The sequence below is a fragment of the Metopolophium dirhodum genome, chromosome 1, assembly GCF_019925205.1.
Source record: "Metopolophium dirhodum isolate CAU chromosome 1, ASM1992520v1, whole genome shotgun sequence".
Classification (NCBI taxonomy): domain Eukaryota; kingdom Metazoa; phylum Arthropoda; class Insecta; order Hemiptera; family Aphididae; genus Metopolophium; species Metopolophium dirhodum.
In genome coordinates, this window is record NC_083560.1 from 67,109,655 (window position 1) to 67,234,935 (window position 125,281).

At 27.5% G+C, this 125,281-nt stretch overlaps 8 protein-coding genes, 1 long non-coding RNA gene and 1 other non-coding gene across 16 annotated transcripts; 6 read left to right on the forward strand and 4 right to left on the reverse strand.

Annotated features, from left to right (window-relative positions):
• Positions 1-12,028: 12,028 nt before the first annotated feature.
• LOC132934185 (uncharacterized) lies at positions 12,029-17,317 on the reverse strand. Of its 2 annotated transcripts, XM_061000465.1 has the most exons (5): positions 17,195-17,317; positions 14,560-15,116; positions 14,199-14,474; positions 13,851-14,130; positions 12,029-12,315 (listed from the first exon to the last, which is right to left on the reverse strand). In XM_061000465.1, the coding sequence occupies exons 2-5, from the start codon at positions 14,670-14,672 to the stop codon at positions 12,166-12,168; spliced, it is 819 nt and encodes a 272-aa protein (XP_060856448.1). In that variant the 5' UTR covers positions 14,673-15,116; positions 17,195-17,317; the 3' UTR covers positions 12,029-12,165. The 2 variants fall into 2 exon arrangements, with proteins under 2 accessions (XP_060856448.1, XP_060856447.1); XM_061000464.1 differs by lacking the exon at positions 17,195-17,317 and having other exon boundaries at positions 14,560-15,735.
• Positions 17,318-17,449: 132 nt separating this feature from the next.
• On the forward strand, positions 17,450-29,066 carry LOC132934184 (N-terminal kinase-like protein). The gene is made up of 16 exons (XM_061000462.1): positions 17,450-17,870; positions 19,344-19,493; positions 19,611-19,736; positions 19,811-19,998; positions 21,696-21,786; positions 21,860-22,171; positions 22,246-22,369; positions 22,501-22,598; positions 22,657-22,749; positions 22,813-22,948; positions 23,030-23,221; positions 23,710-23,841; positions 23,945-24,066; positions 24,250-24,363; positions 28,556-28,637; positions 28,711-29,066. The coding sequence occupies exons 1-16, from the start codon at positions 17,754-17,756 to the stop codon at positions 28,839-28,841; spliced, it is 2,208 nt and encodes a 735-aa protein (XP_060856445.1). The 5' UTR covers positions 17,450-17,753; the 3' UTR covers positions 28,842-29,066.
• A 7,641-nt stretch (positions 29,067-36,707) lies between these two features.
• LOC132936690 (protein transport protein Sec61 subunit beta) lies at positions 36,708-40,192 on the forward strand. Its single transcript, XM_061003455.1, has 4 exons — positions 36,708-36,890; positions 38,987-39,084; positions 39,264-39,365; positions 39,946-40,192. The coding sequence occupies exons 1-4, from the start codon at positions 36,888-36,890 to the stop codon at positions 40,031-40,033; spliced, it is 291 nt and encodes a 96-aa protein (XP_060859438.1). The 5' UTR covers positions 36,708-36,887; the 3' UTR covers positions 40,034-40,192.
• Positions 40,193-40,475: 283 nt separating this feature from the next.
• Positions 40,476-60,115, reverse strand: LOC132936689 (dynein axonemal intermediate chain 4-like). The gene is made up of 13 exons (XM_061003454.1): positions 59,941-60,115; positions 58,011-58,174; positions 49,895-49,999; positions 49,630-49,705; positions 48,222-48,332; positions 48,039-48,148; positions 46,575-46,816; positions 45,576-45,721; positions 45,118-45,281; positions 43,331-43,507; positions 43,063-43,236; positions 42,901-42,978; positions 40,476-42,052 (listed from the first exon to the last, which is right to left on the reverse strand). Exons 1-13 carry the CDS (start codon positions 60,032-60,034, stop codon positions 41,963-41,965), a joined length of 1,731 nt encoding a protein of 576 aa, XP_060859437.1. The 5' UTR covers positions 60,035-60,115; the 3' UTR covers positions 40,476-41,962.
• On the reverse strand, positions 51,690-51,796 carry LOC132937673 (U6 spliceosomal RNA). Its single transcript, XR_009663774.1, has one exon. It is a non-coding gene; the product is annotated as a U6 spliceosomal RNA (small nuclear RNA).
• A 4,061-nt stretch (positions 60,116-64,176) lies between the features above and the next one.
• Positions 64,177-70,961, forward strand: LOC132935658 (sphingolipid delta(4)-desaturase DES1). The gene is made up of 6 exons (XM_061002260.1): positions 64,177-64,633; positions 68,970-69,146; positions 69,238-69,377; positions 69,643-69,856; positions 69,955-70,166; positions 70,681-70,961. Exons 1-6 carry the CDS (start codon positions 64,552-64,554, stop codon positions 70,819-70,821), a joined length of 966 nt encoding a protein of 321 aa, XP_060858243.1. The 5' UTR covers positions 64,177-64,551; the 3' UTR covers positions 70,822-70,961.
• Positions 70,962-80,843: 9,882 nt separating this feature from the next.
• On the forward strand, positions 80,844-94,047 carry LOC132937378 (protein PAT1 homolog 1). 3 transcript variants are annotated; one of them, XM_061004200.1, is made up of 14 exons: positions 80,844-81,167; positions 83,379-83,469; positions 83,850-83,926; positions 84,811-84,942; positions 85,034-85,182; positions 88,082-88,211; positions 88,773-88,908; positions 89,484-89,578; positions 89,936-90,079; positions 90,500-90,631; positions 91,343-91,477; positions 91,547-91,705; positions 91,825-92,049; positions 92,194-94,046. In XM_061004200.1, exons 1-14 carry the CDS (start codon positions 81,135-81,137, stop codon positions 92,464-92,466), a joined length of 1,911 nt encoding a protein of 636 aa, XP_060860183.1. In that variant the 5' UTR covers positions 80,844-81,134; the 3' UTR covers positions 92,467-94,046. The 3 variants fall into 3 exon arrangements, with proteins under 3 accessions (XP_060860183.1, XP_060860182.1, XP_060860181.1); XM_061004199.1 differs by lacking the exon at positions 88,082-88,211 and having other exon boundaries at positions 85,034-85,168; positions 89,939-90,079; positions 92,194-94,047; XM_061004198.1 differs by lacking the exon at positions 88,082-88,211 and having other exon boundaries at positions 80,846-81,167; positions 85,034-85,168.
• A 1,819-nt stretch (positions 94,048-95,866) lies between these two features.
• LOC132934313 (ubiquitin-like-conjugating enzyme ATG10) lies at positions 95,867-99,041 on the reverse strand. 3 transcript variants are annotated; one of them, XM_061000605.1, is made up of 8 exons: positions 98,853-99,041; positions 98,647-98,790; positions 98,463-98,578; positions 98,213-98,291; positions 97,113-97,214; positions 96,954-97,051; positions 96,782-96,879; positions 95,867-96,601 (listed from the first exon to the last, which is right to left on the reverse strand). In XM_061000605.1, exons 3-8 carry the CDS (start codon positions 98,565-98,567, stop codon positions 96,508-96,510), a joined length of 576 nt encoding a protein of 191 aa, XP_060856588.1. In that variant the 5' UTR covers positions 98,568-98,578; positions 98,647-98,790; positions 98,853-99,041; the 3' UTR covers positions 95,867-96,507. The 3 variants fall into 3 exon arrangements, with proteins under 3 accessions (XP_060856588.1, XP_060856589.1, XP_060856590.1); XM_061000606.1 differs by having other exon boundaries at positions 98,664-99,041; XM_061000607.1 differs by lacking the exon at positions 98,213-98,291 and having other exon boundaries at positions 97,121-97,214; positions 98,647-99,041.
• A 230-nt stretch (positions 99,042-99,271) lies between these two features.
• On the forward strand, positions 99,272-103,265 carry LOC132934316 (uncharacterized). 2 transcript variants are annotated; one of them, XR_009663013.1, is made up of 5 exons: positions 99,272-99,422; positions 99,803-99,897; positions 101,882-101,996; positions 102,062-102,688; positions 103,118-103,265. It is a non-coding gene; the product is annotated as an uncharacterized LOC132934316 (long non-coding RNA). The 2 variants fall into 2 exon arrangements; XR_009663012.1 differs by lacking the exon at positions 99,272-99,422 and having other exon boundaries at positions 99,561-99,897.
• A 63-nt stretch (positions 103,266-103,328) lies between these two features.
• On the forward strand, positions 103,329-105,190 carry LOC132934314 (uncharacterized). The gene is made up of 5 exons (XM_061000608.1): positions 103,329-103,731; positions 103,808-104,032; positions 104,111-104,340; positions 104,410-104,557; positions 104,620-105,190. The coding sequence occupies exons 1-4, from the start codon at positions 103,709-103,711 to the stop codon at positions 104,433-104,435; spliced, it is 504 nt and encodes a 167-aa protein (XP_060856591.1). The 5' UTR covers positions 103,329-103,708; the 3' UTR covers positions 104,436-104,557; positions 104,620-105,190.
• Positions 105,191-125,281: the final 20,091 nt, after the last annotated feature.

Genomic DNA, 125,281 nt, shown 5'->3' on the forward strand with positions numbered 1-125,281 from the left:
GACTCGTTTCTTAGTTTGCTTAGCATACGTTTCAAAGATGATGCGAGGTTGTTGAAAAAGTTTTTGTCGGATAGTAGTCTAGAACGTTGCCTTCGAGTTCTAGCACGGTGTTTTTGAGTAATTAACTCTCGAACGTGAGCTGAACTTGAAAGTGAGTTTGAATTGTAGTTTTGAGAAGTAGTTGAATTCCAAACAGCTAATTGGATGGATTCGGTTTAATTGTAGACTGCGTCCTTGATATCATTTGGGGTCTTTAGGCTAGTGTTTAGGTTTATTTTTGAATCAAATATTTCACAAAACTTAGGCCAATTAATAAAACTATTTTTAAGACATGCTTTACTAAGCTTAGAAAAGGGAAGACCATCTAAGAAAAGAAAAACTGGGGGATGGTCTGAACTTGGGTGTAATACATTTTTATTAGATAATTTATGTGATCTGAAATTGTTGCCACGAAAATGGCCAAGATTCCCGGACGCTTACAGGGAGAAGTAGGCAAGTAGGTTGGATTTGGCAAATTAAGGATAATGAGATAGTTGTGTGTAACTGATTGTAATAAAGCATGTCTTTTTGAGTTTGTTGTGGGGCAGGACCAAGTTTGGTTTATTGCGTTCGGATCACCACCTACCATGAAGAAGTGATCATATGAATTGAAGAAAAAATCAAATTGTGGAGGCGTAATTTTATGCTTAAGAGGTCAATACGCTGATACAGCAGTGATTGGTACCTATATTGTTCAAGTTAATGCTGTCTATCTCCACTAGTAGGAATTCATTATAAACTAAGGGTACGGAAGTAAATTGGAGCGATGATCTGATAATGATCGTGACGCCACTGTGAGTTGTACAGTAAGGATGGCACAAGAAAAGGAAACATTAACCAAGAAATCAACATTTTGTATTGGGCGTAAAATATGTCTCATAGATCAGGGAAAATCCTTTCTCTATCCTTTTTTGTTTCACCAGTTATATGTTAAATTGTCTTCTTTCCTGAACGATGAAATTTTCCATTGAGGAACTATCTTTTTTATTTATGATTATATTTCCATTATGTATACTTGTATGATTTTAGATTCTGAGTGGAACGATGAATGTATTTATTTTACAATGATGTGTGTTTTTTTTTTATTTTTTTTTTATTTTTTATTTTTATTTTTGTGTCTGTCATCACTTTTTAGAACAGTAAAAGTGCTTGGATTTTCTTCAACAGTATCTTTTCTGATAGGAAAGTGAATCTTGTTGGTACTTTGTGGGGCTCAAAAGTAAAATTTTTCGAGTAGTTTTCAAAAGCACAGTGAAAACAAAAGAAAAATTAAGGAAAACGAGAATTTTTACGCAAAATCTGTTTTCGAAAAAATCGATTTTGGTTTTTGGTGAAACTCTTAAACAAAGGATCGTATATACATGAAATTTTCACTGGTAGTTTATATTTGCATTTTCTATACACGATAAAATTTTAAAATATTTTGATTTGTTTTGAACTATTTAGGCACATTTTCAGTTTCCAATTTTATTAGTATTTTTTTCTATGGATGTCTATAAAACTTTATTTGTTGGGTAAAAAAGTTTGAAAATTTAATCAAGGCTCCTACTATATCATTACAATGGTATTTGAAAAATATTAAAAATCCTTTGTCACAGTTTTTATTTATAACCATTTTAAGTTCAAATCTTTACTACGAAATACGGAAAATTCACGAAAATTAGCAAATTATTTTGAGTTGAGAATTCATAATATTTTTTTTTTTTAAATCTAAGATTTGAAAATGTAATACAAGATTATTAATAAGTTTGTCTACCTTTATCAAAAAAAAAAATGTCTACAAAAAAGTCAAATTAAATTTTTATGAGCGCTTGAAATTCATATTTTTACAACATTTGATATTCACTCGATTTTTCATGTAACGATTTTCTTATTTTGTTATAATTAAAAATTGTATGACTACAGATACTTGAAAATTTCACTGAATGTTTATATTAGGATTTTCTACATATGATAAAATTTTGAAAATAATTTGACTCTATTTGAGCTGTTTACGGCCTATAAAATTTTATTTGTTGGGTAAAAAAGCGTGAAAATTTAATGCAAGGCTCCTGATATATTGTTACAATAGCAGTTCAGTTAAAAAATATTAAAAATACATAGGCATAATTTTTTTTATAAGCTGGAAGTTCAAATGTTGACAAAATTTATAAAATTTAAAATTTAATAATTATTTTGTGGTTAAAAATTTAAAAAATGTTCAACTTTTATAGCTAAGGATTGAATATTTAAAAAAAAGGCTCCACATAAATAGGTTATATATAAATAAAGTAATTTAATTAAAATAATATAAATAAATAAAAAAAAATATCATCAAATATACTTGGTAATACCATAAGCTGACTGACTGTTTTCGCTCAGAATCGGTTTTCTTATACAATGATATTATATCATTGAATTCAAATTTGTCACCATCCATTACAGTGAGCCACATGTAACCTACTGTACAACAGAGCGACATTTTACTTACTTACTTAATCAACATCACTTACCCACTTTTTTATTATTACATTATATTATTTTTACTGAAATGTTTTATAATGATATAGTTATGATAATGATAAATTCATGATTAATAATAATATAATATATTATGTTAAGAACATTTTTTTTTTGGATTTACTTTACAGTGGAGTGGCAGGTACCTAAACTTGCCCAACTATTTATTTTTCAATTGTATGATAAATATAATATGATATGATTTGATTTTTTTTATCTTCACTTAACTTCTTACTTGATTGATATTTCACGCAAAATGTATTCACTATTATTTATATAGATACCAGCTATTGAGTATTATTGACTATTGATAATATATTATATTTGAATGAACACTTATTTAGTATTCTATGAAGCAGGGATCGAAACCGTTTCAAATTTGAACAGTTATGGTTTCGGTTTTTGAGAACGGTTTTCTACATTTTTTACCCATCTTTTTTATTATTTATAGTGCAATTATTATTTTAAGGATTTTTTCAATGTTCGTGCATTTTTATAAATATTGTTGTATCATGATGTATTTATTTCTCTTAGTTGTATTTATATTGAATTGGTAAGTACCGTATTATATATAATAAATAAATAAACTAACACCGCAAAGAAAACAATAAGCACAACCAACCAAACTAAAAACCAAGAGTCCTCTGGTGAAAAACAGGACGCACCGCAGCTCCGCATGAATCAAAATATTTTGTGAATTCGTAACTCCGCATGCACCGTTCTCCGCACGGTCGAAAACACGCACGGTGGGTATCTCTGCATTCTAAAAATATTTTAACACCAAAAGTCCGCATGCGAATTCAGTTCTCTGAGCATTCTCTGTGTAGTAATTGCTTAACATTTAATTGTTAGATTATATTGTTGCTTAAATTAAGCACATCTTCAGCACATCCAAATATTGCAGTTTTCATTAAAAATGTATTAGCCATGCAGACGGATTCTTATATACGAATGAATTCTGCCAATAATAATGAAAGTAGGATAATTAGAACACAACAAAAAAACAATATACAATTTATAAATAAAAAAAATAGAATTGTATAACGACAACCAAATTGATAGGTATAATTTTGTAAAGAGTTTAGCTTCATTTAATGCAATTTAATTTTAATTCACATTAAATATTTTATATTTTATTTTATTTTACCGACGACGACAATGTCTTTATTATTATTATTTTTATACTATTTAGATTGATCTTATATAATACTTGATATGCATGAACCTTTTTATTCTAAAATATTATTTTTATTTAATTTTAATAACATAATATATTGTATTTAAAATAATAAATTAATACAATAATAAATACGATATATTTTATACCGTGTGCGGAGTTAGGGTGTTAAAAAAAAATCCTGTATGCGGAGTTAAGGTGATATATTATAAAATGGCGACGATCCGTGTGGAGTTACGGTGCACCGGAAAAACCAGATAAAAGAAACAGTAAAAAATAAAAATAAGGCATTAAAACTCTATCAAAAATATTAATCTCTGTAAATTACTATCTTACCATTTATGAAATAAAAAAAATCTCTCAAATCGTAAGTAACATTTATTTTTTAATCCATTAAGTTTAAACATGGCATCATACCAACATTGATTTAAATAGTAAAGAAATAATAATAGTTGTTGGTTTTTATTTTTATCAATTTCTAGGTAAATGTGTATACAAAAAATTATCTAAATTAATTTTCAGTTATCCATTTCCAACATTATGTATAGAAACAAGACAAAATTGACAAATTTAACTAAATTGTAGGTACTAAAATATTATAGATAATATACTTTATCTTTATTTTAAACACCATCGTATCTGTTGTCTACCCGGAGACATTTTTTTAGCACCACCACTCATAGTACATTTAATGATATTGTGTGTGTCATGGTTTTAAAGCAATTCACGAACTTGACAAGAAGACAACTGCAGTAAAAAAACGGCACAAATAATATGCAAATGCACTGTGTATAATGTATATAGTAGGGTCGATAACAATAAAATACAATATGACGTTATATCTATATAATGTCTAAAGAGTGGATATTGGAGAGCCACCAAGAATATTTATTATTGTTATCATATAATAACATATCATATTATATCATATAATAACATGTAAATAAATCCGTCAGTGATTCGTAAAACATAAATATAAACGAAAATAGATATTGTAAAAACGAATATCATCGTTAAAACACGATTTATTTTTTTACCCTCAATATTTATTGTTCCGGGCTTTCAATTTTCATAATATAAAAATCGATACGGTTATGGAATGTCCGTGTAAAATTGATTATATTTTGCCTAAGCTAGAAAATAAAAATAATACACATTTTTGGAAATACACATGGCAATACCTACTTAAATTCAAAGTTATTTTATTTTAATCAATTGAAAAATTTATATATTTTTTCTTTTTATGATTACAAAATGGTAAATATTTTTCTTTTTGGAGTCATTTCGGTTGTTATAACCAATATAAAACTACAATGCAAAAACATCATTTAAGAGGACGCTACACATACATTTGTTGTCTTACTGTTAATGTAAAAGCATGTCGTTGCATATATCATGGCCAGTTAATTATAATCTCGGTAATAGTCACTAACTGCTAAACGAAGACGCCGCTCACTATAGCTACTTATTCTGCTTTAATGTATAACTTCCATTTGAGAAAATGCCATTTCACACGAACAGGTTAATCCAAAATATATATTTAATAACTGTATCTACTAAATGGCAAATTTATAACATTAATTAATACATTTTAATAAGTGATATCGACTTGGAAATCGTCCAAGATCGACCGTTTGATCACCCCTGATCTAGGGCATCTCATAGGCTTTTTATTATATTTTAATTTTAGAAAAAGTTATGAATACACTGTATTAGGTATTATTTTTTGAAAAAAAGTAATAATATAATATAGCATCTTATCGTAACATTTTTACAAAAAAATTTTTTTAATATGAATTTTGTATTTGAAAAAGTATAATATTTAATTAAATTTAGGTGTATAGAAAAAAATTAATAAAAATAAAGTGTTTTTGATATAATTTTTCTTTATTGACTTTTTTCTTATTTGTTGCTTCTCTGTATTCTTCTTCATACTTGCGTTTCTTAGACATGATAATTATTTTATTAATGCTGTGTTGTTACACGCACGACGTTAAAAAGCACTATAAAGACATATCCATTATGGCATTATCCATGTGTGTCTATATGTCTCTATGATATTTTGATATGTATGGTATTTATGAAGATAAAATTTAATTTGACATTATTGTTATCGTATTCTTCACATTTTATTGTGAAAATTTTACTTTCGTAAAATACATTTTCAAAAGTATATTTTACAAGACTATGTAAAGATATGTACACTGATAAGTTTGAAAAACTAAATAATTTTAACAGGGTGTAAAATAAATGATAAAAAATGATTGAAATATTTTTATTCTCACGACTAATAATTAGTACTTACTTTTACTTTACTTATCAAAAGACACGATATTACTTTTTAACAACTTAACATAAAAAAAGGTGGTTAAGTGGATGTCGCTCTGCTGTACAGTAGGTTACAAGTGGGTCACTGTAATGGATGGTGTTAAATTTGAATTCAATGATATAATATCATTGTATAAGAAAAACGATTCTGAGCGAAAACGGTCAGTCAGCCTATGATATTACCAAGTATATTTGATGATATTATTGTGAATAAAGTAATTTATATATAACCTATTTACGTGGAGCCTTGTTTTAAATTTTAAATCCTTAGCCATAAAAGTTAAACATTTTATACATTTTTAACCACAAAATAATTAATAAATTATAAATTTGATAAATGTTGTCAAAATTTGAACTTTAAATGCTTATAAAAAAAAATTGTGCCTATGTATTTTTAATATTTTTCAACTGCTATTAGAACGATATATCAGGAGCCTTATATTAAATTTTCACGCTTTTTTACCCAACAAATAAAAATTTATTGTTATTTATAGAAAAAAAAAACTAAAAAAATTGAAAACTGACAATGTCCGTAAACAGCTCAAAAAGAGTCAAAATATTTTCAACATTTTATGGTGTATAGAAAATGCTAATATGAACATTCAGTGAAATTTTCAAGTATCTACAGTCATTTGTTTTTTAATTACAATAAAATAAGAAAATTGTTACATGAGAAATCGAGTAAATATCAAATGTTGTAAAAATATAAATTTCAGACGCTCATAAAAATTTAATTTAAGTTTCTTCTAGACATTTTTTTTTTGATAAAGGTAGACAAACTTATGAGTAATCTTATATTACATTTTCAAATCTTAGATTTAAAAAGAAAAATTTTTATGAATTTCAACTCAAAATAATTTGCTATTTTTCGTGATTTTTCCGTATTTTTTCAAGATTTGAACTTTAAACGTGTATAAAAAAAAACTGTGACTAAGGATTTTTAATTTTTTTCATCTGCCTTTGAAACAATAACCTAGGAGCCTTCTATTAAATTTTCAAGCTTTTTTAAACAACAGATAAAATTTTATTGATATTTATAGAAAAAAAAAACTTAAAAAATTGAAAACTGACAATGGCCGTAAACAGCTCAAAAAGAGTCAAAATATTTTGTAAATTTTATGGTGTATAGAAAATGCTAATATGAACATTTAGTCAAAATTTCATGTCCCTACGATAATTTGTTTTAGAGTTACACAAAAAACCAAAATCGATTTTGTTAAAAATCGATTTTGCGTAAAAATTCCCGTTTTTCCTTAATTTTTCTTTTGTTTTTCACATCGCTTTTGAAAACTACTGGGAAATTAAAATTTTGACCTCCCCAATGCACCAACGATATTCACTTTCCCATCGAACAAGATACTGAAGTCGAAAATCGAAGCATTATTTCGACTACTTATCGTGTACACAGACACAAAAATAAAAAAAAAAATAAAAAAAAAAAACACACATCATTGTAAAATCAATACATTCATCGTTTCACTCAGAATCTAAAATCAGATACGGGCAGCTGTCCACCCTAGCTGCCTGTGCGCTAGAACCGCCATTGCATATTATGTTGGTTATTATTATTATTAGGATATGTACCTACTAGGCCACAAAACGATTGCTGGTTGAAAAACTAAGATAGGTAAATCGTGAAAAATATTAATAATGGTAACATGCAGTGGACACGATAATAATTATACAAACACGCTTGATGTGTGTTCAGGTACCTTCATAATAACGTTTATACTGTACGATTCGAAAATATTTATTCTGCATATTAATATAAAACAAATATAATGTGACGTTATAACGTTATATTTGTTTGCCTTCCGCAATCGAAATCACCATTTCGTAATTAAATAAAAAAATATGATAATGATAATTAAATAAATGTCAGTAAGTACCGTTCTATGTAGTGCCAATGCAATGTAACATGAAAAAGGTAATTAAATAATTAAATATTACGCGTCACTGCGTCAGCTCGACGTCCACACACCACTCAGATCATATTTTCCTATAGGCATTCAAATTTAAAATATTTTAGACGGACGGCAATCAATTATTATTATTTAATATTTTCACTATTTAGTATTTTATCACATCGCCACCAACGTAATTTTCAGATCTCATTTCTGACGTCAACTATATTATTATAATAGCTGTACGAGCCCGGACTTTTTTCCCAGCAGGAATATAAATAAAAGGGTGTTTAGGCCTTTGGAGGTCAGCACGTTCATTCGGATTCGGTTTAATATATATATATATTTTATTTATGTAGAAAAAAACTTATTTTACTGTTTTAAATGAGAACAGAGTTACCTAATTTATACAGATTATATGCGACATTTTAGAAGTGTGTGACTACCAGACTTGAGTAAAATACTTTTTAAAAGTATTTCAAATACATATTCCGAATACTTCAAAAAAGTATTCCAAATATTTTTCGAATACTTTATTTTAGAATATTTAAATTTCAATAGCAAAAATATTATTTTTTCAATTCTGTGTTTATAAATTAACATTATTATAATATCAATAATACACACGACACACCTATCTAGCTTTTACACTTTATTAAAAATAGGATCATTCATTATTTTTAAATATTTTAGTATTTTAGTTATTTTATTGTAATTTAAATATGTAGTTATTCGTGGATACCTACTTATTAAAACTATTACCAAACTAAGTATATTATAATACATATATACTAAATACCTATTGGTAGGTACCTATACACACAGTGACATTTTAAAATCCACTATCAATAATATATATAGTATTAGTATATTATATGCGTAGGTACCTAATAGTAAAATAAATTATTTAATAGCAATAATATAAAATATACCTACAACCTACTGTAGATACACTTAATATGTCACCCGTTTTGCTACGAATTTTAATTTTAGCAACTCATTTTCGTAAAGGCTAATTTTCTATGCCACTTGTTTTGGAATACACTAGTACACAACACAATATTTACAGTATCACCCACAGGTCCATAAGTGCTACATCCATTGTTATCGAGTAATCAAGCTAAGTGTACCTACGTCTAACAGCCATTTACGTTGGAATTTAAAACCTTTTTTTTATTATTTGTGTGAAAAAGAATATAATATACCTATGCGGCTATGCGTAGGTATGTTTTTAGAAACATCTTGGCGTAAATCACTCAGTGGAAAAGGAAAATATGCTTGCATTACTTTATCACATGTTTTATTGTTATCTTATGTAAACCACGACCACCTCCCTTCGCTCATCGGCTGTATTTTTGCCAGGTATGAAAATATAAAAAAAAAAATATTAGCTCTTTAAAAAAAAAATCTAAAATGAATGAACATTTTAGATTGGACTTTAACCTAATAAAGGTAAGTAGGTATAGATATGGGTAGGTATAGGAAGTGGCAAGGGGGGGGAAGGGCTAATGGGTTTAAGCACCCCCCCCCCTTTGCTGGTATTATTATTACTTTTAAAAAAGTATATTTATCAAGTTTAAACTGTCAACTACAGTAAACAAGACATAAAATTCATATATTATGTCTTACTATAATTAATTCATTTTTGAAAAAACACTGTATTTGCATACCAATTTTCATAAATAATCTGTAATTTTTCGGTAAAAGTATGAACTACTTGTATGAAAGACCTTGTATTAAATTGTCTAGCCTTAGTTATACACATTTAATATTTTATAAGTTTTGAACTACAAATTAACTGTAGTTTTGACAAAATTTGAATTTTAAATGCTTATAAAAAATAACCATGATGCCTATGTATCGTTAATATTTTAGCTATAATAAAAACTTACGTATTACATTTTTAAGCTTTTAGACCAGATAAATAACTTTTTATTTACATTTATAGAAAAAAAATTTTTAATTAATCAAATACAATCCAAGTAAGGACGGTATAACCAAACTGGTTACCAAACAATTTTAATACATTTTTATTTTTTTTTCTCCAATTATTTTAAAAAGAACTGAGGATTTTCAATTTCGACCTCCTAAAAGTACCAACTAGATCCAATTTCCTTCCAAAAACATACATCGGGCATCGAAGTTTATGATCAGGGCATTTTTTCTACCAGAAAAGTTGAGAAGTTACAAACATTTTAAAATACCTCAAATAAACATCTGAAATTATTAGACTGGACAAAATAAAAATAAAATTGTAACTAATTTTCAAGCCCCCCCCCCCCTACATTGAAAATCCTGCGTACGCCACTGGGTATAGGTACCTCAAAACAAATATAATAAATTAATAAAAATAAAAATGTTAAAAATTATATTTATTTCAGTAGGATGTATTTTATTATAATATATTATCTCATGACAAATTAGATTTAATTTGCCATGTACTCGTGTATTATCTGATCATAATCATCATATAATAAATATTAAAGTTATCTCGTGCAAACAATACAAATTTTATTTTTATAAGGCTTTTGTATTGGCCCTCCCCTTTTAGAAATCCTGTCTTCGCTACTGAGCTCTTTTGTAGACATTTATAAAAGGTTTGTAAAATTTTCTTAACAAATATGTATGTATACAAATTAAATGTAACTCTTACAGTCTTACCAATTTTTTTTTATAATTATTTTAAAGAAAGTAATAAGAAATTAAACAAACAGTTAATAATTCTTTATTATTTAGATCTTAAATTATGAACAGTCAACTTATCCATCCACAAAAAAAGATTTTATTTGTCCAACACATTCATCAGAATTTAGTCCTCTTGCCGACTGTAAATATGTGATTAGCAGCAATAATATGGCTAAAATTAGATATTTATTTATTCATGTGTTTTTGTGTTTCATGTGAATAATTTTTACTTATTATTTAAATTTGTTTTTTTTTATAAAAATCATATAATAAATGAAAAGGTTTTGTTGGGAATTATGATTACTTATTCAGCTTTTTAGTATTTCACTACTATTGCATAATAATATAATATGTATTATGTATTTTACATTTTATGCATACTATTAACATAAGAACACTCACCTCCATAACCAACAATAGATACCTAATTAGAATTATTATGAAGTACAGGTATTAAAAAATTGTATGAAAAATGTAGGACATTATAAGATTATTTTATAAATATTCAAAACACCTATGTTTGTATTTAATTATGATCACCCTAAACAATTATAACTATACAATCATACGGTTGACACACTTCTCAGTTAATACATATTTGTTTATAGAAGGTCTATTATTAATTTATTTTTTTTTTTATTAATTAACCCTCAGCAACTTTGGGTGGGTTTTTCTTTGTGGGAGGGTATTGTAAGTTTTAAACACAGTTTGGTAAATTTTTTTCGTGGGCACCTGTATCTGCCATGCCTGGGTGGGTGATGACGGCACTTCTCTCCGAACACCGTGACTTTCCCAAAGAAAAATGCCACTCGCAGCCGAGGTTTTGAACCGGCATCGGTGCGCGTCCAACTGACGTCTAAGTCTGTTCGGCCACTCCGTCCCCCTCTATTATTTATTACTTTACATGTATTTTATATTTTGTTTAATAAAAGGAGATTAATTATTATTATTATTAAAAAAATAACACTTTAATACTTAATTTACAACATTTATATTATAATGTACTAGTATAGGCAGTAGGCACTTTTACTTTAGGTATATTATAAAATAATTTATTATGGAATACTAAAAATTAAAAATTATAAGCAATGTAAACATTTTAATTTTAACATAGGTATATTATAGTAATACTATAAGTGATAATTATTTTAAATACAAATGATCATAAAACAATAAATTTGTTAATTTACTATTAAATGCATGTTAAATAAAATACAAATTATACTTTTTCATTTTTCATTTTCTATTATAACATTTGGTAAATACTTTCATAATAAACAAATAATGAATCTTCTTTTTGTTCATTATGAGCGATATTCATTATAATTTATAATATACAGTTATTGAAATATCAAATAATTTTAGTAAAAAAAAACATTTAGATACCCACACAAAGTTATTGAGAAATAAAATATTTATTTCAAATTAAAAACACATACCTAACCGAACCCGATATTATAAACATTACATATTTTTACAATTTATTTATTTACAAGGAACCTAAAAACAGCAACTACAAAACAAAATCTTAAATTATGCATCACTGTCAATATCGAGTATGTCATTATCTTCATCACTCTCGTCTTCAAGAATGTTGTCATAGTTGACCAAACTTGTGTTTCGATAATTACTCGTATCAAACTTTGGAATTGGTTTTTGTTTCAAACTTTCAGCTTTTAATTCCTTAAAAATAAAAACATAATTTAAATTTTTAATTAAAACACTTTTTAGATAAGTACTGAATATTTCTAACAAAACCCCATTGAATACATTAATCGACTAATGTCGGGTTGCATGAACAATCACTAAGCATTTAAAGAACCAATAGCGAGCTATGGTCCCTTAAAACAAGATTTAATAACCCACATAGGTCTAATAAATTTTAATGAACCATTAAATTAATACATTTTTCATTCAATCCAGCATAAATACAGCAATTACAATAAACTTAAAAATATGTATGTTTTGGTAGTTAAAATAAACTCTCAAGAGTGTCACAACTGAATTAGATAAGGCATGTGGATACAAAACCATTGAGCTCCTCTAAAACAATAAAAAAATAAGATATACAAATTATTTAACATGGGTTTGCGAATAGGGAAATAGACTTTATAAATAATAAACCATAATATGCCATCTCACAAAAAAAAATAAATATTTTGTTTATGTAACCTTTGATTAAAATTGCATTTTTAACAGGCACTCAAGTGCACTCAATCAGTTAGTAAATAATAATAAAATAAATATTAGTGCTTACTGAACGGGTTTTATTATTTATTCTAAATTATAATTTAAGACTTTTTTGACAATTCATATGTATTTTCTTTTTTTTAACACGTTCACTGCCACCGGCGATCATGGATCATCACTAGAACTTATATTTAGATATGTTTATAAATAATTCGGCCATAGAGACACTGTTTCAATATTTATCATAACCATTCAGAAAGTATTAATTATATACAGAGGATATATTATACTGATTGCAGAGCATGGGTCGCCGGTGTCAACGCATAGTCGACTGGACGTATTTTCGGCACGGCGATACGGGCTACGTGCCGATAATAGCCGCGGATCTCAAAGCATTAACATGCTCTTGGCTATATTTTGTTATTTTATTATACTTCTTTAGTTATTTCAAACATATAATATTTTATAGTTATTTGAGTTATTTTTTTAACTTCTTATATGCTTTAGTTTAGAAATAATGATTAGTTATTGACTATACAGTGGAATTTCATTAATTCAGATCCCAATAAACTGAACTTCACTAATCCGCACAGCAGTTGAATAATACATATTAATATATTATCAGAAAAATAATTTAAATAACTAATTATTTTGTATTTTGCAGGGCTTTATACCTACCATGTTACATTATCTTGTACATTAAATAACCTTTGTTTCATAAGTTATTTTGTTTCATTCAGACAACCTACAGCCCCAATCATTTTTTTTATTTTTTTTTATTGTTCTCTTCTACATAATGAATAATTATTAAAGTATATAAATAAATGTACTTGTGTTACGTACATTTATATACATATAGGTATGTGAATACAAGTGCTACAGGTCAAGGTTAGGTTAGGCCTTATTTTAAAATGTGTACCTTAAACAGTTTAATTGATTTTATAAATTCAAATGCAAATTAAAGGGAGTCCTCAATAGAAGTCATTTGACACAGGCCTTAATAATCATAGTTATGGTACTGAATTTACCTTCAATTTACTGTCGTAAGTAACCTGTAACATCACAGATTCCTTGAGGCTTACATCTGCTGATTTAACTATGGTATGTTTGTTTGGTACAGCCGGCTTATTTAATAAAAAATGCTTTTTTTCTGTTGACAAGTGAGTATCGATACGACCACATAAATTCTTAGCATAACGTTCCATGTTTTCTGAGAATCCTATGGAATTGTAATCTTGCTGTTTGCCTTCAATCGAGTCTTCCTCGATTAAATCTGATGGTTTAATCAACACTTTTTCTGGTTTCTCTCTGAAAGACAATTAAACACCTTAAACATATCCCAAATAAAAAAAGTACATAAAGAATAAGATAGGTACTCTATGATTATTTTGTCTTGATTAACTCCAGAATGTGAAGCAAACATTTTCAACACTTCATCATCGCCTATGACATCTGGCTGGCTATTCTTGTGTACTGCCTTCACATGTTTACCAGTCCATTCAAAGGTATCCAACTGATCGCTGCCAATGTTCAACGCCAACATGTCTGTGCATAGCTTCTTGTGAACATCGCGTATGTTTAGTTCTATGCCCAGCTGAGCAATGAACTGTTTCAGTTTCTCGCCTTTGTCGGGCAATCCCTCAACAAATCGTCTAGAGGAAAACCAAAAACCAAACAAATTAAATTTTTTAGTGGTGGTTTAAATTTACTAATAGTTCCATGACGAAGAGTACACACCCGTTACTGAGGATCTTGCGTTGCCTTTCGTACAATTCCTGTAGTTCCACATAAGTTTTCTTTTTGAAGTTCACTTTGTTCTCATTTTGAGTCTGCAATTTAGACGCAAACATTGTGCCGAGCAGATCGAATTAAAACGGACAATTCATTTAAATAATGCGTATTGTACAAATTGTGTCCGGTGTCGTCGGAGCAGCCGTTTGTTTTGGCTGTTGTCCGTTGTCCGAAAGATAAGGAGACGGCGGTGATAACATCGATAAGCGAATGCCGACAGGTGATGTCAGATGTATGGCAGTATGCCGCCGCCGACGAACAACGACGTTTTCACTTGGTGGCGCGTTGGCAACGCCAGAATTGTAAAATCAATAATTATTATACCCGGGCCCCGACTTGTCGACTCTGTCGGTCGATACCACAGAATTTAGATATATGAAAATATTATAAAATATATTATATTATTATTATGATATTAATTTTGTTGTCGATAACGTGGAGGGTCCTGGGCAGCCCCGGCTGTGAGAATGAGGGACATTATGTCACCATGTAAGTCAGCGAATCTAGGAAAAAAAGCCCAGAAACATTCAATAATTATGCTCTAATTATTGATATTATTTATTATTTAATTTTACATTAATTAACAAAATTTAAAACAAGGTTCCACGTAAGTAGTTAGCCCTGTAACCAAAAAATATATAACCATAGTTTTTAGATTTTGAAGTGGAACGATGAATGTATTGATTTTACAATGATGTGTGTGTTTTTTTTAACATTTTTTTTGTGTCTGTGTACACGATTAGTAGTCAAAATAATTCTTCGATTTTCATCTTCAGTATCTTGTTCGATGGGAAAGTGAATATTGTTGGTGCATTGGGGAGGTCAAAATTTAATATTCCCAATAGTTTTCAAAAGCACCGGGAAAAACAACATACAAATTAAGGAAAAACGGGAATTTTTACGCAAAATCAGTTTTCCACAAAATCGATTTTGGTTTTTGGTGTATCTCCAAAACAAATGAACGTATATACATTACATTTTTACTGGTCGTTTATATTTTCATTTACTATACACGATAAAATTTTAAAAATATTTTGATTTGTTTTGAACTGTTTAGGAACATTTTCTGTTTCCAATTTTATTAAACTTTTTTTCTACGAGTGTCAATAAAACTTTATTGGTTGGGTAAAAAAAGCTTGAAAATTTAATGCAAGGCTCCTCTATATTATTACAATGTCATTTGAGCACTAGTTCAAATCTTAACAAAATACGGAAAAATCACGAAAATTAGCAAATTATTTTGAGTTGAGAATTCATAAAAATTTTCTTTTTAAATCTATGATTTAAAAATGTACCTAATACAAGATTATTCATAAGTTTGTCTACCTCTATCAAAAAAAAAAATGTCACAAGCAAATCAAATAAAATTTTTAAGAGCGTTGGAAATTCATATTTTTACAATATTGGTTATTTACTCGATTTCTCATATAACGATTTTTTTATTTTATTATTAATCAAAAACGAATAACTGTAAATACATGAAAATTTTACTGAATTTTTACATTTTCATTTTCTATACACCATAACATTTTGAAAATATTTTGACTCTCTTTGAGCTGTTTACGGACATTGTCTATTTTCAATTTTTTTAGTTTTTTTCTAATTGTATTTGTTGGGTAAAAAAGCGTGAAAATTTAATGCAAGGCTCCTTATATATTGTTACAATAGCAGTTAAGAAATATTAAAAATATATAGACACAATTTTTTTTATAAGTATTTAAAGTTCGAATTTTGACAAAATTTAATAATTATTTTGTAGTTAAAAATTTATAAAATGTTCAACTTTTATAGCTAAGGATTGAAAATTTAAAACAAGGTTCCACGTAAATTTGTTATATATAAATTACTTTATTCACAATAATATCATCAAATATACTTAGTAATATCATAGGCTGACTGATCGTCTTCGCTCATAATCGTTTTTCTTATTCAATGATATTATATCATAAAAACCAAAAACTACTGGACCGTTTTCAATAAAAAGTTATACCTATCAATAAATTCCTTGAGAATTAGAGGGTGCTTATAGTTTATTTTTTCAATCCCTACACCCAGCCACCCAGGTTGGTAGCTAAAAGGTAGTTCATTCATGAATTTATTTCTACTCACGAAAAAATTATATTTTTTGGGGGTTTGGGGTTGCCATTTTTGGGTTACATATTACATTACTATTATAATTAGTAGATACCTATATTAACATGGTAGTAGGTATACATTTTTTACAAATAAATTTATAAAAATAAAACAAATCTTTTGGACGGGCATCGCATGGCTCAGCTAGTAAATTCTTATAAGAATTAATCTGCTAAATATAATTTGTGCTTATAGCTTATACTTATTTTAAAAAATGTTTCTTTACAGATAATACCACTGTAATATTACAAGGTTGAAAAAAAAACAAATCTTCATAATTAAATATTATATTAAATACATTACTTACCTACTTATTATAATGACGTAAATATTTACGTAAAATTTATAATAGTATAATAATTAATAATATTGTCTATTCTTCGCCTAGAGGCTAGAACCATATTGGACCATTAATCATAATATTATTATACTATATTGTCTATATTACCATATATTACTATGCACAAATGTACAATGTACATGTCCACAATTCCACCTTGTCTTGAGCACGGTTTAAGTATAGAACAATATACGTTTAAGATGTACGGTTAAAGATATACGGTTTAAGTATATTACCTATCTTAAATCGTGTCCGTGGTCTAGAGCTTGTTATCGGCGATAAGCGCGATTTTGTATTATCAAAATTATATAATATTTTTATCAACAACATCAAAATATCGTGTAAATAATAATATTATCACCTAAATTGTGAAAAATTTATTTCGTAAGATCAATCATCGTTAGACGTATTATTTAGTATTAAAATAGTGTTGTGATTTTATTACATGACAAAATAGATAGTCATGATTCGATGTAGTCAATCGTTTCTGTACATTGTATGGATTACCTTGTTAGTTGTAATCATCTATCCGTCAAACGCATCTGAATGATTATTTTAAATTCGGGTCCACTAATCGTTACTATAATATAATAATAGTTAATAGTTATTTTTAATGCTGTAGTCTAGATTTGAACCTCCTAAAATAAAACCCTTGTAATTTACAACTATGTGGACTATATTCTCAAGAGACTCATCCAAAGACTTTCCGTACGAAATCAGTGAATCACCAAAGTATGTGTTTAACGAAAAAAGTCTGTGGAAATTGAATAAAGGGAAAAAGAAGGTAAGAGTGAAGTGTGAATCCTGATGGATTTTCTAAATAAAAATATTGTATTATTTAATTGTTCACTGACATTTTTAGATATAGGTGATATTATGTCTTCATCGCCGATCGGCTGAGTGATATCTGTAAATACCTATCTAATATTATCCAGGATATTTGTGCTCTTTGAATAATTTTGGAGAAATAATAATTGTCTACCATTAAATAAGGTTTTAAAAGAAAGTCCATTATGCTGGTTTTAATCAAAAATCTATCAATGATTTTTAATAATAATGTTAAATAAAAATATCTAATTATTTACCTACTAGTTGTCTAGTTGTATTTTAACTTATTGATATTATGTCGGATAAGAATATTTTTTATTTCAAGATTATAGTACCTAATTTTGCTGAGCAATGCCAATCATTTAAATAATTAATGTTTTAACTTTAATTATTAACTACCTAACCATTCTAGGTAAAATGGTACCCTTGTTTAATTATATGAATTTTAATTTATACTTAATTTCTTTCATTATTAATATTGTATAGGTAATATTGCATAGGTATAATAGGTAATACACATACAAAAAGACATTTTCAATTAATTTATTAACTTTTGTATTTTATTCACACAATTTAACTAAGCACCTGCGATTATATATAGGTACCTAACCTAACCTACCTATCTACATAGGTTACTCAAAACCACAGATACATATAATAACTAGATCATAGGCGTGACTTGACTTCATCGGCAGGAGCAGCCTAGCTAATGATCGGCGCTACCTTATTAGTGAACCGAAAAAAGCCCTATACACCCAAAGCCATATTTTTTTAAGCCCCCCACTCCACAATGAAATATTTATATAATTTAAAAAAAAGTCTAAATTATCTATTTACAATAATAATCTACAGTAACTTCAGAAATATTATTCATATACAGCCTTGGATTACACCACCTATCTACAAATCAAACATAATACAACAATAATATCAATAATACCTATATGCGTACCGTACAGTCGTTGTTTATTGTAGCCTTAGTATTTCACTTAAAATATGTTATTATACCTAAATAATTTTATACTTAATTAAATAATGGAATAATGGAATAAGTATTCCATTATGCCAACTATAATATATAACAGGAGTGGGCTAACCGCGGCTCATGTTATAACATTTAACTAATATGTATAATAATAGGTATTATTCTTTTTTCTGCTCTTCGTATTATTTTTCTTTATATTGTGTGGCACGTGATTCTTATCGTTGGTCAACTCTGATATATAACAATTAACATTTATATACATTATTCAGAAATCTCATTTTACATAATTACCTATTCAAAATCAAATTAACTTTTATACTCAACTTATAGATTATTTTCCTACTTCCTATAAACTTTTTTATTTATCATACTTAACAGTTAACACCTTATATTTTATATGTAATAACTTACTAATAATCATATTATTTTATATTTTTTTAACAGAACACAGCACAAGAAGTTTCGATATTTGAATTTTTAATCAATGATGACATTCCAGGAAGTGAAACCCGTTCAGCACTTGCTAAATCAGCTGTGAAACATTTGAAAACTTTAAAACATCCAAATATTCTCAGTTTTTTGGAAAGCTCTGAAGTATACAAATAAATATGTTTATTTTACATTGCTCCAACAAAAATAAATTGCCCAACACTAAAAACATTTTATTAAAAATATACATTTTTAATATTGTTATATTTAATTTATTTTTAGGTTAAAACTATAATATATTTATCTACAGAATATATTGAACCGCTTCAATCATTTATATCATCACAAAATAACCTCCATACGGATATTATGAATCAGTATGTTGCTTGGGGAATATCCAATATAATAGTGAGTACATTTTTATTTTAAAACCGTTCAATATTTAGGAATGTTTAGTGGATTTTATTTAAATTATATTTCAGGAAGGATTAAAATTTTTAAACTTTGAAGCAAAACTCTGCCACAATAAAGTTAATATTTGGTCAGTATTTGTAAATAAAGCAGGACAATGGAAATTAGGCGAATTAGAATACATGAATTCCGTTGACAATTCTCCACCATCTTATGTTAGTGAGTTATATTGTGCTCCTGGACATCGGCAATCACCATTGTAAGAGAAAACTATTTATTTATTTGAGGGTTGCCAGATTTTGAACTTCAGAAAAATGGACAGAACAAACCCATAATATATTTTGCCTATGTTTAATGTTTAAACTTGAAAACAATTTTATGAAAGTACCTTGAATTTTACAGTTATAGGCTATAGCCTTTATGTAGTGTTGGGTAGTAATGTAACGTAGGTTTTTTTAAAAAATAACATTAGGTGACTGTTATTTGTGATTAAAATGACTAGTAACTACATTAATTATTAGTTTTATAAGTAACTTAGTTAAATGATAAGTTATAATTTTATCAGTTCTGTGAAAAAATCTTTTTTAATTGAATCATTTAAAACCAACAAAAGTCGGGGATGCCACTCAGCCACTTTTCTCACTTTTTGTCACTATTTCCGTAAAATCGTCACCTTTTTCACTTTTTTTAACGGAGCTTGAGTTTGTTTTTTTGTCTGCGTCTATTTTTCAAAGATTCACTGGTAAATTTCAACGTCAAGAACCGCTCATAATATGTGAAGAATTAAGTCAACTTGTATGTATTATTGCTGGTTATGTATGCAATGAAAATGTTATAAGTGAATGGTTAAAAAATAATACTTTTGATTTATTTAGTAAAATTAATGTGAGACATAAGTGACTTGCTTGTTCATCTTCCTAATGAATTAAAAATACATCTTAATAAAACCATCATTAATAATTTGTTGTTTAATTTTAGTATATAAGTATTATGAAGTTCAAAAGTTGGTTACAAAGTTAAAAATATTTTTATTTGAGTCTGAGTATTTTATTTGTTGTTAGTAACTATTATTAATATGTTAAATTTTTACTATTCATTATACTTCAATAAATATTTTTAAACAAAATCGATGATTTTGGTCACTTTTTTCCAAAAAATAAGTCACTTTTTCACTTTTTAAAATTATGAACATAGTAGCAGCCCTGAAAAGTGTGTGATTTGTAAACGAGCAGAAACTGAGCGATCTAATAATCCTCTTTACTTAGGTGTTTTAAAAAATGTTAAATGATTTTCTAATGATACAACTAATGTTTCTGATACATCACTCTGTTCAAGGATTTCTATAGGTAATATAACTATATTTGAACCAAAAAACGATCACAAATAAATGACAACAATTTTGAAGATATATTATTATATAGGTAAAATGAATATTAAATAAAGAAAATATATACTTCCATAAATACTTGTTTTAAAGTAGATGTTATTTTTAAATATCTCAAAATGTTGAAAGCAACGTTTTTGTAACTAGTTAATTATTACTTTTGAATTATAAAAATAATATAACGCTATTACACTTGTATTTTAACAAACAAGTAATCTAGTTACCTTTTAATTTTGTTTCAAATAATACGACTTACCCAACACTACAGTTATAGGTACAATCCAAACTTTATTTTGGTAATAGATAATTTCAACATTGATTTTCTAAAATATAATGAGTTATAATTTAAAGTTTTAATAAATACCTACCTACATTAATAACATGTTAAACTATTAAAATTTAACAAACATAACATATTTTTTAATCACATAAAACAAAAAACTAATAACTTTTTACTTTATTTATGATTGTAATATATACCTAGCTAATATGTCTGGCATCCTTAAATTATTCATATACTTTGCTGTTGTGTTATTAATATGTTATTATGTACAATTGATACTTATTCATAGTTCAATTGACATTTGGGGTCTTGGTGTACTAATATGGGAAGTATTCAATGGCCCATTAAGTAATCAATCAGCCTTAAAAATTCCAAAAAAGGTATATTCTAATATTTTACTTAAAATATATTAACATTCAAATCAATTAATAATGTATAATTTCAATTACACAGATTCCTAAAGAGATTTTGACAATATATCCAAAGTTGGTAGCTGTAGATCCTATGAACCGCCCATCGTATGACACTGTGACTTCTACATTACGAGAACAAGGATATTTTGGAAATGATTTAGAAAAAACCATGACATCATTAAGTCAATATCATATATTGGATGACTTTCAAAGAACAGCATTTCTTGAGAAATTGCCCAGCTTACTGGAAACATATCCCAAAAATATAGCCCTGTACAATGTGTTGCCTAGTCTTCTTGAAATGTTTAATTATGTTAAAGAACAAAAAGTTATATTTCCTTCAATGATAAAGGTAATCAAAATGTTTATTTATAGAGAATTGGAAATATATTTTTTACTTGGTCAATATAATTTTGTTTCTACTAGTTAAGTACCATGTTAGATGATCAGGAATTTGAGGAAAAAATAGTGCCTTGTATTGTTAAACTATTTGAGTCCAATGATCGAGCTACCAGATTATTATTACTCAATACAATTGAACTATATGCAAGTATGTACATAATTTATTAATTATACGTAAACTATTGATGTGTACCAACATTATTAATAATTTTATAATAGTGAATCATTTATGTTTTCATTATTTTCATCTTTATAATTTTTTTAATTAATATGTTACAGGCCGATTAAAAGCTGATTTATTGAATACAAATATATTCCCACTATTAGTAAGCGGTCTGGCTGATGCTAGTCCAACTATAAGAGAATTGACTGTTCGAGTAAGTAATTTATCAAATCATAAAGTAAAAAAATATTAATTACAAACATTTTATTTAGAGTATGGTTTATATCAGTTCAAAATTAAATTATAATAATTTAAATGTGGAATTAATGCGACATTTTGCTCGCTTACAAATGAAAGACGATCAGGTATGACTCAACAGAAGATGTATAAATTCATAATTTATTTATATTGTATATTTTGAAACGCAGGGTAGTATAAGGACTAACACTACTGTTTGCTTGGGTAAAATAGCTCAATATTTAGACCCAAAAAATAGGAGTAAAATATTATCCTCTGCGTTTAGTCGTGCACTCAAAGATCCATTTCAACCATCAAGAATGGCAGGTTGTTCTAATCTAATTATATATGTGTAATTATTTATTTTTTTTAAATATTATGTTTTAATGCGTTTATTATTATTATTAGGTGTTTCAGCATTTTCTGCTACTCAACAGTATTATCCTTTAATTGAAGTATCGACCAGAGTATTGCCAGCATTATGTCAAGTAACCCTTGACCCTGAAAAGGGAGTACGAGATATTACCTTTCAAACAATCAGAGGATTTTTAGGAAAGCTTGAAAATGTTTCAGAAGATGCGAGATTAAAAGAAAAAATGGGTAGAGATTAATGTGTTATCTAATATAAAATAATATATGAACTTAAGCGTGCGCACAGGATTGGTAGCTGCACGACTAAATTTCCTTTTCCAAATTAAATACATTAATTACTGAAAATATTAAGAAATCTTAAATCATGACCGATTTTAATAAATTTTCTTTAAAAATACTGTATAAAAAAAGACATATTACCTTTAGAGCTGGGCTACCTAACAAGCCATTACAAGGACTTAGTTTTTTCCCCCAATATAATAATAAATCATAAATTGGTTAGGTTCATACATTAATACCATACAAATCAAACAATAATTGATATTCATTGTGTTTTAAAAATATTGCCCACTTTTTTATTCTTGTGGTATCATACCTGAGTGTACCATTATGAATTACTTCCACCCGCTACCCCGCCCCCCTTGCCAACAAGATTAGTGCACGCCTAAAATATTGAATTTAAATAAAAATTAATATGAGTTTATTGTATTTTGTAGAAGAAGAGGTTGCCAATACTACAAGTCCAGCCATACCCACATGGGCGGGATGGGCTGTCACCACAGTAACTTCCAAGTTTTATTCATCCAAAATTCCTCAAAAGGATGAAAAATCAGTAGAACTATCAAAAAGTTAGTACTTTCATTGACAAAGCCCTTGAATTTTACAATATGTACTAATTAAAAGAATCAAAATTGGTATCAACTATTTCATCTTGTATTAATCTGTTTTTAGATAACTTAAACAATACAAGTGTAAACAACTGTGAACAACAGATGCACAGCAATTTACTGAAAGACAATATTGTGAAAAATGTGTACAAAGAGAAACAAATTGAAAGTATAAATACTTTACAGGTTAGGTTTTTGTTCTTAAATAATAATTAATAATAAATAAATAGTTTCCTTAACATATAATATTAATGATTTAAAATGTATGTTCACTAATACAAGTTGTTTTAATATAGATGATTTGGAAAGATCTTAACATCTATTTGTAAATACATTTTTAATTTTAGCTGTAAACCGTTTTGTTTCTAGGACATACAAAATCACAAAAATTCCATGAATGATTCCACATTACCCAATGACTGGGATGATAATTCTGGATGGAATGTTGGAGATGATTGGGAAAGTATTGGTGTTGATACTTCGGTACAGTATAATTTTTAAAAATAGGATACGGTTGAAATGCTAATAGTTACAATATTGACAAGTCAAAACATCAATAGGTGTAAAATTGTGACTGATTAAAATGTCGAGAAATTAAAGCAACTACAAATAAAAAACACAATATAATAAAAATTTTATAATACTTATAAGTTATAATAATCCTGATAAAATATAGGACTACATTATTATAACTTTATTTAATAAACAAAAAATAACCTATTAAAACATACAAAAAAATATGTTTCCTTAATTGAAAAAACCAAGTAACGCATAAATATTAATCATTATTTCATATTAAATTCAATTCCACACAAAAACTCTAGAATCGTACCTATAATTTTTTTTTTTTTGGTTTTTATTCATATAATTTACAATCTGTTACAGAATAGAACAATGAGTAAAAGCGATGAAAGAATAATGGCTTGAGTGAAACACAGATTAAAGAAACCTTTCTGTAAAGGCACTTTGACAGTTACTTATATACATAAATATACGGGTTTACAATAGTATTATATTACAATTTAAAGTTTTTATATTAGTAGGTCCCAACACCACCGCCTTTTTAATCTTTTCCTGGGGTTACCAGGTATGTTTGCTGACACGAGACCTTTGATTAAGGGATTGGTGTGGTTTTGAACTTTTAAGTTGAATCGCCTATAAAAAGTTCTAGCTACGTCGAGGACGGGTGGGATGGCAAGGTCATTGTGTAAGGACTGATTAGATACGTAAATAGGTGCTTTTATGAAGGGTTTTGGATTGGAAGCGCTGTATGCAGTTTAATTTTGAGATTTTTGCGGAACCCCATAACTGGATTCCGTACGTCCACATTGATTTGAGGTAAAGTTTGTATATTAGTAGCTTGGTAGGTAAACTCATATGGCTGGAAGTTAGAAGAGAGCGGAGAAGACGGAAACGATTATTTAAGGATAGTAGTTTATCACGGAGATGAGGAGACCAGGTAAGACGTTGGTCAATAATAATGCCTAGGTAGCGAGTGCTCACTGCGATTGGGAGGGTAATAGGTGGGCATTTTCCCTTTTTTAGAGTGAAGGTACAGTGTATCGATTTTGATTCATTTATTTTTACTCCCCACTCCTTATACCATTTTTTGAGGAGTGAGAGATGTTCTTGGATGAGTGCCGAAGCAACAGTAGGATCATGACTGGTAGCTATAAGTGCTTTGTCGTCAGCAAAGTCAGCTATGAGACTCGTGGGTAGTGTGGGTTGGTCATATAGGAAAATATTAAATAGTAAGGGAGCAGTGACTGCACCTTGGGGTACTCCTACTTGGATTGGTTTTGGAGAAGAGGTGGCTGAGCCATAACGTACCGAGAAAAAGCGATCTTCTAAGTAGGACAATTAAGAGGTAGTAATTAGATGGTAGGATGATTTTCAATTTGAATAGCAGACCTGCGTGCCAAACTCAGTCAAATGCTTGAGAAACATCTAAGAAGGCTCCAGTGCAATATTGTTTTTCTTCTAGAGAATAAGATATTTTATCAACTATTCGATGAATTTGATGGACTTTAGAGTGCTTGTTGCGGAAGCCAAATTGTGAGTCGGGTAGGACTTTTGTTTCATCGATAATATTTAGAATTCTTTTAATTAGAATTTTTTCAAATACTTTTGACAATATTGGGAGTAGACTAATAGGTCTATATGATGACGGAAGGTCAGGTGGTTTTTTTGGTTTGAGAATGAGTATGATAGAGGAGTACTTCCATTGAATAGGGAAGTAGGATAGTCGGAGCATTGAGTTAAATATATAGTTTATTAGAACGATAACTTTTTGCGGAAGTTGCTTTAGTATTTCTGAAGTTATTAAATCGTAACCAGGGGACTTTTTTTGTGGGAGTTTGGGTATGGTGTACTGAACTTCAGCAGGAGAGGTATGTTTTGACGGGAGGGACATTTGTAATGGTGAGTTGAGAAATTGTTCAACTATGTTAATTTTTTCCGGAAGGAGAATGCTATTATGAGGTTGAAAGGTTTCAGCGAGGTAGTTTGAAAATATGCTAGCTTTGTCTTCGTCAGAGTGTACCCAATTACCATTTGTGTTTCGCAGTATAGCTGGAGGATTACGTATACGAAGACGGTGTTTGGTAGCCTTCCAGAGAGATCCGTCTTTTGTCATGAGTGATTTTAAATGTTTTGTATAGGATTCATTTCTGTAGTTAGCTATGGTCCGTTTTAGTTTTTGTGCAAGCGCATTGTATTAGGATTTGTCGGAGGGATAATTTGTTCTTTGCCATAAGCAGCGAGCACGACATTTTAGTGATATGAGGTTGCGAATATATAAAGGAAGAATTATATTGGATATGCGTGGTTGCGATGGTTTTGCTGATTCTCATGCTGAAGCTTCTATATTGGATGTGAGAAGATTCACAGCTTCATCAATATTGTTTTTTGTTTTTAGGCCGACTTTTAGACTGGTTTTTTGTAAAATTGATTTATGGAAATTATCCCAGTTGATGTTAGTATGTAACGGTGGCGGGTTATACTGATTAGGTAGAGGCTGACAGTCTATTGAGAGTAATACGGGGGAGTGGTCTGAGCATGGGGCATGGGTGTTTACAATTGAAGAGTAGAGTGTGTTGGGAATTTTTGTTACAAATATGTCTAGTTTATCTGGTTGTTTTCTAGGAGATGTTGGCCAGTATGTAGGGTTTGGAGGAGAGATGACTTTTAGGTTTTTGGTTCTTATACTATGCAAGAGTGAAGTACCTCGAGGATTTGAGACCCGGCATCCCCATTGGATATGTTTGGCGTTTATGTCACCACCGACTATAAAGTTGTGGCCAAGAGTATTAAAATAAAGGTTAAATTGTTTGGAGGATATATTATATTTAGGATGACAGTAAATGGCTGCTATTGAGAGAGGTATGTTGTTGACTATTAAGGATACTCCACATAACTGTATATAGTCAGTTTGGAATTCCGGAAGTGGATGCGATGTGAGAGAAGATCTCACATAGATAGCAGCGCCTGCGTGAGCGGTGTTGTCTGAGTGGTTGGTTTGGTACAACCGAAAGCCTGGTAGATGAAGAGAGTAGTTATTTTTAAAATGAGTGCAATATCCATTCTTTTGTCTTGAAGCGTAAGAAGAAGTTCATCTTTATGATTTTTAAGACCATTCGCATTCCACGAGAAGATCAGGAGGGAACTGTTAGTATATGTATTAGTTGTTGGGTTTAGCATTGACAAGATTGGATAAATTTGAAATTACTGTTAACAGAAGAGAGAGAAGTGGATTGAATATGCACTTAAAGTCATCTATAAACTTAGTAAGTTTTCTATAGTAAAAACCTAATAAGTACCTATAATAAAAAATATTTTTTAAATCCTTTGCGGTTACTCTAAACCAGTGTTGTACAAAGAGAGTTTTTAAAAATATTTATATACAAATGCAGATACAAGCAACAAAAAAGTATTTAATTTTAATAATACATATTTAAATAATTAATTAAAAAAGTAATTGAATAAATTGCATATACTTTTAATTTCAGTTATTAATACATATTATATAACTCAGCTATATGTCTATATAGGTATCAAATTGGTAAAAAGCCATAATAGTTTATTGCATTATACAAATATAAAAATGTATTTTATAGTATATCTATTAATTTTTATTAATACAGTATATTATAAATTAAAGCAATGTATGAAAAAAAAATTATATAAATTGATGATGCACTGAATAATTACTTGTGGATAATAATTGATTATCAACCACAGATATCCATATTATAATATAGATATCTGTCTTATTAACATTAGTAATTTACCATAGGTATTACGTAGAACTAAGCAATAGCTGGTAAATACGATCATTCAATGTTAAATGAAAACAAAGTATTTGAAATTCAAAGTATTTAGAATGTGTATTTTCATACCTTTTAATACTTTTCAATACTGCACTAAAGACATGACACCAGTATGACGGCTAATATTATACCCTATGTTGTGTAGTATACTAATATATTGTTGATAAGAAAAATACCTACATACACAGTTATTTTAATTTGTCAATATTTTCTATATTTGATATACATTGATATTTTGATGATCAACCTAACCATAACCATTAAAATTATATTATAATTACTTTGTTATTTTTTCTAATTGCTAATTACATTTTTAATATAATATGAAATGTGATTTATTATTATAGAATTCTATAAAAGATAAATCTGATTTCGGTTGGGAAGATCAAGAGCCTATTTTACTGGATGATTCTGATGAGCTTGCAAAAAGTGAGTATCACATTAACCGTTTTGAATCAAAAAATATCAAATTTTAATACATTTTAATAAATTGATTATATAGAAGCAGAAGCTGAGTTAATTAAAGAAGAAATGCGCAAAAAACGTGAAGAAAGAAAACAAGAACGTATAAAACAATTAGAATCTAAACGTAGCAACAAACAGTCCTTAAAATTAGGCGGTAAAAGATTATAATTTGAAAAATAGTTAATTTAAAAAATGTTTTGGTTTTGTTAAGAATTATAAATAATTATTTAAGAAATCAAATACATGAATTACTATGATTATTTAATTTATAAATATACTTTTATAGCATATTTTTACTTATTTTTTAGTAATATTTCGAGTAAAATGATTTATTACATTTTGTTGTACTTTACAAATGGTTTCAAAAATTATACATTAAGATAACACATTTTATCATTTACTTCATTATTTACTGGACTTAATAATTTTAACCTACACTTTAGCATTAAGTGTTACTGTAATCTATAAAATATAATTTTTACCATCTTTATTATAAATTTCACAACACCATAATATTTTTGCTAAAAAAACTATACATCAACTGCAAATGAATATAATATGAACATGTAATTGGACAAAAAAATTAAATAATCTATTACAAGGGGGTTAATCTCATCATAGAACAATAATCTTATTGGAGGAGATACATCAACCTTACCTAACACAACTTTGTCATTGTTGGCAGGTTAAAGTAGCTCAACCACTAGGTATATCTAATATTAGGGCCCAGGTTCCAGGGGTGTCCCTAGTGCATAACAAGATTGAGAATAATAAAATGCATACAATAAAGATTTATAACAAAATATAAAAAAATTAATTTATCAATATTATTTGTTTTTGACCTTGGTTTTATCTTATCTAATTCGTTAATACTAAAGTCTAAAAATCTATACTTTATACACATATTATATTGATTTATCTTAACAATGTTTTGTGTTCATTTTATCATAACAATTAACAATGTATATATTATAAGCAAATGCAAATGCAATAATAATTTTATAAGCATTTGGTCAATGGTGGCCAGATCTATTTGTTATTTAATTTTGTATTCTGTGTTAAATTGTATGAATTAAAAAAAAATTGTTTGTAATTTTTGTGGTAAAAAATAAAAATTAAGAATCTTCTTGTATTACAATTTGTATGATTAGAAATTTGTAAAAAATACTATACTAATTAATTAATAATATGTTCTATTTAAGTACAAAATCCTACTAAAATAAAATAAAAATATCAAATAAGTACTTAACATTTAAAAACTAATTTTTAATTTTTAAATATATAAACATTAAAATGATTCATTAACATTCATTGACTATAAAATAAAAGGTTTAGGAACAAAATATTTGTATACTGTCTTGATTAAATATTATTGTTTTAAATTATATTTAAACAAATTAATATTTATAATTAATTTGAAAACATAGGATTCATATTATTTTCATACATATTATGTATTAAATATATATACTTTTAATTTTTGGTGATAATAGAGAGAGAGAGATGTTAATAATAATTATAAAGTGAAACAAAAACAATTTTTTTGAGATACATTTTTATAAAACACATCTTTGATTATTACAATGATTAGGTATCAATTTTAGGGCCTCAACATTCTAGTTTGGAACCCTAGGAACCCTTCAAATATAAATTATACTCTACATTTTATTTAAAATACTGATACTTTAAAAATATTATTATAAATTGCCCAACATTTTATTGTTGTAACTTATAACTAATAATAATATGAAATATTTTTAAGACATCTAAATAAAAAAAATGATTGAGACCTTTAGTATATTAAAAAGAGTTATAATTGTATACATAATATTAACATTGAGTATATTATATTGTATTATTATATATTATATATATTTTTGCCAAATTGCCATTTGGAAATGAGCAACATTCCAGCTAACACAATCAGTTGGCATGTTTCTTATTTGAAACATAACATTGTTGACAGATTTCTTGAAAAATTGAAGATTTGAATCTTTTTAACATACATACATAGTTTAAATCTTTGTATTTAGACTCTATGTCATCCTTATCATGACCAGACAGGAATCTAATGCTCTCCAAAACCTCTTCGTAATTCCTTTTTACGAAATCAAACAATATGAGCGTCAAAGTTCTAATAAGCTTTTCTAGTTCCTAAGAAAGTGCTACAGTGTTCTCTCTTTTTCTTCCTTTTTAGAGAGCTGCTTCATTAGTTGTTTATTATGGACGGGACTCAGTTTACCTCATTTTTTTAAATCGAGGGGTTGTAACTCTCGGTTTTTTTTGGTCATAACCCTGATTCAAAATGATGTTCGAAGCTTCTCCAATGTGTCGAAGACTGCTTTCGAGCATCAGCTCTTTAACTTGAATTTTTAATTGACTGCTTCCGAGCATCATTTCTTGAACTTGAGTTTGTAAATCGAGTATTATTTTCAAATTTTCATTCTGAAAAATTTAATAAAAAGCTTAAATAATAATGAGATTCAAAAACATGTGTTTAGAAGAATATAAAATTTAGAGAAAGAAGTATGTCTCTTATTAGTATCATTATCCTAGTTGGCGAGCCCAATCAAAAGTTCGTGAGTAAAGTCTCACTAAATACTTCAGAAACTATCGCAAAGAAATCAGAATACTGTATGACAAATGATCTCACTCCGTCGAAAAATATCTGCTAGAAAACAAAATCAACAGAAGGAAGCTGAATTTTCAATTGTTAAAAATGAAAGAATATTTACATACTAGTGTCACTTGATAGATCAGACAAAAAAAAAAATGAATTAAAGAAAATTGAAATACGATTTATCGAGTCATAACTATGTGCCCTATTTTAATTTACGATTTTCAATGCTTCAATTTCCACATAAAATTCTCAAATACACCTAATTTGTATGTACCTAATCAAAGATTATTTGAAACAATGATCAGCAAAAAAAGTCATACGGTGACCCGAAGCGTAAAATTTAAAATTAACAGTTACAACTTTCAGTAAAATGACTCATTAATAACTGTATAATATCGTGGAAATAATTTAGTTAAAACCTACTTTAAAAAAACGTAAGTATAAACTAGTTATGTTAAATGTACGATTAAAGATAATAATATATATAGGTGACTACTGACTATATAAGTCTTGAATATAAGATCTTAAATCTTAGTTAAAACTTAAAAGTAACTCGACCCGTTAACACCCACCAGCCTTGCCACTTACAGGTTCGTTACACTAGCACCACAACCTAAACTATTTTCTTCGAATTTGGTTCCATACTTTAGTAACCGATTAGTAACCATTCGTAACCGAAAATTTGAAATTTGTAACCTAAACCAAGAACTATGAAAACCGTTTTTCCCAACCGGGTGCTGGCGTAACGCACATTGAAATATCCTACTTAAGAAGTTCAAAACCAAACTAGGTTTTAGTAACCGATTAGTAACCATTCGTAACCGAAAATTTGGAATTTGTAATCTAAATCAAGTACCAGGAAAACTGTTTTTCCCAACCGGGTGCTGATATTATAATCCTTAATATACTTAAATATTTTATATGTTAAAAAAACTATCCAAAACACTTTTGATCAAGGATATGCTTGTATATACTTGATAAAAATATATTCAAAGAGTATATTAAGGATTATAATATCAGTACCCGGTTGGGAAAAACGGTTTTCCTGGTACTTGATTTAGGTTACGAATTCCAAATTTTCGGTTACGAATGGTTACTAATCGGTTACTGAAGTATGGAACCAAATTCGAAGAAAATAGTTTAGGTTGTGGTGCTAGTGTAATGTACCTGCCACTTACCAGTAAGTCCCTTACAATTCAATCAATCATAATATTGTATTGTTAACCGCTGACAGTTCGGCGATAGGTTGTAATAAAGGCCACCTATGTTTTAAAAATTAAAATACATTTTTTTATAAATAATATAAATTAATAAATATAGTACCTATCCTATTACTTACCACAGATTAAATTTAATAAATTAAATTACATTTTTAGATTCTGAGCGAAGCGATAAATGTATTAATTTTACAATGATGTGTGTTTTTTTTTTATTTTTGTGTCTGTCATCACCTTTTAGGACAGTAAAAATGCTTGGATTTTCTTCAGCAGTAACTTTTCTGATAGGAAAGTGAATCTAGTTGGTACTTTAAAAAGTAAACATTTCCCAGTAGTTTTCAAAAGCGACGCAAAAAACAAAAGAAAAATTAAGGAAAAACTGGAATTTTTACACAAAATCTGTTTTCGACCGAATCGATTTTGGTTTTTGGAGTAACTCTAAGACAAATTACTGTAGATACATGAAATTTCGACTGAATGTTTATATTAGCATTTTCTATACACCAAAACATTTTCCAAATATTTTGACTTATTTTGAGCTGGTAACGGACATTTTTAGTTTCCATTTATTTTTAGTTTTTTTTTCTATAAATATCAATAAAATTTTTTTTGTTGGTTAAAAAAGCTTAACAATTTAATAGAAGGCTCCTAGGTTATTGTTTCAAAGGCAGATGAAATAAATTAAAAATTCTTAATCACAGTTTTTATTTATAAGCATTTAAAGTTCAAATCTTGACAAAATACAAAATTAGCAAATTATTTTGAGTTGAGAATTCATAAAAATTTTTCTTTTTAAATCTAAGATTTGAAAATGTTATACAAGATTATCCATAAGTTTGTCTACCTTTATCAAAAAAAAAAATGTCTACAAGAAAGTGAAATTAAATTTTTATGAGCGTTTGAAATTCATATTTTACAACATTTGATATTTACTCGATTTTTCATGTAACGTTTTTCTTCTTTTGTTATAATTAAAAAACGTATGACTGCAGATACTTGAAAATTTCACTGATTGTTTATATTAGGATTTTCTATATACGATAAAATTTTGAAAATAATTTGACTCTTTTTGAGCTGTTTATGGACATTGTCAGTTTTCAATTTTAGATTCTGAGCGAAGCGATGAATGTATTGATTTTACAATGATGTGTGTTTTTTTTTTTATTTTTTTTTTTATTTTTGTGTCTGTCATTATCTTTTAGGACAGTAAAAGTGCTTGGATTTCCTTCAACAGTAACTTTTCTGATAGGAAAGTGAATCTAGTTGGTACTTTGGGGGGTCAAAAGTAAAAATTTCTCAGTAGTTTTCACAAGCGACATGAAAAACAAAAGAAAAATTAAGGAAAACCGGGAATTTTTACGCAAAATCTGTTTTCGAGAAAATCGATTTTGGTTTTTGGTGTAACTCTAAAACAAAAGACCGTAGGGACATGAAATTTTGACTAAATGTTTATATTAGGATTTTCTATACACCATAAAATTTTGAAAATATTTTGACTCTTTTTTAGCTGTTTACGGCCATTGTCAGTTTTAAATTTTTTTAGTTTTTTTTTCTATAAATATCAATAAAATTTTATCTGTTGAGTAAAAAAGCTTGCAAATTTAATAGAAGGCACCTAGGTTATTGTTTCAAAGGCAGATGAAAAAAATTAAAAATCCTTAGTCACAGTTTTAATTTATAAGCATTTAAAGTTCAAATTTTGACAAAATACGGGAAAATCACGGAAATTAGTAAATTATTTTGAGTTGAGAATTCATAAAAATTTTTTTATTTAAATCCAAGATTTGAAAATGTAATATAAGATTACTCATAAGTTTGTCTACCTCTATCAAAAAAAAAATGTCTACAAGAAACTTAAATTAAATTTTTATGAGCGTCTGAAGTTTATATTTTTACAACATTTGATATTCACTTGATTTCTCATGTAACAATTTTCTTGTTTTATTGTAATTGAAAAACGAATGACCGTAGATACTTGAAAATTTCACTGAATGTTTATATTAGCATTTTCTATACACCATAAAATGTTGAAAATATTTTGACTCTTTTTGAGCTGTTTACGGACATTGTCAGTTTTCAATTTTTTTAGTTTTTTTTTTCTATAAATATCAATAAATTTTTATTTGTTAGGTAAAAAAGCGTGAAAATTTAATATAAGCCTCCTGATATATCGTTCTAATAGCAGTTGAAAAATATTAAAAATACATTGTCACATTTTTTTTTTTATAAGCATTTAAAGTTCAAATTTTGACAACATTTATCAAATTTATAATTTATTAATTATTTTGTGGTTAAAAATTTATACATTTTTAACTTTTATGGCTAAGGATTGAAAATTTAAAACAAGGCTCCACGTAAATAGGTTATATATAAATTACTTTATTCCCAATAATATCATCAAATATACTTAGTAATATCATAGGCTGACTGATCGTCTTCGCTCATAATCGTTTTTCTTATACAATGATATTATATCATTGAATTCAAATTTAACACCATCCATTACAGTGACCCACTTGTAACCTACTGTACAGCAGAGCGACATCCACTTATCGACCTTTTTTTAGTTTTTTTTTCTATAAATATCAATAATTTTTGTTGGGTAAAAAAGCGTGAAAATTTAATACATGGCCCCTGATATATTGTTACAATAGCAGTTGAAAAATATTAAAAATACATAGACACTATTTTTATTTATAAGCATTGAAAATTTCAAATTTAATAATTATTTTGTAGTTAGAAATTTTAAAAATGTTCAACTTTTATAGCTAAGGATTGAAAATTTAAAAAAAGGCTCCATGTAAATAGGTTATATATAAATTATATTATTCACAATAATATCATCAAATATACTTGGTAATATCATAGGCTGACTGACCGTGTTCGCTCAGAATCGGTTTTCTTATACAATGATATTATATCATTGAATTCAAATTTAAAACCATGCATTAAAGTGACTCAATTTAACCTACAGTACAGCAGAGCGACATCCACTTACCTACCTTTTTTTTTATTTAATCTGTGCTATTACCTTTGGATCAAATGCACTTTACCAACCGCTTCACGATTTTCAATTTTTTTTAAACGAATTTTTTTATATGCTTAAAACGCCAGTGTAAATTTTTTTACCGGAAACTATAACTTTAGAAGTTATAGCTTTCCAAAGTTAGTGATTTTACGTTTATGTGCTTATGCGCAACGCTACTGAACTGCCACGCGCAGCGCCTACAACAAATTTTAATTTTTTTTTTTACGTATTTTAATTTTAAACTAATTGTGGGACATAGTCATTTTTCGGGTGAAATATATGTTGGTAAAATCAGAATTTGGCGCACAAATTTATTTTCGAAGTTATTGTTATTCAAAGTTTTCAGTTTATATTATTATAACCCATAAGACACAATGTTAATATGCTACATTTTTCATCGGCTGAACTGTTGCGAAAAAAGTGATGTCTGCGTTGCCACTCGTTTGCTGCGCTATATCCCTCGATTTGATGAAATTTTTTTTCATTTTTGATACTTCTTTGGGTAGGCCTCGGAATTAAATAATATTGTTAAAAAGCACATATCTGCTTGCCTTGCTACTCGCTCGCTGCTCTGCGCTTGGATATAAAATCGAAAATATCCCTAGATTTTTTATGTAAAACCACCTTGGGTAAGAACTCCCCCAGATTTAAACAATGTTGTTAAAAAGCAATTATATTCAGATAGATCATCTATGGTTAACTAGGTATATAAAAAATAAAAATAAAAATTTGCTATAGGCGCTGCGCGTGGCAGTCAAGTTGCGCGCAAGCACATGAACGTAAAATCCGCAAACTTTGGAAGGCTATAACTTCTAAAATAATAGTTTCCGGTAAAAAAAAATTACACCATCGTTTTTAAGCATAAAAACAAGTCGTTTGAAAAAAAAAATTGAAAATCGTGAGGGGATCGGTAAGGTGAATTTAAGCCTTACCTTTACCTATAATAGTATTTTACCGAATCAATAATATTAATATTATTACGATTATCGGATCGTTCACTGTGGGATCCCCGTGTTCGCCGGCGTCTGTTTGCTGACCGTGTTCGTCGGCGCTCGGCCTCCACAATGCTCCACGCGTCCCACTTTCGCCTCCATGATGCCAACGCACGGCACCGCATTATCGCGTTCGTGACAACGTGTACACCGTACTGTCCCGCGACCCGCAGCAGCTGTCCACACCACCAACACGTAGCGCTAAACCAGACAGGACGCGGCGGCGACACGAATTCACCGTTCTAATATTCACAAGCGGTACACGTCCTCACTATACGTTTTGCTTCCGTCCGCCATCGTCGCCGTTCGACCAGTTTTCGCCGTCTTCAAGAATCTATCAACGTCAACTGTTCAAAAATGGTGAGCATTTTATTTTTACGGTCCTGGCGTACTCTCCGCCGTTGTCAGTTTCCCCGCTCGTCGTTTTTTTGTTCGGTCGCAATGTCGGCGACATGTCCAACCTACTTGCGAGTGGCCATCGACGGGAACGCGATACGTGTAGTCGCCGACGCTGTCTGGACTTAGGCGCGACTGGCACTTCGATGGTCATTTATTTACTGTATACATTACCACATTACACTGTTCATAATAGTTATGGGAAAATGGTTGTGGGAAAAAATGGATCATTTTCGTCTGGAGTCCAGAGTGCCTACCGTGCCTAGTCATTTTGAATCTATAGATAGTGGGTAGAGATATTTTAGGTATAGGTAGGTAGCGTATAAAAACAGATTAAAATTTTCAAAATCCATGTTGAGACGTCTCAAGATACCATTTTAAAAGCTGGTGAAAGTACCTACTGTATATTGGTGCTAATACATTATGTTGTCTTCCAGTAAAATTGTTAGGTACCACAATAAATTTACCATGATAAATATTAAAAAATAAATAAATATGTGTCAGAAATACATTATACATTTTACGTCTTATGCATTAAAAAATTCTTTAAAGAGGTCATCGTCTTTTTTTAACAAGATGCCAAACCAGCATGCCGTGTTGTCTCTCTATCGTATACATGTACAACTGTACATTCAGAAAAATCAAATTTGTATTGTTCGTCTTAATACTAAGGGTGCATTATCAAATTTAAATGTAAAAATATTATTTAGGGCATCTCATTGATTTATTGATATTACAATTTTAAAGTTAGTTAAGAACATATTAAAATAGTCTTATTTTAAATAGTTTGGTATAATTCACTTTAAAATTTAAATATCAATAAAAGCCTATAAGATATGACCTATGACCTAAATAATACTTACTTAAGTTTGATAATAGTTCAATATATTCCAATATTTAAGTTAACAACACAAAATTAATTCTGGTGAGCTCGTGTTAATATTAACAATGTTTGCGAGACGGAGACAACCTACGAAGACCATGAGGGTTTGGCGTTTTGGCAAAAGCCATCTTATTGAAATTTTGAAAAGAACTGGTTAAACACGTCATTAATTAGTCACATCTTATCATTTTCAAACCATAGGTAATAGGACTAATAATGGATTAAAATGAGATTGAAGTTAGTAATCCTCATCAGTGGCAAACACCCATTTGGGAAGGGGTAACACCACTGTTGGTATTTTTTTTACTAAAGGCAGTACTGTAGATATATAAAAATTAATACAATTTAAAAAAATATTTTGATATAGGTACATATTATATATAATTTTTTAATATAACCACTCCCATTAAATATATCCATGTATGCCACTACTCCTCGTACTCTTTAAGGTGTGCGTTTTGGCATATTTTACTTGGATCATTAATTTAAATTTAAATATACCTATATATTATATGTAATATTAATATGGTCATAATATAAATATTTATTTTCCTTTAATTAACTTATATATTTTTTTTTTCAATAAGTTCATAAAAATAGTTTAAATCATTTATTTTTTTAAATTTTTAACCTATTTCTAGTATTATTACCCAAAAAAAATAAAAATACACAGGTATATAAATATCAATTATACATATTGTACTATAACAACATAAAGCATTCTGGTTTTAAATAAAACGTTAGACAAATTTATCTTGATTTTTTAAGGATTTGGGGGAATTTTCGTACAACATTTTTCGAGTTTTTAGGTCATACATTCATTTTTTGAAAGATCAATTTTTGATAATTTTAAGAACATTTAAAGCTGGGCTCCAATAATAATAGTTCTTGTGTTGGTTTATTGATTGTTTTTTTCCCCTATAGTTTAGACAAGCCAATACAGCCTGGAAAAACATTGCCTACCAAAATTATGCAGCACTTTATCAGTGATAAATCATTTATTTTTTAAATTGATTTCTTCTTTAAATATTATTATATATTAACTGTATTTTAATTTCTTTAAGACCGATTAATATTTCTAAAAAAAGAACCAAAAAAAACTGTTATAGCTTATGAACATAAATAATAAATATTTAATATTATATAATAGGAAACTAACAGCATGTTTAATTTTCAGCCAGTGAATCCGAGTGCAATGCAATCAACCAATAATGGTCCCAGGTCACCATCTAAACCAGGCGCATCTAGAACAGCTGGAAATGTGCTTAGACAGCGGTAATAATAAACCTTATATTTATTGTAAAGTTACTTATTAATTTTATTTTAGTTCACTCTTAATTAATAGCATTTTCTAAAATCATGATAGCTGTTTAGAACATAAACTTTCAAATATTCATATATTTTATGTAGCCCTTATATTTTTAACTATATTCCATGGTTAATTTATTTTATAGAAAAACTGCTGCACCCACTACATCAGTAAGAAACCGTAATACTGGAACTAGCAGTGGAGGTATGTGGCGTTTCTACACAGATGACTCACCTGGAATTAAAGTGTAAGCATTTTCCTACATTTTTAATATTTAAAATAAAAATAACAGTTTTTACCACAGATATATAAAATACTAAATAGCCGATTTCGGTATTATTATTGTCACCAATAAAATGGCTGCCATCGTTATCTAAGAGGTGTTTATATTTATGTTGTATCGTATTGATAAGTAACAATGTTACATGTGGTGGTATGTATATATTTAATCGTGATGTATACAAAATAGTATCTTATCATCTACCACATCAGTTTAATTTGTTAACAGTCACCTCTTAAATAACGATTGGCGGCCATTCTGTTGGAGACATTATTTTATACGTATGGACTATAGCAATCGGCTATCTAGTATTTTTATATATCTGTGGTTTTTACATACAAATGTGTTGAATTATCATATTATTTTATTTTTTTATTTATTTTAATTCATAGTTTTGGTACTAGTATAATTCAAGTTTTTGTATTTAATCTTAACAACAAAGGCCTTTTTATATTTTTAATATATATTATATTCAAATGTTAACTTTATAGTATTATGTAATATTTATGCAACATTAATTTAATGGTTTTTATTGTTTATTTTTCAGAGGACCTGTGCCCGTGTTAGTGATGTCTTTATTGTTCATTGCCTCCGTTTTTATGTTGCATATTTGGGGAAAATATAATAGAGCTTAATTTCTTTGTTTAATTTATTTTGTATATAATTTATCTTAAGATCATTCCCAATTTTTTTTTATAATAATTATTGAATTTTACACAGCAATATTCACTAAAGCGTTATATTATTGGTTAAACAAAATTAAAAATCATTCAGTAAGTTTTTATCAATACAAAGTTTTTATTTTTTTTATAGGTTTTTATATCCAAAATATAGTCTATAGTCTACAAAAAATGAACGTTGGCCCCTGCGACCTATTGTTCATACACATTGTAACCATTAGTTCTTAGCATTATAATGTCGCACTGCCGTTATATTAATTTATATCATCATATATTATAAAATAAATGGATTATAAGAATAAAAGTACCTGTACAATATAAAAAAAACTCATACCTATTATAAATAATTTTATATTTAAAAAAAAAATTATAAATCTATGATTGGATACAGTATCAAAAAAAATGCTGCTCGGCACATGAAGACAACGCTCATTTTTCGAGCTCGTGACTATAATAGAGTATCTATATTTTATAGCAGTGGTTCTCAACTAGTGTGTCACAAAAAAACTTCTTATTTAATATGTTGTATGACATGTTCAAAGTATAAATATATACTATAATATACAGGGCGATTCATAAAGCGTAAAACACTCATTATCTCAAAAAGTATTAATGTTTTTGAAAATATTTTTTTACATAGTTTCAAGTTGGTTGTTAAAAAAACTGTTTTTATTAAAAAATTATATTTTTTATCTATATAATTTTTTAAGTTTTTTACTTTTTTGAATGACAGCATAGAGTTTTAAATTCATATTCCAAAGCAGAATATTTTTCTAAGTATTTTGATTCATAAAAATCTAATTTAGGGCAAGTAGTTTATGAGGTATAAGCATTTAAAGTTTAGATGGGCGGAGTGGAGTGTTATGGGTTTACCCGGCAAATGTGTGTCCACTAGTCCGCTTATCTAAACCTTAAATACTTATAACTCATAAACTACCCGTCCTAAATTCGATATTTATGTATTAAAGTACTTAGAAAAATATTTTGCTTTGGAAAATGAAATTAAAACTCTATGCTGTCATTCAAAAAATTATAAGGATAAAAAATATTTAAAAATATATTTTTTTAATAAAAATGTTGTTTTTTAACAACAAACTGTAAAAAAATATTTTCAAAAACATTAATACTTTTTGAGATAATGAGTGTTTTACGCTTAATAAATCACCCTGTATATACAACTATTATGCCCATTATAACATGATATTAAAAACCACAGAATCTGCTAAAAAAAACCCCCATTTGTTAAGATAGCTTTATTTTCAATTTATGTAAGGTTTATAATTGTTACTTTTTCAAAAATCAATTAATTGTTTTAAGTGTGTCATCTTCAAAAAAATGTTGAGAAGCACTGTTCACTGTATAGCAATGTGAATCAAGTTCCATGGTACATCTTATTCATAAAATTATTATTTTAACATGGATAAATTATTGTTAAAAACTACTAATTAGTATAACATTGATTATATATAGTACTATGTATAATCAATGGTATCAATTAGTATTATAAGTTATGCTTATGTGGTTATTACAAGCACTAATTGGTAAAGTAGACTCTTATTTTTGAGTCGAAAGTTTATTTCTTACACATACGTTTGCAGATTGGCAGTCTAAACTTACTACCACTGATATCATCAAATAGCATCATCAAAATTGAGTTACAAAAATAAACATATTATTTTTTATGTAAACTTAATAAGATACTATAAAAATATACAGGTAATTATAAACATAATATAGTCTTTATTATCTAATGTTTGTTCATAAATATTTAATCTTTGTCGAATGATAAATTCATAATTATCTAATAAAAGCGAATATATAGGTTTATCAAAAATTTTAAAAACAAGTTTAAATAATTTAATACTATTAACTTATCCAACATTTTTAGTTGTTCATCATGGTTTTTTTAATTATTTGAACAAGCTCATGATTTGATGACATCATATTCTCCAGAGCTGTTAGAATAGAATTTTTCTAAAACAAAAAAAAAATTGTTGTAGGTACTGTATAATAGTAATATAATATAAACTTTATTACTAAACTTACAAACACCAAATAAATTAGAAATAATTGAGTAGTCTATTTCCAAAACTGATTATACATAAATTAATATTCTGAAACATTTTTTTAGTCTCATGATAATATAGTATCCTAATTTTAATATGAAATAAATTTCAAAAACTTACTACTTTATTTCTAAAAATACATTATAAGCTTAATAATTCTATTAGTTTTAACAAAAATGTATTTTCAAAACTGATTTTATAAGCTATTAATTCCACAATTTATTTTCTGTCGTGATAAATCATATTATGATGGTGAATATAATATTGTTTAATCAAAAATATTTGTTTGATATTTTATCAAGTACATATTCAAAATTCTTAATTATTTAACATTAAAATAAGAAACATTTTAATTTGACAAAAATACAAAGTTTGATATAAATTAAAATTGTGAAGATTTTTTTCAGAAATAACCAAAATTAATTACTTACCTATCTAAAATACATTTTTTTTAATGCTGTTTGGTTGAAAGGTATTTGCGTGTATACACGCAACATAGGTATTAGGTAGTTCAAAAACATCTTAAAATTATATAGAGCAATTAAAAAAAAAATTACATGTAACAACCATAAATCAAAATATTTTAAACAGTTTTTTCATATTTTCCCAAAATTTAAAAAAACTGGAAGTGCCTGATCTGTTTTGGAAATATTATGCTTCTCAATTAGGTACCTAACAATAATTTTAACCTAGAGTGACGTTAAAATTAATTATGCTCATTGGTCATTAATAATTTCAAACATTACGATTACATACTTGGAGAAATGACGGCGAAGGCATGTTACTGATGTGAAAACATCTAACCAGTCCATTTACATCACCGGTGACAATATTCTAAAACTCACAATATTAATACTTATAGCAATGTGATTCATACGTGAGTAGCCGAGTAGGAGGTATTAATCAAATAATACTCACATTACCGTGTTTGGAAAATTTCACTATCGAGAAGTGTACGCCGGTTTTGCACGTAAACATCATGACAGGCTCCACCGTTTTTCGTGCGAAATCCCAAATGCATATGACTGCGGCGCTAACGCTGACAATAACTGTGGAGTTAATGGGTGACCAATCGGCGTCGTCTACAGCGTTCTAAAAAATAAAAAAACGTCCAAAATTGCATTAAGACATTTCCTAACTTGTTTAAATCTACAATCGTTTTATGAATTGTGCCCAATAAACGTACGCAATAAGACAGGGATAGCAGTGGTACGTCGACGTTTTCCATCCAAATTTTAATTTGCCAGTCGGCTCCGTATGTTATAAATATACTCGAGCAGAACGGCGAAAATTTGATTCCGTAAACCGGACCGTTATGAGCCATGAAAATTCTGTCGTAATGATTGCAGCTGTCAACCGTGTTCTGTTAAGATTATAATATACATTTAAGTAATTAAGTGTGTTGTACTGTTGTGTACGTGCACGTAAAATAGCTATTCATTCTTTTAAACCCAAACGGTTTGCAAATTTTATAAAATTCGTTAGCACCGAAGTATGCCTATACGTACCTAATTGATGAATAACGAATACAATGGCTGTATCAAGTAAAATAAATAGCTGATCATTTATAGAAGTATCTGAGCGTTATGGTACCATAAGGCCCCTACAACCTCCATTAATTTGTTTACAAAATTACCTACAGTGCGACACGCCTAGCACTTAGGCAGGTACTTATTTGAATTCGATTTGAAAAATGTTTCTTAATAAAATTACTTTAAATCAATCGCATAATTATTATCAGAACATAATAATTTTAATATTGACATTTTGTTTTAATTATTATGATTACCTACTAATTGAAAAATTCCAAATTTGGAAATAGTGTATTACAATAATATTTCAAACGTTTTACTCGAATAAACAATATTAATTGATCAAATTAAAAAAGTACTCTCCAGCGTAGTCAGGAGGGTTTTGGGTTTAGGCGTATTATATATACTTACCAATGTACATTCATAAATATTGGAATGTTTGTAGGTATCTATACTGTTAAATGACATATCACGTATGTGAATAGGTGTTATGTATAGTATGTTAACGGGAGACGGTAATAAATCGTTGTAAAAGAACATTTATAGGCACTATATAGGCATATAGCTAACTGTTCAGTTTTCACACAAAGACAAGCCACGTACTGAACGAAATAATAGCCTAAGGCCTGCTATAATGTATAATAATTTCCATGGCTGGGCAATGGGCATTAACGAGTTGTAAAGTTAAGTTAAAAAGTTAATTTAATTTTGACTTTTTAACTTAACTTTAACTTTTTAACTCGTCAATGCCCAGCCTTTCTGGTTTGTCAACGAATTCGAACCATGCCTATTAAATATGATTATATGGTTATTTTCATATTTATCCATTATAGGTACCTAGGTACCTATATTGTCTCTTACAGAATTGTTCCTGTCTATTGTTTTTTTTTTTTGTGGGCAGTATGACAATAAAATATAATTCCATCAAGATTTACGATAAAGTAAATAAAGTAAAGTAAATTTATTTTGTTTTTAATTTAATTTTTTTCACTATTTCAGTCTATTTCGTTTTCATGTCAAAAAATATTTACCGTGAATTGTTTAAAGTTAATAATTTATATTTTATATCATTCGAATCTAACTTATATGGAAATACTGTATAAAGTATAAACATATATAGTCTATAATTATTTAGTTTTGGTTGAAAAAAAAATAAAAATTAAGTAGGTACCTACACTAGCGTTGTATAAACAAATTAAATTTTTTTTTTAACTGAATAAAAAGTTAAAAATGTGTGTTTTAACTTTTAACTTAACTAAGTTAACCTATAGTTAAATTAACTTTTAATTTTTAACTTTTTGTTATTGATGCATATTAACTTAATATAAATGAGTTAAAAAAATATCATTAACTTGCCCAGCCTTGATAATTTTGGTATTGCTATGTAGTATATATTATGTCAGATTATGGAACACCGTTATATATATATATATATAGGTACCTGTACGACGAAACCAACTTTAGTCCCAATAAAGTATGTACTCTTATTAGTTGGGTGAAACGATATGACCGTTCCTGGCATATTTTGAACGATGGTTGAATGGTTGAATTTGTTCGGTTTCGCGGCGTCGTTTCGGATTCCGCAATATATTAACGACATTTGTTCTGAAATTGATATGAAATTCAAATTTTTCAAATTTTTATAGCTGGTGATACATGGGGAGGAGGGAGCTAGCAGGCGGCTAAGGGATCGTTTTCGAACAAAGAGAAGTCAAAATATTATATGACACGTAAAGTTATAACTTATAATTATAGCCGCAACTACATTAAATTTCTGTGCAGCCTAAGTCAACCTAAGTATAGCCGTATGCCCGTATAGGTAATGAATAAAATTAATGTTCTATATTTTCATGGTCTGCACAATGCTATTCCTACATACAATATCTTTGTAGTCGTTACCTGTGTTGTAAGTCTTGGAAACACCACCTGACCATTTTCGTACCGATCCATTGTCATCTACGGATAGTATAAATTCATCTTCCGATGCATAACTTTTTTGTAGAAACGATAGAACACTCCATATAGGAAAATTTTGTAAGTTTTTCCTATAGTTATATTTATAATATTATTAAAAACAACTTGATTTAAATAAAACATAGTAGTAAGTAGGTATACCTTCTTTAGTACTTAGTATACCTAATAGTACCAAACTATAATAATGGCTATAAACGTAAAACACGAAATATAAATCTTTTTGATTTGATTTAACAACTTATTTGACGGGAGTCGAAATTAAATGCTTCTGTAACTGGTGGCTTGGACTTAATAGACTATTTTTATTTATATTAGGTAGGTAAGTTATTTATGAATTATGAATAACTCAACCAAGAAATTAATTTGCCAAACTGATGTGTTTTAACAACGCATCGAGATTTTTGCACCATGTCATTGATATGGTAGACTTGCAATTTTTGTACTTGGATTTCTTGCAGATGCATGGTATAAAAATAAAAATGTACCTATGGTTTATATTTTATTCTATATTGTATAGTAATTGCCAAATGCTATAGAATCTGAGTCCTGCTCATGACAAACGTTCATTTTTTGATGTAACTAGGTACTAATTACTAAAAATATATTTAAATTTTTAAATTTAAAATTTTTGTTGAAATATGTGTGTTTAAATGTATAATTTCTATGTAAACATTTATTATAGATTATATTAATTAGTATAACAGATGAACAAAATTTAAATAAATTAAAATTAAACTTATATTGTTCGAGTTGTGAGTAAGTACCTCATCGTACCTGCTTACCAGAAGTTTTCATAGAAACTGCGGATTTTTAAATATAATATTTTATTCCATATTATATACTATTATATTGATTAAAAAATTATTTTGTGTCATTGCAAATGCTAATATAATTTTACAGAGAGAGAAACTATAGGTAATTTACTCGTTGACTATCACCGGATCACATATTTCTTGGGCTATGTCCAATATGTAGACGCATCCTCCGTGACTACCGGCGACGAGGATGTTGGCATGGGTTTTTGAGAAATCAAGACAAGTAATGGGCTTGTTGAATTCGTACATTCTTTCCGGATAAACCGGATTTTTTAACGACCAACAACAAACAGCACCTTTAAAACCATTTGGTTCGTCGTTCCATTTACCGTATCCAACTGCCAAAATGTCCTAAACATCGATAATATTTAGAATTAAACGCATAATATTTTACCGCACAAAAAATATTTATTTTGTAATTATTTAAACCATTATGTTGTGGGATATATATTTATAAATTATAAAGATATATTATCTATACTTGAAACTTTTCACCATTACGTATACGTATTATTATATATAAGTACCTACATATATTCTTACACAATTCTATTTTCAACATAATATTATTTAAACTAATATCTTTTTATAATATTATCTTTATTATTTTAACTAATATAATTTAAATTAATATCACGGACCTTATATAGTTATATCCACACCATTCTATGGTAACTATACGCTATTTTTGACTTATAAGCTAATAAGTACCTATAATAACAATAATGTAGTATGATATTATAATATTGTAATGATTAAAAATATATAATAATATATAAGTATGCGATGTTTTTGGTAAAAACTAATTCAACATAATACTCTTAAGTGGGAAAAAAATCCAAAGGGGACTAATGTCTATACCTACATATAGTTTTAAGCGTTCCGTATATAATTAATATAATTGTATGTATAATGTCTAATGAATAAAATCCTAATTTGTTAAAGGGGACACTTTTTAATCACCGTCAGGAGGACTGAGGGGGGGGGGGGGGGTGCAACTTCCCACACGTATAATATAATCATATCGTATGATACCTATGATCTATACATCCCAGAACATCCATAAAATATTCTATCCTAAATCCTAATGTCTACCTATATCGCCTATTTCGATCCCCAGAACGTCCTACACAGGTCAATATATTAACTTCTAAAATCAACACATATTCACATTTAACTTTGAAATCCTATAAATATCCTTAAGTGACCTTGGTAGGTCCCTATAATATTTATTGTATTAATACTATAATAGTAATAACTAATAAGTAACAAGTAACAATAAAAAAATCAGATTGATTAGGTAGGTACTAGTACCTACCTATACCACGTTGGTCAACTTTTAAAATTTTTATAGGGACCTGCTTTTACAGGATTATTATCTGGTTTTTATATGAATCACGAATGGACCTTCATCTACAATAATGTATTGATTTAAACAAATTATATATTAATACCAATGCTTAGGTACTATATTTTCATCCAAATATATAATTTATTATTAAGCTGTTGTGAGTGTTAATCTGTTTTATGGCATAATTTCTACCCATATGCCTTATAAATTATTTATACTTACTTCATTCATAGTGTTCCATACGAAAGAAGTGACCGAAAAATTCGATAATTTATCATTTGAAAATTGTAATATTTCTTCTAACGCATAACGGTAAGACATTGCGTTTAATTCTGTAAATAATTTAAAAACCATAGTTAAGTATACAGGGCACTAAATGCATTGTGTGAACGATAATATTTATACTGTCACTAGTGTGTCGTGTTATGAATTCAATCTGTTTTTCGGAAAAATTATTAGACGTCACAATTCGGTCGGATATGAACAACATTTTTTTGAAATTATTTGATTTGATTTCTGAAAAATTTCAATTTATTATTCAAATATAATATTATTATTTACCGGTACCAATACGATTAAAATTAATAATCAATAAACAAAACAATTCAGGAAAGAATATTTGTAGACATTTGACACTTAACTAAATATTTATATTATCATTTCTCCATATATATTTGAAATTTTAAAATATTTTAACTATATAATCTTAAGCTATATTTTAGAAAAATTAGTTTGTTTTTATTTTTATTTAAAAAATTTTAGCATTTGATTGTATTTGTAGGTATTTTTAGATTTGTGATCAATGTTATATATTATTCTAACTGCAACCTATATAGGAATATAATATAAATTAATTTTAAAATCTAATTTACGTAACTTTTTTTTTTTATGACCATTTAAAAACTAACATGCAAATACTTTAATTTTTAATCTACTATCAAACTATAAATAAATCCATTAAGAATAGTTTTTCGAATTCAATGGAATCTGTAATACTAAAACCGCCACTGAGGTGGTGTATCATAATTCATGATACAAATCAAGGAATAATTTCGATTCAAATATTCCAAGCTAGTATCACTGTGGGGACTAAAAATAGTATATCTATACAGAGACAAGATTTTTAGCTTTTTCCAAAACCATTTTTAACTAAATTACAGCAAGGCTGGTCAAGTTACGCTGATAATTTGAAATATCTAACCAGTTAAAGTTAGAATATTAAAAAAAAAACTAAATAGTTATGTATTTATATATTACATCAGCAATATAGTTACATACCTACCTAGTTAGATTATATTCGTTTGTCTATTAAAACACCAACTAAGTTATCAAAAAGTTAGAAAAAAGTTATGTTGGTAGGTACTTACTACAAAAAATAATATAATTTATTTATGAAGAAACCAGAATTGCATTGTAATAAATATCATCCAATGATAAAATATCTTACATTTCTATGATATAAATTAATTAATTTTAAGTATCTGTTCGGAAATTTGAATTTTGAATTTTCAGGATTTGAGAAATGTTGTGTTTTATTTAAAAATAGCTTAATAAAAAAAAGCTTTTGAATAACTTTATGATTTTTAAAAAAAATAAATAGTTAAATAATCTTTATATTTATAGGAAATATACAACCAAACAACCAGATAAGCAACTCAAACAGGCTACTAAACAAAGTAAGTACTAAGTTAAGTTAAAAGTTACCAACAAAAGTAACTTGCAGATAACTGATAAATGCAGATTAATGTCCAATACTTGCAATAATATGTATAATATGGTAATTATAATTTATAGTAAATATTAATTTACTAACCTTGGATTTTTTCTGTTGACATATGATTACCAATTTCCTTTTGAAGTATCCATACAGATGCAATATTTGACTGATCCTAAATAAATCATAGTTATTTATCTATATTATAATGGTCAATTTTAAATAAATGTAATATAATTTAATACCTAATGGTAAATTTAATATTTAAATTTATAACTATTGCAATATTCTGAGAATTTGAAAATATATAAGCATACATGTGCTCAAATTATATAAAATTCAAAAAAAAAAAATAATTATCTACTTTTAAAGTGATTGCTTCTGTTTGTGTGTGTTGTGTTCTTTGAAAACATCTCGAAGCTTGCACAGCATCAGTTAACAAATATTTAGTAGTATTAGTTTTTTCTATCTAAAATCAAAATAATACACAAGTTAATTGGTATTAAAACGTTAGGTTAGTAAGTTTAAGGTTTAAATTTTTTTTTCTTAGCAGAACGATGAAAGTATTAAGATCATATCTTTTTTAAGTATATAATATTTCTGATATATTCATATTTTTATAAAAGTAATTTATTTTACTAATGGTAGTATAGTAGCCAGTAGGTTGAAATGGTTAAATTCATTTTTGCCCTACTACCACTACCTACAGTGTCCTTTATGCATTCCTAAACCGTTAATCCGATCACGATGAAATTTGGTAAAGAGATAGATTAGATCTCGGGAAAAGAGATAGGATACATTTTGTTGCAAAAAAGTTAAACAGGGGAGGTTCTAAAATCTAAGCCAGGGATTTTGAGATTATTATTATTATTATTTTGTTTATAAATGGTTCAATGGTTGTTGCTATTGGTTTTAATAATTATTATTATTAATGCGATTTGTATTTTAGTTTGGCGAGGAATTATTTCTTAAAAGAAACAAAGTGTGATGAACAAAATAATAATTAAATGGCGAAGGACTATTAAAATATAACTTATTATTATTTAAAAAATATTATTATTAATATTTATATACTATTCTAAATATTTCCTCTCCAAGTAAATACATTATTGAAACAAAATAAATTTGCTTAAATTCAATATAGGTACGCTTAGCATTTATTCATGATATCACATCTTTATAGTGCATAAAGATCTTATATTTTTTTACTTAGCCATTTTTACACATAGTTTACGAACGGTTTTTGTTGTGATATCACTAATTTTTTTCGTTATTTTAAATATTGAGTATTTACACAATAATCTATAAGAACAGTTATATTTTTGGTAACATTGGCAACGCTGACGCGACGACGACGACGGATACCGTGATTCTGAATTTAATATAAATTTCCATTAAAAAATTCGCACTTTTTCATTTATAACATAATTTTTTTTAGTACGATTTTGATGATTTTTACTAAAGCGCGTTCTACACAATATTTCTGATGTTTTAGAGTTTACTAGGAGTTAATTAATGCATTATAAAATTAGTTATGGCGTATAACAAATTTACCTGTATTTTACACAGTTTAAATGGGCAACTCCTGCTTCGATATACTATACAGTATACACACACTGTCGTGTAGTTATTATTTTTTTTTTACTTAGCTCGCGTCACGACCGTGGCGCTGGATAATACATAATTATTATTAGCTATATTAGCCTATATTATGTATTTGAATATCCCATACCGTCATCGGTCGTCGTCGACACTCGACGATAGACGATAATGATAATATAGATACCTAACCATTTTCTTGGTAATTAGGTAGTACAAGTACTAATAATTATTAATTATATATTCGTATTGTTAAATAATTAAGTATAATAGCTGTTGAGCAAAAGCTTATTGCATAATATATATTCTGTTTTGACTTAATAAGCCAATTCTGGTATCGACGTACTATTTCGATTGTCGTTGACGATAACTGGTTCCTAGAGAAAAAACATTTAATTAAATCAGAAAAAAATGTTGGTCATCTTTTGATTGTAGCGAAACCCGATTCAAGCACAAGCGCATAAAAATCAAAAAATGTACCAAATAATAGCGTACAATTTTTCCACACGATAATTAAAAAATTACAATTTGTTGTGAATTTATTTTGATCGATCTGACAAAAAAATGTGGAACGCTTCACGATTTTGCGTGTCATCCTTGCGCAGGGGCCATGCTAATCTTCTCTGTATCGTTCCAATTTTAGTATATGTACAGCCGAAGCTAGTACATTGGGAACTGTGTCAAACGCTGTATATATATAAAGCAATGTTGTTTGCAACATCACATATGAGAACTGGTACCTTTTATTCGAAGCATAACGATTGAACCGATGACCGAAACTAGAGCGCCAATAGATGGAGCTCTGTAACCACTCATTCGCATTCACTGTCCGTTAGATTCACGGTCTTATCTTATTCCTAACTAAACACTTATCTAAACACAAATCTGAATTCTATTGATAGTTGTACATGTACTATGTATAATCAATGGTTATAAGTGGGGGGGGGGGGGTACTAATAACTAATAACTTAATAGTCATAAATCATAATCATAAATGTGAGTTGTCGCAGGGTTGGACAAATAAAATTGTCATTGAACATTGAATGGAACTTTACGTCTGTACCTTATTAGATATCTGTAATTTGTACATGGCGTATAGACGTATAGTCTACCTTTCGAGTGATGGCGTCAAAGTAAGTAAATAATTAATAATAGTAATGTTTTTATTATTTCCTTTGCTGTTCTCATTACTTAAGAAGACACTACACAAATATTTTTTGTCTTCGTCTTACAAGTGCGTAACATGGCAAATTTACGCTAAGCAAATCACGTCTAACTCTGTTAGTTTAAAAACTAGAGTGAATCCATAACAAAGTATATATTAATATACCTACTATTATACTATATTTTGTCATGAGTGAATCGACCTATTACGAAACTCGAATTAAGCTAATAATCAACGAAAAACGATATCGAATTGTCCATAAATGATAAATATATAATATAATATTGTTATAACGGTGAAGGATAACCACGGCGGCACGGTATTTTTATAAGGATTATAAATAGAAACAAATTAAGAATTAAAAGAATAAAAAAAAAGTATTTAATAAAATAGTATTCAATATTAAAAAAAGTATTTAAAATAGGTTAGGTTAAATAGGTATACCATTCAAATATTTCATAATAATAAGTATTTAATAAAGTATTCAATACGGAAAAAATAATTTGAATACTTTTATTCAAATACTTCACAACACTACCTACCTGATAATATACTTCTCGCATAATCACAAAAACCTATCAATAGCAATTAGCAAGTAGCAACGCATTTCCGTGTCAGCTTGTAGTGTACCTATGTGTATAAAATATAATAATAATATACGTTAAAAGTTTAAAATACCCACAGGGGTGGCTCCAGGGGGCCCCAGCCACCCCAAGCTGTATTTCTAAAAAAATGTATACTGTTAAAAACAAAATTTAAAAAAAATCATATTATAATATCGAGTTTTTCTGAAAATGATGACTTGCTCCCTCCCCTAACCATATCTTTGGAGCCACCCCTGAGTAGTGAGTACCCATGGATAATATTTTTAAATTACAACAAATTAATAACTAATTTAGCTGACTTAGTCATACCTGACTATACCAGCAAATATTCATTAATCGTTATTACTCGTTATTATTCATATAATATCGAATTTCGTACAAAAGTTAACATAAAATGTCTATAAAAAAAATTGTATGGGTATACTTTTTTTTCGATATTTAGGATAGTATGAAATACTATAATTTTTTTTCTTTTAGAAAAATTGTTTACTGACAAAAAAAAATAAAATCACGCATCATTATAAAATTATTAGGTATAATAATCTGTATTCATCACCCCACTCAGAATCTAAATAATTATTTATAGCTGATCGTATTTTATTTTACATTTTTATTTATTCGGTCACGCACTCGCGCAAGTGTCTATATATTACTTTATATAACTATAAATCTGTGAATTTAACGAATAAATGCATTCATACAATATTTTGCTATATTATTCACTGGACAATGTGGCGTCGTGGTGATCGTAATCGATGTACGAGTGTTTTTTTTTTTTTTGAAAACCTTGATTTAAAAAACTATTTGTTTTTATTCTTAAATTGTTATGTTGTAAATAACGATCGACGATGAATAACAATTCTGATAAAAAAATATTTCGTATTGCTTTAAATTGTTATTCTACATCACGGACGCGATTAAATTATACTGTAGCTGTATAACCAACTGGCTAACTGCATCCTGATTAAAATTAATCTATTTATCGTTTTCCGTTTTTTCGTTAACAATAATCTGTGAAAACCCCGTAACATAATAAGTATCTATAGGTTTACCCATATTTAAGCATTTCCCGGACAGCCAAATGTATCTGTGCGTGTCATAAAATATTACAATTAATCATATACCTACGTTTAAAAATTATTACCTATACGTAATTTGAATGATTTGCATTTGTGATACGCAATATAAAAAAAAGTGGGCAAGTGAGTGTCGCTTTGCTGTACAGTAGGTTACATGTGGGTCACTTTCTAAAGAACTCATGAACGTATTATTGAAGATATTACTGTGAATAAAGTAATTGATATATATATGTTTTAAATTTTCAATCCTTATTCGTTAACTATAAAAGTTGAACATTTTAAACATTTTTAACTACAAAATAATCATTGAATTTCAAACTTGATAAATTTTGTCAAAATTCGAACTTTAAATGCTTATAAAAAAAAGTTGTGGCAATGTATTTTTAATATTTTTCAACTGCTATTGTAACAATATGTCAGAAGCCATGCATTAAATTTTCACGCTTTTTTACCAAACAAATAAAATTTTATTGATATCTATACATAGAAAAAAAAACTAAAAAAATTGTTATCTGAAAATGTCCGTAAACACCTCAAAACAAGTCACAATATTTAGAAAAGGTTTGAAAAATCTATGGTGTAAAGAAAATGCTGAAATCTATATCAATTGTTACCAAAAATCTAAAAAAAAATATGCAAACATAGTTTTTTTTCATAGATATATTAGGTTAAAATTTGGATAAAATTTTGAAAATAGATATTCAAATACGAAGAATAACGGTTTTAGTTAATTTGGTGTAATTAAAAAATATTATTCGTGGCCTCGTGGGTACTTGAAACTTTTAAAATATAGGTATTATTATTTATTTTATTTTATACATACAATGACATTTGTTTTCGGAAAAAATTAATTTAGCCTACTAGTAAATCTAATAGTGAAATAAATTACTTTAATAGCGACAGGGCTGACAGACCGTCTTCACTCAGAATCGTTTTTCGTATGCAATGATTAACATTTAATACATATATTTCACTATTACAATACCTACTACCTATTACATTATTACAATATGACTTACAATGACGAAACACACTCGACAGTCGACACCAATTGAGCAGCCGAGTGGTTATCTATTTCTCACCTTTTATCAATTAGTTATACGGTTGAACCAGGGACTGGAACCTTTAGGATTTTTCCGGTTCTTTTTCCGGTTTGGTTCTTATAAAAAAGATATAATAGGTTCCGGTTCTTAAAATTACAAAATATGGGTTCCGGTTCCGGTTAATTCCGGTTCTTACCGGTTCTTAAAAATGAATTTTTTCAAAAATTACCTATTGCTTATTAGGTAGATTTTTTACTCATTAAGTCATAACTTGGCCCAGTCGCCTATAAAAGATACTTTTAAAATTGTATTTAAATACAAATCCAAATACATCCATTCAAAAAGTATTTAAAATATATTCCAACTATTTTTTTAATTTTACTTAATTTATTTCAGTTTGCAAAATTAATTTTATAATTGCTAATTTAAAATAGTGTAATGTTAGTTTGTGAACTAAACTTTATGAACCTCCTTCTTAAATTTATAGTGGAAAATGAAAACGAATAAAACTGGCAATCAGTTAGATAGAAATCATTTATTATTAGGTGGGTAATTAAATAATTAAACAGTTATTAATAAAATCGAAAATTAATTTAATAATTTTACTAGGTAAGAAATTGATAATTTAAGAAGTGTATTCAATTTTAAAAAATTATTTTAATTGATGAACAAGTGTACTGGGTTTAGGTCTTAGAAGTTGCTAATAACTAATAAGCATAACATAAAATTACAGTATGACCATAAGATTAATAAGTCGTAAATTACTCGTATGTTTCAATGTGTGACTGTGTTTGAGACTGTGAGACAGAGTTATAAATAACTATATAAATATTATTTCCTGTAATAGTCGTAGGTATTTGGTAAAGATTGTAGAAAAACACATCATTGTTGTCGACCATTCTCGGTACATTACCAATGAAAAATGCAACCCGTATGTGAGTAAATTAATCAGTCTCGGCCGTACCCATAATACGATTATTTCGAGTTAAAATTTTAAAATACCACAACTTACTATGTACAAAACAAAAATATTTCTATGAAAAATAATTATTTGATTACAACAAAATCCAATTTAAATAAAATGTTCAGTTATTTGAAATACAGGATACTTAAATACTTTTTCTTAGAACCGATAAGAACCTAAAAGAACCGGAAAACTTATTGTATATTAAATTGAGGATCCGGTTCTAATTCCGGTTCTAAGCATTGTAAAATATGGATTCTGGTTCCGTTTCCGGTTCTTAGATTTTCTCCAAGAACCAGTTCCAGAACCGATTCTTTCGGTTCCAGTTCCAGTCCCTGGGTTGAACTAATGTTTCTTATATTTTTTTTTATATTTTAATAGGTAGGTATAATATTTTTTTATGATTGTAAGACGTAAGTCATTGCCGATGTACGATGTACCTACGTAGGTACCCTAGAACGGTGTGACTTAATCGAAATATTTTGATAGTTATGTTTTGTATAGAAAATACTAGTAATTTAAGAAAAATTGTTCATTGGAATGTTTCGAGTTGTTACAATTAAAGTTTTTTAAATTATTACAAATAATAGATACCTAAAATCGTTTTTTTTTGTTTACATTTTATCAAAATTTGAACTTCAAACGTTTATAACAATAATTGTTTATAGTATACATTTTGATTATTAAATTATTGTTAAATAAATTTATATGGAATATTGTTATTAAATATCTGTATATGTCTTAGGTATACAAATGTAAAGGTTATGATTTTTTATTTGCACAAATTAACTTATGACTAACATTTTATGATTTTGACTAGGCGTAGGCAAGGCTGGGCATTAACGAGTTACAAAGTTAAATTTAAGCTAAAAAGTTAATTTTATTTTAACTTTTTAACTTAACTAGTTACTTTTGGCTTTTCATTAACTTAACTGTTAACTTACTAAATTTCTTTCTTAATTAACGTGAAATTGACGGTTTAATTTTTCATTATAAGAAGTAAGTTAAGTTAATTTATTTTGTTTTTAATTTTATAATATTTCACTATTTCAGTCTATTTTGTTTTCATGTCAAAAAATATGTATCGTAAATTGTTTAAAGTTAAAAATGTATATCATTCGAATCTAATTTATATGGAAATACTGTATGGAGTATTAACACTATATCCTATAATATAGTTTTGGGTTGGAAAAAAATTATGTACGCTAGCGTTGTATAAACAAATTAACTTTTTTTTAACTTAATAAAAAGTTAACAAAAAGTGCGTATTAACTTTTAACTTAACTGAGTTAATCTAGAGTTAAATTAACTTTTAACTTTTAACTTTTTGTTATTGGTGCATTTTTAACTAGTTAAAAAAAATCATTAACTTGCCCAGCCTTGGGCAAGTATGTATTGTTTTTATTTTTTCATTAATCCATGAAAAACTTATGAGGAACCTTATATTGAATTTTCAAGTTTTTTTTAACCTTTAAACAAAAGTGTAATCAAAAAAGTCAGCAATTTAAAAAGTGCATGTTTATATAGCAAAACATTTTGAAACGGTGCTGATTTTTGAACAATTGATGCTGTTTATAAATAAATTAAATAAATTTGAATAAATAGAACTTCCAAATTAACAATTTATACTTGTATAAATATTTACAAATGGCTAACTAATTATCAACGAAGTGTGTATTAAAATATTAACCTCTGCAATACTCCATAAACATATTTTACGCATATAGTTATTAAATATTGTTTGTTATTATAATTATAAGTTATACTTATGCCTAATTCTTACACAGTTGCGCATATTCAATATATAATAATATACTTATTAAACTTACTTACGTTAGGATAGGTACTATATAACCTCTAAACCTTACAATAAGTCATAACAGTATAACACTAAATATATAGAAAATAAAGATATTAACGACATGGAATTAAATAGACCTGCCTATTTATAAATATTTTGGGACGTTTGATGCTTATTACGATTAGTTTATTATAAATTATTTATCTCGTATACAAAGTACAAACCTCGTTTTGTGAAGTGTTTGAAATATTCTTGACAGACGGTGCCAAGGATGGTAATTCTAAAAGAGTATTGGTTTTAGTTTCTTGCAATGCAGCTTTAAAGAGCTGAACGTCGAGTGTCTGAAATGGCTGATTTTGAATTTTGACTACTTTCAAGTTTTCGATTTCTGAATTATAAATAAAAATAATGTTATATTAAATAAATAATTATTGTATTGTAGTATAGACACATTTATCAAAAATTGGATACACCTTTTAGACCAAAATGGTTTCAAAAATATCATGCGATTCAATAGTCATATCGACATAATATATGTGACGTAGGTAACCTATTGATGAACTATAATTGATAATTATAAATAATAATCAGGTAACTGCCTATCGTTAAGTTACTACTTACTAGGGGATTGAGCACTCGAGCTATGTACTTTAACTGAATTATTTTTATAATAATTTAGGAATTATTGTTATAGCTAGTTTTAATATTATCTCATATTAACTTCAATGCCTATTGTGAATATTTAAACAAGGAATTGCATTTGCACCTATTTTTTTGTAACACGCCTCCTTTGGCCTGCCAAAAATAAATTGGAATCACAAATAAGTGTTGTAAATTTAATATTATGTCAGTATTCGTATTTTGAATTTTTGATTTTTACTTTTAAAATAGGTATAGATATACGTTTTTACTGTTGTCTAACAATTGACTAACTACTGGGATAAAATTAATACCTAACACTTAACAATATGCATATAATACCTTTATTATATTATAAAGAACAAATAATAAAAATAGATTTATTTTTACAATATTGTCTTTTGTACAAATTACAATTTCGGGGTATGAACTAAAAATATCAATAATTAAATCGCAATAAAAATCGAAGAAATCACAAATCTTGATAGCTTTCTATAAAATGTCAAAAAAGAAAAACCTAAAAATTGCATTTACTGTTCATATTTTAAATATTATCGCCCATATAGTACATAATATAATATAGGTACTAGATTTACCTATAGGTACAGCTATAACCTTTATCCATAGCATTTGGCCTGGTATTGATAATTACCAGCAAACATATCTATGGTAAAAATATTTCCAGGAAAATAATATAATAGATGTCAAAATATTTTGAAAAGTTGCGTAAATAATTAGGAAATACTTTAGTTATATTATTTGGCCAAGAAGTTCATATTTTATAAAAAACATTTACAGAATATTTTAATCATAAATTTTCAAAAAACATTTTTCCGGAAATTTTATAAAAATAATAAGTCAACATTTTTATGCAATCATATTATAGTACAATATTTTGTTATAATGAGAAGAAAATATTTATAAAATATTATTGGTAAAATACTCATTATTCAAGCACTTTAAAATATTCACAAAATATTATTATTTTCCAAAATATGCTGTGTGGGTATTTTGGTTACAAAAATTGAAATGACGCACTAAGTCTTTATTGTAACCAGCTCTGTTGTTGCCTGTTAATTGTTATACTTGGTCTTAAAAAAAACAATTAATATTACCAATAAAAATAATGAGATAATGTTAATCTATTAAATTCATAGGCGGAAATCCATTAAAATTTCAGGGGGGCTAACAATATTAATATCAACGTGAGCGGGGGAGCTTGATGGACTTTTGGGAGGGAGCTAAGCCCCTCAAGCCACCCTCCCCCCGTTTTCGCTAATGCCATTAATGTATTATACCTATATAATATTATGTAGGTATGTAATAAGTATAATGAACAGTGATAAATCTAATATTGTATAGTGTAATGTTTGTCTAGATAAAAATCTATCTACCCGACTAGTGGCTACCTACTTAATTTATTCTGATATAAGTAAACAAATCTTTTGTTTTAAATGTCCAATATAATTTACCTATCTATATTAGATATATATAAAAGTAATAAGTAGTGCATACCGTTTTCTAAACTTATACATATTTTCTCTATGTTATGCTCGTCGAAATGAAATTTTTGTTGTAATTTCTGTGTTTTGATTTTGTAGTTGTCCATTTTGGTATTCTTCGGATGTAATTATTTTACAGAATTAATTCATAATTTCGGTCATCACTATAAATAGTATAAATACGAATATTAGGTAGGTGCCTATACTGGGTAAACTAAAAAATAAATCTTACGTTTTCGTAACTATGTTCTTATCGATTAAACAAACAATAACACAAAGGTTAAAATGTAATGACGAATCGGGAAAATGGGAGGTACTTATACCTATATTAATTACCTATTAATTATTATATATACAAAGACACAAAGTAATGATATTTCTTATTAAAGGCAAACACATCACTGATGATACCAAAAATTCAAAAAGCATTATAATAGCAATAACATTTATGGAAATATTTTTCTTACATAATTATAACTTATAAAGCGTCATTTTTTATTTTTTTAAAAATTATAGTTATTATAGTGAATTATAGTGACTTATATTGTGATTATACAATGATATGTTTTTTATTTGTCCCTATCACATATTAAGACAATAAAAATGCTCCAATTTTCTACTTCAGCATATTTTCTGGTAGGACAGTGGATCAAGTTGGTCCATGGTTTTATTAAAAATAAGAAATTCCCAGTAGTTTTCAAATGTGTCTGGGAAAACAAATGTGAAATGAGAATTTTTATGCAAACCCATTTTTTGACAAAATTAATTTTGTTTTTTTAGTGCAACACAATAACTAATAAGTAGTAATAACCGTATATAATAGATAGATACTTTAAATGTTCATAAAATGTTAATATGACCATTTTTATTCAATATTTTAGCCGTTATTGAGGTATAGGTACTTATGCCATGAGAAATTTTCGATTTTTTATTAATTATATCTATTGTTGCTACATCATATTTTTTCGCTCGATCGAAAAACTTGAAAATATAATACAAGATTCCGTATAAGTTGTTAATATTGTAATAAAAAAAAAGTTGAGCGTATAGCATTTATAAATAGTTCGAATTTTGACAACATTTATCAAATTTAAAATGTAATAATTATTTTGTGGTTGAAAATGTATAAAATGTTCAACTTTTATAGCTATAAGGATTGAAAATTTAAAACAAGGTTCCACGTAAATAGGTATGTATAAATTACTTTATTCACAGTAATATCATTAAATATGCTTAGTTAAATATCATAGGTTGACTGTCGACAGACCGTCTTCGCTCGGTATCGTTTTTCTTAGTCAATGATATTATATTAATGAATTCAACTTTAACGCCATGTCACTATCCAATACAGTGACTCACTGTACACACTGTGTAACCTACTGTACAGCAGAGCAAAACCCACTTGCCCACCTATTTTTTAAATTTTGTTAAATGCTTGTAAAAATATGTGCTTTTATATTATATAATACATATATATAAATTGTAACAATATAGCTGGAGCCTTGTATTACATTTTCACGCTTTTTGACCTAACAAAAAAAATGTAATTGACACAAAATTTAAAATTGAAAATGTCTCTTAACAGTTCAAAACGAATCAAGATATTTTGAAAATTTTCATAAAGTATGGAAATTGATCAAATAAACATATGGTGTAAATGTCAAGTATCTACAAAAAGCCGATTTTGCGTAAAAATTCCCCTTTATCCTTAATTTTTTGTTCTTGGTGCTTTTAAAAACTACTATTTTAAATTTTGACCTCTCCAATACACTAACTACTATAGATTCACTTTCCCATCAAACAAGATACTGAAGTTGAAAATCGAAGCATATTTCGACTAGGTACTCATCGTGTATAAGCAAATAAAAAAAATTTAAAAACACATCATTGTAAAATCAATACATTTATCGCTCCACGCAGGATCTAAAATTTAAAATTAAAAAGTGGATTTGTTATAGATATTAGATTCTGAGCGAAGCGATGAATGTATTGATTTTACAATGATGTGTGTTTTTTTTTTTATTTTTTTTTTTAAATTTTTTTTTTATTTTTTATTTTTGTGTCTGTCATCACCTTTTAGGACAGTAAAAGTGCTTGGATTTCCTTCAACAGTAACTTTTCTGATAGGAAAGTGAATCTAGTTGGTACTTTGGGGGGTCAAAAGTAAATATTTCCCAGTAGTTTTCAAAAGCGACTTGAAAAACAAAAGAAAAATTAAGGAAAAACGGGAATTTTTATGCAAAATCTGTTTTTGAGAAAATCGATTTTGGTTTTTGGTGTAACTCTAAAACAAATGACCGTAGAGACATAAAATTTTGACTGAATGTTTATATTAGCATTTTCTATACACCATAACGTTTTCCAAATATTTTGACTTATTTTGAGCTGTTTACGGACATTTTCAGTTTCCATTTTTTTTAGTTTTTTTTTCTACAAATATCAATAAAATTTTATTTGTAGGGTAAAAAAGTTTGAAAATTTAATAGAAGGCTCCTACTATATTGCCACAATGACGTTTGAAAAAAATTAAAAATCCTTAGTCACAGTTTTTATTTATAAGCATTTAAAGTTCAAATTTTGACAAAATACGGGAAAATCACGGAAATTAGTAAATTATTTTGAGTTGAGAATTCATAAAAATTTTTTTATTTAAATCCAAGATTTGAAAATGTAATATAAGATTACTCATAAGTTTGTCTACCTCTATCAAAAAAAAAATGTCTACAAGAAACTTAAATTAAATTTTTATGAGCGTCTGAAGTTTATATTTTTACAACATTTGATATTCACTTGATTTCTCATGTAACAATTTTCTTGTTTTATTGTAATTGAAAAACGAATGACCGTAGATACTTGAAAATTTCACTGAATGTTTATATTAGCAATTTTCTATACACCATAAAATGTTGAAAATATTTTGACTCTTTTTGAGCTGTTTACGAACATTGTCAGTTTTCAATTTTTTTAGTTTTTTTTTCTATAAATATCAATAAATTTTTATTTGTTGGGTAAAAAAACGTGAAAATTTAATATAAGGCTCCTGATATATCGTTCTAATAGCAGTTGAAAAATATTAAAAATACATAGGCACAATTTTTTTTTTATAAGCATTTAAAGTTCAAATGTTGACAACATTTATCAATTTTATAATTTATTAATTATTTTGTGGTTAAAAATTTATAAATTTTTAACTTTTATGGCTATGGATTGAAAATTTAAAACAAGGCTCCGAGTAAATAGGTTATATATAAATTACTTTATTCACAATAATATCATCAAATATACTTGGTAAAATCATAGGCTGACTGACCGTTTTCACTCAGAATCGTTTTTCTTATACAATGATATTATATCATTGAATTCAAATTTAACACCATCCATTACAGTGACCCACTTGTAACCTACTGTACAGCAGAGCGACATCCACTTATCCACCTTTTTCATATTTGTTGATCGAACATTCGAATAAGAATAACAATATTATACAATATAATAATACATTTGTTAGGTAGGTAGGTAGGTTAGGTATTTAGGAGTAGTATTTTAATTATATTATGTACCTATCATGCATGAATGTGAAATCTCAATTGCATTACCTATAGTGTGATAATTAATATTATAGTTAGATTACCTATTACACAAAGAACAATAAAATCGTCTGCAACGGGTAAAAGATTAGAGGCCGATGCCCTAGTGTTAATAGACGCCACACAAAGTCTGATGAAATATTTTTATAATACAAATAATATGATTATGGTTAATAGCCAATATATGTATATTATAGGCAATGTAGAGGAAGTATCTCGGCGGCAGCCGGCAACTGGACCATGGTCGGCGCCCAGCAGAGAAACGAATAATAAGTAACAATAGAGTAACGATCGATATTACAATATTTTCTTTTATTATCATTCCGATTGCCGACCGGTCGGTGGGCGGCAGCTGCAATCGAAATAATCCGAAAATTAAAATCGATTTTCTATAGTATAGACTGCTGAAAAATAAATAATAATCATGATTAAAAGGTTCTTTACAAGTGTTATAACTTATAATCGTGAAAAATAATAATACGATATTATATTAATATTAATAGTGTTATAAAACTAGTGCCCATACGACTATAATATGTTCCTCTTATAGTCGTGTCGGGACGATTATAATCGAGTTTGTAAACAATCGACCACGATTGTACCAATAATATTCTCGTTGTAAAATAATATATATTATTATGTAATATAATATAATAAAAACGAAAACATTTGCCGCGGTTTGTGACTCGGAGGGGGAGACGCTCGCTGAGACGTGCGCCCGGCGGACGGTTTGGGAAAGATCGGAATAACCAACGCCTCCCGCCGAGCCATACAGGTTACCGGCACCGTAGTCGCCTGCGCTCGTTCGCTACACCATTCAGTTATTCAATCGCGGCTCGTGCTCCGTGTTTGCCGCCGTGCCGTACCATCGTGACCGATCGATTGCGTAATAAAAATCGTTCCGAGGTACGCCCGACGGACGGTGTGCATAAATTGTCGTGCCGTCTGATCGACGAATTGGTTTTTCGGGTTTCCCGACAATGACGACGGGTTTTGTTGTCATTCTACGACAGTCGCTGTACGAATAACCGAACATTATGGGAGCCAAAGTGTCCAGGACCGACTTTGAGTGGTCGCCCACGGAAGAGCCGCACGCGACTCGTAGGAAAGAGATTTTGGGTTCGTATCTTGACACTCGATATAATTTTCTGCACTTGTGTTAAATCTTATCTGTAGGATGTAGGTACGACGTACGCCAATATTTATCATCTAAACATTTACGAGAAAAAAAACAGTTGTAGATAGGTAGGCTGAATTGGGTAATTTAAAAAAAGCACGCTTATTTTTTTTCATTTTAAACTGTACAGCATATTTGAGGAAAATTGAAATCATTACCAATCAATCCAGCCCTTAGCCCTATATTATCATGTAATACGTAATACCTACAGTTCTAAACGGGGTTCTAAACTATGATGTACAGAAATATGAATTATTAAAAATATACCTATGAGAAATTAATTTTATATTCAAGTACCTAGGTATTTTAAAAATCTTACTGTTTTTTTTTTTTTTTAGTTGATACAAATAAGTTCATTTATGACAAAACTGTATTCTTATATTGTCAGTGCAAGTTAAATTTATTTTGGACATATCTACCCGAGTATCTACCCATACATAAATATATTTTGTTATACCTATTTGTTCAAAATTAAATTAAAATAGGTAGTTATTTTCTTAATTTTATATTTACCTAAGGACCTATTTATTGTATTTTTTCCAAATTGAATACAATTTAAACTTTTTTTTCATTTAAGGTTTAGTTACTCCTAATAAAATTATTTTACAGTACCTACAGTTCATTTTTTTTTTTATATTCTAGCCAAAAATTATAGATGGACAAATTTAAAATTAGGTTTTATTACGCAGATCTATTAGTCAAATTTATAAACCTATAAGTATATTATTTTCATATTTTTTTTATCTAAATTATTAGATAATAATTGACATGTTATGTATCTATTATGAATATAATAAATCATTTTAATCGGACTAACATATGTATTGTACATATTATATATTATGTAGGTACCCATCTACATATATTATTATACCTACTAAAATGCATATATTTTATGTTCATTATTGATAATTAAAATAGTCCCATAAAAATATAAATTGCTTATAGTTGTAAAATAATAAAGATTTTATACCAACCTAATAATATATTTTCAAGTTATATAATTTATTATCTTGGAACGTATTGCTGAGTTAATATTTATTTGTATATACCTAAGCAGTAAGTTGTTTTGGTGTATAATTTTACTGATTAATAAAATAACTATTTATTAGTTACACTTTAACTATACATTTACATACCATATTGTTATATAGGCATTTTAATAATCAACATGTTTTATACTATAGATAGGTACTGTATTATAAATTACAACCTTATATGAAACACAATTTACACAAACATATTTTATACCGTATTTTATTAAAATTTGACAGTACCTTTACTTTCAAATATGGTGACATTTAATGGAATTCAGTATAAACATTAAATCAATACCTATGAAATATACCTATATTTCATAGGTATTATATACAATGTGTCCCATGAATAAGTGACTGACTAGTGGCATTTGATAGTATACTTTAAGTTTCAAAAATTCTAATTTTTTTTACTTTTTTAAATTTAATGTAATTAATTTGTATATTTCTGGTTTGATTATGTAATTGATATCACAATAAAATAGCTTTTGAAAAAAAAACTACCATAAAAAATTGAAAAGTTTTGAATTAGGTTTGGTTTTGATAAAAAAAAATTGATTTACTCTTAACTAAAAATATGGTACTGGTTTGTTATAGCCCCGCCGAGGCGAGTGAAAACTTTATAGCCCTGCCACTCAGGTTTGTTATCTCCCCGCCATCCATAATAATAAATATATTGTAATATTGTATAAATATAGAATATTAAGTTTATTTATTGATATTTATTAATCTAATAAATTCTCATTTGCAACAACACGTATTTTAACATTATGAAGTCAATCATAGATACAATTTTGTAGACCCTAACTCATGAGCCTACACACAAAATGTTGAGAGAATGTGGGATTCGGTCAAATGGGGGAACAAAAAACGTAGAAAAACAGATTGATATTTTTTAGACCTGTTCATGGCGAAAATTTAAATGGCGATCAAAACTAAATAATAGTGATCCAATTGAAACAATTTTAAAAGATGTAGCAGAATTTTGGGAATCATGGAAAGCCTACACATTTTATTAACATTTTTTAATTAAAACTTTTTAATATTATATCAATAAATAAACTCATTATTTTATATTTATATGATGTATTTATTATTATGGATGGGGGGAAATATTCTGAGAGGCGGGGCTATAACAAACCAGTACAAAAAAAAAACCAAAAACTAGTTTTTTTCATAACAAGGTATATTATCATATGATGCCGGCCAGTCACTTCTTCATGGGACACATTGTATATAGGTACTTTTATAAATTCCTATAAATTCATATCATATCTAATACCTAACGTGTAACTTTAATAAATATACCTAACGTGTTTTTTGTGCTGGGTTTTTTTACTGGGTTTATAACTGGACCCAGTACTTCAAACCCTGAATTATCAAATCATAAGTGTAACAATTAATTTAATTTATAAATTTTATTCTGTCAAATAAACTTAATTATTTAAATTACCAGTTTACATATACATACCTACCTATTATCCTTGGCAGCACTATCTCTGTTGAACATTGACATCGACTATAAATCATGTAATTGTGTTGAGAATATTTTACCAAGGCTATAAAGACTAATAATTTTTTGTTATAGTTCAACTACAAATATATATCTCAGTTTGATTAAGAGTTCAATCAAATTAGGTAGTAACTAGTATTAATAAAATTATTATTAATCTTTTATGATATTAAAAGTAATAAAGTTAGCATTAAAAATAATTAAATAAATATTAATATTTATTTTTTATAAATAGTATTGGTTATAACTTATAAATAATCAATATAATCAATGTTTATAATTCTTGGTGCATTATTATAATGTAGAAGTATCTATATAATGGTTTTAGTTGGGAAAATTTTAATCCTTTATAGTTTAAATTACTATAGAAGAAATCAAAGGAAATTATACAGTTAGTTCTTTTTTTTTGCTTTACCATTAAGTAATAGGTACTTTAATTAGTTAATGTTACTCTTTTGTCATGTCATAGGTTACTCAAGAAAACAATGTATTGAAGTTTAATATCTATGGTACGGTCATTGGGGATCATAATATATGTTGAGCATTTATAATAAAACTTTATTTCAATAATTTCTGAATATCAAGTCTAGGTATATTATGTGAATCACAAATATCTTACTACAGTTTTAAAGTTTTGCAATTTATGCAAACGTACAATGTTTAAAGAAAGATGTCCATTGAGGCATTGAATGAATTTGTCACAAATAAAAGATGTTTGATAAATCCTATAAAACTTAGACATTCCTATTCTAAACAATTTTTATTAATTGGTATGATAAAAATAATATTATATACTGAGTTAAGTTATATAGATTATGTAGATACAATACTAAATTATGTAGGTAACTAATTATCATAGTTATTGTTGATTTCAAATATATAAACAATTTTATTAATATAAGAACAAATTGTAATATATATTTTTATATACCGTGTGTTCACAAAAACAGGGTACACTCTATGACTCAACTACTTTATTACTCTGAACCCTAAACATATTTTTGAATTCTGTTTTAGGGAAATGACACTAAACAATTGCATTATGAATTCCTGTAACTTACAATTGTTTAACTCTTGCATTTATTGCATGAGCGAAAACTTCACTTTTTTGTGTACCTTTTTTCATATACATTATACATCATATACATTTCAAATGCAATTTAATAGTTTATAATTAAAACTTTATTTTTAATTTGGTATGTAAATAAAAGATAGGTTTTTACTAACTATTTTTAGAAGAATAAATTAAACATAAATAATCTTATCTGAAACACAGGACCTCACAGGACCTTAGAATCATGATAAATTAAATAGGTATGTCTGTAATATACCAGTTTTAAAATAAATCGTGCATCCACCCTCTACCCAGCCTTATTCTGTGACGTAAGCATTTCTCCGTTTCTCATTGGTCCACCACCGTCGCTGCCACCGAAGGCTCCACGTCTCTACCACTGCTCAACCATTTGGAGAAATGCTTATGTCATAGACATGCATATCACGAGTTGCTGACATACCTATTTAATTTGTCATGCTTATGCTGGGTTGCATAAACAATTAATTAATTTTAATGGCTTACTAAAAATTCAATGGACCAATCGTGGCCCATAAAATCTTGTTTAGAAGACTATTAGCTCACTATTGATTCATTAAATATTTTGTGCAACCCGGCACTAGAATGGTAAAATGGTAAAATTAAATTACATTGATAATATTATTATTTGGTTTCAGAAAAGCACCCTGAAATCAAGAAACTTTATGGTCCAGATAAGAATTTTAAATGGATTGTTGTAATTACTACAATATTGCAGTTGGGATCTCTTTATTTTATCAAAGATTTAAAATGGCCAACTGTTATGATTTTAGCCTATTGTTTTGGAGGTGTTGTAAATCATTCATTGATGCTTGGTAAGATAATATTTATTAACTTTAATTGTAAGTTGTTTATTTAATTACTTAATACTGATATATTGATTATTATTTTAATCTTTATTTTCAGCGATTCATGAAATTGCCCATAATATGGGATTTGGACCAAAATATCCAATGTACAATAAATTACTGGGTATGTTTGCTAACTTACCCATTGGTCTTCCATTCTCTGTCACTTTTAAACACTATCATCTAGAACATCATCGGGTAAATAATATAATTCCCCAGTAAATTATTTATAGTTTACTATTAGTAAGGGGATATATATTTTATACTATCCTAAACAGTATAAATATATTTTTGAATATGAGTATCTAATGCAAAATCTATAATTAACTGTTATTTGTTATAAAAAAATATGTTTATTCCAAAAAATACTTCAATTATTTTTATTAAGCTTTGAATACAATTTATTTTGTACTATACATTTATTGTATCAATGTAATTTACATAATTTAATTATTATATACAGTACCAAGGAGATGAGAAACTTGATACAGACATACCTACATATGTTGAAGCAAAATTATTTAATTCAACATTTGGAAAATTTATCTGGGTATTGTTACAACCATTTTTCTATGCATTAAGACCTATGTTTGTTTATCCAAAAAATCCTACTGCACTTGAAATTATAAGTGTTGCTATACAGTTAGCGTTTAACTATTGGGTATATTTATATTTTGGTAAGTTAATTGTATATAAAATGGACTTTAAAATGTATAAAAAAAAATGGTTAAGTAGTGTTTAGTTGATAATCTTGTATACATCATTTTTTTCAAAGGTACAAAAGTAATAACATATATGTTAGCTGGTTCATTGATGGCGATGGGTCTTCATCCAGTAGCCGGGCATTTTATTTCTGAGCATTATATGTTTCATAAAGGATTTGAAACATATTCATATTATGGTCCATTAAATTTTATAACATTTAATGTTGGCTATCATAACGAACATCATGATTTTCCATTTGTTCCTGGTTCTAAACTTCCGCAAGTGAGTATTGAGTTAACTTTTTGAAAGAAGTTATTGATAACTCTAACTTAAAAATATAAACAAACTGTAGTTGTACTTATTATTCTTGTACATTTTAATAGTCAACTAGACTTTTTTCATTTAAATTTAATGTATATTATATGGAATTAAACCAATCTACTAATTTATTATTCTTTTATATTTTCTACCCAGAATATTAACTATAATTACTATAATATTTACTATAGTTAAAATAATATTTTAATGTTATTATAATATTATAATTTCAAAATGCTGTCTGGGTAGTAATGTACATAATATATTTATATTATAAGCCCTCAATTCTATTGTTATTTTATTTACATTATTTGATAGTTCTAAGTAATTTTTAAAAACATTCACAGCATTTAGTTTCATCTATAACAATGCAATAATTAATGCAAAATACCAAAAACGTTTATATATTTATACATGCCAACTCTGTATTAAAATATTTTAATTATACAATTTTACAAGATGTGTTTTTTGCATTTAGGTCAAGAAAATTGCACCAGAGTTTTATGATAATTTACCTCAACATCATTCTTGGACAAGTGTGCTGTATGATTTTATCATGGATCCTAACATTGGTCCATATGCACGAATAAAGCGTAAACATAAAGGATTGAAATTTTAAGTTAAATCTTAAACATAAATCAAACTAAAATTGTATAGACAAAACTGTAATCTATATAAGATAAGTCATAACTCAGTTAAAGCTCTCTATTTTTGTTATTAATTTAAGTAAAATAAAAATAGTTTATTTTGAACAACTAATTAGCCCAAAAATTGTTTTTTTTTTATAATTATTAATATATCAATTTTATTTTATCAAGAGCTTTCCTGTCAATATTTATCACCAAATATTAATTTAATGATTACCACAGTTAATTACAATCTTTAACCTAAGTGTATGATATAATATTATTTAACAACAATAATTATTTTATTTTTATTTTTGCACCCATAATAATGACTTGCTTAAGTATTTATTTAATAATAAAATTATTATTTTCATAAGGTTTCTCTTAAAATATAATATAAATAACAAGTACCTATAAACCACAAAGTTTTTAATATTTTTATTATTCAATCATCTTTCCAAGTCATTAATATGTTAAATTATCAAATATCATGTAATATATTAATATTTTAAGCCTAAAATAATATTCCCTTTGGGCGCTTACTTTAAAATAAACAAATAAGTATATATTACCAATGAAAAAATAATTTAATTTGCCAAGTTGGTATATCACAGCAAATTTACATATCTTTGCATTAGATTGCAATTTTTTTAAGATAATTAACTAGACCATAAGAAATGCATCATAATCGTTTTATTTAACATATAACTTGGTATTTCTAATGTCACGTAGCTAAAACTAAACCTAGTTATAATATACATCATAATGGTATTGAAAAATATTGTATGGCCTTATAATAATTTTTGGTTAAAAAACAATACACTTTTATTTGTTAAAGTCGTTTAATTGACGATTTAAAATATTTCCTCTGCCCCTGTAGCATGTAAAACAGAATAATAAATATGATATTTTCCTAGAGTAACAAACTATTTAGCTTTCTTCTCTGTTTAAATAATGGTTAAAAAAAATTGAAATTAAATTTAGAAATGAGACATAAATATTGAGAGTATTGAGACACTAATTCACGTCATTAGAATAAATAAAATAGGCTATTTTTTAATAAAAAAATAAAAATAAATCAGTTGTAAAAAATTTAATTTAGCCATAGCAATCTTTAACTCCACATATGACTATTTTGGAACTATGACCATTTTTTACGTAAACTTGCTTAAAAAATTGCCACGATGTATATAGTATGTGATAAACTGATCAATAAGTGCCAAATATATTATTATAACAATATTAAGAGCCAAAGTCCAATATATTATGACTCTTTCCTTAACTAAGACTATGAAAATATTATTTTTGTATTTGTATTTACAAAAGTATATTTGTGTAATTACAAATTAAGTAACTGTTAGTTTGGGTTTTCAAGAAATTGTTTTACAATTTAAAATTAAAATTATGAAGTATTACTTAGATGAGCCCAATAGAAGTAAATTGTAGAATCACACTTGATGTATTTAGATTCAATATTTATTATTTATGATTTAATCATTTGTATAAGTTTTGTTTTACAAAATAAATACTACTTAATTACTTAGCATCTACCACTTATATTCATATTCTATGTGCCTGTTATTGATAATATTTAAATACTATATGGAACTAATTTATATTGCTAATAACTAATTAACTTTTAAACTAAAATATTTAATTTTTCAAGTCCAAAACATTAATTTAAAAAAATGACTGGCATGAAGGTGCTTGTTCTAGTGCTGTAAAATCACTTCTGAATATGGGCTGTTCAGGGCTCTCTTATATAGGCTAACCATCTACCTCTCATGTCTCTTGCGGGCCTTGCGATAAGGATTCTCGCTCCTACAGATTGTGGTTTACGTGCAGATATAACCATTTCGGGAGTCATCTTCGATCATGTACACTGTTGTGTTAAAAAATCAGCCACATCCCCCCTCCAATGACAAAATTGTTTGTCTAGCACTGGTTTTTGCCTATTTCTTAAATTGGTTGGCCTTATAAAAGCAGGGTTTGTGGTCTACTGGCCTGCATAAATAAATTGAGTTAACATCCTGCAGGTAATTTTTATAACTTTAAGTTTGATAATAGGTTAAGGTACAAATGTACAATTCACTCTAATATTGAAGCTGACAACACAAGATTGGTTCTACTGAACTCGTGTCAGACTTATTGACCTTTTTCACTTCTGGATGCAGCTAGTGTGCCAGCATGCGCCCAAAATCTAAATTCCAATTGTTGGGCGCAAATATTGTATAGTCTACCTTTTCTGTGGTCGAAATGGCAACTTAGGTTACTTAGGTACTTAGATATATTACTACTTGTCTTACTTATCCACAAAAAATTATAAGTATGGGACACACAATGCACATTCCCATCGAGACTAACCATATTTTCTGGGAGTGAGGCCTATTATTTATATTTTATATACATAATATCGTTATTCGTTAGGTAGATATAAGAGCTTTTGAACTTCCATAGGTACCTACTTCTGAGCCTCGATGTTCGTGTTGAATGATTTACTTACTATTATATATTCATATCCAAAAATTATTATTCTCTATAATTTTTGTAATAGGTTTGACTGTAAGATTACTCAAAAACACTGAAACAAATGATTTCACGTGAATGGGTTTTTTCTATTTTGCGCGTGGCTCAAAAAGGGATAACAAATCTCTTGAAACCAAAAATATTTTTTCCTATTTCGATTTTGTTTTTGGTTTTAGTTTTTAACGTTTATAACCGGTATTCATAATTGGTAGATATCCTATATCGGTTTTCACTTTTCAAGCCCTCATTTAATTACTTTATTTAAATATCACGACTCATCATTGTGAAAATGTTAAATGTTAAATGTAGGCAATGTAGCCATCAATATATTTTTTGTATGTAAATGTAGGTACAGTGTAGCCGTGTACACAATGTATAATCACTTGTACAGTTGTTGAGTTGTACATGAAACAATAAAACTATTGTAAACAATATAACTAATTACTTACTATAATAGATTAATTTTTGTTTTATGATTTATGACTATTTTTGAAAGTAAATAAGAATAAAACAACATATTTAAACACAATTGACTTTGGGGAAGCGTTATAGGTATCATAAACCTCCCGCTACAGTTTAAGGTTTATAGTAAATGTTAAAATTAATTCAAATAAGCAATACACCGTAGGTACCTACTTTGGTTTGGTGTGAGTAATTGATGACTTATAATTGTTTGTTACATTATATAGGTACCTATCTACCTATTTATCTATGTCTAATAATATAATAGGTATATAGTCTAACCAGGTGCGGAGTAGGAACAAAATTCAGGCCGGAAGATTGAAATTTATCCAGGCCAGTAGGCCACCCACAATTTACCAATTAAATCACCAAAAAAATGTTTATCGCAACGCTCCAATTATATATTTATATTTACCTATTTCAATAGAATTATATAAATACATTTAATTTTATAAACTATAAAAGTATTTCAATCACTATTTTGCTATTTTGTTTAACTTCTAATGCAGTGGCGTAGCCAAGGGGGGGGTCCCTACCATGCCCCCCCCCCCAATTAGCGGTATTATTTTGAGTGATTGTCGTTAAGGCACATCGCACATGGACCTAAAAGCCAACACGTTTGGGTACAAATAGAGATAGACACGTTTGAAAACATAGAATTAAAGGTATTTTATAATTTTACCTGGTAAATCAGTCTACTCAGAGAACGTTTGAGTAAACATAATACATATACTGAAGTTTTTGAAACCCGTCATGGAAAAAGTGCTTTATAATTGGTAATTTTAAATGTAATGAATTTAAAATAAACAAATACGAGCACATTTTTGTATGTGCTAACTAAACGTAACTGTAACATAACATACATTTAAATAAAAAAATAATGAATTTAAACTTGACAATAATATTAGGAAATATTTATGACATCGCGGTCCACGTTATATCAGAAAAAAATAAAATTTTATAACAAATAAGATAGCAGTAAATAAAATCAAGTTCGATTTTTGAGTTAAGTAGATTTAGTATTTTTTTAATGACACAATAATTTAATATAATATTATGTAATAAAAGGATTTAATAATAGTATTTTGTCAATATTTGAACTTTAAATGCTTATAAAAAAAAACTGTGACTAAGGATTTTTAATATTTTTCAAATGTCATTGTAACAATATAGTAGGAGCCTTGTATTAAATTGTCAAGCTAATTAACGCAACAAATTAAATTGTATTGACATTCAGAGAAAAAAAAACTAAAAAAATTGGAGACTGAAAATGTCTGTAAACAGTTCAAAACAAATCAAAATATTTTGAAAATGTTATTGTGTATAGAAAATGCTAATATAAACATTCAGTCAAAATGTCATGTATCTACGGTCATTTGTTTTAGAGTTACACCAAACACCAAAATCGAATTTGCGTAAAAAATCCCGGTTTTCCTTAATTTTTCTTTTGTTTTTCACGGCGCTTTTGAAAACTACTAGGAAATTTTTACTTTGGACCTCCTCCCCTCAAAGTACCAACTAGATTCACTTTCCTATCAGAAAAGATACGTTGAAGAAAATGTTGATGACGTCAATAACAGACACAAAAAAAATTTTAAAAAAAAATTTAAAAATTAATAAAAATAAACACATCATTGTAAAATCAATACATTCATCAGAATCTAATATTTTAACTTGAAATAATTAACACAATTTTGTGATTTTTACGTATTTCGTCAAGATATGAACTTTAAAAAAATAAGGTTATGACAGACACAAATAATAATAAAAAACAAACACACACATCATTGTGAAGTCAATACATTTATCACTCCTATCAGAATCTAAAACTAAGTCGTAGAATAAATTGTAAACTACCTAATAGTTATTTGTGTAAACAAAACTAAAAAGTATAAAATGTTGTTTATACCAATGACAATGTCTATAATACCCGTGCCCCCACCATGTATGACTAATTATGTATCACCGGATAAAGGCTGGACTCATATAAATAATTGCATTCGCAGACTTTGACTCATATCTCAGTATCTCACACATATGCACGCTAATACGCTATACACATTTCACAAACACCATAAAAATAGATTTTTTCTTCGGGTGAATCGCATATTCTATAATAATTAATATTATAATACATACAATTGGAAACTGAATATGTCCGTAGACAAATCAAAACAAGTCAAAATATTTTATGGTGTATAGAAAATGCTATTATACACATTCAGTGAAAATTCCATGTATCTACTGTCATTTGTTTTAGAGTTACACCAAAAACCAAAATTGATTTTGTCAAAAACCAATTTGAAAAAAAATTTCGTTTTACCTTATTTTTTTTTTTTGTTTTTCCCGGCGCTTTTGAAAATTACTGGGAATTTTAATTGTTGACCTTCCTAATGCACCAATTATATACACTTTTCCATCGAACAAAATACTTAAGTTGGAAATCGAAGTATTATTTCGTTTTTAGATAGGTACTTATCGTGTATAGTGTATACCACTACACAGACACAAAAAATAAAAAAAAACAAAACACACATCATTGTAAAACCAATACACTCACATTGCTCTACTCAGAATCTAAAATAGAATAATATATATTATTTAAATTTTAATGTAAAATAGGGACAATAGTTCTCGCTTTTAAATAAAAACTTATGAATATAAAAGTGGAAAAATAATTAAATAATAATATTATGAAAGTCATGCTAATTATTTACGGGTACTAATGGAAGAATTAATACATAAATGATAAACAAATATCATTAGAAATAGTGCGACTTAGCTACTCAGGTTAATTATATTAAGCGACTCGCTGCCCTCCTCAGAATCGTTTTTCGTAATTTATCATTGTATTCAAATTTATCACATCCGTCATGTAATAGTGACCTATACTACAATGCATTGTCGTCATCATAACATCGTCATGACAAAAGGTGAAAACTCGTCATATATTATAAGCGGCTAACCTAACCTAAAGGACACCTTTGATTTTAAAAAATGTATTTAAAATTAACTCAAAAATCCATTTTCCAGTATATGCAACCATTGGAACGTCAATAAAGTTTTCTCTTTCTAACAAAAAAAATTATGAAATCCCAACAACTCTACGATGATTATATTTTTCTTTAAAAGTCGTTTTTGATTGTTGAAATTTACTGATCATATTATTATTAATATTATCAATTATCAGTATGCAAGCCATGCAAAAACATTCGTTATAACAGGATTAAAAATTACATTTTATTTTGAGGCATAAATTGTCTAACTAACAAATCAATTGCAATATCAAGTTATTAATAGCTTGTCCATTATTTTTTATATTGGTAGTACAAACTATTATACTAGTATATGATCGTTTACTTATAACTAGGGTTCGGATTTGAAGGCAAATGCCTTTCTTTTATTAATCATAATAGAAAAATAATTTTTATACAAAAATGTGTTTCATTTAATTTCTTAGACGATGGAACCTTTTTTTTTTGCCTTTTTTGCCTTTTTACTTATAAATGCCTTTTTGCCTTTTTTTACCTTTTGTACTTATAAATGCCTATTTTTTGTTTAATTTTTCAGTTGATTTTATAATTTTATACACAGCTTGCGTATATAGCTACAAATGGGTTTTATTATTCGCAATATTTATCGATATCGTCTTATCGAGTATATTTAGGTATTTACTGAGGACAGCCTATCAAAATACATGGTAGTCAATTTTTTTTTAATACCAACTAGTTTATTTTGCATGCAGTTTTAATTTTTAATTTGTATTTGTCTCAAAATGTGTGCAATTGAAAGTGTTTAAAAAATGTTCTTTTTTTTATTTTGTAGTATATTTATGAATTGCCTTTTTATATAAATTAAATGCCTTTTTTTGCCTTTTTTTACATTTTAAATGCTTTTTTTATTGATTATATTGCCTTCAAATCCGAACCCTACTTATAACTAACGCCTACAGCCTATGATTTCCGGTATATACCTAACATACAAATTTATATAATGAACCTTTAATACATCATGATGAATTCATATTGTTAATAATTGAATAAATGTAGAGTTTTTATAAACTATGATCATTTTAATCTAAAATTAACCTTCCATAAAGGTCATTTGAACCAGAAAAGTAAGTATAGAACAAACATTAATTAATATAAGCATGAATATTAAATAATGTAATATATGATCCTTTATTTAATATTATTTGTATGTTGTGATAATTTTTATTTAATCTTGAATGAATATTAAAATAATAAATTATACTATTTTTTAATCAAATATAATGTAGCCATTAAGTAGGTCTTTTTATCTAATGGGTATTGATTAAACTAGCCAATAAACATCCTTAAGCCACTAATATTAATACTAATATTTTGTGTTTATTCAATGTTTTAATGTTTAATCTTAATTACATTATTATTTATTACAATGGTACTCATTTGAGATAGGTACTCTCTGAACAATATTTTTCAAACTTTGCATTCATGATTATTGGTACTATAACAATTATTATTCATTAATCATTATAGGTAGTACTGCAGTAGGTATCTATATATAGTTTATACATTACACTTAACACATACGACACACCTATAATTTATTGTGACAAATACCTATAATTAAAACATTAATACATACAATCATTGACTATAAATACTAAAGATCGCTCACTGGCCCGTATTTACGTAGCTCGAAATATTGACAAAAAGTGGATGTTTGAAATATGGATTAATTCTATATTTTACAAATATTGTAATATTGTTGAAAAACTTTTATATTTCAATTTGTTTAGATTCTTAGCGAAGCGATGAATGTATTGATTTTACAATGATGTGTGTTTTTTTTTTATTTTTTTATTTTTTTTATGTGTCTGTCATCACCTTTTAGGACAGTAAAAGTGCTTGGATTTTCTTAAACAGTAACTTTTCTGATAGGAAAGTGAATCTAGTATTCTAGTTGGTACTTTTGGGGGGGGGGGGGGGGGTCTAAAGTTAGTTTTTGGTGTATATCTAAAACAAATGACCGTAGGTACATGAAATTTTGACTGAATGTTTATATTAGAATTTTCTATACACCATAACATTTTCCAAATATTTTGACTTATTTTGAGCTGTTTACGGACATTTTCAGTTTCCATCTTTTTTAGTTTTTTTTTCTACAAATATCAATAAAATTTTATTTGTAGGGTAAAAAAGCTTGAAAATTTAATACAAGGCTCCTTATATATTGTCACAATGACGTTTGAAAAATATTAAAAATCCTTAGTCACAGTTTTTATTTATAAGCATTTAAAATTCAAATATTGACAAAATACGAAAAAATCACAAAAATTAGCAAATTATTTTGAGTTGAAAATTCATAAAAAATTTTCTTTTTCAATCTAAGATTTGAAAATGTAATATAAGATTATCCATAAGTTTATCTACCTTTATCAAAAAAAATATGTGTACAAGAAAGTCAAATTAAATTTTTATGAGCGTTTGAAATTCATATTTTTACAATATTTGATATTCACTGGATTTCTCGTGTAACGGTTTTCTTATTTCCTAACGTATGACTGTAGATATTTGAACATTTTACTGAATGTTTATATTAGCATTTTCTATACACCATAACATTTTCCAAATATTTTGAGCTGTTTACGGACATTTTCAGTTTCCATTTTTTTTAGTATTTTTTCTATAAATATCAATAACATTTTATTTGTTAGGTAGAAAAACGTGAAAATGTTATGCATGGCTCCTGATATATCGTTCTAATAGCAGTTGAAAAATATTAAAAATACATAGGCAAAATTTTTTTTTATAAGCAGTTAAAGTTCAAATTTTGACAAAATTTATCAAATTTAAAATGTAATAATTATTTTGTAGTGAAAAATTTATAAAATGTTCAACTTTTGTAGATAAGGATTGAAAATTTAAAACAAGGTTCCACGTAAATAAGTAATTATATAAATTACTTTATTCACAATAATATCATCAAATATACTTGGTAATATCATAGGCTGACCGACCGTTTTCGCTCAGAATCGTTTTTCTTATACAATGATATACATCATTGAATTCAAATTAACACCATCCATTACAGTGACCCACTTGTAACCTACTGTACAGCAGATCAACATCCACTTAGTACTTACCCACCTTTTTTACATTAAAAGTTAATATGATATTACTTATTATTTATATGTCATTAATAGAAAATTTTTAACTTTTAAAAATGTGAAACTCGACATATATTAAATTATTAAATTATTCAAAGCTTACACATTCATTGAGCATCGATCATCCTTTTAAAATAAACAGTTTATATTTTCTTTTATCACATTCCTTAATATTTGGCACGAATTAAAATATATACATCTTAATTTTCGTGGCATGCGATCACTTAGGTACAACCCCTACTGTTCGTATCAATACTCAATATTAATAATGTTATTTTTTTAACAACCGAAAGGCCGACGCATATTAATTATTAGATATTTAGATATTTCATACGTGGACTTAGCAGTGGATGAGTACCAAAAAAAGTAAGGATGTCTAAGGCCCTGTTTTACAATCATAGTTTAAATCCCAGTTACGCCTAACCCACTGATTTTACCAGCCGAATTCGGTGGTTTAACCTTAGTTTAGCGATTGTAATACGGGCACTAGTAGATAGACTTTCAGTATTCACCCCTAATACTTTATAAGGGCCTAACTCAGTCTATGAACTATTTATGAACCAAATGTAAATGCAATAAATTATAATCGGTCAATGGATTTTGCACAATTAATATTAAGCATTAACTTCAATAATAATAATAACACACGCGATGATAATCCGTCGTCTGTCATAATAATACCGCGTTACTGACTAAAAGCTTGAATGAAATTATGTATATTATATTTTAATCAATGACAATAATCATAAGTCATAAAAAGCGTGTTATCAATACATAATAACAACAACAACGTTAACGCCAACTAAATAATTTTTTTAATTAAATAATTTTTTAGATTTAATATTTTAATACTTTTTGATCGATTAACCGGCTCGAAGTACGGTCTTTTGTCAGTCGTCGGCCCCGACAATGAATCGGTCGGGTGAATAACCGACAAGCGTCCCGTATCGAAGGTAGCCCGCCCCGAACACCGCCAATATAACCTCCAAATGCGTACATCGTCGTTGTGTCTTATCAAGTTTTTATCAATTAAAAAAAAATTCTTTAGTGCATGTTTTTCGTGTTAGTGAAACTGTGAAAGACTATGGCTTAAGTTCGGAACGAATCCGGCACCGCGAAAGATTTCAGACTTCTCCCCAAGAAACTCACTTATCGCCGTTCGCCATGGACGGTGAAGACTTTTTGACGGATCAACAGGTAAACACATCCCATTTTGACAGTCCAGTTCAGCAGTGTGTTCCAATACAGTACTGTATACTTCTGGTTTCAAACGACCAAACGTTCGAATCGTGAGCTTTAACATACATTGTTCTGGCCCCTGACAACTGGAGTCGGTTTGTACGAGTCCAGTGTCGTCCACTCGTTGGCAGAGCACTTTTGTGTGATTGGTCAGACAGTAGAATTGTATCTTTTAGTTCTGTTTCCAACTTGTTGCACTGTACTTGATCGGAAATGAATGCACTTCTACGTTGCGTTCATCCTGGTTTTGCTTTTTTCTCAATACTTATTATAATAGCACTTAGTCGATGCTTAAGTCTGTGTTGTTACCGTTGAATCGTGACCCATGCACTTCAAACCAATCAGTTCTACTGGACTAACTATTCTCATCTATACAAATTACGTTAATCCAAAACATTTATTCATAAACTAAATTAATACGTAGCTTTAAGTTATTTTTAATCCTGAAATGTTAAATTTAATAGTGACCCTAAGACAAGACCACAAATGTTAAACATTGTTTTTAGGTATCTTGTTATTACACTGATTCTGTTTTCAGTTTTTTAAACATGTTTTTGTTAAACATTTATCAAGAGTAATTTTTTATCAGAACTGAAACTAAGCCAATTATTAAAAATAGATGTATAAATATATGATTAATGTTAATAAATAATTCTTAGGTAGGTATACCAATTATCAAAAAAAAATGAGGTTGAATGATTTTAGCTCACTAATGTGTTGATATTTAATGAATCTTTTTGATTTTTCTGTATGTCTGAATTAACGACTACTTTACCTAAATATTTTAATTATGTTTCGACTTAGTACAGATTAAAGATTCATACTCATAAGTACTTTTATTCATTAAAAACCAATAAAACAATGTATTAATATTTTGTCGGTAACTTAATTGTTAATGAGGGTTTCCCTTTTGATTTTTTTGTGATTCCTTGCCAATGAATATCCCTGGTGACATGTAATAGATGACATGAAGTGTTTTAATTTTAAAGGAGTTTGAGTTCATAGAAAATACAATAAAGGTTTAAAAAAATGTCCTCATTGAGCTATGAAATTATTTACATTGTTGCTAACAAATTTATTTTGCTCTAAGGTATGTGTTTATTTTCCTCATGTCAGAAAAGGAACTTTTACAAGTTGGAAAATGAATAAATATTGTGTATATTGTGTATAGTACTTAAGTCACATTTCAATTGACAAAAAATAGTTATAGAATTTAATAAAAACTATTAGTATTGACATTTAGGTAATGGTCTAAGCTACATTTTATAGTTTTTTATTAATATGTAGGTATATGATATTAAGTGGTCAGGTGGATGACATAATATATAATTTTACCCTATGTCAGTAGCGTATTCAGAGGAGGTGTTTTGGTTGTGGAAACACCTCCCTCATCAGCTGTATTTATGCAAAAAATATGTGTTATATATGATTCAGTTTCTACAAAATGTGTTGTCATATGGTTCTATTTTATATTTGTCATTGTTAATTTGAAGGTTGATTGATGACTACAATGGAGAGTATGTGTTGGAATTATAAATAAAACACCCCACATCATGTACTATATAAGTAATCTATAGTAATAGAGTAATACTATAGCATATTTATCCTATGTAGTAGCCGGTATAGGAGAGTTATTCGGTTATTTATATAACGCCTTATAACACTATTGTATATTGTATCATTATACTTATTATTATAATATATGTATATCCAATCTTATTATTATATACCTATAGTTTCTGTCTATCTGTGTACCTCAACAGCATGTAAAACCTCACCCATGTTATATTAAAATATAAAATTTAAACAACCATCAAAAAATAACTTCTGGTTACACGCCTGTTCTGTGCTACAGTTTTGTTTTGTATGTTAGCATTGTCAACATATCTATGGATAAAAAAATTGCTTCTCACTACCATTGGTCACCATAAGTTATTTTAATATCACAATAATTGTAACATATTTTTTTTAAACTTTTTGGTGCTTATAAAATTAGAAATAAAATAAATACTATTTAAAAAAAAACTTTTTGAACAACATTTATAATAGTTAAATGCTGTCTTGTGTTAAAGTTAGCAAAATGAAAGTAAATATTAGTGTTCACTAAATGTCTTTAATATATCTGATTTTTATTTTAAATGTTAAACTAGTTTAATTGTTATTACATAGGCAAAGTTTGATGATGATTTCGAAGAAGAAATTTATGATGAAGACAAATATGATGCTCTTAATGATGAGACTTTTGGGAATGATATGTCAGGTAATATTGTGTATGGTGAAAATAGTACCTATATCTAATATGATAAAATGTATGTTTGATACTTAAAAAATACATTTATACCCATAAACATATTATGCACTGACTGATAATTAATTTAATTAATCTACTAATATTTATAGTATGAACACATTTAGAACTATTTATATTTGTCCTATTTATTTTATAAAAATAGAATTTATCTTAATTATTCTTAAACATTTCTACTTATCGTTATAAGTTGTTTTTATTTTTTTAACTTTTTAAAGGTAATTAATTTACAAAAGAATTAATATACTTTGGAAACTGTTTAAATTTGTTAATTTTGAAAACAATATTGATACCCAATTTTAATTTGTGTTTTAAAATATTTACTCTGGTAGACGGTGATTGGGAAGCAGATCATGAAAAATATGCTAAATACGATGAAGTTATTAAAAAAAAATGGCCTGATGGAACAGTAAGTATTTTATTTTTATTTATTTATTTGAGTAAGTGCTTGCAATTTAATATTATTAAATATACAATACTATATTGAAATTATTTTATCAGTTTTATCATTTTACAAATTCAGAATGTAGTATTAAAATAAACAACTTCAGGTTTCATAAACAATTTATACATAATAATGTATTACATGTTAAGAGCTAAGTCCTCAGTAGGCAATCAGCCATGCCATAAACAAATGTGTCATGTAAGATGGTATTGTTAAGTTCAAATAATGTCTAGTCCAGACAGTCCAGTTGTTTTCAACCAGCTATAAAAATATGTCAAGACATCTTTTTTTTTTTAAATTTTATATGTTTTGAATAAGTTATGAATGGATTGAACAACCATATACAGTAGATATAATGACAGTTTAAATGTCTATTGGCATAGAAAATTATTAAATTGAGCATACTTGTGATTTCAAATTTAAACAAATGTTCATTGAAACTTCTTTGGAAAAGTTTTGGGCACTCTTATGTACCTTTAGGAAATAATATAAAACTAGCAGTTAAAGCCTTTTTTCTTCCATGGCCGTCAAGGCTGACATGGTTCACAAACATTTTCTTCCAAAAAAGCGTGTCGTGAATCAAAAATGTGTCATTATTGGTCTATTTTGCATAATATATGACTAGATTAAATATAATATTGGTACAATGCACCTATATTGTATACTCTATTTATATTTTATTATAAATTAAACCTTTTCAAATATATTATGTCATTAATTAAACTTTCTAAATAATATTTAATTTTGAATTTTAGTTTGAGATAACATGATAATATATGCCTTTTTAAATTAAACAATTTAATAAATTACAACTAATTTTGACTAATTCAAATATTTTATTTTAATAGGAAGTCAATGATTATTTAGCCAACTCGATTCCACCTGATCCAAATGTATTCACCGAGTCTTTAAAAACATTACCAGATCTAGAAAGAGAACTAAGACAGTTACATACATTTAGCCACCAATATGAAGTACCGGTAATCTAATTATGTTAATATGTGCAAAACAATTATCTTTGTTTGTAAAATTATGTTGCTAATGCATTTGTCAATTATTAATTACTTTCAGCCTTTACCATTACCTTTCCAATATCAAAATAATTTTAATTTTGTTAATCAAAATTATGGTATTAATCTACCAAGTAATAATTGTGGTCCAATTAGAAGACCAATTCCAGTTCAAGGGTCAAATCCTATACCACACGTAAATAATTGCATGTTCTAAGAATAGACTAGTTATGTTTTTTATAATTTTGTTTGCCTTTTCAACATTGGTTGTTTATTGTTATTAAATTTGTTTTAGCTTAATAAATTGTGTGCTTAATAAATTACATATAATGTGCTTTAACCCTTATATTCCTGGCAGCGGGTATTTTTTAAAGCTTGCTTCTGTGTAATTAATGTAATTGTTTAACTTTGTGTACATTTTTGTTAAATATAAAAATTTAAGTTTAATCTGTGGCAGTATAAATGTAGATTTATATACATAACTTTAAATATATCAATTATATTAATTTATTGTTTGTATTGTATACACATACGTTGATAATCCTTCACAATAATAATACACATTAAAAATAGCAAGTATCATATTATATCATGTAAATATTATACCAATTAAATAAATTAGATATTTTTTTATTTGTTTTCTCGGTGATTGGTTGCTATTTGTATTTAATCTGTGTAAAACTACTTTATAAATAATTAATATTTGTTTTCAGTCTAATATACCAAATAATAATAATTCATATATGACAGTATAATATTTTAAATAACATAGACAATGTAATACTAAGTCAATATACCATATTTAACAGCAATCTATGCTATCAGCGCCCTAACATATTTTAATAAATTAAGTATAAAATCAAAACCATTTATATAATGTAATGACCTCTTTACTGGATTGTAAATTTGATATGTTATGAATGCTATTTTTATTGGTTCAAAGTTATGGATATTATGACCATACTGATAATATGATAAGGATGACCATACGTTTCGTTTAAAACGAGATTGTCCCTTTATTGAGCATTTGGCTCACTTGTCCCAACAAACTTCATATAGGATTATTTTTGACCTGTTTTTAGAAAATAGTCCAGTTTTAATCCCATAATCTCCTTATGTGCATAAAAGAAAAAACCTGTACATAAAACGAAATGCACAAAATAATATTTTTTCAATTTTATATTGAATTATTGAAACCAAAATCATAATTGATAATTTTGTAAACAATAGTTTTTGTTAACAAGTGCCGAGTGCTAATGAATAATTGTCAGCAATGAGACATGTTCTATTAGTGTATTGAAAAATTAAATTATGAACCCACACAGTCGTCACCATTTCCAATGATGCACCTTATTTAGCAGAGAAACATAAACTCAATAATATAAAAATTAGTTTTGATTTTTTTTTAGAGTTAAGCCTAAATTGTAAGACTTTTTTTGTATATGGTAACCCTAATATTATATATTTGTATACTGAAATTGGAGCAAATAGATTATCAGTAATAGTTAGTTGAAAGTATCGACAGGTCAAGTTTTATTACTGAAACCAAATAATCATAAATTCAATAAATTTATTGAGATTGCATCGTAATGACCATTGACTTTTGTTTACACTTGTTTCCTGTCCCATCAATAATGAAGTTTATTAATAAAAAAGTCAACTAACTTTCTTTGAGTGAACTCATGAAAATGTGTCAATATAGTAACTATGTAAAAGAAATAAAATTAAAAGTTTATTTCAAGTGTTGATTACGTTTTATAGTATATAAATATAAAAGTTTTTAGATTTTTTATGATATGGATACAAATATTAATGAATAATAATATTCAGCAATGAGACATGTTCTATTAGTGTATTGAAAAATGAAATTATGAACCCACACAGTCATCACCCTTTCCAGTGATGCACCTTATTTAGCAGAGAAACATAAACTCAATAATATAAAAATTAGTTTTGATTTTTTTTAGAGTTAAGCCTAAATTGTAAGACTTTTTTTGTATATGGTAACCTTAATATTATATATTTGTATACTGAAATTGGAGCAAATAGATTATCAGTAATAGTTAGTTGAAAGTATCGACAGGTCAAGTTTTATTACTGAAACCAAATAATCATAAATTCAATAAATGTATTGAGATTGCATCGTAATGACCATTGACTTTTGTTTACACTTGTTTCCTGTCCCGTCAATAATGAAGTTTTTTAATAAAAAAGTCAACTAACTTTCTTTGAGTGAACTCATGAAAATGTGTCAATATAGTAACTATGTAAAAGAAATAAAATTAAAAGTTTATTTCAAGTGTTGATTACGTTTTATAGTATATAAATATAAAAGTTTTTAGATTTTTTATGATATGGATACAAATATTAATGAATAATAATATTCAGCAATGAGACATGTTCTATTAGTGTATTGAAAAATGAAATTATGAACCCACACAGTCATCACCCTTTCCAATGATGCACCTTATTTAGCAGAGAAACATAAACTCAATAATATAAAAATTAGTTTTGATTTTTTTTTAGAGTTAAGCCTAAATTGTAAGACTTTTTTTGTATATGGTAACCCTATTATTATATATTTGTATACTGAAATTGGAGCAAATAGATTATCAGTAATAGTTAGTTGAAAGTATCGACAGGTCAAGTTTTATTACTGAAACCAAATAATCATAAATTCAATAAATTTATTGAGATTGCATCGTAATGACCATTGACTTTTGTTTACACTTGTTTCCTGTCCCGTCAATAATGAAGTTTATTAATAAAAAAGTCAACTAACTTTCTTTGAGTGAACTCATGAAAATGTGTCAATATAGTAACTATGTAAAAGAAATAAAATTAAAAGTTTATTTCAAGTGTTGATTACGTTTTATAGTATATAAATATAAAAGTTTTTAGATTTTTTATGATATGGATACAAATATTAATGAATAATAATATTGTATGTACTGGTTATTATTTTTAGCTACAAATATATATATGCATGCGTGAGTGCATGACTTGTTTTGCAATTATTTTTTATAATTATATTGCTAGTTATCACTAGTTGTGTTAAAATTGTATGTGTATTAACATGTTAATCATTACTAACTCATTGTTTTCATAGAATGTTTTTCAACGCACCTCCTGGGTTCAGAGAAGTAAATGTAAATGGACATATAGACGATATTTTGACTAAACCTCCACCAAAAGTAATTTCATCAGCCATAAGTGTAGCTGACTTGGAAAGACAATTGGTATTTTTATTTTATTGAAAAACTTAGTATTTTAAAGTATTAATAGTATTGGGATTTTGGTGCCCAAATAAGTGATCATAATGAATTCAAAATAATATTGTAGAAATGTGAACAATTAGATTAATTTAAATTTTAAATCCATTTAAAATAATAGTTAACAAGTGATCTGAATTATTATTTTGTAAATTATGGTGTGTCATAGAAAAGCTATTAGAAATAAAAATGGCAAAAAAATTTAAAAATTATCATGAAAAATTTAGGTAATTATATGGATAATAAATTGTAAATATAACACACAAAATGCATCAAAATCTCAGCACTATTTAATGATAAACATAACAAAAGTTGGTACCTATGTGTATTTTTGATTTAAATGTATCTCATGTTTTTTTTATGTGTTAATTTAATTATAATTAGACCGTTATTTCAGTATACCTTGATACACTGTCTATAACATAAATATTACTTTGTATTGAAAATTATGTTTTATTTTCACTGCTGATATGAAAATAATAGTTACTTCTTAATAAGGTTATAATTAACAATTGATATTGTTCATAGATCGATGCTGTAAAAGTAAGCCCATCTTACAACCGTCCTGTACCAGAGGTAAACCAAGGATATTTACCTTTTTCTCCGTACTATAAACGTGAAATTCCTCAGTACAATTTACCAAACGTTCGTGTTGTACCAAAAAGTAATTTTTTACATCATAATTTTACATTTTTATTTGGTTTTTCTTAATAAGATTACAATGATAGGGTTAAAAGTTGTTTTTTACTATTTAACCTTGATCGTAATATTTAGGGCTCAGAAGTTGTGGGAGTTGCATATTTTACTGTATGCTCTTAATTTATAAAAGCTGTCTGTTGACTAGTCTGCTGCATAAGCTAAAATCTATTTTACACAATGACAAGATTAAAAACAAAAATTTGGAATTTTTAGATAAAAGGAAACATTTCCTTATTTTATTTTATGCATTTTTAATATTTACTTTTATTACCTTATGTATTTTATTATTTAAAATAAGTATTTTTCTTGTGGCATGATTTATTACTATTTTCGTCAAACCAGTTTTTCATCAAATTTCTTTAATATTCTAGATATTTTTAATAAAAGAATAACAGGTAACATACTATTATGTAATTAATAATTATTACATTTTAATTTATTATTATTTATCAATTTTAAGTTTCATGACTTCTGACCTCTAATAATAATAAAATTATTAAATTCTCTTGTATATAAATGTCTCGTTTTTTTTTATTTCAGATTTTCCAAGGAATAACAATAACGTTCCAAGAAACCTTATAAATAATGTTAAAAGATTTAATACCAACATGGCATATCAAAATTTTCCTAAAATGGTTAGTTATACAATATTTTTTTTTCCAGATTAGTTACTTAGAAGACCTATAGAATCAGGTTTTAAATATTTTGGTTCTAAGCTTATCTAACAGGAAGTTATCTAAAAAATGTACCAAACAAGAAGTGAAGTGACTGTGCTGTTTTCACAGCCATCAGAGATAATTTTTTAAGTTCAACTCACCAACATTTTATTAATTTAATCAAAAAATAAACTCTGAACACAGCCATTGTACACGGACTTAAACTTAAAAAACAAAGTTCTCATTTCCAGGCCACATAAGAAAGCCATAAAAAGTCATCCCTGCTGATTTTATAATATTTTATATATCTAATATATTATTACACATTTTTTTCAGAAGAATTACACATTTGATGAGCAGTCGGATTTTACTGATTATGGTGCTGGGTTTATGACGGTGAGAGAAAAACATTGGTTGGCCGGAATACAAACTATACAGTTCCATAATAGTAACCCATTAGAAGAAGATTACTATTTTACGGTTAGAAAAATAATGCAGTGATTACCAACTTAGGATTAGTGATTATCTCTAAAAATATAAAGTTTAATTTGTTTTTATGATTAATCTTTTTAAACATGTACAATATATATAATATCAGATAATAGTTCTAAAATAGACAAATATAGTCAATTTCCTTGTACACTAAAATATCATTTGATTTTGATTTTCGAATAGTAGCAATTGTTTTGTACTCGGTTTATCAAATTATTATGGTTACTATCTGAAAATCGATAACAAATGTTTAAGAAAGAAAGGACAGTTATAGAAAAATGCATTTATTTTAATAATTGTTCATGTTTATAAAGCAAATACATATATAATTAAACTCAATATTTAAAAAAATTATTACTCCTTTTATGAAATTTGACATTATGTTTTACAATATTTTACAATTTTCAGATGTATCAAAAGCGTCATCATGGTTCAAGTGGGCCAAAACCCAACAGTAATTTTCATCAACCAGATACGCAATCCAGATTTAACAATTCATATACACAATTACACTTTGAAAATTCTTTAGGAAAAGTCTTGGTATGTTACTTTTATAAATATCCTGAAAGATTATAAATTTTAAAGAGTAAGCAACTATTATTCATTACAATTTAAAATTTTTGATGGTTTATAACCAAACAGCTTTTTAAAATTATTGAAATTGAATAATACATTAAAACCATGTTGTTTAATCTGGCTTTTAAACTAAACTTTTTTGTTAGGATATATTGTGTGACCCCAAAAACGGGGTACACTATTAATCAGTTACTTAAATTACTCAGTACTCTATACATAGTTTTAAATTCTATTTGTGTGATATGAGACTTAATTATTGGATCATAAGTTCCTACGACTCTATTTTTCAACTCTTGTGTTTTGTACAACTTCACTTTTTCTGTGTACCTTGTTTTTTGGACACAGTGACACATGGTATAATAACCTTAACTTTCAAAAGAAGTTAACTATTTCTCAATAATGGAAGAAAATTGTGTACTAAGTTTTAAATTCATGAAATCCTTATCTGTATGATACCAATGCTCAATAATATATAACTATTAAAATGTACTTTTTTTCATATTTTACTAAATGTTTTATGGTTCAACTTTTAAATTAAAAATTAACTTTAAATTCCAATTTTTATTCAAAAATAGTCTCCAAAAATTGGACAATATTAAATTTTAATGGTTAATTAATTTTAAATATTACATTTTTTTATTTTATTAGTTGTGTATAACATATAAATATTTTTAGATTGGCAGTGTGATAACTCCAAGAAAGATGATCGATATAGAAACAAATGATTTTGCACCCTCTTCTGCATCCTCAACAGACCGAGTTGCAGTTGCCCAAAAAAACTCAAAACAAATCCTTTTAGAAATTGAACATGTTGGTTATATTATATTTATAAATATTTGTGTACAGTTTTCATCAAATATAAATTGTATTGCTCTTCAGATGTATATTCCACTTCTGAAAATAGAACAAACATACTATGCAATAAGGAACAAAGCACAAGCAGCACCAACTGTACAACAATACATTGATGAACTAACAGAAATTTTGTCTAACCATTTACATCACTTAGTTTCATATGTGACTATACGTAAAGGAAAAGTAAGCAATGCAATAGTATTTAAATTAACAAAAACTAGTTTATTTTTATAACTATGATCTATGACTGATATTGAAAACGTATAATTTGAATTTAATTGTCTCTTTCATTTGATTACTAGCAATTGGTACACAGAATTTTACCTCATCTCAAAAATCCGTCATTTTTATGGAGTGTATTTTTCGGCCCTTCAATTTGTACAATTATTTCAAAAGACAATGAAGATCAATTATTGTTACTATTTTTACCGTACATAAGACAATGGATATTTTGCTTATGTCTTCCGGAATTGAATCAAATTGCAGAGTATTTAATGAAAAATCTTGCATTTGTTTTGATAAGTGTTGTAAGTAGATACTTATTTTTAATCCTATTAGAAAATAACATTAATTTAGATGAGCTGTTTTAAAAATTAACAATATTTGTATATTGTTATAAATAATAATATGTACTTATTGTTATATCTATTAAAATATATATTTGCTTTTAGTTTGGCATATCAGTTATAGCAAATATGATTGAACGAGCAGAAGAAGTTCGACCCACAACAGAACGAAAAGTATTGAAACAATGGAGTATTTTCATTAGCAATGTTATATTAGTTGGTTCAGAAAATACAATACAAAGACCAGTCATTGGTTTGGATAAAAAAATTATTGAACAGCATCTGACATACTTGCCGTTAGACCAATCCGTTACAATTGAAAAAAAATTAAACCTTATTCAAAGAATTAGTTTCTTGGGTGACACAACTAAGAAATAATCACAATTCATGACATATATGATTTTACTTTTTTGTAGTAACAATGGTTATCATTATCACTGCATAAAATGATACCACAATATATATATTTCTTTGAGAATCTTAGGGAAAATTGTAATCTCTCTTGCACTATATTTTCTGGATATCTGAACGTTGGTGTTGTATATAAAGTTGGAAGTTTTTTGATTCAATACTATTAATCTTATTGTGCATTGTTAAGCACTTGAGATTTTGCTAGGTTTACTATACATTTTTCACCATAAAACATGGTTTATTTTTCATTTTTACTTTATATTTGTTCCCAGCTCATTAATACTTAGTACAATACGAAACAATTTCTTAATATAATTAGTTAATTTTTATGTTGATAATCATTTTATCAAAGTATAATTTTAATTTTGCATTAAAGTTATTTTTTATTAATACTTATTTTTACATTAATGTGGTTCCAATGATAATATTAATTAAAGGAACATTTTTTTTTTTATAATTTCTATTAGTTATTTTCAGAAAATGATATTTAAATAATATACTAACCAATTTCTTAATATCATAATTCCTAAATATTTTTTAAACTTAATTTATTCTAAACAATGATCCAATGTACATTTTTTTTTGTATTATCATTATTTAAAATTGAATTCACTAATTAATATCTTCTAAGTAATTAAATGTGTATGAAATATTTACCATTAATTATTAAATAATTTGAGCTCTAAATATTTTGTCATCTACAGTAGATATAAATCCTATACATTTATTGATAAGTTGAAACACGTATGGTAAGTGAACGTGTTAGTTCATAATCAATGAAACTAATTTCTGAATGAAATTTAAGTACCTATTAATTATTGTGCAATTTCAAATTTAATTGATCCCTATCATTATGTTTGGGTTTTTAACTATTTATGAATTGAATTAATAAATTAATACTATATTATTATTATAATATGATATTATTGTCTTAATACTAAAATAGAAAATTTGATATAACAAACCACACATTAAATAATTTACAATCATTATGTCAATATTACATTTATGTATGAAAAGATACCGTTAAATAAAATAATGGTAGTGTAGAATAAATTATTATATAATATGTAGATCATATACTTAGAAAATCTTTGAAGATAGATATTTAATTGTGTTGAATTATGGTTTTTTTTCAAATTTTAAAAAATTTAAAGATTTTTAACAAACTTATATGATAAAAGTATATTTAAAATATTATCGCCATTGATGTATTGTACCTAATATTTATTTAAAATTGCGTGATTTTCTTTATATTATATATTATTTTAAAAGTCTCCCTGTATTGTAAATGTTGCTTAGTGAATTTTTTTATTTAAATTTTTTTTTGCATGTGTATAGAATATATATACCATAGTGCTGTATCATGTGGATTTACCAATTTTTTTAAATATAAAATTGGCAAATTCTCTTGATACACTTTGTGGATGTAATATACAAATATATATATATATTATATAAATTATGTGTAATAAAATTTAGTTTATTTATATGTCTATTTGTATAATTATTTTAGAATTTGTTATATGTAAAATTCAAAAAATAAAAATGTATTGTTTTTAACTTCCTAATTTCAGTATTGTTTATTTTATAGAATTTGATTAATTTTCTTGCCAACATTTTGATTGGTAGCAGATAATATGACAACATTTGAAAATTATATGATTATCAAATTTTAAAAATGGTTTTGATACCCAAGCAACTTTAAAGTATGGACTTAAAATTTTTATAAATATGATGAAACTAGCCGACCCGTCACAGCTTCGCCCATGATTGGTTGTTTATTTTGGCTCCGGAGGATATGTATAATTTTTTATTCAAATTTTATCGTTTAATGTGATCGGCAAGTAAATATAAAAAATGGTTAATGAAAACGTATTGAAATTTTTCTAGCGGTATTAATGATAAATATATTTTGCACTACGTTGCCAGTTAAATGTACCAACTCTATATGACTCAAACTTTGTTCAATCCGTTATTTAATATTCGGTGTATGGTGTTCAACATTTATCTTAACTTTACTGTTGCCTGGAATAAAAATTCTGATTTACAACAGTAGATTATCAGGTAGGCAATCTACCTGCGGTAGATCGCGGACCCCGTGCTGTTTGTACGTAAATGTATGATTTAACTCTTAAGTGTCAAAGTTATACAAAGTTTATCGTTTTTACTTAATTCCACCTACGGTGGATTAATATAATCAATTAATACAAAATCTTAACCTAACCGTACCAAAATCCGACGAATAAAAAAAAAAAATTATTACTATTACACTATTATTATTTTAATTTGCAACAATAAACTAAATTTTTTATTATTTAGTTTATGTTTTTCTGGATAGATGGCGCCACTATTGTATTTTTGACATCACTATTTTCTACTTTTCTGATGGATTTTCCTAAAATGTTCTTTCATAAGAACCTTGTCCTGACAATTACTAACACAACAAAAAAAAAAAAATCAACCAAATCGGTTCAGTAGTTTCGGAGTTTATCCTGAACAAAAAAAACCGACTTCATTTTATATAGTAGTATAGATATAGATATTAAAAATGTATAAAACCTATTAGCGAAATATGTCTGTAAAATAACGTATGCATAACAGAAATACAAAAACAAATTCTGATCATAAATTGTATAAATCTTAAAATTTAAAATCCTACATTTTATACTATTTCTGTTAGAAGAAATTATATTCAATACAATCTGTGTATATTATAATTAGCAAAAATGTTTGGTATTTATTTATATCATTGTATGTTAACAATTAATTACAGATAATGTATACAAATCTAACAGGCACAGTTGTAAGACTTGTACTTATATTATATGTTAGAATGTCGGGGATCATGCATAAAAAATTATATACTAAAATACAAAATTTCACTAACATATACATTATTAGGAAATAAACTTAAAAGTTAAACTCATAACTAAACCAGTAATAAAATATTGCATTAGCTCAAACATTATGAGTGTACTTTCAACTGAGTTTCAATGCTATACTAAATACTTGCAAAAATGTTCAAGTGTTTTTGGGGGAGGGAGCTAGGTTATTTTTATGGAATCTGAGAAATGTCATTCTTATAGTACAAGAAGATTGCAAACCTTTTGACTTTTTGCAATCGATTTTAAAAAATTTTACGTTCCTAAAAACATTTTCTCTCAGGATGATGATGTTTTAATATCAAGTTTGTATTTTGGTAGTTTACTTTGTCCGTATCCCTTGTAGTTTTTAAGTAATAGTACAACACAATAATTTAGTTAGGTATTATACATTACTCATCAGCAAACAGCAAATACTTAATGTACCAATACAATATAAAAATTAAACTTAATTGAAAAAATAAATAAATATAGTTCGCATGTACTGTTCAATCGATATATACTGTATTCAACATTTATCAATACATACTAAAATTGATTTGGTTTTTACAAAATATTAGTTAATAAATATAAAATTATAAACTAATAACATACATAACATATTAAAATTGTATCATATCATTTTAAATACAAACAATAATAATTTGATATTATTTATTATTATACTCTGTTTAGATCGTAGCTTGTGTGTGGCTTGTTCCAGTAGTAGATTCGGTAGAAGAAGCTTCGAACCACCACATATAAAAACTGGTTAACCTAGCCCCCCCCCTTAAATTGTGCCTATGGTTGACGCAAATATTGTATTTAAAGAAATTTCACAATTTTTTTTTAAATACAACAAATTGCATAAATTCATTAATGTAAAATTGAAAAATAATATAAAAATATTTTTGCTTGTCGTTAAAATTTGGCCAATGTGCCACCTATGGCATAGATTTGTAACTCCAGTTATAGTACATATTTTACATCATGTATCGAATCAGATTTTTCCCAAGCCCCTCTAATTGAACCTATGATTAAGAATCACTCTTTATTTGTTTGTAATAAAATACAATTTCATATTTCATTAATAATAATTTTAATGATGAATTAAAAATTTAATTAAAAAACAAATTAAGTAAATTTAACTTTTGAGCCTCTGGTTTCCATATGATAGGTCTATTTCCAAACCAATTAGAGGACTAATAGTACTTAACCATGCTATTAGGGGATTGAACCTAAACAAATAAACATGGTATTAATAATTAATTATAGTTATACATTAATAAATAAAGTATAATACAAAATAATATATACATAGATTTTATGTAGAAATGTAACAGGCATACCTAAATGGCTAAATGATAAAATGTATATTATTTAATAATCATTACTTAATTTAAAATCCTTCAACTCACTCATAACTATTTTTTGAAGAAAAACCTAACATCTCTAAAACATGAGTATTCTTACAAGGGTGTAATCTGAAGAATGGTGAATTAGAAAATGGATGCATCTAAAACAGTAAAAATTTGATTATTGCACAAGTTTTGATTTCAGGTGTATTTCTAATTAGAAAAAAGTAAAAACCTCTTGAGTTATAGCATTCCACTTGTCATGGACTACATTTTGTTTTAAAAAAGAATGCACCAAAGACCACACATGTTCTAATGAAAGTAACTTTCCATCTAAATATGAAATTCAATTATTTCTATCCGGTTTTAATTTGGTAAATATTTAATAAATTACCAGTATACCACATATTAAAGAACACATCTGGGCACGAATAACTTGGATTGTACAATATGTGATATTCACAAACAATTGGAATTTTGTCTTCCGTAAGAGGATCTAAAAATAAAATTCTTTAATTACAATATTTATTAATTTATTATTTTAATATTTTAAGAGAATATCAGCACACCATTTGTTTTCTCTCTCTGGCCCAGCGCAACATAGACAAAACGCATTTACGTAGAATTATTTTTTCTATGTTTTCAAATAATCTTAGAGTAAAATCACCCATTGCAAAAAAGATAGAGAATAATATTTTTGAGGGAATGACAAATCGATTTGTCTAAATATTGTTTCAAAACAATTTAAACATAATTTAAATGTACAACATTCATTTGTTTATTTTGAAAGGCGAATACAAAGTCAAATAACAATAAAATATAAAATCAATATGTCATTCCCTCAAAAATATTATTCTCTATCTTTTTAGTAATGGATGATTTTACTCTAAGATAACATAAAAACATAAAAAAAATGATTCTGAGTTAATGCGTTTTGTCTATGTTGCGCGTGGGCCAGAGACAGAAAACAAATAGTGTGCTGACATCCTCTTAAATTTTATTCAGAGATCATTAGGCTACTTTATAAAATGGCAAATAAAAATGGTGTATGAAAAATTCCCTTCAAATAAGTATGATTTAATAATAGTGACCAGTGTTAATATGCATACAAAACAGTTATATTTTATTTAAAAAAGAAATATTGCTCAAAACAGAAAAACAAATTTGGTTGGAACTAAAGCTTTATCAAAAAAAAGTATACACATTACTTATTATCAATAAAAATATGAATAACATGTTAAAAAAAATGTATCCAGTTGCAATTCAATTATACATCATTAACAACTAATATAATGTGTAACAAATATTAGTAAAACTATTATTGTAACAACATATTTTCAGAAATGGGGTAGGAATGTAGAATAGAATATCAAATTGAGATTTTAATTATACAATGTATAATATGTCATAATATAACTATTGAAATTTAAATAAATATTCCTATAACAAAATTATCATTGTGACATGGTCGCAAGTAAAAGTCGATAAACTAACCTGAGTGGATAGATTTCAATGAAGATTTATTCTTTTTTTGTATCTCCTTTTTTACTAGATAATTAATAAAATTTCGATTCTACAAAAAAAAAATATTAGACAATGTAATTATTTATGTAATATTAAATGTTTTATTTTTATTACAGGTTGTGATTAAATTGTGTGTAGACAAAAGTTGTTTTGTTGAATTCATTTGGGAATTTTTATGGTGAAAAAATAATATAAATTTTAGTTCAATTGGCTTTTTTACCATTGGACATTGGTATTGACGTAAACTCCAACCGTCATCTATCGAGTCCGAATGATATTTTAAATCTGTAGCGTACTCGACAAATTGCTGGTATGTCATGCTCATGATTTGCGTATCTACAACAATAACAATACAAGATGAACACGCCGATTCAATAACTTTTATAGAAAACTGCGATGCGGACCTAAATCATATTATTACATAGTTCGATTTCACTCTGGTCGGACGCGCTCGTTCAATACTTGTCGAGAAAACTAATTGAGATCTGCCGTCGATAAGTTTTACAACGCATTATGACAATTTCTGAGGTACGAATGTATGATGAAATCTAATTCCAAGAATAAAAATCCACGATGAATTTTATAATAAATGTTAAATATTAATACCTACATCGAAATATTCGAAAAATCGAAACCCCGGTGTCACGAACAGTGGTTATCACTATATTTTATCAGTCGACATTCGAATGATACCACACATATAGATAACACATTTTATTATCTATAATACATTATCTATGATGATACGCACACCGCGGGTGTAACGCGGAACTCGCTCGACAGAATAACACGTAACCGTGCTCAGCACGTCTACTGACTGAAAGACATTGAACTCAGCCGCCGGGCACTGTGGCCAGCGCTACGTCGGCCGCGGTGGCCGGTGGCAGTGGTTAGACGGTATATCGTTAGGATTGGCGCGCTCCAAAACCGTTTTTGCTTTTCGTTATTGTCATTAATGTTGTTTTTCGGGGTGCCGTGGCCCGTGGCCGTTGTGACCGTCGTCTACATTGGTCGTCGTTGTTTGGCTGGCCATCGGTTACCCCACAAATGATATTAAGTTACCAGGGTCCTATACTACTCATGACGGCGGCGGCGAAGACCGGGAAATATGCTGCACGGCGGTGGTACGCGTTCCGCCAGAACGTGACGGCGGCGAAGAGTATAGCCGACTAGGCCCCTGGTACCCAATACAATATTTTGAAGACTGAATTCATTCACTAAACAACATTTACCAAAGACATATAATATTATCAATGATAATAGTAATAATAATAATAATATTTGTTATACTGTTTATTATTATTATTATTATTATTATCAGTTATCACTTTTTTTATGATATAATTATTATAATATAGTATAATATTATTCACATATTAATATATTATTAGCAATTATTAATTAATATAATTTTATTATTTTATGATTTACCATATTATACAATATAACTGTGACTAGGGTGACTTTGCCTATGAAAAAAATCAATGTACAATACGGCGGTACATCGGTGTTTAGTGCATCTCAGTTTTAGCATGACAAATTAATTACATTTTAGTGTAGTTTTTTAGTGTACCACTGCACCACCGTCCACCTGAGTTAACTGGAAAATTTGAATCGGTGTACATCACTTTGGGAATTAGTTCGACATCGGCAAGGTGGGCATGAAAATCTCATAGTTTTGATCTACCTGTGGCGGGTTAAATATTGGATATAGTACTTGAAATATTTTCGAACGTGGTCCAAACTACTCTTTAAACTTTCCTGATATCTCTAAGAACCATTTGTAAGATATTCGTCAAATTAGTTGAGTTGTTTTTGAGTCTATAATCTATAAACATACGGGCAATGGCGTGGCAAACTTCATTTACTTATGAAGCACAATAATTTATATTAGTAATTATAAATACTTATATATAAATAATTACTTATTTACGTAAATGGTAACTGAGAATGATTAGCTCAGTCTTACTGTCTTAGTGTGTACTTAATAAATTATTTACTACACTTGAAATGCTCCTAGTTTCCAGGATACCCACCACCATTAAAGCTGAGGCACGTGCCTTAAATAAAGTCCTTTGTCACGCCACTGCATACGGGCATTGCCTTTGTTTTATACTTACGTTTAATTATTTGAATAACAAATAAATACTACCTATTTTATTTATTTAAAAAAATCCCCAGCAATGCATTGTGAGTCGGCTAGTCTTAGCTAGTTTTTGTTTTTTAATTTTATTTATGTAACCGATGGCAATCCTAATTATTTGATGAGCAAAAACTTTAAATTTACGTAAGTCACCCAGAATTACAAAATTCCATACGTAATAAAATCAAACGCATGTAAATCGAAACAGAATTTTTCAAGATTATCTGGAATATAAAAAAAGGCACTTAAATACAGTATGTATAATTATATAATATATACATTGTACATAGATAGTGGCGGACTGGAAAGCATACGGTGGTCTACTGTCCATATATTTGAATATACCATATTGTTCTATACGTACGAAAAAAAAGATGTATACCTATAGTTATTCATTTTTGAATTATCTACAACAAAATAAGAAAATCGTTCAATAATAATTGTTTGTTAATTTATTGGGTAAATATCCAATATTGTTGAAATTAGATCTTCAAACGGTCATTAAAATTATACAAAGTTTGTCAAACGTTTTCTAAAGAATAATTTAAAAAAAAATTTATTATAAACACACATTAAATTTGAATGATCGTTTACAAATCAAATTTTGTTGAAATCAAATATGAAAAATATCAATTTTGATCATTTTATTGTAATTCAAAAAATATTAACTGTATAAATTTGAAATATTTTAGTGTTACAAAAATGATCATTTTAAACACTTAATGAGATCTTGAAAATATTGAAAGTAATTTTGAGCTTATTTTAGGCACTTATAATGATATTTCTACAGATATTTTCATTTAGAAACATATTTTATTAAATATAATTATTTTTAGAAAGTTACTTAGTTTCATTGGTTAGAAAATAGAAATCTAAAAAATCATAAGTTTGGATATTTAACCCTGTATAAAAACAATATTTTTCTGAACATGATGTTTTTTAATTTATTTATAAGTTTTTTACAAAACCAATGCAATACTTAATATACAAATAGTATCTACTATCTATAAACACAAACTGAAAAACTAAAAATACAATATAGTATTTATTTAAATTTTAAAGGTTTTAATAAGTAACTGGTGAATATCATTGTGTTTCTCGCATTATCATCCATAGTATTTTACTATTTGCATTGACTTTAAAATAAATATAAAATACCTAAGTATTATACATGAGCTATGTCTGACATGAGTAGATGACTAATTATTAGTGTGAATATTTAGTCTGCTTCTACAGTTCTAACATAAAAAGAACAATAGGTATATACTTCTTAATATATCACAATTTCATCGAAATATATTTACATTTATTTAATAGGATCTTTGATGTGAAGTACCTATCAGGTGATGATATTTAATTGTAACTTAAGATAAATATTGACTATGGAAAATCAACAAAAGAAGATTTTCCTAAGTGAATAATTTTCTTCTGAATAATAAAATATTATAAGTAATATACGTACATAAATACATAATATATATAATAATATGTATTAGATATAGTTCTGGAAGTGAATTTGGTTGTGAAGCTTGATAAAAAAACAAGGAAAAGAAGATATGAAGATCATAAACAAGTTTCAGTATCAAATATTCAAATTCTTAGACTTTGAAAGTTAGTGAGGAATTTTTTTTTTTTGTATTTAATTATGATAAATAATACAAATGATTATTTTGTAGTGCACGTACCACTGATCAGGTTGCCACTTTCAAATTTTTGCGGAAATGAATATCTCGGAAGTTTTTGGGCGGGGAAGTATAGCGAGCGCGGGGGAGTCGGAAACGGCCGAGCAACGGGAACGACAAGTCCAAATAATGGCCGCCCGGGTTTATGCTACTGTATAATACAAACCCACTTTTCTATGTAAACGTAGTAATGACTTTATGGAATTGTGAAAGCTGCGGATAGTTCGTGGAAATTCATGAAAGAAAATCGCAGAAATCGTCATCGATGTTTCATTTCAGAGAGTTTATAACTCCTAATTTCCACGGAACTTTCCGTCATCGATACATCCTTTGAATTTTTCAATTTGGATATTAACGGTCATTTTTCTCTTATACTTTTCGTGTTTTACACATTATAATTGCACTTTGCTTGTCCGTTGTTTTTTTTCCTATAGCCTTTGTTTCGCGTACAATCGCGTATAATGAATTTCAATAGACGTACAAAACTAATATATTTAATGACTGTCTCCACTCCTATGACACACACCTACAACCCATTCCGTCGTTTATTAGATGAGTATGTGGACTGCAACGGGTATGTGGAAAAAAATGAAATCGCAATCGCCACCGAAAATCTAAAAGGTTAGTAAATAAATGCACATAAATGGTTAATACCTAGGCTGAGCAAGTTAACAATATTTTTGAACTCAGTTAAGTTAAGTTAAATTTATATTATTATTATTTATATAATTTATATTATATACTGTATAGGCAGGGCCGGATTTTGGGGAGGGCTGAGTGGGCTGCAGCCCAGGGGCCCCCACAATTTTATGATATTTAAATTAAGATACAGAAAAAATATTTTTTATTTATATTTACATGTATATGTGCACATTTGTCATTTAATTAAATAATATTGAACTTTATTCGGACATTTCAAAAATGATACAATGATTAGTCAGTCTCGATCTTCATTATATTAATCTAAAATATCCCTAGGTATATATTATTAAAGAATAAAAAAAAAAAATTGTTCATTGAAAATAATTATTATATTAATTTGTTATTTAGAAAGTTTAGAATAAATTATTTACAACCCAATTCTTCAATATCCAGAAATATCATCCACTCCAGTACTTGGGAGGCATTGTATCGCAAAAAGGATTAAAATTGAAAGAATTAAAAAACAAAAGATATTACAGTTATGGACCACCAATAAGGCAAGTATTTTATTGTTGTACATGTTACAAATAAAAATAACTTTATAACTTTTTTTATGTAGATTTCCAAAGCACTTTCGCATGCCATGGTCCATTTACATAGCATTGGTCACAACACAGTGGACATTGCAATGTTGCAGACGGCGATTGAAAAAAATGGAATGTTTAACCTAAAGATAAAAGAACATATTGTACAAAGTAATGCAACTATACAAAACTACCTCTTCTCAGATACATACACACCTACGAAAAGAAATATTTACACAACAATTTTCAACATCATTAAAAATAACAATTACGAACACATATACTTAGAAAAACAAAATTCAATAATTCAAAGCTACATGGACAACAATAGCAATATAAAAAAAACAAAAAAATCATTCCAAATAGCAGAAAAAAAAAAATACAAAAAGTGATTGAAAGTAAAACGTTAAAAAAAATGTTTGACTTTGACAATATAAGGTGTGTAAAAATATATTATAACAAAAAAAAAAAAAAATTAAATAACTATGTACATTTCAAATTAATTTGTTTGCAGGGATTTGAATTATCAATTAAATGCAGGGAAAGAAGACTACCCTTGGATTGAATTAAAAATGAGGGATATAAAATCTTCAAAATATTTAAATGTACAAAATGAACTATTCAAATTAACAATGATGATAAATATAGATGATGATCTTAAGGTGGAAGACCAGACAGTCCACAATTGGTTAAAAAAATGCATCATTTTTCCATTTAGCAACATGGTGGATGTCAAATAGTAAGCATCAATGTTCTTTGTTTTATAATGTATATCCATATAATATATTCGTAAAAACCTCATATTGTTCTATTATAGCCATGATGAAATTGCAATTTGTTTAGCAAACGATGTAATTAAACAATACAATGTATGTGCACAGTTAAATCTATTATGTACATTTCAACAAAGGTTTTATAAAAATTTAAATGATGCTTATACTAAGTACGGGGAATTCGTATTTAACAATACAATAAAATACGAATTCCAAAAAGTACTCTATAAAATTGATGAAGCAGTTTACAGGACTTTTGATATAAATGCAAACCGTGAGTGTTATTATTATTATTATTATTATTATTATTATATTATATTACTTAATAACCTTTGTTCTACAGATATGAGTCTCCAGAAAACCGGATGATGATTGATGTCGGGGATTATTTTGTAAAATTCTATATGGACCCCATATATTACTGCAATCCCGATTTCTCATACATGGAGATTCTAGTGATTGGTTTGCTCCTTAGAAATCAATTCTTAAATGTAAATGTATAAATAATTAACACATATAACAAATATTAATACATAATATATTATTTTTTCAGATCAAAAAGTTGTACACCCAGTTCGTAACACTGACACATTGCTACTCTCTAAACTATGACTCTACATTAAATCATAAACACTTAAAACATACAATAAAAACACTTGTAGACAAAAAAATAATAAATAAAATAACAAAATACAATAAATCACCATTCCATTACATTATAAACACATCAAACCCTGCAATAATAAAGTTAAAAAAAAATTCTCCCTTATTAAAACACATACTTAACATAAATGAAATCAAATTACAGAAAATCAACAGACATATTAAAATGAATAATCCATGTAACATTAAAAAAATGAATAAAAAAATAAACTTTATTAAGTACATTATTAATCAGTTAACTATACAAAATTTTCAAATTCCCTCCTCACAATTAACAACTTTTTATCACAATAATCTTCTGTCATACAAAAAAAAAAAATCATACACTAATTAACCACATTAAATTAAATTCATTTCCTCAAAATATAACATCTACTTTTCACAACTTCACTGATTCACCCCCATTAACCCCTACAATTGAAAAACCAATAAGAGTGATAGAGAGCACACCAGAGCGACTATAGGTCCTTATATACTTCAGTCAATGTAATTTACCTTTTTTTTTTCAAAATGGTTTATCTAATTTGGTTTTTTTTTCATTTCAGACCAATAAGAACCGATGTGTTATATGTATTGAACAATGTATGAATTTTTTCCACTTCTTCCACTTTATCTACAAAATTATGTACAATATGTACATAAGTGGTATTTCAATCCATGCTACAGATAAAACTTAAAATCGTAGAAGAGGAATACATTTATGAAGATGATATAACTTAAGTCAAATAAGAAGTACATGGTCGTAAAAGCTATATTTAAAGTAAATACACAATTTAGTAATTTTGTTTAATATATTAGAAGTATTGGAATGCTAAATATCTGAAACTGATGTACACTATAAAAGTGATGAGTAGGGCTCGGATTTTAAAGGAAATGCTTCTTTTTATATATTTAAGATAGAAATCTAATTTTTATACATAAATTCGTTTCAAGTCAATCTGATTCCAAATTAACGAATTTATTTTTGCTTTTTTTTGTGTAAATTATTTTTTTGCTTTTTTATTGCTTTTTTCAGTTATTCAAACTGTGGAATTTTTATATGTCTGTTATGCTTACTTAATAAGAAATGTGAAAACCCGCTATAATAACCTTGACCGTACCATTAGTGTGAAACGACCTTAAATGTATAGATTATCGATCTACAGATAGCATATAGTCTGTAGAACCTACGCTCAGTACTTTTTTTTGCTATTTTAAAACGATTTTGTGCTTTTTTTGTTATTTATTATGCTTTAAAATTCGAGCCCTAGTGATGAGATATTTTGACTTGACTGAAAAAGATCAAAACAAAAAAGAAATTAAAATAAAACAAAAATGTAAGGCATTGTGTTTGTTCAACAAAAATATATATTTTTTACACATACACACACACACACACATGTAAAGCGAGGAAGTGACCAGCAAGTGTCATATGATAGTATACCTTAGTTTTTGAAAAAAAGGAGTTTAAATTTTTTTTTTTTTTAGTTATGGTCAGTTCTACTTTTTTTTAAACAAACCTGAACCTACCGCACAAGATACATCAGAAAATCTTCAAAACTTTTCAACTTTTTACCATAATATTTCTTTAATTTTTTAAGCTATTTTATTTTACTATTCACTAACATACACAATCAAACAAGAATTGTACCATTTATTTTTATTAATTTTTATTAAAAGTAAAAAAGTTAGCATTTTTGAAAGGAAATTGCAAATAAATCCAAATAACGCCGAGAAAAAATAACCTAAGCTCGTTGTCCAGTAATTGTCCATTGAGTATAGCTACAATCTCAAAAACTGTGTCACGTTTAGCAGCATATATTATTAGAAAATTATGGAAGATAAGAAGACAATATTTTTATTTATACAATAAATTTTACATTTCTGGTTTGATTGTGTATGTTATTTGATAGTACAATAAAATAGTTCTAAAATTTAAAAAAAAATTACGTTAAAAAGTGTAAAAGTTTTGAGATACATCAGAAAAAGTGAGATATAAATCGAAAGGTTAAATTTGGTTTCAAAAAAATTAGACCACCTCCACCTTTAAAAGAGATTTTTTTCATAACTTAAGGTATACTAACATTTGACGTTGGCCAATCATTTCTCAATGGAACCCTTGTATAATATATATGATTATAATATAATCTATATTTTGTATAATTCACTATGCACATCTAATACTACTAGGCATGTTCAACGTCAGGATATCTATTCAGATATGGGTCAAGCTTAATTTCATGGACATCGCAGAGAAAACATTGTGTGTCACTGTCATCGACAGAGGCTGAATATATTTCGGCCAGTGAAGCTGTCAAAGGGATCATGTGGATTACATGTTTGATAATAAGCTTATCAACAACAGGTGATAAACAACGGGTATTACACATTGATAATCAAAGTGCTATACGTTTAGTAAAGAATCCAGAGTTTCATAAAAGGACAAAACACATAGACGTGGGATACCATTTCATTAGGGAGAAATATGAAGGTGGACAATTTCAACAACAGTACATTGGGACAGAGGACCAGATTGCAGACATCCTAACCAAGTCTTTGGTAAAGGAACGATTCGAGAAACTACGGTTAGCAATAGGAGTGACTACAATTAAAGAAATTATTAATTGAAGGAGGGTGTTGTTATATTAGTATATAACATAAGTAAATTAATATTAGTAGTCAATCTTGACACGTGTGTACAATTTAGTATCTATAGTTATACGAGTATACGACTCACTCTATGCGGATGTAACATGACCTCGGTTGTGAATATATATATAGGGCCTTTAATGTATGTAATACTCACTTGCACAGGCACCGTGTGTATATGGTGTGTGTGTACTGTCACAGTTAAATTGTCCAGTTGTACGTTATTATATATTATACTTATACATAATCATATTGTCGTGTTATTATTCATTTATACTAATATTAAAGTCATTAGTTCGTTAAGCTTCATTTTCAACAAAATTTGTTTACAATAGGCATTGTAGCGCTTCCTAAAAGCTAAGCCTGTGTTGTGAGGGCTATTCTTATCAATTGACTGTATACATAAGAGAAATAAAAAAAAAATACCAATTTAATATAATATTGTAGTATTAAGTACATTAAATAACAATCAATGTTTTTAAACAAAGGAACTCAAATTTAAATTTAAATACTAGATGTAAACTAGGACCTATGTGTTTAATATACCTACTTTTTAAACAACTTAAAATTTTTAAACTGATTTATATTGAAATTTACTATTTAGTATACTATATTAAGTACCAATATTTAATGTATGACATAAGCTTAAATCTGTGTATAAAACTCTATTTTGACCAATTACTTTTTTAGAATTGGGTAAACCAACATATTAATGATTTCTTATATCTAGTGTTGTGTTTATCATTAATTATTACTGGAATTAAATGCTTATGTTCATACAATTGAATTAAAACAGATACATTACACAGGGTGATTTATTAAGCGTAAAACATTCATTATCTCAAAAAGTATTAATGTTTTTGAAAATATTCTTTTACATAGTTTCAATTTGTTAAAAAAACAACATTTTTATTAAAAAATTATATTTTTAAATATTTTTTATCTATATAATTTTTTAAGTTTTTTACTTTTTTGAATGACAGCATAGAGTCTTAATTTCATTTTCCAAAGCAGAATATTTGTCAAAGTATTTTAATACATAAATATTGAATTTAAGACAAGTAGTTTATGAGTTATAAGTAAAGACCGGATTTATATGTTTTTACATATCGTTACTGGGTCTATGCAGTTTTATGAAAGTAAAAAATGTGGATGATTTGTTCAATTCTGAATGCATAGAAAAAAGTTTTTTTTGCATATTTGAGAATATTTTATGGCTTAGAGAATATTTAACTCATTTAGCATATTTTGGAATATTTCGTAAATTGTGAGAAAAAATTTGTATTTATTTTTAATTTTAATATTACGGTACCCAGAAAAAATTTTTTTGAACATTTACAATTTTTTATTTTATCATTTCCAACTCTTACTAAAGTACAATAATATTCCATTAGAATACGAAACTTTAAATACCTAATAATTAACTCACTATTAATATAAAATTGAAAAAAAAAATTTTAAATGCATATTAAAGTAAATATAATGGTGTTTATTGATTATTTTTGCTTTTTTTTTTGTATATTTTGCATATTTTAGCATATTTTTTAAATTTTTAAGAGAATATAATGAGAATATTTTAAGGTTTTTTCGAGAATATTAGCATCATATTTAAGGTATTTTTTAGAGAATATAAATCCGGTCTTTAGTTATAAGTATTTAAGGTTTAGACAAGCGGAGTAGTGGACACACATTTGCGGGGTAACCCCATACTACTCCACTCCGCCCATCTAAACTTTAAATGCTTATACCTCATAGACTACTCGCCCTTAATTAGATTTTTATGAATCAAAATACTTAGAAAAATATTCTGCTTTGGAATATGAATTTAAAACTCTATGCTGTCATTCAAAAAAGTAAGAAACTTAAAAAATTATATAGATAAAAAATATAATTTTTTAATAAAAACAGTTTTTTAACAACTTGAAACTATGTAAAAAATATTTTCAAAAATATTAATACTTTTTGAGATAATGAGTGTTTTACGCTTTATGAATCACCCTGTAGATACACTTAAAGTCCTTCACTTTAATAAACTATAAATTAAAACAGTACTGGTTTGTACTTGTAAAATTAATAAATACTTTATAATACCTACAGTTAATATAGTAATGAGACTGGATAATTGATCATTAAAAACACCTCCCCAAATAGATATATAATACAACTATACAGTTTGTACTAATGCTAAAAAAAATAACTTTTAAATGAATCATTATCTAGCTTCTTTAAACATATAAAAGAATTTACGTACATTGTCAATGTGATTTATATGTTTATCTCATTTTAGCTTGTAATTTAGAATTACACCAAGATATTTTATTTCTTTAACATTTTCAAGTTAAATACATTTTAGACCATAAGCGTGCACAGAATTTCTGGCAGGGTAGTCATACACAAGTACACAAGTACATAACACATTAACACACATTCACACACACACATTATGTATATATAATATTCATATTCACACCTAAGTTATAAAAACTAATTTGGACAGGGTAACTTCATTTAACTACATTTACCATAGTAAAACAGTATTTTAAGATTGACTATGAATTATCATAATAATAATATTGAATATTGAGGGGGGCCGGGGGGAGGTCACAGAGTAGTTAAGTGCCTACCTTGACTACCCCATGTGCACGCTTATGTCTTAGACCACATTATAGTGTTTAAATTTGTACAGAAACTTTCTGACAGAAAATAATATGGCTGTAAAATCGGCAACACTTATTAATTCAATGTAAGTATTTATTTTATTGTTAGGAGATCATAAATTAACCTATTAATAAAGGCACCTAACATGTATAATTTTTAAGTAATATTTCACAACTTACACAATCGAAGATTTTGAGCAGTACCTAGAAAATCCTTTTCTGAATTTAAATTAATTTTAAAGGTTCTAAAAGCATATAAGGTACAATTGAAGAATGTAGTTTTTACAAATCATTACCCAGAGCTCAATCTTTTTGGAGTTTGGATTACTTATATGATTTCAGTGAAATCATAGATTTCTCAACCCGTATAAAACATCTTATCTTTATAAATAGGTTTCTTGAAACTATTATTAGTCCGTTTAAATAATTCCATACCTATTTTTTATAAATATATACACTAGTTCATTGAAATGCATTTAAAAAGAGTATGACGATCTTTGTCACCACAAAACCCTTCAAGTTCAAACCCTGCATTTACACAATAATAACAAATAAGTGAGTTCATTATATTATACTACAAGTGAATTAAAAAACACACAAATAAAATACGTACTCCCATATTTATTGATATTCCTCCCAATTATGCTTTTTGTTTTACCTCTAACCTATTACAATGATTGAGAACAATAAAAGAAAATAGCAAAGAATGGCTAATTAATAATAATTAATCTGAAATTAAGAGACAAGTAGGTAAGCTATATTTATTTTCATGTTTTGGATTCTGAGCGAAGCGATGAATATATTGATTTTACAATGATGTGTGTTTTTTAAATTTTTAAATTTTTAAATTTTTTTTTTATTTTTGTGTCTGTCATCACCTTTTAGGACAGTAAAAGTGCTTGGATTTTCTTCAATAGTAACTTTTCTGATAGGAAAGTAAATCTAGTTGGTACTTTGGGGGGTCAAAATTTCCCAGTAGTTTTCACAAGCGACGTGAAAAACAAAAGAAAAATTAAGGAAAAACGGGAATTTATACGCAAAATCTGTTTTCGAGAAAATCGATTTTGGTTTTTGGTGTAACTCTAAAACAAATGACCGTAGGGACATGCAATTTTGACTGAATGTTTATATTAGCATTTTCTATACACCATAAAATTTACAAAATATTTTGACTCTTTTTGAGCTGTTTACGGCCATTGTCAGTTTTCAATTTTTTTAGTTTTTTTTTCTATAAAAATCAATAAAATTTTATCTGTTGATTAAAAAAGCTTGAAAATGTAATAGAAGGCTCCTAGGTTATTGTTTCAAAGGCAGATGAAAAAAATTAAAAATCCTTAGTCACAGTTTTTAATTATAAGCATTTAAAGTTCAAATTTTGTCAAAATACGGAAAAATCACGAAAAATAGCAAATTATTTTGAGTTGAGAATTCATAAAAATTTTTCTTTTTAAATCTAAGATTTGAAAATGTAATATAAGATTACAAATAAGTTTGTCTACCTTTATCAAAAAAAAAATGTCTAGAAGAAACTTAAATTAAATTTTTATGAGGGTCTGAAATTTAAATTTTTACAACATTTGATATTTACTCATGTAACGTTTTTCTTATTTTATTGTAATTAATAAACGAATGACTGTAGAATGTAGATACTTGAAAATTTCACTGAATGTTCATATTAGCATTTCCTATACACCATAACATTTTGAAAATATTTTGACTCTTTTTGAGCTGTTTACGGACATTGTCAGTTTTCAATTTTTTTAGTTTTTTTTTCTATAAATATCAATTAATTTTTATTTGTTGGGTAAAAAAGCGTGAAAATTTTATATAAGGCTCCTGATATATCGTTCTAATAGCAGTTGAAAAATATTAAAAATACATAGGCACAATTTTTTTTTATAAGCATTTAAAGTTAAAATTTTGACAACATTTATCAAATTTATAATTTATTAATTATTTTGTGGTTAAAAATTTATAAAATGTTTAACTTTTATGGCTAAGGATTGAAAATTTAAACAAGGTTCCACGTAAATAGGTTATATATAAATTACTTTATCCACAATAATATCATCAAATATACTTGGTAATATCATACGCTGACTGGCCGTTTTCGCTCAGAATCGTTTTTCTTATACAATGATATTATATCATTGAATTCAAATTGAACACCATCCATTACAGTGACCCACTTGTAACCTACTGTACAGCAGAGCGACATCCACTTATCCACCTTTTTTTAAAATTTTTTTTTTGAAGATTTATATAGTGATAAGTTCTTGTAGAGTTATTTCTATATATTTTATATAGACAATAAACCAATTAGTAGGAAAAACACCATTTAGTTTAGAATTTACGTAATGCCTAGAATAAAGTAAGAAGTATGAAAAGCAACAATAGTAGTGATCATAGGCGTCTTTTCAGTCTTAAACTTGGGAGTGCTATAATGTTTTACCCCAAAAGCCTCCCACACCCCTCTTAACAGTTATGCATACCAGACATGACTATTTAATTTTAAATAATATTATAAGCCACTACATTAAAAACAAAAGAAGTAGTGAATCGAATTTTCAATAAAAAAATCTTGTTTGTCCAATACATAGGTAATCTGTTGAGTACTTTCCTTTAAAATATTAAATCAATTAACTACAATTTTTACTAATTAATATACCTTTTATATATTTATATACAATACAAGTACATTAATTTATAAATAATAGTATAACATTATAACATAAAAATTGATGAAATAATTAATGTATGACATAGCTGAATATTATTATGGTATAGGAAAATAAAAAAGAATTACCTACAAACAAATTATATTAAATCTAATCTTCTAGAGTTTTTAGCAAACTTGTCAATTATGTCTTCATTTTTAACACATTTGTTAGTTTTCTTTCTATATATAAAGATGAAAGATTAGTGAACCTACTCTGCACCATACTGGGGCGTAACCAATTCTTAATGCGGCACATTGATGACAATTACCTTTCACATGTTGCTGATAAACTTTGTATGGTTAATGCAACTTGCATTAATTTGTTTTGGTTTGGATAAACTTCTGGACTACACGCGCACATGAGATCTTCCAGAAAAGTTTCACCAGAGTTACTATCACCCGTTTAAAGGGTTAATTTATATTTTAACTTAGAATCAGCATAAAAAAAAGTTAGAGTCAAATGTTCACTATGTATATGGAACAACTGCAGAGGTTGTTTGTCAATTTATTACAAAAACCTATTACTACTATTACTCATACTATGAACCAAGTTTGAACTATCTAATTTAAGTTTCAAATAACTAGTTAGGACTCAGGACCTTTTTTTAACAAAAATAACCAATCCTGAAAAGTGAAAAGGATATGATCAAGGACATAATTTCGGTACTTGTCATTGAAACTTAAAAAACAGATTTAACCATTTCATGTACATTACATATTTTTCTTTTTTGTTCTTGATGTATGCATACACATTTCTCCAACAGTTATTAAAATACCTATTTGATCATTCTTATTTCATAAGTAACATGAATATTTTATAGTTTTGGACATCAAATATTGATTATATTGACTAAGTCAAGTAAGTATGTAATTTAAGTGTTTTTTTATTAGTAAGAGATCAAATTCTAAGTGTGTACATACTTATTTTTAAAACAAATTTATCCTCTGTATTTACACAGTAATAATATATTATTTAAACTTTGCATTAGGATCGTTATAATTATTTGTGATCAATAATGTATGCGAGTAGGTAAATAAGTAATCGTACCTAATTATATTTCAAAATAACTACACGTCACAATAATACTATTTATACAAATTACACATAACAAGTTTGGTTATTATTAATAATTATTTTGGTGGATTTCAATAATTTCATGTTCCCATGTTATAATAATCTTCTTTTTATGTGTTGCACTTTCATAAATTATTTGGTATAGGTACCTACCTACTAACTGACTCGGCAATGCTTTGCTACTGCTAAGATTTTGCGATTGTTCGACTATTTTTGGAGTAACACGCCGTGGAAGCAATGTCTTTTTAAGTGTAAATTTATTATACTTGAATTTATAGCTATCCCGACTCCGTGGGATTCACTTGGATTATGCGACTATGCGAGCAGTATATTATCAAATATCAGGTAAGCAATCTACATGAGTCCTGCAGTAGATCGCGGACCCCGCGTGGTTATAGATAGAGCCTTAATTAAAACCAATAGCAACCATCTATACACATCAATTTCAATCGTAATTTGAGAACCTCCTCGGGTTGGATCATGTAGTCTATCTTCTTCCCTAAGGTCTAATCTATCTCTGTACCAAATTTCATCGCAATCGGATGGTTGGTTTATAGAAATACATAGAGGACATAAGTAGCTAAGTAACCTATAGAAACATTTTAGATTCTGAGAGGAGCGATGAATCTATTGATTTAACAATGATGTGCCTGATTTTTATTGTGCCTGTGTACACGTTAAATAGTCGAAATAATGCTTCGATTTTCAACTTCGATATCTTGTTTGATGGGAAAGTGAATATAGTTGGTGCATTAGTTGGTCCCGGTAATTTTAAAAAACGCCGAGAAAAACTAAAAAAAAAATTAAGGAAAAACTGGAATTTTCACGCAAAATAGGTTTTTGACAAAATTTAATTTTGGTTTTTGGTGTAACTCTAAAACAAATGACCGTATGTACATGACATATGTAGCGATTTGGTTATTTTGTTGCAATTCAAAAACAAATAACTTTAGATACACAAAAATTTCACTGAATTTTAAGTTCGAATTTTGATAAAATTTAATAATTAATTTGTACCTAGTTAAAAATGTATAAAACGTTTTTTATTATTATGTATTGATAACACGCGGCTTGTTATGACTTATGATTATTGTCATTGATTAAAATATAATATACATAATTTCATTCAAGCTTTTAGTCAGTAACGCGGTATTATTATGACAGACGACGGATTATCATCGCGTGTGTTATTATTATTATTGAAGTTAATGCTTAATATTAATTGTGCAAAATCCATTGACCGATTATAATTTATTGCATTTACATTTGGTTCATAAAAAGTTCATAGACTGAGTTAGGCCCTTATAAAGTATTAGGGGTGAATACTGAAAGTCTATCTACTAGTGCCCGTATTACAATCGCTAAACTAAGGTTAAACCACCGAATTCGGCTGGTAAAATCAGTGGGTTAGGCGTAACTGGGGTTTAAACTATGATTGTAAAACAGGCCCTTAGACATCCTTACTTTTTTGGTACTCATCCACTGCTAAGTCCACGTATGAAATATCTAAATATCTAATAATTAATATGCATCATGCGTCGGCCTTCGGTCGTTGAAAAATAACATTATTAATATTGAATATTGACACGAACAGTAGAGGTTGTACCTAAGTGATCGCATGCCATGAAAATTATGATCGATGCTCGATGGATGAAGGCTTTGAATAATTTAATAATTTAATATTTGCCGAGTTTAACATTTTTAAAAGTTAAAAATTTTTATTGATGACATAAATAATAAATAATATCATATTAACTTTTCTATGTAAAAAAGGTGGGTAAGTGGATGTTGCTCTGCTATACAGTAGGTTACAAGTGGGTCACTGTAATGGATGGTGTTAAATTTTAATTCAATGATATAATATCATTGTATAAGAAAAACGATTCTGAGGGAAAACGGCCAGTTAGCCTATGGTATTACTAATATATTTAATGATATTATTGTGAATAAAGTAATTTATATAATATTTACTTATTTACGTGGAACCTTGTTTTAAATTTTCAATCCTTAGCTACAAAATTTGAAAATTTTATAAATTTTTTACTACAAAATAATTATTACATTTTAAATTTGATAAATTTTGTCAAAATTTGAACTTTAAATGCTTATAAAAAAAAATTGTGCCTATGTATTTTTAATATTTTTCAACTGCTATTAGAACGATATATCAGGAGCCTTATATTAAATTTTCACGTTTTTTTACCCAGCAAATAAAATTTTATTGATATTTATAGAAAAAAAAACTAAAAAAATTGAGAACTGAACTGACAATGTCCGTAAACAGCTAAAGAAGAGTCAAATTATTTTCAAAATTTTATCGTGTATAGAAAATGCTAATATAAACATTCAGTGAAATGTTCAAGTATCTACAGTCATACGTTTTTTAATTACAACAAAATAAGTAAATCGTTACACGAGAAATCGAGTGAATATCAAATGTAAAAATATGAATTTCAATGTTCAAACGCTCGTAAAAATTTAATTTGACTTTCTTGTAGACATTTTTTTTTTGATAAAGGTAGATAAACCTATGGATAATCTTGTATTACATTTTCAAATCTTGGATTGAAAAACAAAAATTTTTATGAATTCTCAACTCAAAATAATTTGCTAATTTTCGTATTTTGTCAATATTTGAACTTTAAATGCTTATAAAAAAAAAACTGTGACTAAGGATTTTTAATATTTTTCAAACGTCATTGTGACAATATAGTAGGAGCCTTGTATTAAATTTTCAAGCTTTTTTACCAGACAAATAAAATTTTATTGATATTTATAGAAAAAAAAACTAAAAAAAATGGAAAATGAAAATATCCGTCAACAGCTCAAAATAAGTCAAAATATTTGGAAAATGTTATGGTGTATAGAAAATTCTTATATAAACATTCAGTCAAAATTTCATGTACCTACGGTCATTTGTTTTAGAGTTACACCAAAAACTAAAATCGATTTTCTCAAAAACAGATTTTGCGTAAAAATTCTAGTTTTTCCTTAATTTTTCTTTTGTTTTTCATGTCGCTTTTGAAAACTACTGGGAAATTTTTACTTTAGACCCCTCCAAAGTACCAACTAGATTCACTTTCCTATCAGAAAAGTTACTGCTGAAGAAAATCCAAGCACTTTTACTGTCCTAAAAGGTGATGACAGACACAAAAAAAAAAACACACACAATATTGTAAAATCAATACATTCATTGCTTCGCTCGGAATCTAAAATTAGTACTTATTACTAGATTTTAAACTGGGGGGATTTGACCGACATCTGGGGGGACTAAGTCCCGCTAAGCCCCCCCCCTATTTGTGCCAATGGTTGTATGTTATAAGGTAGGTTTGGTACCTACATGTTAGCAGTGAATCGATTTTCATGTTTTACGTTAATTTTATAAAACATTTTACACCATATAATTTGGTGAAACTTAAATATTGTACCTACACATGGAGTTACACCAAAAACCAAAATCGATTTTCTCAAAAACAGATTTTGTGTAAAAATTACCGTTTTTCCTTAATTTTTCTTTTGTTTTTCACGTCGCTTTTGAAAACTACTGGGAAATTTTTACTTTTGACCCCCCCAAAGTACCAACTAGATTCACTTTCCTATCAGAAAAGTTACTATTGAAGAAAATCCAAACAATTTTACTGTCCTAAAAGGTGACGACAGACACAAAAATAAAAAAAAAAACACACATCATTGTAAAATCAATACATTCATTTCGCTTCGCTCAGAATCTAAAATGCTGGTTTTTCGAAAAGAATCCGCTTTTTCTTTCAATCTCCTCCCCCCTATAAAGTATACCATCTTTGCGGATGATTGTAACATTTTTTGTAGTGGCGTGAACATAAAAACAACAGTCGAACTCATCCAGCAAGCCCTGGATGAATTCCTCAAGTGGTCAACCACAACTGGTTTCAATTTCTGTTGTATTATTATTGAGTTTAGATCAAGGAGAGAAAGAGGGGTGCTATCGGGGATATAAACATTGCATATAGTTATTGTTGTCCTGAGAATGACCTGAATTGCTATTACTTCCAAAGTAGAGTTGACATATATTTCCTTGGTGTTAATATTGTTTTTGATGTATGTTGCAACTCCGCCGCTGGCTCAGACTGCATCGGGGCGATTTTTATTATATCCGGTGTATCCGTTGATGTTGCCTATTTGGAGGTTTTTGAAATTTGTTTCTTGTAAACAGATAATGTCTGGATTTTGTTCATATTTAATATAGTTTATATCTGTGTTGTGTTTGTAGAAACCGTTACAATTCCATTGGATTGATGAACTCATACTTGGAGATAAGGATTAGTAGAGATTAAGGGGATGAGTGAGAGAGAGAGAGCAGAGATGAAGAAGAAAGTTAGTAGCGAAGGGAGGATGAGATAGTGAGATAGGCTATGACAATTGGTTGGACTTTGGAGATTTTGGTGGTGTTGTTAATTTTACGAGAGCATTATTATCGATATTCTTAGTTGGTTGAGGTTTTAATTGGATTGTAGATAGTGATGATACCGCTCCCGGGGAGTTGGCGGTAGGGTCGTCGCCCATTATCTGAGTGACTATAGACGGTGCGTGTTTGTTATCTAATTATATTTATAGGTAATATAGTATATGCATATTACCCATGTGTGTCGTTGTGTTACTTTGCTATCGAGAGCTAATAAATCGAGGTACGGTACACACGTGTTGCACGGTCGACTGTCAAACACGAACTGTTATTGCATATTATTTTCACAAATTTTATTTTTATTTAACGTTCCTTATCAAAATTAAAATATAAAATATATAAAATAAAAAGAATAAGGGCTGTATTCATAGTCAATGCTTAAGAATAAGTATTGCTTGCTATACTTATGACTCAAATGTGATTCATAAACAAGACTTTCGCTTAAGAAAATAAAAAAGTATTACTTAAATTAAGGTTGGTCAAGATTGTTTTTAATTACTGTCACAAATTTTATTTTTAAATTATCAAAATTAGTTTGAGGCTAAACAATACTTATTCTTAAGCATCGACTATGAAGACGACCCTAAGTATTTGAAAATTAGTAGGTATTTTAATTTAAATACAGATACTTTGAGAAAGTATTTATAATTTTAAAATACTTTGTGCAAGTACTTTTTTCAAAAGTATTTAAAATAGGTAGGGGAGTCAGGGATACTTGAGCAGGGACTAGACATGAGCCACCGCTCATATTTTTTTTACATTTTGTGCTAATGAGACAACCGCTGAATTATAACGTGCATTATCACTCCATAAACTCACCCATTTGGCAACATAACATTTAAAAATGCCGTTTGATTGTTATAAAAAAAAACATGTTTTGATGTTATGGAAGTAAAAAAATTGTATAGTTGTTTGCTCGTTATTTATTCGTTTTTTAAGGTATATATATAGTATATACTGTATTTACGATTTTTAACAAAATCGATTTTGGTTTTTGGTGTAACTCAAAAACAAATGACATAAAATTTTCACTAGTTATTTATATTAGCATTTTCTATACAGGATAAAATATTTTGATTTGTTTTGAACTGTTTACGAACATTTTCAGTTTCCAAATTTATTTGTTGGGTAAAAAAGCTTGAAAATTTAATACAATGACATTTGAAAAATATTAAAAATCCAGTCACAATTTTCTTTTAATATAATTTAAAGTTAGAAGTTCATATTTTTACAACACTGCATATTTACTTGATTTTTCATGTAGCCATTTTTTTAATTTGTTGTTAATCAAAAACAAATTACCGTAGACTCTTAAAATTTATACCATATGTTTATTCTATCAATTCCTATACTCGATAAAATTTTCATAATACTTTGACTAGTTTTGAGCTGTTACAGACATTTACAATTTTTTATTTTTTATTTTTTTTTCTATAGTAAAAATGTATAAAATGTTCAAATTGTATAGCTAAGGATTGAAAGTTTAAAACAAAGTTCCATGTAAGTAGATTATTCTCTAACCAAAATATCTAAAAACTATTTACCACAGTTGTTTGATGTTCAAATTTGGACCAAATTTGATATTTAAACATAGAAAAACTATTTTAGTTTTGTGTTATATTTTAAAATATTATTCGTGGGTACTTGAAGCTTCTAAGGTATGTTTAATATTATTATATAAAAATTTGATAATAAACAAATAGGTAGTAATAATAATAACTTAACTAGCTACCGTATTAATATATAATATAAATTATTCTAGGTAGGTAGACAAACCATTTCCGCTCAGATTGTTTTTCGTATACAATGATATTTTATTGAATTCAAGTTTAACACCATCCATTACAGTGGAAAATAAAATTTGTTGTATCCATTCAAAAAGATAGGAAACAGAATTGTAATAACACGAGCTATCACTAGAATAATGAAACGTGTATTTAAATCTCAGCCAGTACTTATACCAAAGAAACTTTACCATTTGTATGAGTACCTACATAGAAAAATCTGTACTTATTAATTACCTACTTAAATATTTTTAAAAAAATATTTAACTATGAATGAATGTTTGAATTAAATTTCAATTAGTGGTAATTATAGGTATGGGATTTAAAGATTTCGTGCCCACATTTTGTGAGTTGTATTCTGCCGTGCATTTTGGGTGGTATTCAAAAGCGCTGAATATCTCAAACTTAATTAACGTTTGCATATAGCAGGGCTTGCATTTGAAATAAATTCCGTTTATGTTATTTACAACTTTTGCGTTTATCGTTATTCAGAATAAAAAGGTTATCCAAGTTTTGCGTTTTTCTGTTTTTCAGAATTAAAACTTTATACAAGTTTTGCATTTATCGTTATTTAGAATAGTGTTAATACCTATTAAATGTATTAATAATAACTAATGTGGGCAGGTAATGGCCCGGATACGGAATATAATATAATAAATTATAATGTCCGTATGCATGAAATAAATATTTCTACGAAACCAATATAACTTTTAATTAAATGGATTTTAAATTATTTCGTTTTGCGTTATTTTTCATTCAATGAAGTTCTATAAATTACGTTTTGTGATATTTTTCGTTTAATTATATTCTATAAATTACGTTTTGCGTTATGTTTTGTTTGGATATATAATATATCTTGTTAATCGATATGTTTTGTTTTGCGGTATTTAATTATTTTTAACTATCGCTTTCCGTTATAATTATTAATTACGTTTACAAATTTCAATAGTTTTTTTAGTCAAATATAACGTTATAATCATTACGTTATTATAACGTTTCAATGTTCTGTTAAATAGTTCTTCAAAAACACTTTTCTCTTAAGTTAGTCTTAAGTCATAGTTTTTAAGGGTTTCGGAATATTTAATATTATCAATAATGAATTAGGTAATTAAACTTGATACTTGATAAGCATATCGAGCTTCATAAAACTTACTAATTATTAATTAGTAATTACCAACGTAAACAACGCTGAATCGATAATTATCATTAAGTTAAGAACGATTGGCGGGCTTGGGACAAATGTCCCTTTCGCATCCCCCTACATCAGAACCCTCTTTTATTCGAAATCCGTGGGACACATAATTTGCGCCGAAAAACCAATTTTGTATACGATCGTCATCTAAGCGCTTTATGTCCGACCTACGGGGAAATCGACTTTACATAATGTCGCGGTATAGAGATTAATACGATTTTCCGAACATTGTGCCGATGCATAAAATATATGTATAATATATTTATATAATAATAATATGTTGTTTGGGCGCGCATTGTATTGTATTCCCTCGGTAACTCCCCCGGTAGTAGTGGTGGTGCAGTATATTTCCACGATGAACAATATTATTATCCACGTACAATACAACACACAAGGCGTGCACAATGTGTTATTGTAGACGAGTTGGGTTCGCCGTTTCGAGTGGGTGGTGGTACCTAATTCGAATGTTGAATACCTCTACTCCCCGTGCGGTCACTGGTCAATATTTGATATATATACAGACGTATAGCGGATGGATATAATATGACGACGAGGTGGAATTATACGAGTGTACTAGTGTACATACTACATATATGTCATATACAACTGCACGCGCGCGGCGTGTGTTGCATCGTATGCCATATACCGCCTATTGATATAGGACATTGGCGGCGGCAGGGGTTTACTTTTTCATCTCGTTGACCCTATCTGTATATTGCGGAGACGAAATAAATAAAAACGGGGCATTACCCGACCAACGAAATATTGGACGACGAAAATGAATAAAGACCCGGGTTGTTGGTCTTACGAAAATGTCGTGTTCTCGCAGTAGGTATACAAGCTATCCTGTGTATATATACGCACAGCACACACAAATACACAATACGCAAAGTGCACACTTCATGTTTATACAATTATTATGAGCAAATATAATATACGTATATAATATTATATTATATATGTATATAAATATAAATATTGCATTGTATTGTATAATGTATTATTATATTTTTGACGATATATCCTTTTTACTTCGTTGTAGAACGTGCACGCACAAAAGTGACACTACCCGGTGGTCTCAGGGTCTGTAGTAGGTACCCATCCCCGCCCAACTAAGACCTACCACATGACACCCTTTGAACCGATTTAAGTCTTTGTCCTCCGCGTGTTCGTGCCTACTGTAGCCAGCACAGTCCGACTCGCTTGAATACTGTCCCGCGGTGGTTGTTAGTCATAACCATTCTACATTTTATACAATTTTTGAATTTGAGCAGCTAGCAGAAGCCGGGTTCCCACTATACGTCTACACCGTTTCGTGCTGTGTTCTATACAGTGATTATATCGGAATTTTCAATGGAGAGAATATTGATTACAATGTTAGACATTATGGGGTTGTAGCCCCCTCACCTAGTCTTAAATAATAATAGAATATACCTAAATCTCAATAAATACCTATTATTTATATACAATGCCTCAAATCTTTGAATTGATATTTAAAAAAGTATCTAAGTATAGTTATACCTATAAACTTTTTTTAATTTTTGAGCCACATATGACATCATCACATGAATAATTTATTCGGGATCAATAATACAATTACTACTTCTCCATTTATGGTCAACAATATTTACCAATTTTATTGAGATGGTTCTCAAAACCGACGGTAAATTATACGTAAATAATAAGTTATCTCAGTGATTGACATGTATACAATATGATGCATAATAATTAATAATCATTGAGTATTGACTATTGATATAATAATATGATAATATTTTAAATGATTTTTAAATATTGAATAATTAGGTACCTACTTAAGCAGTTAAGCGTATAAATCATCTGTAGCTGTCTTATTAAATGTTTAAGTATTGTATGTCTTGCACTCTTGCATGCTTGCCATATTCTTGGTTCAGCGTTGTTGCTGAAACCAACCGTTGTTGGTTTGAGACTTGAGTGTCTAGTCAAGGTAAAATTTAACAAGTTATACAAGAATGGTTGATAATTATAATATAATGTATTTTGTATATTACTTGATAAAGAATTATTTTTAAAATATAAAAATTAATTCAGAGCAGTTGAATACATAGTTATCTACAGACAATGGTATTGTAGTAAACTGGAAATGCGACAGTGGGGAGCCGAATCGACTGCAATGGAATCAAAATATGATTGTTTCCAGTTTATCACTGCTGCAATGACATATTTTAAATTTTAACGTTTTTGGCTTTATAGTTATTACCAAATAATTTGCCTCTAAGATGACTACTGTCCTTTAAAAAGTGGTATTGGATATCATATTTAGTGTCGGATTTTTTTTTTTGGATGGAGGATGAAGCACCCGCCATTTCACATATTGAACGTTTTATTTTATTATAAATAACTTAGATATCAGTTTTCACATACCTATAACTTAACGTATTAACTGTAGATAATATACTGTACTGCCAAAAAGTAGGTTTTCCCTATTTGTTTTTTACTCGAAGTTGTTTATATGTTCATAATAACTAATAAGTAGGTACTTACGACCTACCTAAGGGCAATTATTATTTATAATCTAAATCGCACCCACTATAAAACAATTCTAGATACATCACTGATCATATATATTTTTGGCTTATAAATAATTTATGTCAGTATAGGTATCTAACCTATTAGAGAAGAAAACCATTTTCTTTTCTATAATAATATTGTAGTCATGTGGGCTAAACTGATCACGGCGCCTCCAAATAATCTTATAACATTTAAAAACGATTCATTAATTATATAATGATTTTGAATTTTCAAAATAATATATTATATAATGCTGTCACGCTGGAGTGGTAGTCCATTTTAAGCTGATACTGACTGATCGTATAGCTGTAAAAACAGGTACACACACAGCTGTTATATTTTATTATTCAATGTTGTTTGTGCAGTGAGGACGCGATTATTATAATCCATTTATTTCGTTTGAGGAAGTTAGACGTGGACGATTTACGATAGGTATAATAATTAATTATGTACCTATAGATACCAGCTACTGTAGGTACTAATGAAAGTTCATCGCGAACGAAATTTGAAACCGACACACCGTAGTGATTTATATTTACATCGACACAAAGCTTACACACTGTATAGAGACAATTTAGATTAAGAACCGCTTTAAAACCAAATAACTATCTCCACCTCTTGATTCCTGTACCGGTTATTATTATTTCATAACTTATATTTTAATTGTAGCTACGCACGTCACCGTACTCACATAGCTACAATTTTTTTTGCAAATATTTAATTAATGAAATTTGTTAACATTTGTATGAAGATATATAATTACACTCCCTTCTCCTATTTTCTTGTTATTAAATTGTGTTAAAAATAAATAAAGGGAAATACAATTTTATAATAACTTTTAAAAACTATTGAATTTTTATAAATAAATAAGTTCATATTTTTTCTGTGGCTTTTATTTCTAGATTCTGCTGCTACAGAGGCATAGGTACATAACAAAAGTTAGCTAATAGTTTACATGATATTAAATATTTCAAAAAAACTAAACATTTAAGACAAATCCTGGTCCCAGTAACGTCTTCATTGTATAAAATCACGTCACATACGTACAACAAAAATTCAAAAATATATTTTTAACGTAAGTAAATTAATGTTTGAAGTGAGCAACTTGTACAGTGTACACGTATATAAGATAAGTAATTACGACGAGCTGAGTTCAATGATGTCACACGTCTTTATTCAATTCCTCATAACTCTTTGAACAATGTGAGAACTGAGAAGAAACGTTAAACTTATACCATTTTTCTTAGAATTGTTTTTTCCTTTAATGAACCATCCTTTCAATTGTCATGCATATTTTCTATACAAAATAAGGAACATATTTTCCAGTTTGGCAACCTATCGATTTTTTTTAAAAATGTGTGTTTTTGCATGCTATGTAAGAATGTAAAAAAAAGGTCGGGAAAATTTCGTTTTGAAGTTATCGGTGAAAAATCGACAGATGAGGCAGTGACCACGCGTGTGTTTGGGTATTCGTCGCTACGCTCCTCGACGCCGTCGCTCCGCTAC

Coding starts and splice junctions, on each gene's coding strand:
- LOC132936690 (XM_061003455.1), top strand. Junction 39,085..39,263: donor GGAAATGTGCTTAGACAGCG/GTAATAATAAAC, acceptor TTTATTTTATAG/AAAAACTGCTGCACCCACTA. Junction 39,366..39,945: donor GACTCACCTGGAATTAAAGT/GTAAGCATTTTC, acceptor TTTATTTTTCAG/AGGACCTGTGCCCGTGTTAG.
- LOC132937378 (XM_061004200.1), top strand. CDS start 81,135: ATGGACGGTGAAGACTTTTTGACGGATCAACAG. Junction 85,183..88,081: donor CCACACGTAAATAATTGCAT/GTTCTAAGAATA, acceptor TTGTTTTCATAG/AATGTTTTTCAACGCACCTC. Junction 91,706..91,824: donor TGACTATACGTAAAGGAAAA/GTAAGCAATGCA, acceptor TTTGATTACTAG/CAATTGGTACACAGAATTTT.
- LOC132934313 (XM_061000605.1), bottom strand. CDS start 98,567: ATGAGCATGACATACCAGCAATTTGTCGAGTACGCTACAGATTTAAAA. Junction 98,292..98,462: donor GTCAATACCAATGTCCAATG/GTAAAAAAGCCA, acceptor TTTTTTTTGTAG/AATCGAAATTTTATTAATTA. Junction 97,215..98,212: donor ATTGAAATCTATCCACTCAG/GTTAGTTTATCG, acceptor TTTTATTTTTAG/ATCCTCTTACGGAAGACAAA.
- LOC132935658 (XM_061002260.1), top strand. CDS start 64,552: ATGGGAGCCAAAGTGTCCAGGACCGACTTTGAGTGGTCGCCCACGGAA. Junction 69,147..69,237: donor AAATCATTCATTGATGCTTG/GTAAGATAATAT, acceptor CTTTATTTTCAG/CGATTCATGAAATTGCCCAT. Junction 69,378..69,642: donor ATCATCTAGAACATCATCGG/GTAAATAATATA, acceptor TATTATATACAG/TACCAAGGAGATGAGAAACT.
- LOC132934185 (XM_061000465.1), bottom strand. CDS start 14,672: ATGTTTGCGTCTAAATTGCAGACTCAAAATGAGAACAAAGTGAACTTC. Junction 14,475..14,559: donor CGCAAGATCCTCAGTAACGG/GTGTGTACTCTT, acceptor GTTTTCCTCTAG/ACGATTTGTTGAGGGATTGC. Junction 14,131..14,198: donor CAAGACAAAATAATCATAGA/GTACCTATCTTA, acceptor ATTGTCTTTCAG/AGAGAAACCAGAAAAAGTGT.
- LOC132934314 (XM_061000608.1), top strand. CDS start 103,709: ATGTTTGACTTTGACAATATAAG. Junction 104,033..104,110: donor AACATGGTGGATGTCAAATA/GTAAGCATCAAT, acceptor GTTCTATTATAG/CCATGATGAAATTGCAATTT. Junction 104,341..104,409: donor TTTTGATATAAATGCAAACC/GTGAGTGTTATT, acceptor TTTGTTCTACAG/ATATGAGTCTCCAGAAAACC.
- LOC132934184 (XM_061000462.1), top strand. CDS start 17,754: ATGTGGACTATATTCTCAAGAGACTCATCCAAAGACTTTCCGTACGAA. Junction 19,737..19,810: donor GGGGAATATCCAATATAATA/GTGAGTACATTT, acceptor ATTATATTTCAG/GAAGGATTAAAATTTTTAAA. Junction 19,999..21,695: donor GGACATCGGCAATCACCATT/GTAAGAGAAAAC, acceptor ACTTATTCATAG/TTCAATTGACATTTGGGGTC.
- LOC132936689 (XM_061003454.1), bottom strand. CDS start 60,034: ATGGACAACTACAAAATCAAAACACAGAAATTACAACAAAAATTTCAT. Junction 58,175..59,940: donor ATGTATAAGTTTAGAAAACG/GTATGCACTACT, acceptor TTTATAATTCAG/AAATCGAAAACTTGAAAGTA. Junction 42,053..42,900: donor CTTCGCCGTCATTTCTCCAA/GTATGTAATCGT, acceptor TTTTTGTTTTAG/AAAAATTCTATTCTAACAGC.